The sequence below is a fragment of the Tachyglossus aculeatus genome, chromosome 23, assembly GCF_015852505.1.
Source record: "Tachyglossus aculeatus isolate mTacAcu1 chromosome 23, mTacAcu1.pri, whole genome shotgun sequence".
NCBI classification, from domain to species: Eukaryota; Metazoa; Chordata; class Mammalia; order Monotremata; family Tachyglossidae; genus Tachyglossus; species Tachyglossus aculeatus.
The window spans coordinates 1,565,714-1,709,892 of NC_052088.1; the positions used below are offsets into that span (position 1 = coordinate 1,565,714).

Consider the following 144,179-nt stretch of genomic DNA (forward strand, 5'->3'; position numbering starts at 1 on the left):
CAACGGCAGGGTATGTGAGGAATAGGCGTTGGCCTCATGTAAGATTCTGTAATCGAGGAGGGCTGACACTGATCAAAGCTGCTACACCTGACTAAAACGACCCCATTCTGTATGGGCATCGTCTTCTGCTAACATTTCCTCACAGCAGGGTGCCAAAGTTTCGGATGCCCGGGGATCCTTTGTGTAGCTCCGATGGGGAACCAAATAAAAAGGAAGAAGCGGCTGGAATCGGGGCTGTTCGGCACTTGCACCACTCGGGAGGTGAACGGGCGAGCAGCAGGCGAGCAGTCAGCTTTCCTACCTCTACTGCTCTATCCGAACTCATGTCTCTGAGTCAATCAATCAATCAATCAATCAATCAATCAATCGTATTTATGGAGCGCTTACTGTGTGCAGAACACTGTACTAAGCGCTTGGGAAGTATAAGTTGGTAACATATAGAGATGGTCCCTACCCAACAGTGGGCTCACAGTCTAGAAGGGGGAGACAGAGAACAAAACAAAACATATTAACAAAATAAAATAAATAGAATAGATATGTACAAGTAAAATAAATAAATAAATAGAGTAATAAATACGTACAAACATATATACATATATACAGGTACTGTGGGGAAGGGAAGGAGGTAAGGCGGGGGGATGGAGAGGGGAAGGAGGGGGAGAGGAAAGAGGGGGCTCAATCTGGGAAGGTCTCCTGGAGGAAGTGAGCTCTCAGTAGGGCCTTGAAGAGAGGAAGAGAGCTAGCTTGGCGGATGTGGGGAGGGAGGGCATTCCAGGCCAGGGGGATGATGTGGATCGGGGGCCGACGGCGGGACAGGCGAGAACGAGGCACGGTGAGGAAATTAGCGGCACAGGAGCGGAGGGTGCGGGCTGGGCTGTAGAAGGAGAGAAGGGAGGTGAGGTAGGAGGGGCGAGGTGATGGAGAGCCTTGAAGCCAAGGGTGAGGAGTTTCTGTCTGATGTGTAGGTTGATTGGTAGCCACTGGAGATTTTTGAGGAGGGGAGTAACATGCCCAGAGCGTTTCTGGACAAAGACAATCCGGGCAGCGGCTTGAAGTATGGATTGAAGTGGGGAGAGACAGGAGGATGGGAGACCAGAGAGGAGGCTGATACAGTAGTCCAGACGGGATAGGATGAGAGCTTGAACGAGCAGGGTAGTGGTTTTGATGGAGAGGAAAGGGCAGATCTTGGCAATGTTGTGGAGTTGAGACCGGCAGGTTTTGGTGACGGCTAGGATGTGAGGGGTGAACGAGAGAGCAGAGTCGAGGATGACACCAAAGCTGCGGCCTTGTGAGACAAGAAGGATGGTAGGGCCGTCAACAGTGATGGGAAAGTCATGGAGAGGGCAGGGTTTGGGAGGGAAGACAAGGAGTTCAGTCTTGAACATGTTGAGTTTTAGGTGGTGGGCAGACATCCAGATGGAGATGTCCTGAAGGCACGAGGAGATGCAAGCCTGGAGGGAGGGAGAGAGAGCAGGGGCAGAAATGTAGATTTGTGTGTCATCAGTGTAGAGATGATAGTTGAAGCCGTGGGAGCGAATGAGGTCACAAGGGAGTGAGTGTAGATTGAGAACAGAAGGGGACCAAGAACTGAACCTTGAGGAACCCCTACAGTAAGGGGATGGGAGGGGGAGGAGGAGCCTGCAAAAGAGACTGAGAATGAACGACCGAAGAGATAAGAGGAGAACCAGGAGAGGACGGAGTCTGTGAAGTCAAGGTTTGATAGCGTGTTGAGGAGAAGGGGGAGGTCCACAGTGTCGAAGGCAGCTGAGAGGTCGAGGAGCATTAGGATAGAGTATGGGCCGTTGGATTTGGCAAGCAGGAGGTCATTGGTGACCTTTGAGAGGGCAGTTTCCGTGGAATGTAGGGGACGGAAGCCAGATTGGAGGGGGTCGAGGAGAGAGTTGGTGTTGAGGAATTCGAGGCAGCGCGTGTAGATGACTCGTTCAAGGAGTTTGGAAAGGAATGATAGGAGGGAGATGGGGCAGTAACTAGAAGGTGAGGTGGGGTCAAGAGAGGGTTTTTTTAAGATGGGAGAGACATGGGCATGTTTGAAGGCAGAGGGGAAGGAGCCAGTGGAGAGTGAGCGGTTGAAGATGGAAGTTAAGGAGGGGAGAAGGGACAGAGCGAGATATTTCATGAGATGAGAGGGAATGGGCTCAGAAGCACAGGTGGCCAGAATAGCACTTGAGAGTAGGGAGGAGAGCTCCTGTGAGGATACTGCTGGGAAGGATGGGAGAGTAGCGGAGAGTGTTGAGAGCTGGGGGGTTGGAGAAGGGGGGGAGTGACTTTGGGGAGGTCGGACCTGATGGATTTAATTTTATTAATGAAGTGGGAGGCCAGATCGTTGGGGGTGAGGGAAGGAGGAGGGGGAGGAACCGGGGGCCTGAGAAGGGAGTTGAATGTACGGAAGAGCTGACGGGGATGATGGGCATGGGTGTCAATAAGGGAGGAGAAATAGTTTTGTCTGGCAGAAGAGAGGGCTGAGTTAAGGCAGGAAAGGATAAACTTGAAGTGAACGAGGTTGGCATGGTGTTTAGACTTTCGCCAGCAGCGTTCGGCAGCTCGAGCATAAGAGCGAAGGAGGCAGACAGTGGCAGTGATCCAGGGCTGTGGGTTAGTGGTACAAGAGTGGCGAAGGGAAAGGGGAGCGAGTGAGTCTAGCTGAGTAGAAAGGATAGAGTTGAGAGCAGTAATCTGATCATCAAGATTGGGTAGAGAGGAGAGGGAGGCAAGGTGGGGTGTGAGGCGCTCAGAAAGATGGATGGGGTCAAGAGAGCGGAGATCTCTGTGAGGGAGTAATATGGATTTACAGGGGAAAGGAGTGTGAGTGAGGAGGCAGGTGAGAAGGTTATGATCTGAGAGAGGGATTTCAGAGTTGGTGACGGTGGACACAGTTCAGTGGTAGGAGATGATGAGGTTGAGGGTAAGACCAAGTTGGTGAGTGGGCGAGGTGGAGTGGAGCAAGAGGTTGGCAGCGTCAAGGAGAGATGGAAGGCGGGCGGCAGAGGAGTCACCAGGGATATCCATGTGGATGTTGAAGTCTCCGAGGATCAGAGTGGGCATGGAAAAGAAAGGCAGAGGAAGGTGAGGAAGGGGTCAAAATCGTTAAAGAAGTTGGAGGTGGGGCCGGGGGGGGCAGTAGATGACGGCTACAAGAATCTGGAAGGGGTGGTAGAGGCTAATAATGTGGGCTTCAAAGGAAGGGAAGGAAAGGGAATGGGGAGGAGGGATAGTGCGAAAGCGACATTTTGAGTCGCGAAAGTGAGTCAATCAATCAATCAATCAATCAATCGTATTTATTGAGCGCTTACTATGTGCAGAGCACTGTACTAAGCGCTTGGGAAGTACAAATTGGCATCACATATAGACAGTCCCTACCCAACAGTGGGCTCACAGTCTAAAAGGGGGAGACAGAGAACAGAACCAAACATACCAACAAAATAAAATAAGTAGGATAGAAATGTACAAGTAAAATAAATAAATAAATAAATAAAAAGAGTAATAAATATGTACAACCATATATACATATATACAGGTGCTGTGGGGAAGGGAAGGAGGTAAGACGGGGGGATGGAGAGGGGGACGAGGGGGAGAGGAAAGAAGGGGCTCAGTCTGGGAAGGCCTCGTTTTTCATATCTTTGGATATGAAAGGAGTCGTTTTTCATATCTTTGTCACCACCTTGGGTTCTTGAACCCTGAGGCTGATTTACACCCATTAACTTATTTTTCCCCCTACTTGTCGATAACAGTTCATTGCTCTGCACACAGTAAGCTCTCAATAAATATGATTGAATGAATGAACTGCAGGCTCGGGGGTCCCTGCTGCACATCCACCTTAACATCCTGGAAATGGAGAGTGAGGGGGCAGAGTGGGAGGGAGGGAGTAGGTGCAGGATCCCTGTGCTGGGCCCTTACAGGAGAAGCTACCAGGAGGTTACTGGGAGTACCAGGGGTAGGCATGGAAGAGGCCACAGTACTGGAGGATTCTGGGACTGGCAAGGTTAGGCATGGGAGGGGCCGCTGTTAAGGAGGATTCTGGGAGTGGTAGGCCTGCCCAGAGGAGGGGCTACACTACAGGAGAAGGAGCATGGAGTAGTAGATAGAGCACGGGACTGGGAGTCAGAAGGTTATGGGTTCTAATTCTGGCTCTGCCACTTGTCTGCTGTGTGACCTTGGGCAAGTCATTTAACTTCTCCGCGCCTCAGTTACCTTATCTGTAAATTGGGGATTAAGACTGTGAGCCCCACGTGGGACATTCTGATAACTTTGTATCTACCCCAGCGCTTTGAAAAGTGCTTGGCATAGAGTAAGTGTGTTACAAATACCATAATTATTATTATTATTACTTCACTTCTCGGGGCCTCAGTTATCTCATCTATAAAATGGGGACTGAGACTGTCAGCCCCATGTGGGACAACCTGACTACTTTGTGTGTATCTACCCCAGCACTTAGAAAAGTGCTTGGCATATAGTAAGGGCTTAACAAATACCAGAATTATTACTATTATTATTACAGGAGGCTTCTGGGAGAGGCAGGGCTGCCTGGAAGAGGGGTCACAGTTCAGGAGGATTCTGGGAGTGGTAGGCCTGGCTGGAGGAGGGGCCGCTGTGCAGAAGGATCCTGGGAGTGGCAGGCCCAGCCAGAGGAATGGCCTCAGTGCAGGAGGATTCTGGGGGTGGCAGGGCTGTCTAATCGAAGGGCTGCAGTGCAGGAGAATTCTGGGAGTAGCAGGGTTGGCTGGAGGAGGGGCCACAGAAAAGGAGGTTTCTGGGAGTGGCAGAGGAGGGTAAATGAGTGGCAAGGACCCCTCAAAAGCCCTCAGGGTGTGCAATGGGTCTCCCAGGCTCCCCACCTGCCCCCCAGTTACCGCCCAGCCCAGTCAGAAGAGAAACTTCCCGGCGCCCGGACTCTATCTGGGCTTAGACAGGGGTTTGTCCAGGCTTGCAAATTCCCGTTCGAAGGAAGCCGAGCAGACGCTCCGCCGCCACCTCCAGGGAGCCGGATTCAGTCTTGACGTCTTAATCCACCTCCCTGCTCGCCCACTAACTTGCCCAACCTTGCTGCCGCCATCGCCGCCATGCCCAAAACAATCAGCATCTGAGTGACCACCATGGATGCGGAACTGGAGTTCACCATCCAGCCCAACAGCACCGGGAAGCAGCTGTTCGACCAGCCCAGCCGGCACCCTCCGCACCTCTCCCGCTAATCACCTCACCGTGCCTCATTCTCGTCTGTCCCGCCGTCGACCCCCGGCCCACATCATCCTCCTGGCCTGGAATGCCCTCCCTCCGCATATCCGCCAAGCTAGCTCTCTTCCTCCCTTCAAGGCCCTACTGATGATGGGGGCCCCCTCATTCACCATGGAAAGGTTGCAGATATTGTTTAAACGTGGTTCTGTTGCCATATATGGTATGGGCCTTAGACCCTGCAGCCCACTGGCTGGGTCCAGGAACCAAACCAAATAAGGAGATAGACTCCGCCCAGCTCTGCACCAAATCTGTACCAAATCTGCACCAATCCAGTCCCCACTGTTTTCAAATCTACCAATCACTGTGATCAGCAACAGCAGTATATAAGCCCATTGTATCGAACACTCGGGGCCTTTTCCCTTAAGAAAATGAGCCTGCTGGGTGCATTACCCCCTATTTGGTCTTCGGCCTTACCAATAAAAACTTTATTAAAACTTCCGGCAGTCACATGCTGTCTGACTAATTCTTTAGTCGCCTGGCGACTTGGTGACCATCCGGAACAACCGCCACAATCATTTTGGTGGCCCGTACGGGGAGATCCAGTAGATGTGACTGCCGCCGTCCTGGCTGACCACAGCACAGTCTGAAGCCATCGGAGTGGTGAGTTCTTTTTTTTGAATTGTTCCTGTCTGTTCTCGTGGAGGCACCCTCTAGTTCCTGGGTACACTAGGGGGGAAGGAAGGACCGACTGGATCGGTCCGGGTAAAGGACCTCTCGTCAGGAGGCGGTCCGGGTAAAGGACCGCTCGTCAGGAGGCGGTCCGGGAAAAGGACCTCTCGTCAGGAGGTGGTCTGGGGAAGGGACCTCTCATCAGGGGACGCCTTGAGTTGGAGGGACCACAGCTTGGGCAAGTGGGACGCCACGTGGCACTCGGGCATAACCCGAGACAGGCACAGAACTGGAATTGTTCTTGTCTGCTCTTGCAGAGGCACCCTCTAGTTCCCAGGTACACTGAGGGGAAGGAAGGGTGACCGGGTCGGTCTGGGAAAGGACCTCTCATCAGGAGACGGTCTGCGTATTTCAGGGCCAGTGGGACGCCACGCGGCGCTCGGATATAGCTCGAGACGGACACAGAACCGGAATTGTTCTTGTCTGCTCTTGCGGAGGCACCCTCTAGTCCCCAGTATCACTATGGGGGAAGGAAGGCCGACCGGGTCGGTCATAACCCAAAACAGAAACAGAACCTCAAAACAGGAACATTTTCCACCCATTATGGGACAGATTTTTTCCAGCACCCCAAGAGAGGAACATTTTTCACCCGTTATGGGACAAGTTTCCTCAATTCCAGGCGACTCCCCATTGGGTTGCCTGCTGAACACCAAGAATAAGGACAAATTTGGTTTGGCCAATTTAAAATGCCAGTAACTGATTTTTGTGTGTGTGCAACACAAAATGGCCCCAGTATAAATTAGAGGATCAGGAGGTCTGGCCCGAATATGGGTCACTAAATTATAATACCATTCTCCAGCTGGACTTCTTATATTGCAGGCAGTTAGAGAAATGGTCAGAAATCCCATATGTCCAAGCTTTTATGGCTTTGTCCCAGAGCTCTGAGGGAAAGAACTGCCACATGTGTTTTTCCTGGGCCCTTCCCGGGGGTCCAACTCTAATGCCCGATTCCCCAGATGTACTGGATGATCCTCTCCTCGGCCGGGGACCCCGGGGGGATGGCTTTCCATACCAGTCCACCTCGTGGGCCCTAAGCCCTTCCTGCACCCGGGGAGGCACACACTATGCCCTTCCAGAGACAGAGGAAAGGATACTTCCCTTGAGGGAGGTCACAGGGGAAAGGGGACAGATAGTGCGGGTACAGGCACCCTTCTCTTTGAGCGAATTGGAAATGGCAAAACGGAAATTGGGGCAATATTCTGCGGACCCCAAGCACTTTCGGGAAGAATTCTGGAGTCTGACCCTGCAGTACAATCTGTCATGGGAAGATCTTAACCTGTTGCTTTATAGCTGTTCCTCGCTCCAAACCAGATTGGAATTATCAGGGAGACAGTACTGATAGACAGCTCCGGGATCATATGATTACATGCCTACTGGCGGGCATGGAGAAAGGAATTAGGAAGCAAGTTAACTATGATCGGCTCCGAGCTGTGACCCAGGACTCTACCGAGAACCCCGCTATGTTTAGACTCAGACTGGCGGAGGTGATTCGAACATACACCCAGCTTGATCCTGACTCGGTGGAAGGAATACTGAATTCTGAATATGCATTTTATTAATCAATCAGCTGAAGATATCCGCCGAAAATTATAGAAGGAGCAGTTGGGGCCACAAACCCCCACGAATTAGTTGATAGAGGCTGCCTTTAGAGTTTTTAACAACCGTGACCAGGCAGCCTGGGATGAGAGGGACCGCAGGGCCAAAGTGAAGGGCAGAGAGCAGGCCCAGTTACTTGTGGCGGCCCTGATGAAGGGGCAGTCTCACCCTGGAAGGTCGCCCGACGTGCCCACGACGCTTGTCTGTGGCCCAGGGTCCGGGAAACCCTGTTTTGTGTGCCACCAGTCTGGCCATTGGGCTCGGGAGTGCCCCCAGGCGTGGAGGCCTGGACGCAGCCGCCAGCCACCTGGACCGTGCTCCCTCTGCTGGGGACACGGGCACTGGAAGTGGAACTGCCCACTACTGGAGGCGAGCGCCGACCCTGAAGCTGGCCAGTTCCTGGCTGTTGGTGTGTCCGAGAGCCGGGACTGACAGGGCCCAGGGAAAAGCCAGGACCCTGCAGGAACCATCTCCATGGCCGAACCCAGGGTGAGCGTGGAAGTGTCTGGTTAAGATTATATATTTTCTTATCGATACGGGGGCCACCTGTTCTGTCCTTCCCAGTTTTTGCGGTCCTACCCATCCATCTGGAGTAAGGGTGGTGGGAATTGACGGCATCTTAAAATCTTGTCGCCAAACTGCCCCCCTACCATGTTTATACCAGCAGGAACTGTTTGGCCTGACCTAGCCAAACCTTTTGCCTTACATGTAGACGAGCAGCGACACCACTGTGCTGCAGTTCTAGGTCAATCCTTGGGGTCAGACTTTCGGACGGTAGAATATTTTTCCAAGCAGTTGGATAGTGTCACCTCTGGTTGGCCAGCATGTCTCCATGCGGTAGCAGCCACTGCCGTAGCGGTACAGGAGAGCAGAAACCTGACTTTGGTCTAAATCCTTACCGTCTATACTCCACATAGGGTCCTAGCAATGCTAGGAAAAAGGGCGAGCATTGGCTCACGGGAGGCCGTTTGCTGCAATACCAGGCCCTCCTTCTTGACACCCCAGAGGTTACGGGTCTAGTTACATGGACCAGGGAGTCTGATATGCAGGGTTCGCGGTAGTGAGCCTCCACGAGGTCATTGAGGCACGGCCCCTCCCTCCAGGAACCTCTGTGCAGAAAGCAGAACTAGTAGCCCTATCTCGAGCTATGGAATTGGGAAAGGGGATGCGTCTTAACATATTTACTGACTCCAAATATGGCTTCCATGTTGTACATGTTCATGGGACTATTTGGAAAGAGTGAGGTCTCCTTACTGCCCGAAGCACCCCTATCAAACATTCAGAGGAAATCCTCCAGCTACTCACAGCAGTTTGGGAACCCCGGGAAGTGGCTGTAATTCACTGTCGGGGGGACCAAAAGGGGAATACAGAAATAATCAAGGGAAATCGTTTTGTGGACTCAGCTGCTCGACAGGCAGCCCTCACCAAAACCGAGGACACCTCTTGTCCCAGATTTTTCTGATTCTCCCCAGGAGGACACTCCCTCACAATACACCTGTGACCGCATCGGCGACCTCAGCCTCCAGCTCTGCAGGGAAGAGCACCAACCCACGGTAGAGAAGCCAACTGAGGAACCTGAAGGGGATGCTGCCCCCGTCTTACAAGCTCTACGAGAAATCACCCGACCATGACAACACCGCCATCTCTCCGTCAGGCTCACGGCCGGTTTGTGGTACACCCATACGACCCCGAACGCATCTAGTTATAAGTTCATCGCCCACTGTCAGCATGAAGCTGTTCCAGAAGACGGATCATCGACCCTCAGCAACCCCTTAGGAATAAGGGCCGTATGTCTTTGAGGGGGGAATGATGGGGGCCCCCCCATGCACCGTGGAAAGGTTGCAGATATTGTTTGAATGTACGTGGTTCTGTTGCCATATTTGGTATGGGCCTTAGACCCTGCAGCCCACTGGCTGGGTCCAGGAACCAAACCAAATAAGGAGATAGACTCCGCCCAGCTCTGCACCAAATCTGTACCAAATCTGCACCAATCCAGTCCCCACTGTTTTCAAATCTGCCAATCACTGTGATCAACAACTGCAGTATATAAGCCCATTGTATCGGGCACTCGGGGCCTTTTCCCTTAAGGAAATGAGCCCGCCGGGTGCATTACCCCCTATTTGGTCTTCGGCCTTACCAATAAAACTTTATTAAAACTTCCGGCAGTCACATGCTGTCTGACTAATTCTTTAGTTGCCCAGAGACCTGGTGGCCATCCGGAACAGCCGCCATCAGACAGGTGTCAAGTCACCAGAATAAATAAAAATAAAGCTAGATACACATCATTAACAAAATAAATAGAATAGTAAATATGTACAAGTAAAATAGAGTAATAAATCTGTACAAACATATACAGGTGCTGTGGGGAGGGGAAGGAGGTAGGTCAGGGGGATGGGGAGGAGGAGAGGAAAAAGGGGGCTCAGTCTGGGAAGGCCTCTTGGAGGAGGTGAGCTCTCAGTAGGGCTTTGAAGGGAGGAAGAGAGCTAGCTTGACGGATGTGTGGAGGGAGGGCGTTCCAGGCCAGGGGGAGGACTTGGGCTGGGGGTTTGTTATCGACAAGTAGGGTGCAAAATAGGTTAATCGGTGTAAATCGGCCGCAGGGTTCTTGTACCCGGGGTGGTGACGCAGATAGGAAAAATGACTCAGAGACATGAGTTCAGATAGAGCAGTAAAGAAGGAAAGTGGCTACTTGCCCGTTCACCTCCCGGGAGAGGTACGAGTGACAAGCGGCCCCGATCCCATTCTCACTGTGTCTTTTACTGAGTTACAGCAACATGGGAGCGGAGCACCTGGGAATTTCAGGAATCCAATTAGGACTGACAGGATGCTATAAATTCTAATTATTCTCTGTTTTCACTGCCTTGTGCCGGTTGTTGTTATCTGCCCTATGGCCTTGCCTAGGTAGGTGTTACTGGCCTTGAAGACATCTGTTGCTGAGCCTTGCATAAAATACAAAAAAAGGAGTTGTTCTCTTGGCCTGCACAAAATGGAGGGTTACTGTCAGCATACACAAAATGGAGTCAGTCATGTCAAGTCCGCTAGTGGACAACAGGGTTGAAGGCGGGACCGGCGAGAACGAGGCACAGTGAGGAGGTTAGTGGCAGAGCGGCGGAGGGACCATTGTGGCTTAGTGGATAAAGCCGGGGCCTGGGAGTCAGAAGGACCTGGGTTCTAATCCTGACTTCACCACTTGTCTGCTATGTGACCCTGAGCGAGTCACTTCACTTCTCTGGGACTCAGTTACCTCATCAGTCTAGTGGGGAGGGGAGAGACAGACATTAATATAAATAAATAAACATACCATTCAATCAGTCAATCAATCTCCTCTGATCTTGGTCTCTGAATGGCTAAGGCTCTGGTGTCTCAGAGGATTGCCTGTGACTGGACAGACCTGGGAAGGAAATTGGGAAAGGGTGTGGTGGGGGCGGACCGGGAGGGGAAGGGGAGACAGAAGTGTTATCGACAAGTAGGGGGAAAAATAAGTTAACCGGCGTAAGTCGGCTGCAGGGTTCGAGAACCCAAGGTGGTGAAGCAGATAGAAAAACGATTCGGAAACATGAGTTCAGATAGAGCAGTAGAGCTAGGAAAGGAGAGGTAGGAAAGCTCGCCAGTTCACCTCCCGAGAGGTATGAGTGACGAACAGCCCCGATTCCAGCCGCTTCTTCCCTTTTCTTTGGTTCCCCATCGGGGCTACACAAAGGATTCCCCAGGCGCGGGAAACTTTGGCACCCTGTTGTGAGGAGATGTTAGCAGATGACATCGCCCACACAGGATGGGGTCGTTTTGGACAGGGTGTAGCCGCTTTTTGATCACTGTCAGCCCTCCTCGATTACAGAATCTTCCGTGAGGCCTACGCCTATTCCTCACAAACCTTGCAGTTGAGCCCTGCATACAATGGAGTCGGTTATGCTGAGCCTTTGGGTAAAATGCAGTCAATGCCGCTTCTGCTGGAGTACGCAGGTAGGGTGGACAACAGAAGGTTCCAGAGTAAGTGGATGGCGGAATTATTATTATTATTATTATTAATTATTATGGTACTTTTTAAGCACATACTGTGTGCCAGGCTCTGTGCTATGTGCTGGGGTGGATAAAAGTAAATTGGACTGGACACAGTCTCCGTCCCAGGTGGGGCTCACAGTCTCAATCCCCATTTTACAGATGAGGTAACTGAGGCCTAAAGAAGTGAAGTGGCTTGCCCAAGGCCACACAGCAGACAAGTGGCAGACCAGGGATTAGAACTCAATCAATCGTATTTATTGAGCGCTTACTATGTGCAGAGCACTGTACTAAGCGCTTAACTTAGTACCTTCTTAGGTACTTAGTACCTTAGTACCTTCTTAGCGCTTAACTCATGACCTTCTGATTCCCAGGCTAATGCTCTAGCCACTAAGCCATGCTGCTTCTCCCCTCCCCGTTCCCTGCTTCCAGTGAAATGCTCTAAGTGGAGTCGGGTGGACTTCCCTAAAACATTAACTATGATGTCATTGTAGACGTAAGCTCCTTTCATTCAATCATATTTATTGAGTGCTTACTGTGTGCAGAGCACATTAAGCATTTGGAAAGTACGATTCGGCAACAGAGACAATCCCTACCCAACAATGGGAGCTCCTTGTGGGCAGGGATCATGTCTACCAACTCTACTGTGTTGTCCTTGCCCAAGCGCTTAGCACAGTGCTCTGCATAAAGCAGACACTCCATAAATACCATTGACTGATTGATTTTTATGGTATCTGTTAAGTGCTTACTGTGTGCCAGGCACTGTACTAGGTGCTGGGGTAGATACAAACCAATCAGGTTGCCACAGTCCCTGTCCCACATGGGGCTCACAGACTTAATCCCCATTTCACAGATGAGGTAACTGAGGCCCGGAGAAGCGAAGGAACTCACCCAAGGTCACACAGCAGACAAGTGGCGGAGCTGGGATTAGAACCCGGGTCCTGTGACTCCCTGGCCTGGGCTCTGGGCTCTGTCCACTGTCCCCCTTTTAGACTGTGAGCCCACTGTTGGGTAGGGACTGTCTCTATGTGTTGCCAATTTGTACTTCCCAAGCGCTTAGTACAGTGCTCTGCACATAGTAAGCGCTCAATAAATGCGATTGATTGATTGATTGATTGATTGGGCCACGGTATGATCATTCAATTGCATTTATGGAGGGCTTACTGTGTGCAGAGCACTGTACCAAGCATGTGTCTGTTTATTGTTATATTGTACCCTCCCAAGTGCTTAGTACAGTGCTCTGCACACAGTAAGCGCTCAGAGAAGCAGCGTGGCTTAGTGGAAAGAGCCCGGGCTTGGAAGTCAGAGATCATAGGTTGTAATCCCGGCGCCGCCAATTGTCAGCTGTGGGACTTCAGGCAAGTCACTTCACTTCTCTGTGCCTCAGTTACCTCATTTGTGAAATGGGGATTAAGACTGTGAGCCCCACGGGAGACAACCTGATGACCTTGTATCTCCCCCAGAGCTTAGAACAGTTCTTGGCACGTAGTAAGTGCTTAACAAATACCATCATTACTAATAAATATGATTGATTGAATGAATAAGTAAATATGACGATAAACAGACACATACACTGTACGTGGCGAGCTTAAAGCCTAGAGGACTCAATTTACGGTCTAGAGGATGGGGGGGCTCCATCCTGACTAATAATAATGGCATTTGTTAAGCGCTTACTATGTGCAAAGCACTGTTCTAAGCGCTGGGGAGGATACAAGGTGATCAGGTTGTCCCACATGGAGCTCACTGTCTTAATCCCCATTTTACAGATGAGTGAACTGAGGCACAGAGAAGTGAAGTGACTAGCCCAAAGTCACACAGCTGACAATTGGCGGAGCAGGGATTTGAACCCATGACCTCTGACTCCCAAGCCCATGCTCTTTCCGTTGAGCCACACTGCTTCTCTAGACTAAGCACTCAAGGTAAGCCCCTTCTCTGTGAGCAGGGGTCGGGCAGAGGCATGGGTACGGATGGGTGGGGATGGGGCCTCTTACCTGCCTTCTGCCAGAACACGTTCCCCAGAGTGGGCCGGCTGTGACGAGGCAGGGGTGTGCTCCCAAAGGATTCCCCAGCCCAGACTGACTATGGGGGTGCCTCCCGACACCCATCATCCTGCTCCTCCCACCGCTGCCCTGCCCGAGGGAGGGGAGAGGGAGGCCGAGACCCAGGCAAACCCGCATTCCAGCATTCCTCACGGGGAGCAATGTGGCAGTGGGGCCGTCACCCCGGAAGGCTGCTTACTCATCCGAGGCCTCCCCACCCCTGCCAGACGTCACCCTGCCCCACCGCCTGCCCTAGCTCTGCTTTTTTTTTTTATGGTGTCTGTTAAGCGCTTACTATTTGCTGGGCACTGTACTAAATGCTGGGGGAGATCCAAGCTAATCCCGTTGGACATGGTCCATGTCCCACATGGGGTGCACAATCTATCATCTGCATTTTACAATGAAGGAACTGAGGCATAGAGAAGTGAAGTGACTTGACCAAGGTCATGCAGCAGACAAGTGGTGGAATTAGGATTTTTTTTTAATGGTAATTTGGTAAGCACTTACTATGTGCTAGGCACTGGACTAAGCACTGGAGGAGATACAAGCTAATTGGGTTGGCCACAGTTCATGTCCCCAGTGGTGCTCACAGTTTTTCATCCCCATTTTACAGATAAGAGAACTGAGGTGCACAGAAGTGAAATGACTTGCCCAAGGTCACACAGCTGACAAGTGGTGGAACCATGATTTTTTTTTTTAAAGGTATTTTGTAAGCAGCTACTATGTGCCGGGCACTGTACTAAGCACTGGGGGAGATCCAAGCTAATCAGGTGGGCTTTTGGGCTTTTGGGCTCACAGTTTTTCATGCCCGTTTTACAGATGAGGGAAATGAGGCGCAGAGAAGTGAAGTGACTTGCCCTCGGTCACACAGCAGACGAGTGGAGTGGCCAGGGTTACAACCCGGGTCCTTCTGACTCCCAGGCCTGGGCTCCAGCCACTAGGCCACACTCCTCCTCAGGCCACTTCTATCCCTGGATTCATGGTCGTCACTTGGCTGGTGGGGAAGGGAAAGACGGGGCTTCCTCTTTCTTCCTCGTGAAGTTCTCTGCCCTCAGGAGGGGGTGATCTCTGAGCCCCAACGGGATTCCTCTGGGCCTGTGCACACTGACTTTGGGCGAGTCCTGCCCCAATGGTCTCTGCACAGAATAAGTGCTCGATAAATCAGATTGGTTAACTGACAAAAGGGGTGGAAGATTCTAGAATGTAGCCAGTGGAGGTGATCAATTTGGACCTGGAAGGCTATTTCTTCCATTCTCCCACAGGAGATGGTCAGCTCATTACGGCCTGGGAAAGCATCTGCTCATTTTGTTGTATTGGACTCTCCCAAGCTCTGCACATAATAAGCACTCAATAAATACCATTGATCAATTGACTCCCAGCTTGTTGTGGGCAGGGAATGTCTCTACCGACTCTGTTGAGTGGTACTCTCCCAAGTGCTTGTTCCAGTGTTCTGCACACAGGAAGCACTCAATAAATATCATTGATTGATTGATTGAGGCAGAGACCCAAGGGTCTGACCAGTGGGCCAAGCAAGTCTGCCTAATTTTGGTGTTTGTTTTTATGATATTTGTTAAGCACTTCCTATGTGCCATGCCCTGTCCTAAGCGCTGGGGTAGATATAAGATAATCAGGTTAGACACAGTCCCTGTCCCACATGGGGCTCACAGTCATGATCTGAGAGAAGCAGTGTGGCTCAGTGGAAAGAGCATGGGCTTTAGAGTTATAGGTCATGGGTTCAAATCCCAGCTCCGCCAATTGTCAGCTGTGTGACTTTGGGCAAGTCACTTAACTTCTCTGTGCCTCAGTTCTCTCGTCTGTAAAATGGGGATAAGACTGCGAGCCCCACATGGAACAACCTGATCACCTTGTATCCCCCCCAGAGCTTAGAACAGTGTTTTGCACATAGTAAGCGCTTAAGAAATACCATCATTATTATTATTATTAATACTCCTTTACAGAGGCCCAGAGAAGTGAAGTGACTTGCCCAAGGTCACACAGAGGACGTGTGGTGGAGCAAGGATTAGAACCCAGGTCTTTTGACTCACCTTATCCATGGATTCTCCCTCTCCTCCCCTCTCTTCCCTCCACCATCACCATCACCACCGCCGCCACCACCAATGGTCGTGGGAGGCTGGTGGGGAGAGGGCATATCCTGGAAGAGGGATGGGACACCTGGGGGGAGTAGCGTGGTGTAGCGGCCATGGGCTTGGGAGTCAGGAGGTCATAGGTTCTAATTCCAGCTCTGCCACTCGTCTGCTGGGTGATCTTAGGCAAGTCACTTCACTGCTCTGTGCTATCAGCTGTGTGACTTTGGGCAAGTCACTTCACTTATCTGAGCCTCGGTTACCTCATCTGTCAAATGGGGATTAAGACTGTGAGCCCCACGTAGGACAACCTGATTACCTTGTATCTACCCCAGTGTGTAGAACAGTGCTTGGCACATAAAAAGCGCTTAACAAATACCATTATTTTTATTATTCTTATTATTATTCAGTTACCTCATCTGTAAAATGGGGATTGAGACTGTGAGCCTCCCATGGGACATGGGACTTGCCCAACCCAATTTGCTTGTATCCACCCCGGCTCTTAGTACAGAGCCTGGCACAGAGTAAGTGTTTAATAAATACTACGGTTTTATTATTAATTATTATTATCTGGGGGAGGTGGAGCCAGTGGGCCCGGGCTCAGAAAGATCTCAGGAACCTGGGGCTGACAGGGGAGTTCGGGAACTGGGGGTGGGGAGCCGTGCCGATTCCACGGAACATTCTCTTTGCCCCCCAACCTGTCCCAGATTAATCTTTCATTTCCCCTGGCCCCGGGATCGCTGTAGGTCCTGTTTCTGAAGGACTCTTTTCTGACTACAGGTTCTTCTCCCTGGCCAACGCAGGAGAGGGACACAACCGATAAACCGGCTTTGAAGGCACGGAGAAGCCCAGAGGTCTCTGTTCTCACAGTTTATTCAAGTCTGAGTGTGCTTCGGGGGAGCTCGAGACAAGGCCGAGATCAGCATCACACCGTGATACAATACACTTTAACCATCGAACCAAGCCCGCTTGGCGTCCAGAGTTCATTTACAGAATGCCCCAAAGAAAATAACATCTCTTTTTGGCGTTTCAATAGGAACAGAGACGTGGGGTGACTTGAAATCCAAGAGGGAGGAGAAGAGAAAGCGAGAGGCCCAGAGAAGACATGGATCCCGCTGAGTGTGAGTGAGAGAAAGACGAGACAGAAGTTGTTGCCACGATGCCGCTTCTGAGGCCCGGGGGATCCAAGGGACATCCTCATTGTGAGGTGAAGTTTTCCCGGAAGCTGAAAAGATCAACTCGACCCTTTCCCAGGATCCCAAGACATGATCAGTTAACTGTGCTTGGAGGAAGGTAAGCACTGGTTCTTCCAGCTCCTCTTAACTGAAACTGTGGAGAGGTTGGGAGACTGTCAGCTTGTTGTGGGCAGGGGATCCATCTGCTAGATTGGACTCCCCCGAGTGCTTAATACAGCGCTGTGCATACAATACGTGCTCAGTAAATACCACGGATGGATTGATTACCAACTCGATTGTCCTCTCCCAAGCAGTGCTCTTGCACCGGTAAACACTCAATAAATACCACTGATGGATTACCAAATCTATTGTCCTCTCCCAAGAATTTAGTACAGCCCTCTGCACACTGTAATAAATATGACCGATTGAGTGAATGAGGCTGTGAGTGATGTAATAAATATGACCGATTGAGTGAATGAGGCTGTGAGTGAAGGGGGCAGGAGGGTTCACAGCTGTGGTGTGGAATGCAGAGCACATGGCAACACGTTCAACCAAGAGATGGGGGTGTGAGGAGGAACCGTGGCACAGAAATGGAGAGGGGAGAAGAGGGGAGAGGGATAGGCAACCAGCAGCCTGGTGCAGTGGATAGAGCCCGGGCCTGGGAAGCAGAGGTCATGGGTTCTAATTCTGGCTCCCCCACTTGTCTGCTGTGTGACTTTGGCCAAGTCACTTCACTTCTCTGCACCTCAGTGACCTCATCTGTAAAATGGGGATTGAGACTGTGACCCCCTTGTGGGACAGGGACCGTGTCCAACCCGATTTGCCTGTATCCACCCCAGCGTTTAGTACAGTGCCTCACACATACAAATGCTTAATGAATACCATAATTATTATTATGATTACTAAAACAGCAAAAGAGAGCCGAGCTAGGCAACCAAGACTCCCCAAACCACTCCCTGAGAGGACAGGCTACACATTGTGAGCTCCTTGAAGGCCAGGATCATGTCTGCCAACTCTTGTGCTCTCCCAAGCACTTAGTACAGTGTTCTGTACCTTTTTTAAAAAAAGTATTTGTTAAGCACTTTCTATGAGCTACGTGTTAAGTGCTGGGGTAGATACAAGCTAATCAGGTGGGATACAGTCTCCCATATGGGGCTCACAGTCTTAGTCCCCGTTTTACAGATGAGGTAACCGAGGCCACGGGAAGTGAAGTGATTTGCCCAGGATCACACAGCAGACGAGTGGCAGAGCCGGGATGGGAACCCAAGTCCTTCTGACTTCCTGGCCTGGGCTGTAGCCACTAGGCCATGCTGCTCTCTGTAAGCGCTCAGTAAATACCACTGAAGGACGGACTGATTGACTTCCAGATACTTCTGAGACTCTCTCCCCTCCTGTTTGTGCAAGGCCAATTCAGTCCCATGTGAGAAAGGGACTGGGTCTTATCTGATTCACTCATTCAATTGGAATTATTGAGCGCTTACTGTGTGCAGGGCACTGTACTAAGCGCTTGGGAGAGTACAACACAACAACAAACAGACACATTCCTTGCCCACAACAAGCTCATAGTCTAGATACAGGTCTCTAGGTTGTAAGCTCACTGTATGCAGGGCACGTGATGACTTACTCTGTTGTACTATCCCAAGCGCTCAGTACAGTGCTCTGCACACAGAAAGCACTCAAAAAATACCGCTGATTGATTGACTGATCTTTTTTATTGAATGTATTCCACTGAAATGAGGAGAAGAGGTGGGGGACGGGAGTGGCGGAGGGAAGATATGGTTGTCCAGGAATGGCACGTGACTTGCCCACAGCGAGTTTACAGTGGGCAGTGAGCGAGCCAAACTGAGTGGTTGCCAGTGGACTAGCCAAGTCACCCTTTCACCAGAACAGCAGTGAAACAGAACCTTACTAGGCTAAACCAGACTCTGATAATTCTTCCTGAGTGGAGAGGCAAGCGCTTAGTACAGTGCTCTGCACACAGTAAGCCCTCAATAAATATGAATGAATGAATGAATGATAATGGAAAACAGAAGCAGCATGGCCTAGTGGCTAGAGCCCGGGCCTGGGAGTCAGAAGGACCTGACTTCTAATCCTGGCTCCGCCACTTGTTCACTGTGTGATCTTGCGCAAGTCACTTTACTCTGGGCCTCAGTGCTCTCATCTGTAAAATGGGGATTAAGATTGTGAGTCCCCTTTGGGACAGGGACTGTGTCCAACCTGATTAGCTTGTATCTACCCCATCGCCTAGTACAGTGCCTGTCACACAGTAAACGCTTACCTAACAGCATTTAAAAAATGGATCTTGGCACATAAATGCTGAACAAATCCCACAGTTATTGTGAGGAAAAATCAGTAGCTCCCAGGGGGCTGAACCAGCAGGTCTTGGGCAGTGGCGGCAGGGGGGAGGGGGTGAAGAATATCACAGTTGGGCTGGGGGGTTTACAAGGGACAAGGTGTGGGGAGAGAAGATGATCTTGAGGTCAGGGCAAACCCCAGACCCCTCTTCCCTGGACTTCCTCTGATCCTTCCCAGAAGGGGCGGGATCCGTGAGGTCTTCTTTCCTGTCCCCACCCCCGCAAACACAAGTTGAGACAACTCTAATAATAGTAATTGTGGTATTTGTTAAGCACTTACTATGTTCCAGGCAATGTACTAAGCGCTGGAGTAGATACGAGCAAATTGGGTTGGACTCAGTCCCTGTCCCACATGGGGCTCACACTCTTCATCCCAGGTTTGAGAGGGAAAAAAGCAGGTGATTTTCTCCTCTGAGGAAAGGCAGGCCACAGTGCTCACTGTAGGTAGGGAGTGTTCCTGTTTGCTGTTCTACTTGACTGTCCCATGCGCTTAGTATAGTGCTCTGCACATGGTAAGCGCTCAATAAATACCATTGAATGAATGATCTCCTGCAGACTCTCCCGGAGCCAGAACCTAGAGTGGATCCCTATCAGCATGGGAAGCGGCGTGGCCTAGTGGCTAAAGCCCGGGCCTGGGAGTCAGAAGGACCTGGGTTCTAATCCTGACTCCAACTGTTGTGGGACCTCGGGCAAGTCACTTTTCCCCCAGCCATCAGGACTTGTATCTACCCCAGTGTTTAGAACAGTGCTTGGCACATAGTAAACGTTTAAGAAGTACCATAATTAGTCTCTGAGCCTCAGCTATTTCATCTGTGCAATGGGGATTAATTCATCTATCAATCGTATTTTTTGAGTGCTTAGTATGTGCAGGGCACTGTACTAAGCACTTGGTACGAGGCCACGACCCTAACGTGAGATGGGGACTGCACCTACTCAGATTAGCTTGTATCTACCCCAGTGCTTAGTACAGTGCCTGGCACAGAGTAAGTGCTTAATAAATACCATAAAAAAAGGGAGTGAACAATCTATCCCATTTTCCTCGTTCCTCAGCACAGGGAGCTTGAGAAAACACCCGAAGGGCTAAACTTGCTGTTCTTCTGGAACCCTGAAACTGCTTAGTTTCAGGAGACAGTAGGCTGGGTTTTGTTTTTTTTTAATGGTGTGAGGGGGAGAAAGAAGAACAAAGCTGATGATATTTGCTCCAGCCTGGCTTGTGCAAGCTCTTTACAATGATTTTGTTAAATAGTTTTTCTGTGAAGTGAAGATGGAGGTGCCAGTGTCTGTCTGCCTCCTCCAAGGGGCCTTCCCTGACTAAGCATTCCTTTCCTCTTCTCCTCCCTCTGCGTCGCCCTGACTTGCTCCCTTTATTCATCCACGCTCAGCTCCACGGCACTTATGTACATATCTGTCATTTATTTATTTGTACTGACATCTGTCTCCCCCTCTAGACTACAAGCTCGTTGTGGGCAGGGAACGTGTCTGTTTTATGGTCCTCTCCCAACTGCTCTGCAAACAGTAAGCCCTCAATAAATACGATTGACTGACTGTCTGCCTTCTGGTCAGTGTCACACTCCTCTATCGTCCTTCAGACAATTAGCTTTGATTAGACAAAACTCCCCCCTCTAGACTGGAAGCTCGTTGCGGTCAGGGAACGCGCCTACCGACTTTGTTATATTGCACTCTCCCAAGCGCTTAGTATGGTGCTCTGCACACGGTAAGCACTCGATTAAATACGACTGATTGATCCTCTGCCCTGGAGGTCTGTGAAGAGCAGAAGAAACAGCTGCCCTAGATTGCAATCTCACTGTGGGCAGGGAGCACATCAGTTATATTGTTCTATTGTACTTTCTCAAGCAGCTAGTACAGTGCACTGCACCCAATAAGCACTCAATAAATACGACTGACTAACAAGGTTCCCTGGCTGGTCAGAGCAACTTGGCATTCAGCAGATAGGAAGGTCAATGGGACCCTAATGCCCTGAGTTCATTGAATGGGCTAATGCTCTCTGTTTTCTTCAGGGGTGGGTGACCTGGAAAGACCCACCGGAAAATATCCTCTCCTCCCTCCAGTGAGAGTGGCATGGACTGTGGCACGGAGGGTGGCACTGGGGGCGGGTAGGAGGTGGGGACGGAGTAGGCTATCCCTCCTTCATCCCCCAAACCATGCAACTGCCCAGATAATCACATAATAAATAATTACAGTACTTGATAAGTGCTTAATATGTGCCCAGAACTGTTCTAAGTGCTGGGATAGATACTGGTTAATCAGGTTGGGCAGAGTCCCTTCCCCCTATGGGGCTCACACTCTTAATCCCCATTTTACAGATGAGGTCACTGAGGCCCAGAGAAGTGAAGTGACTTGACCAAGGTCATATAGCAGACGTGTGGCAGAGCCGGAATTAGAACCCATGACCATCTGACTCCCAGGCCTGGGCTCTCTCCACTAAGCCATGCTGCTTCTCTAGACTATGCTCGCTGTGGACAGGGAATGTGACTGTTAAACTGTCCTCTCCCAAGCACTTAGTACAGGGCTTCGTGCATAGTAAGCACTCAAAACATACAATCGACTATCCACCCATCCCAATACATCAATCAATGGTTTTTACTGAGCACTCACTGTGTGCAAGCACTGTACTAAGTGCTTGGGAGAGCCTGATATAAGAATTGGGAGTCAGTTCCCTACCCACAACAAACTTCCAGTCTAGAACACGGTTGGGGAGAGAGAGGAGCGCCTTCTCAGCTCACTATGGGGAGGGAACGTGTCCACTAAATCTGCTGTAGTGTACTCTCCCAAGTGCTTAGTACAGTGCTCTGCACATAGTAAGCGCTCAAACAATACCACCGTTTGACTGACCGATCCAACGGGCCGATAGAATTCAACAGAGGGGTCCCACCCTGTCCACGGGTGATCTGATGTAGGAGAGGGAGAGGTCATCGTTCCTCAGAGAGAGAAATTGAGACCCCCAGAGAGAGACAGGAAACCAGAGAGCAGAAAATCAGCTTCCATATTGGTGGCTTTGGAACCCCTTTTTCTAATCCTGGCTCTGCTGGGAATGGCAGTGGAATGAGTCCAGGCTTGGGAGTCAGAAGGTCATGGGTTCTAATCCTGTGTCTGCTGCTTGTCTGCTGTGTGACCTTGGGCAAGTCACTTCACTTCTCTGGGCCTCCATTACCTCATCTGCAAAATGGGGATTGAGACTGAGCCCCACATGGGATAGAGACTGTTTCCAGCCCGACTGGCTTGTATCCACCCCAGTGTTTAGAACAGTGCCTGGCACATAGAAAGTACTTAAATATCATCATCAGTTTCAGTTTCCTATTTTACAGAGTGGAGATGGGAATAACTTCCCTTCCTGGATGCTGCTGGGAGGAAGAGCAGTGTAGCCTAATGGATAGAGATCGGGCCTGGGAGACAGAAGGACCTGTGCCCTAATCCCGGCTCCGCCACTTGTCTGTTGTGTGACTGTGGGCAAGTCACTTTACTTCTCTGAGCCTCAGTGGCTGCATCTGTAAAATGGGGATAAAGACTGTGAGCCCCATATGAGATAGGGACTATGGCCAACCTGATTAACTTGTATCTACCCCAGCGCTTAAAACAGTGCCTCCTGCACAGTAATCACTTAACAAATACAAAAAAAAAATTAGCGAATCACAAAAGTTCTACGCAAATACCCAGGGCAATATAGATGTTAGCACAGACATTCTGCTCATAACAGACCCAAAGCAATGACCTTTGCAAAACAGCCAAGGTGACAGGAGACATGGTTTGGGGATTTCTCAGAGTATGACATATGAAGTCTACTTTTCCAGGTCACAGGACATGTGTTTTAATCCCGCCTGGGTCAATTGCTTGCTGAGTGACCTTGGGCAAGTCACTGAACTTCTCTGTGCCCAAGTTCTCCTGTTCTCCCTCCTACTAAGACTATTAGCCCCATGTAGGACTGGGACTATATCCAACCTAATTAACTTGTACCCACCCTGGCACTTAGAACAGTGTTTGACACATAGTAAGCACTTAACGAATACTGCCAATGCATACATATATATATATATATCTATCTGTGCCTCAGTTACCTCATCTGTAAAATGGGGATTAAGACTGTGAGCCCCATGTGGGACAACCTGATTACTTTGTATCTACCCCAGCACTTAGAACAGCGCTTCACAAATATCATCATTATTATATATATATTCACACAATTGAATATTTATGTAATTGGGGCATCTATTAAATGCTTACTATGTGCCAAACAGTGCACTAAGTGCTGGGGTAGATACCAGCTAATCAGGTCCCGGAGCTGACACTGGTAACGAATCCTCATTTTGTGGGTGAGGGAACTGAGGCACTGAGAAGGAAAGTAATAAGCCCAGGGACAAACAGTCAGGAGGCAGAGTGGGAATTAAAACCCAGGTCCTTGGCCTCCCAGGCCCATTCTCTTTCTGCCAGGCCACACCACTTCTCTCAAATACATATTTCAGGGCCTCTTTCCTCCTCCTCTCGAGTGCTGTGTGCCTATCAACCTGGCCTCTGGGTTTCTCCCTGCTTCTTTTTTGATGGGGAGGGGTGGTCTGCTCTCTAGACTGTAAGCTTGTTACGGGCAGGGAATATGTCTGTTAGTTATGTTCTAGTGTACTCTCCCAAGTGCTTAGGACAGTGCTCTGCACATAGTAAGTGCTCTATAAATACTACTGATTAAAGAAACACCATGGATTATTCTACAGGTTAGGGAAACAGAGAGTCAGGAGACTGGCCCAAGGTCACGCAAAGGTTCAGGACAGCACTACATCCAGCAGCGGGCCTGGGGCTCTGGGGGGAAGGGCGAGGGGGCTCGTGAGGATACAGGAGAGCCGCCACAGCAAGGGGGCCGGTCTCTCGGTTTCCTCACCACTCAGTGCTTAGAACAGTGCTTGGCACATAGTAAGCACTTAATTAATACCATTTTTATCATTTATTATTACGGGAAAGGGCTGAGCTGGGGTCCCCGGTGTCCAGGACGACGGGAGAGGGTGGAGGTCGGCCATTCCACGGAAACCCACGCTTCCTCCACCCTCATGGGCAGGGATGGGTTGAAGCAAGGTGATGGGAGGTGGCGGGAAGCAGTCGGGAAGACAGGGCCCTGAAGCCTCCTCATGGGCATCTTTGGACCCCACCCCTCACCCTCCAAGATGATGTCGGGGGAGGGACGGATGGGGCTGGGAGTGGGACGGAGAGCCCGGGAGTCCCCCACAGTGGGTGGGAAAATCGAGACCACGTCCGTCTCCCGGCTCGCCTTGTGGCACCAGGGCCTTTAGGGCAGAGGTTGCCCACCTGGCCAGAGTTAGGAGAGCCAGGGCCTGGGCCAGTTGTGAGGTGGGGGGTGAGGGTGGTCATCCCTGCTCTGGAGGCCTCCTCTTGGGCCGGGGTCCTGCTCTCTCTCGGGGGGTGGGGGCCGACGGGAGGGGAAAAAGGGCAACGGGGCAATCGGCGGCCAATCTGGGCCCAGTAGGACCAAGGGGGCTTCTGGGAAGCTCCAGCCGCCATGGCGGGCCTTAAGGCAGGCGGGTCGGACGCTCGAGGTTGGTTCCAGGCCTTGCAGTGGGAGAGAGCCAGTGGACAGGTGGGGAAGGGGAGAGAGACGAGGGAGGTGGCTGGACGCACCGCAAATAAAGAAATAGAGCCCCAGGAAGTTCAGCATGGCTGTCTGCTTTCCTTTATGTTGGGGTGACACCTGGGGAGCCGGCCCGCCTGGGGCCGGGGCCCACCGAGGAAGAGGAGGGAGGAGCCGAGGTGGGGGACCTTCATCCCTCCATAATACTGGCTACTGAGAGGCAGCTCTCAAAGCACCATCCGGACACGGTCACGCTGTTCCTGTAAGGGAGGTATCTTTGGCCCCATTTTACAGTTGAGGGAACCTGAGGCATGGGAACACAGCGACTCGCCCCGCGGTCGGAAGGGCCAGCGGGGAGGGGCGAAGGAGGCCAGGATGGGGCTTTCAGAGATGGTTTACTGAGGCCACTCGGGGTGAGGGGAATTTCGCGGCGTCCGCCTCCTGGTCTCTTGAGCCCAGAGTCCGCGGACGTAAGTGGGGGACAGGGGACGGCAGGGAGGGAGAAAAGCAGGCAGGAGAGAAGACGGAACCGCCGAAAGATGGGACGGACTTGGACCTCGTCTCCGGGCCCTGCCTTAGCACCGCTGGGCACGTGGCCCCTGGACCGGCCCGTGGGAAGGCCGGCGGGCCAGGCAGAGCTGCCCTTTGACCCCGGGAGGGTCACAGCGCTCTTCCCCTGCTTTGGATTGTCCCTGGAGAGGAAACGAGGCCGGACAGATCCTTTAGGCTGCTCTGCCGCTTGCCTGGACCTCTCCTTGGGCCCCGCCAAGAAGGGTCACCTCAGTAGGCCAGGGGGCTTGGGGGAAGCCAGTGGATCAGGGAGGGGGATGAGGCACGGGCTCTCTCGCCCCTGGGCCACCCATGCGGCCAACCCGCGGTCCCGGGTGGGGACCCCAAACACCACGGGTCCCCCCGAGGTCATGCCTCTCTCTGTGGTGGAGTCCCAGAGCCGAGTGGGGGGCTCCGGCAACCAAGGGCGGCCGAGCTGAGTGGCTCCCCTGCCCGCCCCGTCCATCCTCAAAGTGCATTCTCGTGCAAGTAGCGGGATCGGGGGCGGGGGGCTGAGGGGTGTGGGGGATCCCCGCCCAGGCCCCCTGGGCGGCTACGACCAGAACTCCCGCTGCAGCTCGAAGGGGGGTGGGAGGTGGGGGTCTAGCGCAGCCCGGCACAGGGGGACGGTGCCATCCTGGCTCTGCCCCTCGGCATCCAGGTCCAGGAGGGTCCGCGCCGGGGGGACCAGCCCCCCGGGCTGCAGGCGGAGCAGGGCAGGAAGACCCCCGCTGCCTCCGCCACTGCTGGCGAGGCAGGGGTCCCCAGGGCCGGGGGTCCCTGTGGAGGAGAGGGGGGCTGGGGAGGTGCTGTGGGCGAGGCCGGGGCCGGGGCCCGGGGAGGCGGACCACCAAGGGTCGAGCCGCTGGCGGTGGGCTGAGGGCCGGGGCCGGGGTGCGAACTCCAGAGTCTTGGGCCTCTCCAGCGTCGGGTCCGGGGGCGAGGTCCAGCGTCGCGGGGTTGGGGGGGAACACCAGGTTGGGGTCCGGGAGGCGGGGCACTTCGGAGGGGTCCCGAGCAGGGCTGGGGGTGGCCGCCGAGCCTGGATGGGGACATGGAGGGGCAAGGGAAGAGTGTCAGTGGGGAGACCCTCCCCACCCACCGGGCTTCCCAGCTGCCGGGCCCCCCCCCAAACTGTGGTCGGGAGTCCGGCCCCAGACCTGAACGTTTCCCGGCATTGTCTGGGTACCCCATTCCCACCCCACACCCCTTGGGAGACAGGAAGAGGCAGAGCTGCTGTCCCTGGGTGCTCAGCCCACTCCTCGGCACAGGACAGTATGGCTTAGTGGATAGAGCATGGGGCCTGGGAGTCAGAAGGCGCTAATCTCGGCTCCACCCCTTGTCTGCTGTGTGACCTGGGGCGAGTCAGTTCACTTCCCTGGGCCTCAGTTCCCTCATCTGTCAAACTGGGATGAAGTCTGTGAGCCCCACATGAGACAGGGACTGTGTCCAACCTGCTCGGCTTGTATCCGCCCCAGTGCGCAAAACAGCGCCTGGCACATAGTAAGCACCTAACAGATCCCATCATCCCAGCCCATCCATCATCCCAACCCAATTATCTTGTATCCACCTCAGCAATTAGTACAGTGCCTGGCACGTAGTAAGCACTTAACGTATTTATTATTAAATTACAAAAGGTAAATCCAGATTCTCAGGAAAGTGCCATCACTGAGAGGGGTGTTTGAAGAGACAGTAGCATCTGATTCGATGTTCTGGAGTTCTCTCTTTGGAAGTAGGGTAAAACATCCCTAATGTCCACAGTACTCTTATTGGAAGTACCACCCAAGAACCACTTAATTGCTGCTGGAATATCTGTAATTGATTTATATATCTAATGTCTTTCTTTCTATTCACATCTGTCTCCTCCCTCTAGACTGTATGTTTATTGCGGGCAAGGCAGGTGTCTGTTGTAATGTGGTGTTGGACTCTTCCCAAAAGCTCAGTATGGTGCCAGCACACAGTAAGCATTCAGTAAATCTGACCGAACGAATGAACGGTACTCACCGGCTCCCGGCCCACTGGCGGAAGGACTCCCGTTGGCCAGGGCCGGCGACTTGAGGGCCCCATCTGAAGGGGTCCGCCGGTGGTGGCCCCTGGGTGGGGCAGGGGACGAGAGGGTGACGTGGGTGGGGGTCAGGGACTGGCGGGGGTCCCGCTTGAATCGCTCCACGCGGACGTTGACCAGCGGGTGGGCCGGGCGGGGGGCACGGGGGGCGGCTGGGGCTGGCTCTTCGGCCAGGGCGTCGTCACTGTCCGAGCGCAGCAGGGAGCGCGTGGAGTTGCACTCAGAGAGGGAGGCCGGCGAGAGCAGGGGTGGGGAGGGGTCCCCGGCAGCTAGGCCCCCCGCTTCCTCCTTCCCGAAGAGCCTGCGGGGCCGGGCTGCCCGCTGGAACAGGCCCTCACGCTTCTTTCTGTCCTCGCGTGGGAGCGGGCTGGGTTCCTCGGTGGGTGGGAGTTGGCACCTGCCTGCCTCCAGCAGGTCGAGGCCTAGGCCAGGGGCGGCCAAGACGGCCCCACAGCCCACCACAGCAGCCCCGCACCGCCGCCACTGGGGTCCCCCGCCCCGCTTCAGGCTATTGGTGGGGGTCAGCTGCGGGGTGCTGCTAGCCGAGTTGACCGGGGTGGGCTCTTCGGGGGCCCCGTCGGCCGGGGGGGCAGCCCCGTCCTCACCCCGGGGGGATGGGAGGCAGAGGTAGGCCTGGCTGGGTGAAGGGTACGGTCGATCCTCCCCGGCCTCGTCCTCTGCCAAGGAAAGGGGAGAAAGAGCCGTTAATGATGCTGGTAATCAGGAGGTGCGTACCACGTGTCAGGCAGCGTACTAAGTGTTAGGGGGACAGATACCAGCTGGTCGGATTGGACACAGTCCCTGTCCCACGTGGGGCTCACAGTCTTCATCCCCATTTGACAGATGAGGGAACTGAGGCCCAGTGGGGTGAAGCGACTTGCCCGAGTCAAATGGCAGACAAGTGGCAGAGCTGGGATTAAAACCCGTGACCTTCTGACGCCCAGGCCTGCGCCTCCTCCATTACGCCCTGCTGGTACATTCATTCAATCATTCAATCGTATTTACTGAGTGCTTACTGTGTGCAAAGTGCTGTACTAAGCACTTGGGAGAATACATTCATTCATTCATTCAATCGTATTTATTGAGCACTTACTGAGTACAGAGCACTGACTAAGTGCTTGGAAAGTACAATTCGGCAACAAATAGAGACAATGACGGGCTTACAGTCCAGAAGGAGGGAGACAGACAACAAAACAAAACTATTAGACAGGCATCAATAGCATCAATATAAAAAATAGAATTATAGATATATATACATCATGAATAAAATAAATAGAATAATAAATATGTATGTATATACACTAGTGCTGTGGGGTGGGGAGGGTGGTAGAGCAGAGGGAGGGATTCGGGGCGATGAGGAGGGGAGGAGGAGCAGTGGAAAAGGGGGGCTCAGTTTGGGAAGGCCTCCTGGAGGAGGTGAGCTCTCAGTAGGGCTTTGAAGGGGGGAAGAGAGCTAGTTTGGCGGATGTGAGAGGGAGGGCATTCCAGGCCAGAGGGAGGACTTGGGCCAGGGGTCAACGGCAGAACAGGCGAGAACGAGGCCCAGTGGGAAGGTTAGCAGCAGAGGAGCGGAGTGTGCGGGCTGGGCTGGGGAAGGAGAGAAGGGAGGTGAAGGAGGAGGGGGTGAGGTGATGGAGAGCCTTGAAGCCGAGAGTGAGGAGTTTTTGAATGATTTTGCTTGATTTACAGTACAACAGTGGTTGGAGCAGGGGCTTAGACCCTGCCGACCGCCACGTCTCAGTGGGCTGGGCAGGGAATGAATGAATCCATACCACTGATACGCTGATCCTCATCCCTAAGTTTCCCTCTGGCAACTCATTCTGTGCCTTCTCGCCACCTCTACCCTGAAGCCTTCCGATAAATGCCCTCTGCAGGTGAGCACTTATTTTCTTTTTGTCCAAATTCCAGATTTTCCGTTCTGGAGGTGCCCAACCCCAAGAGGGCCAACCTCTCATTCCCCCTGGAAAAATGCCTTTGGGATTTTGCCGTCCCTCACCCGGAGTGGGTGGGGAAAAAAAAAAAGAAAAAATCACTGCAACCTTGTCTTCCTCCCACTCCATTCTTGGGTCTCTCTGGCTTGCGGGGCATTTCCACAGTTCTTAACCTTTGCTGTAAGTCTCAGTTTTCAACTCCAACTTGTACTTCCCAAGCGCTTAGTACAGTGCTCTGCACACAGTAAGCGCTCAATAAATAAGACTGAACGAATGAACTCAATTTGGTTAGTACACTTAGTATGCTTAGCACTTAGTACAGTGCCTGGCAAATAGTAAGCACTTAACAAATACCACAGCTATTATTTGGAGATCAACGCCTCTACCCAGTAAATGACATTCGCCCTCTGACAGTTCAACCACCTTCCATTTCTCCACCCTACCACCGCCTCTCCAGGAGTCGGGTAGTGAGTCCATTATCAATATTTCCATTTTACAGATGGGAAACCAAGGTGGAAACGATTGTCCGAGGGTCCATCGTTGGTCCGGGCGAGAAAACCCAGGTCTCCTGGCTCTGGAGCCGTGGGAATAGCAATGAGGGTGGGAGGAGAGGGACAGCTCACCTCGAATCTCAGCTCAGAGTGATCTCCCCCTCAGCCTCATTGCACTATTCCTGCCCTGGCTCGGCCTAACTCCGGCCGAGGTCAGGGTGGACACGCGGTGAAATGTTATCTGGTGCGGTTCGAAAAGGATGGTTAAACAGTTGCTATGTGTCAAGCACTCTTTTAAGCAGCTCATCAGATTGGACACAGTCCCTGTCCCACGTGGGGCTCACAGTCTTAATCCTCATTTACAGATGAGGTAACTGCGGACCAGAGAAGTGAAGTGACTTACACTACGTCACAGAGTGGACAAGTGTTGGAGCCAGGATTGGAACCCAGGTCCTTCTGACCTCCAGGCCCGGACTCTCTCTGCTAGCCACGGAGAACCAGAAGCCGCGGGCAGTTTAGCGGGCTTCCCCGACAGACCACAAGAACCCGGCCAATGACAGCAAGTTGTACAGGGCAGCGAGATCTAGTGGAAAGAGCACTGACCTAGGAGTCAGAAGGACCTGGGTTCTAATCCACATGTCTGCTTGTGACCTGGGGCAAGTCACTTCACTTCTTCGGGACTCAGTTACCTAATCTGTGAGCCCCACGTGATACATAGATTAGCTTGTATCTACCCCCGCGCTTAGTACCGTGCCTGGAGCAGAGTAAGCACTTCACACAGCAAGCTCTTAGTAAGCCGCTCTCTCACTGGTCACCAATGATCTCCTTCTTGCCAAATCCAATAGCCTCTACTCCATCCTAATCCTCCTCAACACTGTGGACCACGCCCTTCTCCTGGAAATGGTATCCAACCTTGACTTCACTGACTCTGTCCTCTCCTCGTTTTCCCCTTATACCTCTGGCCGTTCATTCTCAGTTTCCTTCACGGGCTCCTCCTCTGCCTCCCACCCCCTAACTGTGGGGGTCTCTCGAGTTTCAGTTCTGGGTTCCCTTCTATTCTTCATCTCCACCCACTACCTTGGAAAACTCATTCGCTCCCACAGCTTCAACTCCCACCTCTATGCTGATGACCCCCAAATAACCACCTCCAGCCCCGATCTCTCTCACTCTGCACTCTCGCATTTCCTCTTGACTTCAAGACATCTCTACCTGGATGTCTTTCCCTCACCTCAAGCTTAATAGATCCAAAACAGAACTCCTTATCTTCCCACCCAAACCCTGTCCTCCTCCTTACTTTCCCATCACTGTAGACGGCACCACCATCCTTTCTGTCTCACAGGCCAGTGACCTTTCTAGACCGTGAGCCCGTTGTTGGGTAGGGACCATCTCTACGTGTTGCCAATTTGTACTTCCCAAGCGCTTAGTACAGTGCTCTGCACACAGTAAGTGCTCAATAAATACGATTGGATGAATGACTGAATGCACCTTGGTGTCCATCTTGACTCCTCTCTCCCAGGCAACCCACATATTCAATCCATCATTAAATCCTGTCAGTCCCACCTTCACGACATCGCAAAAATCCACCCTTTCCTCTCCATCCAAACTGCTACCATCTAAATGACATCACTCATCTTATCTCGCCTGAATTACTGCATCAGCCTCCTTGCTGACTTCCCAGCCTCCTGCCTCTCCCCACTCAGTCCCTACTTCGCTCTGCTGCCCGGATCATTTTCCTACAAAAACGTTCAAGACATATCACCCTGCTCCTCAAAAATTCCGATGGTTGCCCATCCACCTTCACATCAAAAAAAAAACTCCTCACCATTGGCTTTAAAGCAGTCCATCACTTCGTCCCCTCCTACCTCACCTCGTTATTCTCCTTCTACAACCCAGCTGGCACACTTTGCTCCTCTGGTGCCAACCTTCTCACTGTGCTGCCATCTTGTCGCTGACCCCTCACTCGTGTCCTGCCTCTGGCCTGGAAGGCTCTCCCTCCTCAAATCCAACAGACAATGACTTTCCTCCACTTCAAAGCCTTACTGAAGGCACATGTCCTCCAAGAGGCCTTCCCTGACTAAGCCCCTCCTTTCATCTTCTCCCATCCCTTCTGTGTCTCCCTGACTTGCTCCCTTGTTTCTTCCCCCCTCCCAGCCCCACAGCACTTATGTCCATATCTGTCATTTATTTATTTGTATTGGTATCTGTCTCCCTCCGCAGGCTGTAAACTTATTGTGGGCAAGGAATGTGTCTGTTTATTGCTCTATTGTACTCTCCCAAGTGCTTTGTACAGTGCTTGCACACGGTTAGCACTCAAATAAATATGATTTAATGAATGAAAGAATTAACAAATATCATCTAGAAGAAGAAGAAAACTTTGTCATTTTCGCGGAGTCAGGGGACTCCTGGAGATCCCATCTTCCACTTTGTCTCCCCTCAGGATTCCTGTCCCAACTCCGCCCCTCCTCCCCCATCACCACTCATGCTCTCCAGTTGGAATGGCGGGATCAGACGGCCTCCTCTGGCCCAAGATTGGCGTACACACAAGCCCGCTCCATCCCACCTGAGAGAACAGCAGGAGTCCGCAAAGGAGAGGGGACTCATGGCTTGACCCCAGGCCTGGGAGTCAGGAAGACCTGGGTTCTAATCCTGGCTCTGCCACTTGTCTGCTGCATGATCTTGGACAAATTGCTTCACTTCTCTGCCTCCATGAGAAGCAGCATGGCATAGTGGATAGCGCCTGGGCCTGGAAGTCAAAAGGTTATAGGATCTAATCCTGGCTCCATCACTTGTCTGCTCTGTGGCCTTGAGCAAGTCAATTCACTTCACTGGGCTTCAGTGACTTCATCTGGAAAATGGGGAGTGAGATTGTGAGTCCAATTTGGGACAGGGACCGTGTCCAACTTGAGTTATTTGTATCCACCCCAGGGCTTAGTATAGTGCCTGGCACTTAGTAAGCACTTTAACAAATACCACTATAATTCTCCAGTTCTCATCTGTGAAATGGGGATTCAGACTGTGGGATGGAGACTGTGTCCAACCTGATGAACTTGTATCTACCCCAGCGCTTAGTACAGTGCCCGAAACATAGTAAGTGCTTCACAAATACCATCGAAAAAAAGGAGTCCTTGAGCCATCCTTACCCATCTCCGTTAAACTGGTAAAGCCAGGGAGGATTGGTGGCATCCTCGGACTCTTGCCCAGGTTGGGGGCACTAGAGGCCCAGTGCTTGGTCCCATCCACCAGGGACTTCGGGCTGGAGAAAGAGAGATGAGGGAAGGGAGGGTCAGAACAGTCATCCATTCGAGTACGGCCAGGGCCCTTCTCCCAGTGGCCGTTCTTCACACCAGTCCTAACCTTCATTCATTCAGTTGTAGTTATTGAGCGCTTACTGTGTGCAGAGCACTGTACCAAGCATTTGGAAAGTACAATTCGGTAACAGAGACAATCCCTACCCAACAATGGACTCACAGTCTAGAAGGGGGGCACTGTAGACTGTAAGATTGTTTTGGGCAGGGATCGGGTCGACCAATTCTGTTGTATTGTCCTCTCTCAAGTGTTTAGTACAGTGCTCTGCACATCAGAAGCACTCAATAAATACCACTGAGTGATTTCTATTAATGCTTGTCTCCCCTTCTAGACTGTGAGCTCATTGTGGGCAGGGATTGTGTCTGCCAATTCTGTTGTTCTGTCCTTCCCCCAACGCTTAATACAGTGCTCTGCACCCAGGATGTGCTCAATAAATCACCTCACTTCTCTGGGCCTCAGTTTACCTCATCTGTAAAATGGGGATGAAGACTGGGAGCTCCATGTGGGACAGGGACTTTGTACCTATTCCACTGCTTTGCACACAGTAAGCACTCAGCAAATACAATTGAATGAATGACTGATATTACAAATGGATTATTTCTATTAATGTCTGTCTCCCCCTCCAGCCTGTAAGCTCACTGTGAGCAGGGACCGTAACTGCCAACTCTGTTCTAACAGGCTCTCCCAAGCACTTAGTTCAGTGTTCCTCACATAGCAAGCGCTCAATGAATACCACTGATGATGATGATGATGATGATGATGAAGGTGAAAACAAACTTGATTCCATGGAGGTAGGGAATGTGTTTTGCTTCTATTTAAATTTTCCCAATGCATAGCACAGTATGTTGGGTTCAGTGCCTGACTGTAAGACTGTAAACTCATTGGGGGCAGGAAATGTGTCTGTTTATTGCTCCACTGTCCTCTCCCAAGCACTTAGTAGTGCTCTGCACACAGTAAGCGCTCAGTAACTACAACTGAATGAATCAATGAATGCATGCTTGATAATTATTTTACATTATATTCTCCCAAGAAGCTAGCCCAGTGCTCTGCACATGGTAGGCGCTCAATAAATACGATTGATCAATTGAAAAATTACCCTGACTACTAGAGGGGCAGACATTTTTCTAAAGTTTCTAAAGTTTCCTGATCCACCAAATTCCATCTTGGGTCCTCTAGACTCTGTTTGCTGTGGGTAGGGAATATGTCTACCAACTCTGTTGTATTGTTTGATGATGATGATATTTGTTAAGCGCTATGTGCCAAGCACTCTTCTAAGTGCTGGGGTAGATACAAGGTCATCAGGTTGTCCCAGGTGGGGCTCAGAGTCTTCATCCCCATTGTACAGACGAGGTAACTGAGGCACAGAGAAGTTAAGTGACTTGACCAAAGTCACACGGCTGACAAGTGGTGGAGCTGGGATTAGAACCCACAACCTCTGACTCCCAAGCCCGGGCTCTTTCCACTAAGGCACGCTGCTTCTCTGTGCTCCCGACCGCTTTGTACAATGTTCTGCACACAGTGTGTGCTCAACAAATACCACTGATTGATTGATTAACTGTAAGCTCCTTGTGGGTCGGGAATGTGTCTGTTTATTGTTGTATTGTTCTTCCCCAAGCGCTTAGGACAGTGCTCTGCACACAGTAGGCACTCAATAAATACTACTGATTGATTGACCGACTGATTGTAAGCTCGTTGTGGGCAGGGAATGTGTCTGTTTATTGTTATCCTCTCCCAAGCACTTAGGACAGTGCTCTGCCCACGGTAAGCACTCAACAGGTATGAATGAATGAACGGTTTCTGCTTCAAGTCTCCGGTTTCTCACCTCTCATTGGCGGCGGTGATTTCCTTCTGACAGAGCGTGCTTGGTCCCCATGTGCGACCTTTCTTCTTGGGACCCCTCTTCTCCTCCTCCTTGCCATCCTCCTTGGGGACCACTGAACTCTGGCCCCAGGTTTTGCTGCTCTCCCCAGGGGTCACTGCAGAAACCGATGTGAGAAGATGGATGCCATCACAGGTGGGAGAGAGAGACCCCCTCCACCCTCCCACCCCCTCAAAAATCTCCAGAGCAGCATGTCTCAGCGTTACTCTGAGGGACAAGCAGGAAAGACGGGCCTGGGAGTCAGAAGGACCTGGGTTCTAGTCCCGCCCCTGCCACTTATTATTAAGTTGCTCATTAAGCGCTTACTATGTGCCAAGCACTGCTCTAAGCGCTGGGGAAGATACGAGTTGGACACAGTCCTTTTCCCACATGGGGCTCACACTCTTTAATCTCCATTTTACAGATGAGGTAACTGAGGCCCAGAGAAGTGAAGTGACTTGCTCAAGGTCACACAACAGACACAGGTCTAATGTGTCAGACACAGACACACACATGTCAGACACAGATTAGGAATAGAACAACAGTCCTCCTGACTCCCAGGCCCATGCTCTATCCACTAAACCATGCTGCTTCCACTATGTCACACTGTTGTGTGACCTTGGGCAACTCATTTCACTTCTGGGGGCCTCAGTTCCCTCATCTGTCCAATGGGGATGAAGACTGTAAGCCCCACGTGGGACAGGGACTGTGTCCATTCCGATTAGCTGATATCTACCCCAGTGCTTAGAAAAGCGCTTGACATTCATTCATTCAATCGTATTTACTGAGCGCTTACTATGTGCAGAGCACTTACTAAGCGCTTGGGAAGTACAAGCCGGCAACGTATAGAGACAGTCCCTACCCAACAACATGATCACAGTCTAGAAGGGGGAGACAGACAACAAAACAAGTAGACAGTTGTCAAAACCGTCAGAATAAATAGAATTATAGCTATATGTACATCATTAACAAAATAGAGTAGTAAATATGTACAAGTAAAATAAATAGAGTAATAAATCTGCACAAATATATACAAGTGCTATGGGGAGGGGAAGGAGGTAGGGCGGGGGGGTGGGGAGGAGCATACTTCATGCCGCTGCCCAGATTGTCCAGAAACGCTCTGGGCATGTTACCCCCCTCCTCAAAAATCTCCAGTGGCTACCAATCAATCTGTGCATCAGGCAGAAACTCCTCACCCTCGGCTTCAAGGCTGTCCATCACCTCGCCCCCTCCTACCTCACCTCCCTTCTCTCCTTCAACAGCCCAACCCGCACCCTCCGCTCCTCTGCCGCTAACCTCCTTACTGTGCCTCGTTCTCGCCTGTCCCACCGTCGACCCCCGGCCCACGTCATCCCCCTGGCCTGGAATGCCCTCCCTCCCCACATCCGCCAAGCTAGCTCTCTTCCTCCCTTCAAGGCCCTACTGAGAGCTCACCTCCTCCAGGAGGCCTTCCCAGACTGAGCCCCCTCCTTCCTCTCCCCCTTGTCCCCCCCATCCCCACCGTCTTACCTCCTTCCCTTCCCGACAGCACCTGTATATATGTATATATGTTTGTACATATTTATTACTCTATTTATTTATTTATTTATTTTATTTGTACATATCTATTCTATTTATTTTATTTTGTTAATATGTTTGGTTTTGTTCTCTGTCTCCCCCTTCTAGACTGTGAGCCCACTGTTAGGTAGAGACTGTCTCTATATGTTGCCAACTTGTACTTCCGAAGCGCTTAGTACAGTGCTCTGCACACAGTAAGCGCTCAATAAATATGATTGATTGATTGATTGATTGATTGAGGAGAGGAAAAAGGGGGCTCAGCCTGGGAAGGCCTCCTCGAGGAGGTGAGCTCTCAGTAGGGCTTTGAAGGGAGGAAGCGAGCTAGTTTGGCGGATGTGTGGAGGGAGGGCATTCCAGGCCAGGGGAAGGCCGTGGGCCAGGGGTCGACAGCGGGACGGGCGAGAATGAGGTACAGTGAGGAGGTTAGTGGCAGAGGAGCAGAAGGTGCAGGCTGGGCTGGAGAAGGAGAGAAGGGAGGTGAGGTAGGAGGGGGTGAGGTGATGGAGAGCCTTGAAGCTGAGAGTGAGGAGTTTTTGCCTGATTTGTGGGTTGACAGGCAGCCACTGGAGATTTTTGAGGGGGGGAGTGACATGCCCAGAGCGTTTCTGTACAATGATAATCCGGGCAGCAGAGTCAAGTATAGACTGAAGCGGAAGAGACAGGAGGATGGGAGATCAGAGAAGAGGGTGAGTAAACACTTAACAAATATCACTATTATTATTATTATTCTCAATATTATGGCTAATAAACACACAGCTTGCTTCTCTGGGCTCAGTTTCCCCAACTGTAAAACAGGGATTCAATCCCTGCATTTCCTCCTGTTTAGACTGTAGGCCACATGTGGGACAGGGGCCATTTCTGGCATGATTAACTTGTGTCTACCCCAGCGCTTAGAACTGTGCTTGACACGTAGTGAGCAATCAACAGAAAACCCCCCCAAAAAAATGATAAACAAAAGCAAACTCCCCCTCCCGTCCCCCCCCACCCCACCCCCCAGGCAAACCTCCTGCTCTTGAGGGCAATGACAGACTGGTGGAGCTCGGGGGCTTCAGGGGCTTCATGGTCGTTAGGAAAGTTGTTAGGCAGCTGGGGGGGGGGGAGGGGGCGGTGTCAAAGGGCACCAGGGGTAAAAAAAAAATACCAGAGTAAGTTGTAAAGGGGATGCCCAGGATGGTGATTGAGCAATTCATTAATTGATTAATTACCTGAGAAGCAGCATGGCCGAATGGAAAGAACCCAGGCTGGGAGTCAGAGGCCTTGGGTTCTAATCCTGGCTCCGCCTCTTGTCTGCTGGGTGACCTGGGGCAAGCCACGTCCCTTCTCTCTGCCTTAGTTGCCTTAAACTGTGAGCCCCATGTGGGACAGGGACTATATCTGACCAGATTGACTTGTAGCTGCCCCAGCATTTGGAACCATGTTTGACATAAAGTAAGCACTTAACAAATATTATTATTGTTATTATTATTAATTGACTGGGAGGGTTTTGATGCTCAAATGGTTGGCAAATGGCATTGGGTTCTGAGCTCAGAGACCTGCCTCTCTGACCCTCTATACTATCAATTCACTGTGGGCAGGGAATGTCTCTACCAACTTTGCTATATTGCACTTTCCCAAGTGCTTAGTACAATGCTCTGCACACAGTAAGCACTTAGTAAATACCATTGGTTAACAGATTGGTACAGGTCTACCAATTGTGTTCTTCTGTCCTCTCCCAAGGGTTTAGTACATTCTTCCGAACACAGTAAGCGCTCAATCAGTACCACTGATTGATTGGAGCTTGTCTATCCACTCTGTTGTACTGTCCTCTACCAAGGGTTTAGTACAATGCTCTGCACACAGTAAGCGCTCAATAAATACCGTTGATTAATTGGAACTTGTCTACCCACTCTGTTGTATTGTACCCTGCCAAGCACTTAATCCAGTGCTCTGCACACAGTGAGCACCCAATAAAAGTACTTACTATGTGCCAGGCACTGTACTAAGTACTGGTGTGGATACAAGCAAATGGGGTTGGACACAGTCCCTGTCACATGTGGGGCTCACAGTCTTGATCCCCAGTTTACAGACAAGGTAACTGGGGCAGAGAGTAAAATGACTTGCCCTAAATCACACAGCTGACAAGTGGTGGAGCCGGGATTAGAACCCATGACCTTCTGACTCCCAGGCCTGGGCTCCATCTACTAGGCCATGCTGCTTCTCAGTTAGTGAATCAATCAATCACCACCCTGGCATCCCCTTTATGACTTACTCTCCTGGGTAGCAGGATTACACCATGCTGCTTCTCAACTGATCGAGAAGCCAATCTCAATTAATGGATCGATTGAAATATGTCTACTAACTCTGCAGTACTGTCCTCTCCCAAGCACTTAGTATAGTGCTCTGCACACAGTAAGCGCATGATAAATACCATACTGATCAATCGATCGATTTGATCAGGTGGGGAAATTGTGAAGGTTCCCCGCCGAGAGCCGGAGAAAGAAGCAGAGAGAAAAACGTTTCAGGGTCCTCGTCACTGCGGCCTCCAACCAGGACATCCTGCTGGGGAGGCGTGGGGGTGGCGGGGACCCCGAGACCTTTCGCCGGGGAGGCTTACGTTGGATGGCTCGGAGCCGGGGGAGGACGGTGGGGCTCACGGGGGGGGCTGGACCCGTCGGGGAGACTCTTCCTCTTGTCCAGCGTGGGGGAGGCCTGCACCGTGAACTTGTGCTGGAAATCTGTTAAAGACACACACAGACACATACACACACAGTATGTTACGGGAAAATACTCAACTAAACAAGTCATGCAAGAAAACACATTCCTTCTGTGCTCACTACGATGCTCTGCACTCAGGAAGTGCAATAGATACCACTGATTGATGGATGGAGTGGAAAACCGTGGCAGGACCTTCACCTTCCTCAAAGAAACAACATTTACTCTTGGTTGCAGAGATACAGGAAATCAAATTCCATCTGTCTCCATAGGAGCTATAAATACACACACACACACACACACACACACACACACACACACACACACACACACACACACAGAGACAAACACAAACACACTGAGTGGGTCAGGAGAAAATACTCTGTAACAAAACAGGTTGTGCTAGAGCATGGATTTCTCTGGGCAAGGAATGGACTAGTGTCCTGAAGACCTCTGAGAAACAACTCTTTTAGTCTCGCTGCCCAGGCGGGAGAGAGCTAAATGATAGTGGAACAGGATGGAAGCTCATTAAGGGCGGGGCACCTGTCTGCTCATTCTGTCATACTGTCCTCTCCCAAGCACTCAGTACACTGCCCTGCACGCAGTAAGCACTCAGTAAATATCATTCATTCATTCAACTGTATTTATTCAGTGCTTGCTGTGTGCACAGCACTGTATTGAGGGCTTGGGAGAGTACAATACAACAATAAACAGACACATTCCCCTCCCACAATGAGCTTACAGTCCAGAGAAGGGGAGAGAGACATCAAGACAAATAAATAAATAACAGATAAGGGCATAAGTGCTGTGGGGCTGGGAGGGAGGAAGAACCAAGGGAGCGAGTCAGGGCAACATAGAAGGGAGTGAGAGAAGAGGAAAGGAGGAGCTTATAATAGTTACAGTCATAACTATTATTATTGGGAAGGGAAAATATCACTGATTGACTGATGGAGTGGAAAATCGTAGTAACGCCTACACCTTCCTCAAAGAAACAGCATTTACTCTTGGCTGTAGAAAGGCACTAAATTGACTTCCGTTTGTCTCCATAGGAACTATACACATACACTCAACACACCCACACTCTCTCTCTCTCTCTTTGTCAGGGGAAGATACTCCCTAACCAAGCAGGTCATGCCAGAGTACGGTCTCCTTCGGGCAAGGAACGGGCTAGTGTCCAGCAGATCTCCAGGGCTATCTGAAAGATGCCCCTTGAAGCCTCCCTGTCCAGACCTAGGGACCAAATATCAGTGGGATGGGGTGGAAAACTGTAGCAGCATCTATAACTTCCTCATAGAAGCAACGTTTTTCTTTGTTGTAGAGAGACACTAAACTGAATTTTGTTTGTTTCCATAGGAGCTACACACCCTCTCTCTCTCTCTCTCTCTGTCTCGGTGTGTGTCAGGGGCAAATACTCTGTAACCAACCAGGTCATGCTAGAGCATGGGTAAGGCTAATGTCCAGAAGATCTCCAGGGTGGTCTGAGAGACGCCTCTTTTGGCCTCCCTGTTCAGACTTAGGGACTCAAGAGAAGCCAATCAATTTTCAGTGGGGTGGGGTGGAAAACCCCATCATCTACACCTTCCCCAGAGAAACAATGTTTTTTCTTCGTTGTGGAGTGACACTAAATAGAATTCTGTCTGTTTCTATAGGGGCTATGAACATACACACACATACAGGAATCAGAAAACGTGGGTTCTAATCCCAGCTCTGCCACTTGTCTGCTGTGTAACCTTGGGCAAATCACTTCACTTCTCTGAGCTTCAGAGTTCCCTTGTCTGTAAAATGGGGATGAAGACTGTGAGCCCCATGTGGGGCAGGGACTTTGTCCAATCTGATTACCTCATCTCTATCCCAGAGCTTAGAACAGTGCATGGCACATAGTAAATGCTTAACAAATGCCATAATTATTATTATTACTACCTCCCAAAGACGCACCTTCAGATGCAATGTATTTACATTTCTGCAGTTGCCTCAGAGGGAGAGAGCCTACCTCCTTCCCCTCCCCACAGCACCTGTATATATGTTTGTACAGATTTATTACTCTATTTCACTTATGCATATTTACTATTCTATTTATTTTGTGAATTATGTGCATTTAGCTTTAATTCTATTTGTTCTGAGGACTTGACACCTGTCCACATGTTTTGCTTTGTTGTCTGTCTTCCCCTTCTAGACTGTGAGCCCGTCGTTGGGTAGGGACCGTTTCTATATGTTGCCAACTTGTACTTCCCAAGCGCTTAGTACAGAGCTCTGCACACAGTAAGCACTCAATAAATACGATTGAATGAATAATGATGTAATGGCGGGGGGCGAGCAGGGCACACTGCCCCAGACATAGCCCAGAATGCAAAGCTTCTTGTCACCTGACCATCTGTGCTCCGCCTCTAGAAAGCGGTGGTCTGTGTTCCTCAAACTCACCTAGTTTGCCAAGATACCTAGTGACATCATGATCTGAAGGCATTCCCCTCAGCCTATGATGCTAGCTCCCCAGGCATTATCTGACCTGGAGATCAGAGATCTCTCTCTCTCTCTCTCTCTCTCTCTCTCTCTCTCTCTCTCTTCAAAACCTTATTAAGGTCACATCTCCTCCAAGAGGCCTTCCCCGATTAAGCCCCCTTTTCCCAGACTCCCTCTCCCTTCTGCATCGTCTCCGCGCTTGAATCTGTGATCTTTAGACATTCGATCTTCACCCTACTCCCAACCTCACAGAACTTGTGTACAGATCTTTAAATTATTTATTACGAATCACTGATTTTTCCATATTAATGTCTGTCTCCTCTTCTAGACTGTTGGCTCATTATGGGTAGGGAACGGATCTGCTAACTCTGGATGATTGTGTTTGCCCAAGCACTTAGTCCTTAATAAGCACTCTATAGAAACCTCTGATTGGCTGGCTGATTGGAGTGGCTGGATTGACTAACCTCACTTGGGTTTCTCAGAATGATCTTTCCACATGCTTCCGAGACCGAGGATATAAAGATCCACTTGTTGGCAGCTCTGACCTCCTGCCACCTTTACCTGTTAGGCTGACACCTTGCCTAAAACTCCCAGAAAAGGGTTTTCTTTGTCATTTATACCTATCTTCTTGGCCACTACTAAACTTATTTCTTGAGTGAACCACTTGATGCTTTGAGAGAGGCGAGATTAGTTCAGACTGGAGCAGATTTTTACTTTGATTATGCCTCCTTCAGAGTGTGAATAAATAATAATAATTATAATAATAAAAAATGTGGCATCTAAGTGCTTACTATGTTCATTCATTCATTCATTCAATCGTATTTATTGAGTGCTTACTATGTGCAGAGCACTGTACTAAGCGCTTGGAAAGTACAAGTCGGCAACATATACTAAGAGCTGGGATAGATACAAGACAATCTGGTCAGATACTGTCCCTATCCCACAGTGGCCTCACAGGTAATGAATCCCCACCCCTCGCAAACAGATGAGTAAATGGAGCCTCAGAGAAGTAAAGTGATTTGCCCAAAGTCACACAGCACAGGAAGGCTGGAGAAAGCATTAGAACCCAGGTCCTCTGACTCCCAGTCCTGCGCTCTTTCCACTAGGCCATAGCCACCCACACACGCGATGCTGTGTTTCGCTCTCCATACATCTGTTAATATTGATCTTGAGTCCTGTCCCTCTATGTCCCTAGGTATAAATAAGTAAATAATTATATTTGTTAAGTGCTTACTATGTGCCAGGCACTGTACTAAGTGCTGGGGTGGATACGAGCAAATCGGGTTGGACCCAGTCCCTGTCCCATGTGGGGCTCACAATCTCAATCCCCATTTTACAGATGAAGTCACTGAGGCCCAGAGAAGTGAAGTGACTTGTCCAAGGTCACACAGCAGACAAGTGGTAGACCCAGAATTAGAACCCAAGACCTTCTGACTCCCAGGCCTGGGCTCTATCCACTGAGCCATGCTGCCTCTCACCCACTTTCCTGACATCTTTAAACTACTCTGCTGCTTCCCCCGACCAAGAATTTATTCTAGGAGCTGGTCTCCCTGCTAGATTATAAACTCCATGAGGGCAGGGATTAAGTCTACTGACTCTTTTGTACTCTTTCGAGTGCTTTGTACACCGCTTTACACAAAGTAAGTGCATAATAAATGCTAGTAGTAATAGTATTGATTAAATGCTTACTATGTGCCAAGCACACCGACTGATTGATACTACCAGTGGACTGATGGATACTATCAATGGATTGATGATGATGATGATGATGATGATGGCATTTATTAAGCACTTGCTCTGTGCAAAGCACTGTTCTAAGCACTGGGGAGGTTACAAAGTGATCAGGTTGTCCCACGGGGGGCTCACAGTCTTAATCCCCATTTTACAGATGAGGTAACTGAGAAGTTAAGTGACTGCCCAAAGTCACACAGCTGACAATTGGTGAAGCTGGGATTTGAACCCATGACCTCTGACTCCAGAGACCATGTTCTTTCCATTGAGTCACGCTGCACCAATCTATGGAAAATAGGCTGTTTAATTTAATGAGGCACCTGTGAAATTGATAGTGGAAATAGCACGGGCCCGGGAGTCAGAGGACCTGGGTTCCTGTCCTGGCTTGGCCATTTGGCTTTTGAGTGACCTCGGGCAAGTCCCTTCACTTCTCTGGGCCTCATCTTCCTATTTTTCTAAAATTGGGATCCATTATCTGTTCTCCCTCCTTCTTAGACCAGCAGCACCATGTGGAATGGGGACTGTGTCCAACCTGATTATCTTCTACCTACACCAGTGCTTCGAACAGCGGGATCTAAGATAGAAGAGGAGAGGCAGTATGGTTGAGTGGATTCAGCCCAGTTCTGGGAGTCAGAGGGACCTGAGTTCTAATCAAGGCTCTGCCACGCATCCGTTGTGTGACCTCCGGTAAGTCCCTTCACTTCTCTGAGCTTCTGTTACCTCATCTGTAAAATGGAGATTAAGACTGTGAGCCCTAGTTGGGATAGGGTCTGGGTCCAACCTGATTACTTTGCATCTACCGCAGCACAGAAAACAGCGCCTGGTACATAAACTTCATTTCTCTGAGCCTTAGTTACGTCATCTGTAAAATGGAGCTGAAGGCTGTGAACCTCATGTGGGATGGGGGAAAGCAGCAGGGTTTAAAGACGTCAGGAAAGGGGGTGAGAAGCAGCATGGCTTAGTGGAGAGGGCAAGGGGTCTGGGCATCAGAAGGTCACGGGTTCTAATCCCGGCTCCGCCACTGTCTGCTGTGGGACCTTAGGCAGGTAGGGACTGTCTCTATATGTTGCCAACTTGTACTTCCCAAGTGCTTAGTACAGTGCTCTGCACACAGTAGGCACTCAATAAATACGATTGATTGATTGATTGATTCTCTGCACCTCGGTTCCCTCCTCTGTAAAATGTGGGACAAGGACTGTATCCAACCTGATTAGCTTGGATCTACCCCAGCGCTTAGTACAGTTTCCTGTCACACTGTAAGCACTTAACAAGTACCATTTGAAAAAAGAAAATAAAACAGGGTGGGACACATAGTAAGCACTTAAAAAATATGATTATTCTTACAGTCCTCTCGACTATCAGCTTGTTGCCGGCAGGGAATGTTTCTGCTCTATTGCTGTAGTACAGTCTCCCAAGCGCTTAGTTCAGTGCTTCTAGACTGTGAGCCCGTTGTTGGGTAGGGACCGTCTCTATATGTTGCCAACTTGTACTTCCCAAGTACTTAGTACAGTGCTCTGAACACAGTAAGCGCTCAATAAATACGGTTGAATGAATGAATGAATGAATGCTCTGCACGCAGTAAGCACTAAAGCAATACGATCGATTGATATTATTGCTCTACACAGTGAGCACTCAACAAATACAATCGATTGCTCACTATTACTATTATTGTCCTTATTGTTATATAGTGTAGCCTGCCAATTAGCCCAGTGCTTTGCACACAATAAGCATTCAATAAATGTGACTGATCAGTCGAGGTTCTCGCTCTGCAAACGGTAAGCGCTCAATAAACCCGATCGATGGATGGCTAGCATTGCTCAGCATGCAGAAAGCGCTCCATCAATAGGGTTGATGCATTATTGTTCTATATTATAGCCTTCCAAGGGCTCCAAACAGTGCTGTGCACCCAGGAAGCAGTCGATGAACGTGATGGATTTTATGGTTCTTATTCTTATGACTCCGATTGAGGCGGGGATTGTGGTTAGTACTGTACCCACGGACCCGAGGGGAGGCTGATGCGGTTTCCGTCCTTGAGTTTGAGGCGGCTCTTGGCGAAGTGACCCTTGCGCTTGTGGACGGGGGGCTGGTGGTGGGCGAGCTGGTGGATGAAGACATGCAGCTCGCGCTCCAGGACGTGGATCTCGCGCTCGGCCAGCTCCTGCTCCCGCCGTTGCAACTCTTCCTCCTGCAGCTTCTGCTGCAGTGCCGCCTCGCTCAGCTCCTCTTCCCACGTGCGCAGCTCCTGCACCGCCAGCAGGGAAAGCCCCGGGGACATGTGGCGGGAACCCCGCAGCAGAGCCGGGGACGGGCTGTGGACGTGGGATGGCGGGATGGGGAGGAGCAAGAGGAGGACAGGGAGAGCCGGACAGCGGGGGAGCAGGACGCGGGGCGCAGCGGGCTAGGCGGTCAGCTCCTTGAGTGGGGCTGCTAACTCGGGGGCCTTGGACTCACCCCAGCGCTTTGTACAGTGCTCTGCACCCAGCAGGCGCTCAATACATACCACTGATTGATGGGGAGAGGAGGACATGGGAGAGCGGGGAAGGGGAGAACACGTTGGGGCGAGAGAGAGGGAGATGCAGGGGGGTGGGAAAAGGAGGAGACGAGGGGATGGGCAAGAGGGGGTGCGGGTGGGGGAAAGAAGGATTTGGGAAGTGGGGGGAGAGAAAGCCATGGAAGGGCAGGGGAGGGTACACCTGTGCACTTGAGTCGTACCACCTTAAGTTCATCTATCCCCCTTCAGCACTCACATCCACATCTTCATGCTCTGTCACTTCTCCGACCTGTGATTTATTTGAACCTCTTCCACCCCTGCCCCCGACTAGATTGTAAAGTTCCTTGAGGGCAGAGAATGTGTCTACTGACTCTGTTGGACTGTACTCTCCCAAGCGCTTAGGACTGTGCTCTATAAACACTCTATAATAATAATGATGGCATTTATTAAGTGTTTACCATGTGCAAAGCACTGTTCTAAGCACTGGGGAGGTTACAAGGTGATCAGGTTGTCCCAAGCGGGGCTCACAGCCTTTAATCCCCATTTTACAGATGAGGTAACTGAGGCACAGAGAAGTTAAGTGACTTGCCCAAAGTCACACAGCTGACAATTGGTGGAGCCGGAATTCGAACCCATGATCTCTGACTCCAAAGCTCGGGCTCTTTCCACTGAGTCATGCTGCTTCTCCCTATAAAGAACACTGATCTATTGGTTGGTCGATACAGGGGCCGGGGGTCAAAACAGCCCCTCTGGGACAGCTCCTCTAATAATAATAATAATAATAATAACAATAATAATAATAATAATAATAATAATAATAGTAATTGTTAAGTGCTTACCATGTGCCAAGCCCTGTTCTAAGCGCTGGGGTAGAGACATGGTGATCAGGTTGTCCCACATGGGGCTCACGGTCTTAATACCCATTTTACCGATGAGGTAACTGAGGCACAGAGAAGTTAAGAGGCTTGCTCAAGGTCATTCAGCAGGCAAGTGGCAGAGCCGGGATTAGAACCCACGCCCTCTGACTCCTAAGACTGTGCTCTTTCCACTGAGCCACGCTGACAGCATCTTAACAAGCCTCAATAAGACTCTTCACAGAGCTGGGATTCAACTTCAACCCCTGCCTCAAGGATTCTGCTGGTTCTAGCCAGACCAGAGTAGGAATCTGCCTGCCTGAGTCACCAAATCTTTTTTTTTTTTGTGGTATCAGTTAAGGGCCTATGGGCCAGGCACTGTACTAAGCAAGAGACTAAGCTGAGACAAGTTGATCAGTTTGGCCACAGCCCATGTCCCACATGGGACTCACGGTCTCCATCCCCATTTTCCAGATGAGGGAACTGAGGCACAGAGAAGTCAAGTGACTCTCCTGAGGTCACACAGCGGACGAATGGTGGAGCTGGGATCAGAACCCGGATCCTTCTGACTCCCAGCCACGGGGTCTACGCACTAGGCCACTCTGCTTCCCTTAATCTCTCGAAGGACTTAGACCAGGGAAAGGTCAAAGTCCAGAAGAGATTCCAGTGGGTGGAATCAGCATTGCCATTGGTGCTCTGCTGGTGGGCCCAGGTAACTCAGAAAGTCTTCATTATTATTATTAACTGTTATTTCAAACAGGCTCCCAGAACATTGATAATCAGAAATAAGGAAGAGCCCGGGAGTTATAAAATCCAATGGAAACCTTTTAAGGTTTACAATTTTTCTGTCCATCTGGGTCCCTATGCTGACCAGAACCTACACTGTGAGCTCATTCTAGACTGTAAACTCACTGTAGTCAGGGAATCTGTCAGTTTATTGTTATATTTTACTCTCCCAAGTGCTTAGTACAGTGCTTTGCACACAGTAAGCGCACACTAAATACAACTGATCCTGAACTTGCTCAGAAAACTGAGTCACAGTTTCTGAGTCGATTGTCTGAGGGACCGGGTTCTGAGGGAAGGATATCAGTAATGATAATAATAGGAATAATGATAATAACTGTGGTATTTGTCATGCGCTTACTACGTGCCAAGCGCTGTTCTGAGCACCTCCGCACTCACAGTGAAAAGTTGGGGGCTCTTCTGATTGGAGGATGTGACAAGTCACGGTCAGCAACGGAGAATCCGTACTGAGTAATGATGATAACTGTGGTATTTGTTAAGCACTTACTATGTGCCAGGTACTGTACTAAGCATGGGGTAGATACAAGGTAATCAGACTAGATACAGTCCCTCTCCCACGTGGGGCTCACAGTCTTAATCTCCATTTGACAGATGAGGGAACCGAGGCCCAGAAAAGTGAAGTGACTTGCCCATTGTCACACAGCAGGCAAATGGCAGAGCCAGGATTAATAGTAATAATTATAGTATTTATTAAGCACTTACTACGTTGCAGAGACTGTACTAAGCATTGGGGTGGATACAGGGAAATCGGTTCAGACACAGTTCCTATCCCACATGAGGCTCACGTGAAACCAGGTTCTTCAGAGTCCCAGGCCCACTCTCTATCCACTAGGCCACACTACTTCTCTGGTACCCTGGTAGGGAGTAAGGCTCTATAGTAGACGCTGTCGTGGGGGCGTTTTGGCTTCTGACTTACAGAGACGACAGGCTACTGGGCGCTTTCTAAGTAATTTTCTGTGAATAGAAAATGACGGGAGAGTCCAATATAATAGGGTTGGGTAGACACATTCCCTGCCCACAACGAGCTTCCAGTCTGGAAGGACAAGCTCAGGGTCTGAAGCTTTGTCCCGTTCCAACAGTCTGGACCCAATGCTCAACCATATCTCCTTCAAAAGGCCTTAAACAATGAACCCCTCATTTCCCCGGCTCCCTCTCCCTTCTACCTCACCTCACGGATCTCCTACTTCAGCCCGGCCCTCACACTCCACTCCACTAGCCCAAGCTCACTCACCGGGCCCCAATCTCATCTACCTCACCGCCAACCCCTTTCCTACATCCTCCCCTTAGCCTGGAACTCCCTTCCCCTCCATAGACGCCAGACTCCCACTCTCTCTCCCTTCAAAGCCTTACTGAGGTCACATCTCCAAGAGGTCTTCCCCGATTAAGCCCTCTTTTCCTCGTGTCCATCTCCCTTCTGCATCCTCTACACATTTGGATTTGTGACCTTTGAACATTTGATCTTCTCCTCACCCCCCAACCTCACCGCACTTATGTACATAGCTTTACATTATTTACGATCAATTGCTTAGTTATTCATAATGACGTTTCCCCCTCTAGACCATCAGCGTGTTATGGGAAGGGAACATTTCTGCTAATCCTGTTGTTTTGGACTCTTCCAGGTGCTTAGGACGTGGGGAGATGTTGGGGACATCTTTTCCCGGGGCTGGGAGGCCACGGCACCCTCCTTCTGAGGCTGGAGGGCCCGGTGGGATCTGAGGGGAGGGGGACCCCAGGGAAAGAGCCGGGCCAAGCTGCCGGACTCAGGGTGGGGGTGAGGGGAGAAGCGGCATGACTTAATGCATAGAACCTGGGCCTGGGAGTCAGAAGGCTATGGGTTCTAATTTCGGCTCCGCCATTTGTCTGCTGTATGACCTTGGACAAGTCATTCCACTTTTCTGGGCCTCGGCTCCCTCACCTGTCAAATGGGGATTGAGATGGTGAGCCCCTCGTGGGTCAGGGGCTGTGTCCGATCCAACCAACTGGCTTGTACCCATCCCAGCACTCAGTGCAGTGCCTGGCACATAGTATGCGCTTAACAAATACCACAGTTATTATTATTCAAAACCTTATTAAGCATCTTCTCCATGAGGCCTTCCCTGATTAATCCTCTTTTCCCTGGCTCCCTCTCCTTTCTGCGTCATCTCTGCTCTTGGAAATGTGGACATTTGATATACGCTATCGCGCTTTTGTACCCATCTCTAAATTATATGTGATAAATTATTTATTCATATTAATGCCCGTCTCCCCTTTTAAACTTATTATGGGCAGGGAACGTGTCTGCTAATTCTGTTTTTTTGTACTCTCCCAAGCATTCAGTATGACGCTCTGCTTGACAAACCACCAATCGATTGACTGAGGGGTTGATTTACCTTTTCTTTGGCCCTGAGTTGGTCAAACATCTCCTGCACCTCGTGTTTCCAGTCATCCTGCAGACAGTGGAAGGAATCCTTGGGCATCTCGAAGAAGCCGGACTCCTCTATGGTGGTCAGCCGGTCCAGGATACTGGTAAAAGATGGCCTAGAGTGGGGGTCAGCCTTCCAGCAATCTACCCGCAACGAAAGGATAGGGGAGAGTCAAACCTTCAATTATCGTCCCTCTCGCCACCCCACAATCCTTCTCTCTTCCCGAAGTAGTTCATAGAGAAATAGCTACCGGGCAAAAAGAGTTGGCTTCAGGAAGTCAGACACAAACCATTATCCCCTCACAACGGAGGAGCCCCCGGGGGCGGAGAGAAATCCCCGTAGGCAAAGCAGGAAATCAAGGGCTTCTATTACAGGAACCCATTAAGACTGATGATGGTAGATGGTTGTTGGCAACATGGGAAGAAGTAATGGGCTGTGAGGCAGATATGCAGATTTCTGAATCCCACCACATCGCCCGCCCCAGGACCTGAGTCCTGCCATCAGCTCTATTACAGCCGATTCTCTGGTCTCCTACTTCAACTTGGCCCGCACACTTCGCTCCTCTCATGGTAACTTGTTGGCTGTACTTCCATCTTGTCTATCTCACCACTGACTGGGTCTTTGGCCCAGAATGCCGTCCCTCCTCATATCTGACAATGACTCTCCCCCGTTTCAAAGCCTTATTGAAGGCCCATCTCCTCCAAGAGGCCTTCCCCGACGAAGCCCTCATTTCCTCTTCTCCCACTCCCTTCTCGGTCACCCCTGCACTTGGATTTGCTCCCTTTCTTCACCCCTCCATCGGCCCCACAGCACATCCGTCTGGATCCGCCATCTATTTATTTCTACTAACGTCTGTCTTCCCTTCTAAACTGTAGGCTCACTGTGGGAAGGGAACCCGTCTACCAACTCTGTTCTACTGAGGTCTCCCAAGCGCTTAGTACAGTGCTCTGAACAAAGTCAGTCCTCAAGAAATACCACTGATAGATCGAATGACTGAAATCACTCTAGGAGAATGAGTCAAGCGAGGCCTCATTCATTCATCCATCCATTCATTCGTTCATTCGTTTGTTCATCCATTCACAAACTGTTAGTCATACACTCCCATGCGTTTTCGATATATGTCTCCGCTAGAACAATGTCAGGGAGCTGTTATCCACCACGTGAGCCTGGTCGGATATGAAGGCACCCCAGACAACCAATTTCCTCAGCCCCAGGGAAGGGAATTCATTCATCCAGTGTGCAGCAGGGGGCTATTATAGCTGCCCGCTGGATTTCAACAAGGAAGGTCTTAACCTTAGTCCAGTGCTTAGAACAGTGCTTGGCACATAGCAAGTGCTTAACAAGTACCAGAATGATTAAGGTCTGGCTTCTACGTTCCAGAAAAGCCTTCATCATCCTTAGTATTGAGGAGCAGTGTGGTCTAGTGGTTAGAGCCTGGGCTCGGGAGTCAGGAGGACCTGGGTTCTAATTTCGGCTCTGCCATTTGGCTGCTGAGTGACCTTAGGCGAGTCACTTCACTTCTCTGGGCATCAGTTTCCTCATCTGGAAAATGGGGGTGAAGATTGTGAGCCCCATGTGGGACATGGGTTGGGTCCCACCTGATTAGCTTGTGTCTACCCCAGCGCTTAGTAAAGTGCTTGGCACATAGGACACACAAACAAAAAACCAAAACCAATGGCAAAGATTCTCTGTGGGACCTGGGAAAGAAGAGTCCTGGCTGGGCAACGAAAGGGGGAGTGCTTCAGTACAAATGAGTGGCTTTGCTCCTCAAATGCCCCCTCGCCCCCACCCAACGGGACGCCCTCTCCGCACCTTGCCCACCCTCCAACCTCCCAGTGAACGTGACCCGCCTAGCACCAATCGTGATGGGGAAGGCAAGCTTCCTGACCACCTAATCGCCACCCCGTCTGGCCCCAGACTTGGAACCCACCTACCTTCCATGAGTTGGGCAAAGGGCTGGGGGCATGTGGAAGGGATGGGGAGGGCTAGCTTGTTCATGGCCACTCCGTAGGCCACCGCCAGCCCGTCGATGCCTCGGAAAGGGACCTCTCCAGTTAGCAGCTCCCACAGGAGCACCCCATAGCTGGAGAGAGGGAGAGAGGGAGAGGGAGAGGAAGAGAAAGAGGGGGAGAGAGGGAGACAGAGAGAAAGAGGGGGGAGGGAGAGATGGAGAGAGACAAAAGAGAGGGGGGGAGAGAGAGGGAGAGACAGAGAGAGGGAAAAAGAGAGGGAAGGAGAAGGAGAGGGAGGGAGAAAGAGGAGTGAGAAGGAGAGAAGGATAAAGAGGGAGAAGGAGAAAGATGGAGAGAGAGAAGGAGAGAGGAGAGAGAGAGGAGAGAGGGGGAGAGGGAGAGGGAAGCAGAGGGAGAGAAAAAAGGAGAGAGAGGGAAAGATGGGAAAAGAGAGGGGGGAGAGGGAGAGAGAGAGGAGAGCATATCACAAACCACCAATAAAATTCACACAACAGGAACTCTTTGTTGGTAATACCTCCAGGCACCCAGCCTGCCGGTATTATTTTTTTATGGTATTTGTTTTGTTTGTAATGGTATTTGTTCATAAATCAATCTACGGTACTGAATGCTTGTGATGTGCAGAGCACTATACTAAGTAGTTGGGAGAGTTCAATACAACAGAATTAGTAGACATATTAAGTGCTTACTATGAGCCCACCACTGTATTCACTCGTTCTTTTCATTTAATTGCATTTACTGAGTGCTTACTGTGGGTTGTTACCACTGTACTAAGCACTTAACTGAATGAAGCATTGGGGTAAATACGAGTTAATTAATTTAAACACAGATCCTATTCCACATGCGGCTCACAGTCTTCACCCCCATTTTACAGAAGAGGAAATTGATGCCAGAGAAGTGAAGTGATATGCCGAATGTCACCCAGCAGACATGTGGTGGAGTCGGAATTCGAACCCAGGTACTTCTGACTCCTGGCTCATGCCACAGGGCAGGTCATCACCACAAGAATACAATTCCAACCCAATTTGCTTGATCCACTCCAGTGCTTAGTACAGCACATGGCAGATAGTAAGCGCTTAACAAATACCACAATTATTATTATTATTGTTATTATAATTAATAGAGCCCTCTAGACTGTAAGCCCATTTTGGGAAGGGAGTGTGTCTACCAACTCTGTGATTTGTACTCTCCCAAGCGCTCTGCACCCAGTAATCGCTCAATAAATACCATCGGTTGATTTATATCTATAATTTAGTTATATTAATGTATGACTCCCCCTTCAGACCGTGAACTCGTTGTGGGCAGGGAACGTGTCTACCAACTGTGTGATACTGTCCTCTCCCAAATGCTTAGTGCAGTGCTGTGCACACAGCAAGCACTCAGTCAATATCACAGATCAATCAAAGACTATCTCCAGAGAAGCAGTGTGGCCTAGTGGATAGAGTCTGGGCCTAGGAGTCAAAAGGTCATGGGTTCTAATCCCCGCTCCGCCGCTTATCTGTTGTGTGACCTTGGGCGAGTCACTTTGATTTTCTGCACATCAGTTGCCTCACCTGGAAAATGGGGATGAAGACTTTGAGCCCCATGTGGGACAGGTTAATTAGCTTGTAATTACCCCAGCCTTTAGTTCAGCACCTGGCACAGTAAACATTCAATAAATAACATTAAAAGAAAAGAAGACCATGACAGTAGAAGCTGAAACTACCGAGGCCACCCAGGGTTCACAAATCATTGTTGACTTTAGCCCCTGTGGGGGCTGAGCTAGGGTGAAAGGTCTTTTTCATGGTCTGATTTTTTTTTAAAAAAAGAAAGGTTAATTAGCACCTGAAAAAAATAACGAAAAGCCCCTTATCTGCTCTAATGAAATAGTGTAAAATATATTTTATCATGAGTGGGGACTTTTTGAATGGGTAAGTTTTAGGCCCAAGCTTTGTGGACAATAAATACATACCATAATTGATCTGAGAAGGACCCGACTCAATTTACTGGGATATCAACAAGAGTTTGTCAGGGTGTTCACCCCCAGAATGCCCAACTTCAACTGTGTGCCCCATGTGGGACAGGGACTGTGCCCAACCTGTCTTGTGCTTACCCCAGCAGTTAGCACAGCACTTGGAACACAGTAAGTGCTTAACAAACAAACACACTGAGAAGCAGCGTGACTTAGTGGAAAGAGCCCGGGCTTGGGAGTCAGAGGTCATGGGTTCTAATCCCGGCTCCGCCACTTATCAACTGTGTGACTTTGAGCAAGTCGCTTAACTTCTCTGTGCCTCAGTTCCCTCAACTGTAAAAAGGGGATCAAGACTGTGAGCCCTCCGTGGGACAACCTGATGACCTTGTATCTACCCCAGCGCTTATAGCAGTGATCCCCAGGCCCATGCTCTTTCTATTAGGCCGCCCTGCTTCTGCTGTTCCTGATGGAAGAATTGCTTGGGTTGTCTTATGAGGTGGAAAGATTCGGCAGGAATTTTGCAAAATGGCTGTCTAGCAAAGGTGGCAAAAACTACTAGGAGAAGCAGCATGGTCTAGTAGACAGAGCCCTGGCCTGGGAGTCAGAAGGTCATGGGTTCTAATCCCAGCTCCGCCACTTGTCTGCTGTGTGACCTTGGGCAAATCATTTCTCCTCTGGGCCTCAGTTCCCTCATCTGTAAAATGGGGATGGAGACTGTGAGCCTCACGTGGGACAGAGGCAGTGCCCAACCTGGTTATCTTGTCTCTACCCCAGTGCTTAGAACAGTGCTTGGCACATAATAAGCGCTTAACAAATACCATTATTATTATGATTGCTTACCGCCTAGTGGGGGAGCTCCACAGTGGGAGGCTGCGGAGTATAAAGATATGAATATTAGTGCACCTCTAGAATGCAAGCTTCTTGTGGGCAGGGAATGGGTCTGTAGACTCTGCCATATTTGTCTCTCCCAGGCACTTAGTACAGTGCTATGCACGCAGTAAACATTCAATAAATGACTGAGTGATTGACTGCAACTTGGGATGGGAGGAAGACGTGAGCAGTCAAGTGCTTAGATTAGGCAGAAGTGAAGGTCTGCCACTTGTCTGCGGTGGGACCTTGGGACCTTACTTTTTCAATTGCCTCATCTGTAAAATAGTGATGAAGACTGTGAGCACTATGTGGGAAGGGACTGTCTTCAACTGATTAGCTTGTATCTACCCCAGAGCTTAGTACACATATTAAGCACTTAACAAATGCACAAAAAAGTGCCCATGTGGTAACTGGGGTGGAAGGAGGGTGGGAAGATGAGACATCAATAGGGGAAGGCCTTCTGGAGGAGATATGATTTCAAAAAGAAGCAGCATGGTTTAGTGGAAAGAGCCCAGGCTTTGGAGTCAGAGGTCATGGGTTCAAATCCCGGCTTCGCCAATTGAGAGCTGTGTGACTTTGGGCAAGTCACTTCACTTCTCTGTGCCTCAGCTACCTCATCTGTAAAATGGGGATTAAGACTGTGAGCCTCCAGTGGGACAACCTGATCACCTTCTAACCACCCCAGCGCTTAGAACAGTGCTTTGCACATAGTAAGCACTTAATAAATGCCATCATTATTATTATAGAAAGTCCTGGAAGGAGGGGAGGCCAGTGGTCTGATGGCTGTGAAAGGGAGGAAGAGGTTGAAGGCAAGAAAGCAAGGCACGGTGAGCAGGCCGGTTTTGGGAAATGGAGGTGAAATGTGAGAGCTAGTTGGTAGCGGGAGAGAAGAGAAGTGCTTAGTACAATGCTCTGCACACAGTTAGTCCTCAATAAATATGACTGAATGAAAGAAGAAAGGGGACACGGCTGAAGAGGGTCTTAAAGCTGATGCTGAGGAGTTTCTGCTTGATGCGGAGAAGGACAGCCAACCACCAGAGGTTCTCAAGGAGTGGGGAGATGTATGAAAAACCGGTTTTTCGGGAAAATGGTTCGGGAAGCGGAGTGAAGGATGAATTGGAGAGGGGAGAGGCTGGAGACAAGGAGGTCAGCGAGGAGGTGGATGCAGCCATTGAGGCGGGATGTGACAAGTGCTTTGAACAGTGTGGTGGTGGTTTGGTTGGAGAAGAAAGGGCCTATCAGTAGAGATGGTATTTGGAGAGCATTCTGGAGTTTCAGCATAGCACAATGGATAGAGCACAGGCCTGGAAGTCAGAAGGTCATGGGTTCTAATCCCAGCTCTACCACTTGTCAGCTGTGTGACCGTGGGCAAGTCACTTCACTTCTCTGGGCCTCAGTTCTCTCATCTGGAAAATGGGGATTGAGACTGTGAGCCTCATGTAGGACAGGGACTGTGTCCAACCCCATTTGCTTGTATCCACCCCAGCGCTTAGTCCAGTGCCTGGCACATAGTAAGAGCTTAACAAATACCATAGTTCTTCTTCTTCTTATTATTGTTGTTAGAGGCTTCGTCAGCCAGTCATCGAATAGGGGGCCTCACTAGCTTCTCCCTGACTCCCACGACTTCCGTGTCCCCTTTTCTCCCTTCTTCTCCTTGTGAAATTCACCAACAGTTTTGACAAGTCCATACAAAACCCCGGTTACTGATCATGGCTCCCTTAGGCCGGTCCGACTTCCGGTTTCCCAGAACACCCCTCCTGAGGCCATTTTTGAATGCTTGGGCAAAGAAGGAGCAGAATATTTTGGGGGCGAATGGCAGGCAAGCTTGGAAGCATTCATTTACACCTAAGAAGGCCCTGATTTGAGATCTCTGCAGCCCTGTTAGAAGTCCTCAGGCCTTACCCTAGGCTTAAGATGGGCGAGAGTGGGGATCCCCTCAAAGCAATCAATCCAACAATGCTATTTATTGCGCGCTTGGTAAGTGCAGAGCACTGGATTAAGCACTTAGGTGAGCACAATACAATGGAGTTGGTAGAAATGTTCCCTGTCTTCACAATCTGGATGGGGAAACTGACATTAAAATAATAATAATAGTAATAATGATATTTGTTAGGCACTTACTATGATCCAGCCACTGCACTAAGCGCTGGGATGGACGCAAGCAAATTGGGTGGGACACAGTCCCTTGCCCCACGTGGGGCTTACAATCTCATTCCCCTTTTTACAGATGAGGTAACTGAGGCTTAGAGAAGTGAAGGGACTTGCCCATGATCACACAACAGACAAATGGCAGAGCCGGGATTAGAACCCATGACCTTCTGACTCCCAGGCCCGGGCTCTAGCCACTACGCCATGCTGCTTCATGGATTCCAGAGAAGGGAAGGCAGCAGAATAAAAGGATGTGCAATTTGGGCTTGAGGGGTTCTCAGTCACCTTCATGGACTTGACCCTTGAAGTAGCATGGCCTAGTGGACAAAGCCCGGGCCTGGGAGACAGAAGGACCTGGGTTCCAATCCCGGCTCTGCCACTTGTCTGCTGTGTGACCTTGGGCAAGTCACATCACTTCTCTGGGCCTCAGTTCCCTCGCCTGTAAAATGGGGAGTGAATCCTACTTTAACTAGTCTGTGAGCCCCATGTGGGGCAGGAACTGAATCCAACCTGATAACCTCGTACTTCCCTCAGAACAGTGCTTGGCACAAAGTAAGAGCTTAACAGATACAATTATTACTGTGGCCTAACCGATAGACCACAGGCCTGTGAGTCAGAAGGACCCGGGTTCCAATCTCAGCTCTGCCACTTGCCTGCTGTGTGACCTTGGGCAGGTCACTTCAATTCTCTGGGCCTCAGTTCTCTCATCTGTCAAATAGGGATGAAGACCGTGAGCCCCATGTGGGACAGAGATTGCATCGAAACCGATTAGCTTGTATTCACCCCAGCACTTAGTACAGTGTCTGGCACACAGTAAGCACTTAACAAATGCCACAAGGGAAAAGATAAATCACTTCATTTCTCTATGCCTCAATTTCCTCACCTGTAAAATAGGGCTGAAGTTGGTAAGGCCCAAGTGGGACAGGGACTGTGTCCAACCTGATTAGCTTGCCTCTCCCCCAGTGCTTAGTACAGTGCCTGACATATAGTAAGTGCTTAACAAATGCCACATACAAGAAAAATATCACTTCAATTCTCTGTGCCTCAGTTTCTTCACCTATAAAATAGGTTGAAGACAGTGAGCCCCATTTGGGACAGGGACTGTGCCTTGTATCTCTCCCAGTGCTTAGTACAGTGCCTGGTACATAATAAGTGCTTAAATACCCCAAGGAAAAAAAATAACCTCACTTCCCTGTGCCTCAGTTTCCTCATCTGTGCAACAGGGTTGAAGGCAGTGAGCCCCATGTGGGACAAGGACTGTGCCCAGCCCAAATTTCTTGTATCTACCCCAGCGGTGAATTATTCATTCCATTGTATTTATTGAGCGCTGACTGTGTGCAGAGCAATGTTTGGAAAAGTCTAATATGACAATCAACAGACCCATTCCCTGCCCACGATGAGCTTACAAACTAGAGACTGTGCAGCTTAGTACAGTGCCTGATACCTAGTAAGCGCTTAACAAATCTTCTGGCCTGTGAGCTCATCTCTAGATGGTTGTCTCGACTCTATCCTCTCCCAAGCGCTCAGTACAGTGCTCTGCACACAGTAAGTGTTCAATAAATACTATTGAGTGGATGAATGAATCTTTCGTTCATGAAATGACTGAATCCCTTCCTCACTCTCCCTTCCGACCTTCTCCTCAGGGCGATGGTTCTCACCTCCAGACGTCACTGCCCTTGGAGAACATGGAGGAGCGGATGACTTCTGGGGCCATCCAGGCGTAGGTGCCCGCCGCACTCATCTTGGTGGTCTTGTGCCACTCCCGGGCCAGGCCGAAGTCCGTGATCTTCAGTGTCTTGTTGCCCAGGTGGCTGCTGTCCACCTTCTCCAGGATGAGGACTGGAAACGGCCCGCGGGACGAGGAGGAGGAACCGCAGAGGACAGAACACAGTCAGCCCACAAAATCTGGTTCTTCTGTTGTTCTACTGTCCTCTCCTGGGCACTCAGTACAGTGCTCTGCACACAGTAAGTGCTCACTAAATACAACAGATTGATTGATTGACATAGGAGAGAAAGCACTAGCAGTGCGGCCAAGTGGAAAGAGAACGGGCCTTGGGAGCCAGAAGATCTAAGTCTTCTCATCCAGGCTCTGCCATCTGCTTGCTGTAGGCCCCTGGGCAAGTCATTGCACTTTTCTGTTGTCTTACTTTCATCATCTGTGGGCAGAAACATGTCTACCATCATCTCTGTTATATTGTACGCTCCCACGCGCTTAGTACAATGCTCTGTACACAGTTAGTGCTCAAAAATGCCACTGTGGGCAGGGAATATGTCTACCAAATGTGCTATTTTGTAATAATAATAATAATAATGGCATTTATTAAGCGCTTACAATGTGCAAAGCAGTGTTCTAAGCGCTGGGGAGGATACAAGGTGATCAGGTTGTCCCACGGGGGGCTCACAGTCTTCATCCCCATTTTACAGATGAGTAACTGAGGCCCAGAGAAGTTAAGTGACTTGCCCAAAGTCACACAGCTGACAATTGGTGGAGCCGGAATTTGAACCCATGATCTCTGACTCCAAAGCCCGGGCTCTTTCCACTGAGCCACGCTGCTTCTCCTGTACTCTTCCAAGCACTTAGTACAGTGCTCTGCACACAATAAGTGTTCAATAAATGTGATGGATTGCTTGGTCAATATGTAAAATGAGGATTAAATACCTGTTCTTGAGTCTCACACTGAGATGGGGGCTGTGTCCAATCTGCTTATATTGTTTCTACCCCAGTGCTCAGCATGATGCTGAGGATGTATTAAGACCTTAATGCATACCACAGAGACAGTTTTTCTTTTTCTGGTATGTAAGTGCTTACTCTGTGTCAGGCACTGTACTAAGCGCGGGGCGGGGGGAGGGGGGAAGATACAAGCTTATCAGGTTGGCCCCAATCCACGCCCCTCATGGCTCATGGTCTTAATCCCCATTTTACTGATGAGAGAACTGAGGTCCAGAGAAGTGAAGCGACTTGCCCAAGGTCAACCAATGTATCTATTGTGCAGAGCTTACTGTGTGCAGAGCACTGTACTAAGCGCTTGAGAGAGTACAATAGAACAGAGTTCCTAGACACATTCCCTGCCCACATAGAGTTTACAGTCCAGAGGCAGACAAGTAGAGGAGCTGGGATTAGAAGCCAGATCCTTCTGACTCCTGGGCCCGGGATCTAATCACTGGGCCACACTGCTTATCTCCCCGATATTCCCTAGGGAGAACCCGTCACACGAATTGAGGCAGGGAAAGAAGTCTGAATGGGTGTGACCCCACTGCAGTCGATCAATGATATTTATTGAGCGACTACTATTGCAGGGCATTGTACTAAGCGCTTGGGAGGGGACAACAGAACAGAGTTGGTAAACATGTTCCCTACCCACAGTGAGCTTCCAGTCTAGAGGGGGGCAACAGATATTAATATAAATCAACCGATTAATAAAAATACCTACTGAGTGCTTATTCATTCATTCATTCATTCATTGAATCGTATTTATTGAGTGCTTACTATGTGCAGAGCACTGTACTAAGTGCTTGGGAAGTACAAGTTGGCAACATATAGAGATGGTCCCTACCCAACAGCAGGCTCACAGTCTAGAAGGGGGAGACAGACAACAAAACAAAACATATTGACAAAATAAAATAAATAGAATAAATATGTACAAGTAAAATAAATAGAGTAATAAATATGTACAAACATATATACAGGTATATATATGTATTTTACAGATGAGGAAACTGAGGCACAAAGAAACTAAGGGCCCTGCCTAGGGTCACACAGTCATGTATTCTTTCCAAGGGATTACAGGATCACTAAAAACTTTTTGCTGTTCAGTACAGCCGCCTGAGTTTCCCCTTACGTCACTTAGTATTTATGCACACAAGAACCTGAACTAAACTGAAGCCATTGCTAGGCAGGACAATTACCTTGGTAACATGTCATTCCCCTCGCTGCAATGCAGAGCACTGTATTAAGCACTTGGGAGAGTACAGTACAACAGAGTTGGGAAATATGTTCCCTGCCCAAAGCGAGCTTACAGTCTAGAGGGGAAGACAGACATTAATATAAATCGATCAACTGATCGATGGTATTTATTGAGAGCCTCCCGTGTGCAGAGCACTGTACTAACCGCTTGGAAGGGTACAATGCAATGGAGTCGGTAGACACGTTCCCTGCCCACAGTGAGCTTACAGTCTAGAGGGGGAGACAGATATGAAGAGAAACGAATAAATATTTATATTTGGACATTCATTCATTCAACTGTACTTACTGGGCACTTGCTGTGTACATAGGACTGTACTAAGCACTTGGGAGAGGAAATAGAACAATAAACAGACATATTCCCTGCCCACAGTGAGTTTACGTAAGTGCTTTGGGGCTGAGGTAAGGATGAATAAAGGGAGCCAATTCAAGTGCCCTTCCCTTTCCTAGACCCCCAGGACTCCATCCTTGCAGGAGAAAGTCTGCCCAACCCCATAGCAGTGGGCTTCCGGCCTGGAGTGTAGCAAGGGGCTTTCAATCAATCAATCGTATTTCCAGAGCGCCTACTGTGTGCAGAGCGCTGTATTGAGCAGTGGAGTAGATATATGCTAATCAGGTTGGACACAGTCCCTGTCCCACATGGGGCTCGTGGTCTTCATTCCCATTTCCCAGATGAGGGAACTGAGGCCCCAAAGAATGGAAATGAGTTGCCCAAGGTCACACGGCTGACAAGCGACAGAGATGGGATTACAATCCAGGTCCTTCTGACTCCCAGGTCTGGGCTACCATGCTCTATCCACTAGCCCACACTGCTCTTCTGTATAATAGTAATACGATTATTATTACTATTACCATTACCGCTGCCATTGCTATATTGGGCATAGGAAAGAAAGCCTTCAAGGTTTACCAGTGTATGAAAGGCACTTACTGGGCACCTACTGTGTGTAGAACCCTGTACTAAGCACTAGATTGTAAAGTCATTACAGTCAGGGAACGTGGCTGCTAATTACGTTGGCTTATACACTCCCAAGTGCTTAGTACAGTGCTCTGCACATAGTAAGTGCTCAATAAATACAACTGACGGATTGATTTGATTTTAATGGTAATTGTTAGGCACTTATTATGTGTCAAACACTGTTCTAAGCACTGGGGTAAGTACAATTTAATTAGGACAGACACAGAGAAGCGGTGTGGCTTAGTGGAAAGAGTCTGGGATTGGAAGTCAGAGGTTGTGGGTTCTAATCCTGACTCTGCCACTTGTCAGCTGTGTGACCTGGGGCAAGCCACTTCACTTCTCTGTGTCTCAGTTCCCTCATCTGTAAAATGGGGATTAAGGGTGTGAGTCCCACGAGGGACAACCTGATTACCTTGTATCTACCCCACTGCTCAGAACAGTGCTTGGCACATAGTAAGTGCTTAACAAATACCAAAATTATTATTATTATTATTATTACAGTCCCTGTCCCGCAAGGAGCTCGCAGTCTAAGTAGGAGGAAGGCCAGGTATTGAAACCTCATTTTACAGTTGAGGAAACTGAGGGACAGAGAAGTGAAGTGACTTGTCCAAGGTGTCACAGCAAGCAGTTGGTAGAGCTGGGATTGGAAGCCTTGACCTTTGACTCCCAGGCTCTGTCCACTAGGCCATGCTGCTTCTGAGGAGAGTACGATACAGCAGTGTTGATAGGTGCAAACCCTGCCCTAGAGGAGGTTATAATTTAGCTTGGGAGACAGATATTAAAATAAATTAGAGGTAGGGGAAGCAACTGCGTATAAAGGTGTGGATGTAATTGCTATGGGGTGGGGATAGAAAGAGCACAGGACTGGGAATCAGGACACTTGTGTTCTAATCCTGGCTCCGCCAGTTAATAATCATAATTGTGGTTTTTTGGTTAAGTGCCTATTTACGTACTGCATGGCCTGGGGCAAATCGCTTAATGTCTCTGTGCTCAGTGACCTCATCTGTAAAATGGGGATAAAGACTGCGAACCTCACGTGGGGCAGAGACCATGCCTAACCTGATTAGCTGGTATCTACCTGAGGGCTCTGGACAGTGTCCGGCATGTGGTAAGGGCTTAACAAATACCATTAAAGAAACCACAGCTCAGTTTCCTGTTCTGAAAATGGGGCTTCAGTATCTGTTTGTCCTCCTCTTTAGAACGTTAGAGACTGTGCTCAATTTGATTTTCCTGCACCTACCTCGGCGGGTTTGGGTTCTAATCCCGGCTCCGCCACTTGTCTGCCATGGGACCTCAGTCAAGTCACTTCGTTTTTCGGGCCCTCAGTTCTCTCATCCGTAAAATGGGGATGAAGAGTGTGAGCCCCATGTGGAGCAGGGACTGTGCCCAGCCTGATTAGCTTTGAATCTACCGCAGAACATTGAACAGTGCCTGGCACATAGTAAGCGCTTAACAAATATGGTGATTATTGTAGTGAGGTCTTAGAATGAGCCATTCGCTATTAAGTATACTTTTTTTTTTAGCAGGTCAGCTTGCTGTAAGAAACTTGACTAAATAAAACCAGGTGGTGAGGGATGAGGTGCTTTCCCACTGTTTTCTTCCCACACCCCTTCTCTCTTGGCTCTCATTCCCCCTTGTAGGTCCAAGGTCTATTTCTGCTTTGTTCAAGCAAACTGTGGGTCAACAGGATTTCGGAAAAATCCCCGGAATGGTAGCAGAAGAGTTTGGCACCTGTGACCCACACCTCCCTCTGAGCAACGAGTGGGAAGTTGCCTTGCCTGGCCTTGTGGATGGCGCCTAGGCCTGGGAGTCAGAAGGCCCTAGGGTCTAACCCTGCCTCTGCTGCTGGTCTGCTGTGTGACCTTGGGCCAGTCATTTCACTTCTCTGGGCCTCAGTTACCTCACCTGTAAAATGGAGATTAAAACTGTGAGCCCCATGTGGGACTGGGACTGTGTCCAACTCGATTTTTTTGTATCCACCTCAGCGCTTAAGTACTTTGACTGGCACATAGTAAGTGCCTAACCAATACCACAATCATATAATTATTATATTTTGTTATTACTATTTTTATGTGTGTCTCTTCCCCTATATTGTAAAGTTCCTTGCGGGCAGGGAATGTGTCCACTGCCTCTGGCTTTTTTTTTTTTAATGGTATTTGTGAAGTGCTTACTGTGTGTCAAACACTGTTTTAAGAACTGGGGTAGGTACAATTTAGTCAGGTCAGATATAGTTTCTGTCCCACATGGGGATACAGTTTTTAAAGAAAGAGGGAGAACAAGTACCCCCATTTTACAGTTGAGGAAACAGGCCAGAGAAGTGAAGGAAGTGAAGTGACTTGCCTAAGGTCACACAGCAAGCAACTGGGGGAGCAAGGATTTAGAATTCAGGGGGCCTGCTGACTTCCAGGCCTGGGCTCTTTCCACTAGGCCATGTCACTTGTACTCTAAGCATTTAGTAAAGTACTCTGCATCATCATCACCGGTATTTACTGGGCTCTTACTGTGGGCAGGGCACTGTACTAAGCACTTGGTCAAGTACAATACTACAGAGTTGGCAGTCATTTCCCTGCCCGCAATGAGCTTACAGCCTAGAGGGGGAGACAGACAATATAAGTCAATCAATGGTATCTATTGAGCAGTTACTGCATGCAGAACACTGTACTAAGCGCTCAGGAGGGTACAGTACACCGGAGTCGGTAGACGTGTTCCCTGCCCGCAAGGAGCTTACAGCCTAGGGGAGGCCTGGAGAGTGCTTATTGCATGCAGTAAGCGTTCAATAAATAGCACTGATTGATCGGTCAGGTAGGAAGGAGAAGTGATTTGATCGAGCTCGTCTCTAGACTGTAAGCTTGTTGCGGGCAGGGAATGTGTTCATTTATTGTATCGTCCTCTCCCAAGTGCTGAGTACAGTGCTTTGCACACAGTAAGCGCTCAATAAATACAACTGAATGACCGAATAAGGGCTCAATAAATACCACTGAATGAATGATTTCTTATCTTTCCCGGGAGCCTGGTCGTTTCTAGGAGTCTGTGGCCACCAGCAGGTCCGGCCGGACCGCCCGGGGACAGGACGTAGTGCCCGCGTGAGGCAGGGGCTGTGAGCAGGTGCCTGGAGGAAGGGGCGGGAGGGGTCCCAGGACCTAGAGCGCACTGAGGGCTCTGGGTTCAGGCCCTCGAGCTGGGGCTGAGGATCTCGGCCTGTTCTCATGCGGTCAGAGTTTGAGCAGAGCCTGGGCACTCAGTCACCTTGCCTCCTCCTACCTCACCTCTCTTCTCTCCTACTCCAACCTAGGCCTCACACTTCGGCTCTAATGCCAACCTATTCACCATGCTTCGATCTCGTCTACCTCTCCACCAACCCCTTGCCCACGTCCTGCCTTTGGCCTGGAATGCTCTTCCTCCTCAAATCCGACAGATAATTACTCTTCCCCCTTCTCAAAGCCTGATCAAAGGCTCATCTCCTCCAAGAGGCCTTCCCTGACTAAGCCATCATTTCCTCTTCTCCCACTCCCTTCTGCGTCACCCTTGCACGTGGATTTACATCCTTCCTTCACGCCTCCCTTATGTTCATATCCGTCATTTATTTATATAAATGTCTCTCTCCCCCTTTAGACTGTAAGCTCGTTGTGGTCAGGGAACATTCATTCATTCATTCAATCACATTTACTGAGTGCTTACTAAGTGCAGAGCACTGTACTAAGCGCTTGGGAGAGGACACTATGACAGAGTTGGTAGACCCTTTTTTTTACATGGTATTTTTTAAAAGCACTGTTCTAAGTGCTGGAATAGATACAAAGTAATCAGGTTGGACTCAGTCCCTGTCCCACATGGGGCTTATAGTATTAATCCCCATTTTACAGATAGGGTAACAGGCACAGAGAAGGAAAGTGACTTTAATTGATTGTCAGCTTGTTATGGGCAGGGGACATGTTTAACGACTGTCATATTGTCCTCCCCCAAGCGATTAGTACAGTGATCTGCACACAGTAAACGCTCAATAAATATCACTGATGGATGGCTTGACTGACTCATCCTGGTGCTGTGCATTGCCCTCTTGAAAGAGGCTGAAGGGAAAACAAAATTCTGCAAGCTCAGGCTGGCCCAGACCCTCGAAATTCCACATCATTGGAAGAAAATCCAGCCTTGGAATGCACTATTTTGGGGCTGGGGGAGGCGGGGGTCAGGGGCTGGGGGGCTGGACTACCACCCCTGTCGGCCCTCAGGCAGGAGAAAGGTGAGGCAGCAGAAAACTGCCACAGGCCAGGGCAACAAACACTTTCATTTCTTCTTTTATGGTACTTATTAAGCACTCACTACGTGCTAGGCACTGTACTAAGTGCTGGAGTAGATTCAAGCTAATCAGGTTGGACACAGTCCCTGGCCCACTTGGGGCTCACAGTATTTAATCCCCACTTCACAGCTGAGGGAACTGAGGACAAAGACGTAAAGTGACTCACCCAAGGTCGCACGACTGACAAGTGGCGGAGCTGGAATTAGAATCCAGGCCTGGGCCCTATCCACGAAGCCTTGCTGTTTCTAGTGCAGCAAAGACAGAACCCTGCTCTGGGCATGAGGGGCAGGTAGGGGGTCTTGTGAGGGTGAATTTCCACGGCAGCAGAGGCCTGGGGGTGCTAGGGAAGGGGCAATTTAAGAGGGGCGGAGCATCCCAGCGCTTAGAACAGTGCTTGGCACATAGTAGCGCTTAACAAATACCATCATTATTATTATTTCCAAGCTGATCTGCTCTTGCGATGAATCTTCCCGCTTCTGAGAAGGGGGTGTAAAGATTCCGGCTTTGGAGAGGACAACTTGGGTTAGCAGGGAAAACCAAGAGTTTGCACCGAAAAAATCCACAACTCCACACTGCACATCTCTCAGGAAACTACCACACAAAGGAAGTCCTTTCTCCTTCCCTGGACCTGTTTAGCAGCGTGGGCTAGTAGCTAGAGCATGGGCCAGGGCATCAGAAGGACCTGGGTTCTAATCCCAGCTCCACCATATGTCTGTTGTATGACTTTGGGCAAGTCCCGTCCCGTCTCTGTGCTTCAGTTACCTCCTCTGAAAAACAGTGATTAAGAGTGTGAGCCCCATGTGGGATGGGGACTGTGTCCAACTCGATTTGATTGTATCTACCCTGCCTGGCACCTAGTGAGTGCTTAACAAATACCACAATTATTATTATTATTATGCCTTGTATGCCCCAGGGACGTTGGCACATGCCGTGTACCCCCTGCCTGCCTCAGTGACCTGCTCCTGGTGGCCTTCCCAGCTGCCTAAATGCCTCAGAAAGTCCGGTCAGGGGCCTGCTTCTGCTGGCCAGGGGTCAGGGGGTTTGGGTCCCCACCCAGAGCCCCTGGTTATACAAAGCAGTGGGGCGGGGGGAGCAGGACGGCAGAGGGGATGGAAGACTGGGTGGGCTGCAGAGGGCAGACACAGGCCCAGGGACCCACGGATAGCACTAGGCAGCTGTGGGTTGGTTCTCAGGCATTGCTAATACGGCGGCAGGAGGAAGTGAGATGCAGTGTTGCTTAATGGTTAGAGCCTGGGCCTGGGAGCCAGAGGACCTGGGCTCCAATCCCACCTCTGCCACTTCATTCAATCCATTCAATCAAATTTGTGGGGCACTTGCTGTGTGCAGAGCACTGTACTAAGCACTTGGGAGAGTACAATACAACAATAAACAGTCATATTCCCCAACCACAACGAGCCTACAGACTAGAGTTGGGGAGACAGGCATCAGTACAGTTAAATAAAATGACAGATTTTATGACACATAAGTGTTGTGGGGCTGGGAGGGGGGAAGAGCAAATGGAACAAGCCAGGGTGAAGGAGAAGGGAGTGGGAGATGAGGAAAAGAGGGGAAGTCTGGGAAGGCTTCTTGGAGGAGATGGGCTTTCAATAAGGGGGAGAACAATTGTCTGTCAGATTTGAGGAGGAAAGGCATTTCAGACCAGAGGCAGGACTTTCTCTGTAACCTTGGGTAAGTCAGTTCACTTCTCTGGGCTTCAGTTTCCTCAGCTGCAAAATAGAGATTCAATTCTACACCCTTATTAATAATAATAATAATAATGGCATTTGTTAAGCACTTACTATGTGTCTGGCACTGTGCTAAGCACTGGGGTACGTACAAGATAATCAGGTTGGAAACAGTCCCTGTCCCATGCAGGGCTCGCAATCTCATTCCCCACCTTACAGATGAGGTAACTGAGGGCCAGAGAAGTGAAGTGACTTTCTCAAGGTCGCATAGCAGACGAGTGGCAGAGCTGGGATTAGAACCCATGACCTTCTGACTCCCAGGCCTGGGCTCTATCCTCTTTGTCATACTCCCTTCTACTCAAACTGCGAGCCCTATGTGGGACAAAGACTAGGTCCAGCCTGATGAATTTATATCTGCCCCAGTGCTTAGTACAGTGCCTGGTACATAGTAAGTGCTTAACAAATACCATAAAATACTAATGATAAAGGAGAGACCTTCTCTCCTAACAAAGGCAGACTCCTGTCATTTTTGTTGGTTTGTGCGGTACTTGTTAAGTGATTACTCTATGTCAAGCACTTTATTTTTCTGTGCCTCAGTTACCTCATCTGTAAAATGGGGATTAAGACTGTGAGCTCCATGTGAGACAGGGACTGTGTCCAACCCAATTTGTTTGTATCCATTCCAGCGTCTGGCACATAGTAAGCACTTAACAAAAACCACAGTTATTATTATTCACTGTTTTAAGCCCTGGACTAGACACAAATCCATCAGGTGGGATACAGTCCCTGTCCCACATGGGACTCACTAAGTAGGAGAGGGGACAGGTATTGAATCCCCATTTTATAGTTGAAGAAACTGAGGTGCAAGCAAGCAGCAGGCAAGCTGCAGAGCCGGGATTAGAACCCAGGCTCTCTGACACCCAGGCCAGGGCTCTATCCACTAGGCCACGCTGCTTTCGCTGTTCACTCCAGTCCACAAACAGGTTCCCTGTGCTCCAGCCCAGAGAGTGGGCACTCCTGGGGTGGACTGGGAAGTGTATGTGGGAGGGGAAATAAGGAGTCCTTACTCCTCCTTGAATCTGCACTTCACCACCTTGCCCCCTCCTACCTCACCTTGCTACTTCCCTCCTACATCCCAGCCCGCACACTTCGCTCCTCTAATGCCAACCCAATCACTGTACCTCCATCTCGTCTATCTCGCCACCGGACCTCCTGCTCATGTTCTGCCTCTGGCCTGGAACGCCCTCCCTCCTCAGATCCGACAGACAATTACTCTCCTCCGCTTCAAAGCCTTAATGAAGGCACATCTCCTCCAGGGAGTCTTCCCAGACTAAGCTTCCACTTTCCTCTTTTCCCACTCCCTTCTGTGTCACCCTGACTGGCTCTCTTTTGCTCTTCTCCCCCGCCAGCCCCACAGCACTTATGTATATATCTGTCATTTATTGATTTGTATTGATGTCTTGTTTTCCCCCATATAAACCCTAAGCTCATTGTGGGCAGGGAATGTGTCTTTATTGTTGTATTGTACTCTCCTAAGATCTTAGTTGAGAAGCAGCGTGGCTCAGTAGAAAAGAGCATGGGCTTTGGAGTCAGAGGTCATGGGTTCAAATCCCAGCTCCGCCAATTGTCAGCTGTGTGACTTTGGACAAGTCACTTAACTTCTCTGGCCTCAGTTACCTCATCTGGAAAATGGGGATTAAAACTGTGAGCCCCCTGTGGGACGACCTGATCACCTTGTAACCTTCCCAGCACTTAGAATAGTGCTTTGCACATAGTAAGTACTTAACAAATACCATCTTGGTTCAGTGCTCTGCACACAGTAAGCACTCAATAAATGTGATTGAAGGAATGAATACCCGACCCTGAACTGCCTTGAGGCAGGGGAGGGGCTGGGGGGGGGGACAGCCCTATGAGCTAAGCTGTCGTTATCCCATACCCATCTGTGGCATGACCATGGATTTCTTTCAGCTATCTCCTCTGAATACATTTGGGCTCTCAAGAACAAAGCACGGTGGCCTGGTGGATAGAGCACAGGCCTGGGAGTCAGAAGGACCTGGGTTCTAATCCCAGCTCTGCCATGGGACCATGGGCAAGGCCCTTCTCTTCTCTGGGCCTCAGTTACCTCATCTGGAAAAGGTGGATTGAGACTGTGAGCCCCACGTGGGACAGCTCGATTTGCCTGCATCCTCTCCAGCGCTTAGTTCAGTGCCTGGCCCATAGTAAGTGCTTAACAAATACCATTATTATTATTACTTTCCCAAGCACTTAGTACAGTGCCCTGCACACAGTAAGTGCCCAATAAATACGAATGACTGACTCACCCTGATTAGCTCCCTTTATTTCACCCTGCCTTCCCCCAGCCCCAGGGAACTTATATGTCCATATGCATAATCTATTTCTATTAAAGTCTGTCTTCCCCTCTAGACTTTAAGCTAGCAGTTGGCAGGGAATGTGACTGTTAGGTTGTTGTGCTGCACTCTCCCAAGCGCTTAGTACAGTGTTCTGCACATGGTAAGCGCTCAGTAAATACGACTGACTGACAGACCATGACTTGCTCCCTTTATTTTGCCCCCCTCCCAACTCCAGCTCCACAGCACTTATACATACTTATCCATAATCTACTTATTCATATTGATGATTATTTTGGGCAGGGACTGTGTTTGCCAGTTCTGTTCCCTCCAAAATGCTTAGTGCAGTGCTCTGCATACACTAAGTGCTCAATAAATACCATTTATTTTTTTTATGGTCCTTGTTTAAAGCTTACTATATGTCAGGCACTGTCCTAAACTCTGGGGAGAGTACAATACAACAATATAACAGACACGCACTCTGCCTACAATGACCTTAGAGGGAGAGACAGATATTAATAGAAATAAATAAAATTACAGGTATGGAGATAAGTTCTGTGGAGCCTGGAGGGGGGATGAATAAAGGGAGTGAGTCAGGGTGATGCAAAAGGGAGTGAGGGAAGAAGAAATGAGGGCTTAGTCGGGGAAGGCCTTTTGGAGGAGATGGGCCTATGATAAGGCTTTGAAAGATGGGGAGGGAATCGTCTGTCGGCTATGAAGGAGGGCATACCAGCCCAGAGGTGGGATGTGGGCGAGAGGTCGGCCATGAGATAGATCAGATTGAGGTGCTGAGTAGGTTGGCATTAGAGAAGCAAAGTGAGCAGGATGGATTGTAGTAGGAGAGTAGTGAGTCGAGGTAGGATGGGGTGAGGTGAACACATGAACTGAGTTAGCGTGGATTAAAGACAAATGGCAACTCGAATGGCCAATGTGGATTCTTCTGGGTGCCCTGTGGGGGAGGGGGTGGTCCACCCCACGCATCCGCCAAAGTAGCTCTCTTCCTCCCTTCAAAGCTCTACTGAGATCTCACCTCCTCCAGCAGGCCTTTCAAGACTGGGCTACCCCTTTTCCTCTGCTCCTTCTCCCCTTCCCAACGCCCCCACTCCCTCCCTCTGCCCTACCTCCTTCCCCTCCCCACAGCACTTGTATATATTTGTACGTATTTATTACTCTATTTTATTAATGATGTGTCTATAGCTATAACTCTATTTATTCTGATGGTATTGACACCAGTCTCCTTGTTTTATTTTGTTGTCTGTCAACCCCTTCTAGACTGTGATCCCATTGTTGGGTAGGGACCATCTCTATATGTTGCCGACTTGTACTTCCCAAGCGCTGAGTACAGTGCTCTGCACACAATAAGCACTCAATAAATGATTGAATGAATGAATGAACATCGTGCAAGGCCACAGACCCACAGAACAAGATAGGATGTAAGGAATTCCCAGCTCCACCACTTGTCTTCTGTGTGACCTAGGGCAAGTTGCTTCATTTCTCCAAGCCTCAGTTCCCTCATCTGTAAAATGGGGGTGAAGACTGTGAGCCCCATGTGAGACAGGGACCGTGTCCACCCTAATTACCTGCTATCTAGCCCAGCGCTTAGTACAGTGCCTGGCATAGAGTAAACACTTAACAAATACCATTAAAAAAAGCAGAAGAATAAAAAACAACTCTGTCCTGAGTCAAACCAATTATTTCACGGTGGTGAAGTTTTTCCATGATGACAGCTTTAAGATTCAGCACGGACTCAAAAGAAAGGAATTTTGATGTCACAGATGAGGCATTCAGCTGCAATTTGGCTTGAGAGATTCCAGGAAGTTCTGGTACCTTTGCATAGAGAGGTGATTTCTTCTTTCCTGGAGCTGAGCCTCCCAAGCCCAGATTGCAACTAACTACACTTGGACTTTGAAACAATCCAGAACTTGGAAGCTCAACCATAAACCACTCAGCAGGCTTAACCCTTGAGGAGCAGCGTGGTCTAGAGGAAAGAGCCTGGGAGTCAGAGAACCTGGATTCTCCTGCCTGCAATGGTACCTTGAGCAAGTCACTTTGCTTCTCTGGGCCTCAGTTGCTGTATCTGTAAAATGGGGATTCAATAACTGTTCTCTTCAACCTTGGCTTTACAGACTCCGTCCTCTCCTGCTTCTCCTCTTATCTATCCGGTCCTTCATTCCCAGTCATTTTTGTAGGCTCCTCCTCCCCCTCCTGTGGGGGTTCCTTAAGGTTCAGTTCTTGGTCCCCTTCTGTTCTCAATCTACACTCACTCCCTTGGTGACCTCATTCGCTCCCACGGCTTCAACTATCATCTCTATGCTGATGACACCCAAATCTACATCTCTTCCCCTGCTCTCTCCCCCTCCCTCCAGGCTCGCATCTCCTCCTGCCTTCAAGACATCTCCATCTGGATGTCTGCCTGCCACCTAAAACTCAACATGTCCAAGACTGAACTCCTTGTCTTCCCTCCCAAACCCTGCCCTCTCCCTGACTTTCCCATCACTGTTGATGGCCCTACCATCCTTCCCGTCTCACAAGCCCGCAACCTTGGTGTCATACTCGACTCCGCTCTCTCGTTCACCCCTCACATCCAAGCCGTTACCAAAACCTGCCGGTCTCAGCTCCGCAACATTGCCAAGATCTGCCCTTTCCTCTCCATCCAAACCGCTATCCTGCTCGTTCAAGCTCTCGTCCTATCCCATCTGGACTACTGTATCACCCTCCTCTCTGATCTCCCATCCTCTTGTCTCTCCCCACTTCAATCCATACTTCATACCGCTGCCCGGATTGTCTTTGTCCAGAAACACTCTGGGCATGTTACTCCCCTTCTCAAAAATCTCCAGTGGTTACCAATCAACCTATGCATCAGGCAGAAACTCCTCACCCTCGGCTTCAAGGCTGTCCATCACCTCGCCCCCTCCTACCTCACCTCCCTTCTCTCCTTCTACAGCCCAGCCCGCACCCTCCGCTCCTCTGCCGCTAATCTCCTCACCGTGCCTCGTTCTCACCTGTCCCGCCGTCGACCCCGGGCCCACGTCATCCCCCTGGCCTGGAATACCCTCCCTCCCCACATTTGCCAAGCTAGCTCTCTTCCTCCCTTCAAGGCCCTACTGAGAGCTCACCTCCTCCAGAAGGCCTTCCCAGGCTGAGCCCCCTCCTTCCTTCCCCCTTCCTCCCCCCTCCATCACCCCTGCCTTACCTCCTTCCCTTCCCCACAGCACCTGTATATATGTATATATGTTTGTACGTATTTATTACTCTATTTATTTATTTACTTGTACATATCTATTCTATTTATTTTATTTTGTTAATATGTTTGGTTTTGTTCTCTGTCTCCCCCTTCTAGACTGTGAGCCCACTGTTGGGTAGGGACCGTCTCTATGTGTTGCCAACTTGTACTTCCCAAGCGCTTAGTACAGTGCTCTGCACACAGTAAGCGCTCAATAAATATGATTGATTGATTGATTGATTTAACCGTGAGTCCCAGTCAGGACAGGGACTGTGTCTGACCTGATTAACTGGGATCTATTCCAGTGCTTAGAACAGTGCTTGACACATACTAAGTGCTTAATACCATTATTATCATTATTAATAATACATAACACATAGATTATTAATAATAATAACCTCTCTGTGGAAGAGGATAGTCATAGGTTTCAATCCATATTTACTGAGCACTTGCTGTGTGTACAGCACCGAATTCAATCTTTTATTATCAAATGCCGTTGAGTCGTTTCCGATTCATAGTGACTCTGTGGATATATTCTCTCCAAAATGTCCTGTCTTCTGCCCTAATCTGTAACCTTGCTAAGGGTTCTTCTGTTGCCGTTCTTATGATATGTATCCATCTTGCTGCCAGTCTGCCTCTTCCACATATTCCCTGGACTTTTCCTAGCATTAGTGTCTCCTCTAGAGACTTATTCCTCCCAATGATGTGTCCAAAATATGTTTAAGTCGAGTCATTTGGCCTTCCAAAGACCGCATTTGCTTAATTTGCTTCAAAACCAATTTGTTTGTTTTCCCAGCAGTCCATGGCATTCGCAAAAGCCTTCTCCAACTCAAAATGGCAAAAGAATCGACACTTTCTATCCTGTTTCTTTCCCAATGTCCAGCTTTTGGATCCGCACGGCATCACCGGAAACACCACAGACTTGACAGAGAAGAATAAGCCCTGCCCTCGAGGAGTTTACTGTCTACTGGGTTGCAGAGGGCTTTATGACGAGCACAATTGATGGGCACTGTGATAAAGGGAACGGGCCACTCCCTGAAAACCAGGATTGATAGAGCAGGGACAGACATAGAGTCGATCGAAAATGTAGTGACACTTGCATCGCTTCTGTGGCACCAGCAAGGCATCCCCCTGCCTCCACTCCTTTCTCCCCATCCCCTACTACAAAAGGTAGGCCCTGGGACCTAGGGTTTAGAGGAGGGAAGACCACAGGAGCTTTCCAACTGATTCTGCTTTACCGTATTGGACTCTTCCAAGTGCTTAGTCTGGCACTCTGTACGTAATAAGTGCTCAATAAATACCATCGATGGATCGATTCCCTGGAAATTCCCAAGTCGAGATTTATGCCAACAAAAAATAACAAAGAAACAGCATGGCCCAGGGGAAAGGTCACCGGCCTGGAGGTCATTGGGGCCCCATCTCTTCTCACCTTCTCAAAGCAGTCGTCCCAGCTTCCTTCCTGCTCTGACCGCCACTTCAACTGTTTGCTCGCCAATGACTTCTTTCCCACTGCTTCCAAACATGGCCATGTCTCCCCTTGCCTAAAAAAACCCTCCCTTGACCCTAGGACTCCCTCCAGCTATTGCCCCACCTCGCTCCTACCATTCCTCTCAAAACTCTTAGGGCGAGTTGTCTATACCTGCTGCCTCAAGTTCCTCTCCTCCAGTTCACTCTTTGACCCCCTCCATTCTGGCTTCCGTCCCTTTCACTCCACAGAAACCGCCCTCTCAAAGGTCACCGATGATCTCCTTCTAGCCAAATCCAATGGCCTCTACTTCATCCTGATCTTCCTCAACCCCTCAGTCCCCTTGACACTGTGGACCACCCCCTTCTCCCAGAAACATTATCCAACCTCAGCTTCAATGACACTGTCCTCTCCTGGTTCTCCTCTTATCTCTCTAGCTGTTTATTCTCAGTCTACTTCGTGGGCTCCTCCTCTGCCTCTCACCCCCAACTGTGGGGGTGCCTCAAGGTTCAGTTCTGGGTCCCTTTTTCTATTCTCAATCTCCACCCACTCCCTTGGAAAACTCATTTGCTCCCGTGGCTTCAACTACCATCTCTATGCGGATGATTCCCATATCTCCACCTCCAGCCCAGATCTCTCTCCTTCCCTGAGGAGAGAGAGTCAATCAATCAATGGTATTTGCTGAATGGTTACTTTGTGCAGAGCACTGTATTATTTCCTCCAGCTTTCAGGATGTCTCTACCTGGATGTCTCACTGATACCTCAAATTTAACATGTCCAAAACAGAACTCCTCATCTTCCCACCCAAACCCTGTCCTCCCACTGATTTCCTGTCACTGTAGACAGCACCACTATCCTCCCCGTCTCACAAGCCCATAGCCTCAACACTATCCTCGACCCATCTCTCAGTCAACCCACATTCAATCTGTCACCAAATCCTGCAAGTTCAACCTTCACAACATCACTAAAACCCATCCTTTCCTCTCCATCCAAACCGCTTCCACGATGACCCAAGTACTGTCCTATCCCACCTTGACTACTGCATCCGCCTTTTTTTTTTCTTAAATAACATTTGTTAATCACTTACTATATGTCAGGCACTGTACTAAACACTAGGGTAGATACAAGACGATCGGGTTGGACACAGTCCATGTCCCACACAGGGACTCACAGTCTTAATCCCCATTTTACTGATGAGGAAGCTGAGGCACAGAGAAGATAAGTGATTTGCCCACAGTCACACAGCAGATGAGCAGCGGAGCCAGGACTGGAATCCACGTCCTTCTGGCTCCCAGGCCTGTGCTCTTTCCACTAGACCACGCTGCTTCTTGCCTCCTCACTGACCTTCCGGCCTCCTGTCTCTCTTCACTCCAGTCAATATTTCACTTGGAAGCCCAGATCATTTTTGCATAAAAACGTTCAGTCCATGTTTTCTCTCTCCTCAAGAACCTCCAGTAGGTGCCCATCCACCTCTGCACCAAGCAGAAACTCCTTATCGTAGGCATTGAAGCAATCAATCCCCTTGCCCCCTCCTACCTCACCTCACTCCTCTCCTACTACAACCCAGAATGCACACTTTGCTCCTCTAATGCCAACTTACTCATTGTACCTTCATCTGGTCTTTCTCACCGCCGACCTCTCGCCCACATCCTGCCTCTGGCCTGGAATGCCCTCCCCTTTTATATCCGACAGACGATCACTTGCCCCCACTTCGAAGCCTTATTAAAAGGTCATCTCCTCCAAGAGGCCTTCCCCGACTAAGCCCTCATTTCCCCTACTCCCTCTCCCTCTTGTGTCACCCTTGAACTTGGATTTGTACCCTTTACTCACCCATTCCTCAGCCTCACTGCACTTACGTACATCTATGTCATTTATTTTAATGTCTGTGACCCCCTCTAGACTGTAAGCTCATTGTGGGTAGAGAATGTGCCTACCAACTCTGCTGGACTGTACTCTCCCAAGTACTCAGTTCAGGACTCTGCACCCAGTAGGTGCTCAATAAATACTCAGCCACCTGCCTGCTGGATGACTTTGGGTCAGCCACTTCACTCCCCTGGGCCTCCATTTTCTCACCTACAGATGGGGATTCAATACTTGTCCTCTCAAGAGCGACAGGGACTGTGTTTGACCTGATTATCTTCTACTTACCCCACCACTTTGTGCCATGCTGAACATAAAGTAAAGACTAAAAAACATCATTGCAGTTATCATTATTATTATTATTAATAATGGTATTTGTTAAGTGTTTGCTATGTGCCAGGCACTCTACTAAGCATTGGGGAAGACACCAAATAATCCGGTTGGACACAGTCCGTGTCCCACAGTGGGGCTCAATTATCCATTCCCATTTTACAGGTGAGGGAACTGGGGCTCAGAGAAGTAAAGTGACTTGCCCAAGGCCACTTGGCAGACAAGTGTATTAAAAACCAGGTCCTCCTGACTCCCAGGCCTGGGCTCTATCCACTAGGCCATGCTGATTGTTCTTATTGTTATTTCTTTCCTACTTCAGAGCAGTGAACACAGACAGCCCTAACACAAAACATCCTAGCACCAAGGAAAGGTGCTAACTTTTTCATTACCATCCTTTAGTTAGGCAACTCTCTCAATGCTCACCAATCAATCAATAGGTGGTATTTACTGAGTTCTTATTAGGTGCAGAGCATTGCAGCATAGCCTAGTGGATAGAATCTGGGCCTGGGAGTCAGAAGGACCTGGGTTCTAATCCCAGCTCCGTCACATGTCTGCTGTGTGACATTTGGCATTTCACTTCTTTCTCTGAGCCTCAGTTACCTCATCTGTAAAATGGGGATTACAACTGAGAGCCCCACGTAGGACACGGACCGTATCCGACCTGATTTGCTTGTCTCCACCCTAGCGCAGTTCAGTGCCTGGCACATAGTAAGCGCTTACCAAATAGCACAATTATTATCATCATTATTACTAAGTGCCTCTCAATTTGTGAAATCTGAGAGCTTGAAGAACAGTTACTTTTGAATTCCTAGTTGCTCACCACTGGGAAATTGTAGTAATTAGTTACACCACCAACATGGAAATACATTCCATGTTTGTGATCAGACACAACAATTCCCTTACTGGACAATAAGCCCAACAATGAACTTCACATCTTCAGATCACAGTATTAATGTTTTATGAATATGTCTGTGGCAGGGCAGGTCTATTTTATACATGTTTGGAAAAAGGAGAGATGTCTCGGAAAGCCAGCAATCTGAACTTTGTCACCCAAATGGCCGGGTATCCAAACTTCGGGGGAGTGGGGGTAAGGGGGGGGGGGTCATTTTGGTCATCGAAAAGCAAGATCAGAAAACCGCCCCTATATTTGGCACATGTCGGTGGTTGAAGCAGCGTGGCCTAGTGGATAGAGCACGGGCCTGGGAGTCAGAAGGACCTGGGTTCTAATTCCGGTTCTGCACTTGTCTGCTGTGTGACCTCGGGCAAGTCACTTCACTTCTCTGGGCTTTAGTTACCTCATCTTTTTAAAACAGGGATTAAGACCGTGAGCCCGACGTGGGATATGGACGGTGTCCAACACAATTTGCTTGTACACACCCCAGAGCTTAATACAGTGCCTGGCACACAGTAAGTGCTTAACAAATACCACAATTATTACCATTATTATTGTCACTGGAGTTAAAAATTCGGATAGCAAGACAGAATTGAGTTTAGCTGTGTGACCGCTGGGTCAAAATTAATTTGGACGATGTCCTTTCTTCTCCACAAATGGACAATGCCAATAATAATAATAATAATAATAAGAATAACAGTATTTGTTAAATGCTTACTATGTAGCAAACACTGTTCTAAGCTCTGGGGTACATTCAAACTAATTAGGTTGGACAAAGTCCATGTCCCAAATGAGGCTCATTGTCTTAATCTCCATTTTTCAGATGAGGCAACTGAGGCTCAGAGAAGTCATGTGACTTTCCCGAGGTCACTCAGCAGGCAAGTGCCAGAGCTGGCATTAGAACCCGGGTCCTTATGACTCCCAAGTCCGTGCTCTATCTGCTAGGCCACGCTGCTGGCATGTACTCTTCCATTTTCTTCGCTTGTGGCCCTCCTGAATCCATCCCCCTCCCCTGACATCTGTCCATGACCCCTCACCTTAACTTTTCCCTGGCTGTCTGCTGAAAAACAACCCTCTACTTAGAACCCAAGAAAGCAAGTCACCTCTAGACTGTATGCTCGTTGTGGGCAGGGAATGTTCCTGTTCTGTTGTTACAGTGTACTCTCCCAAGCACTTAGTACAGTGCTCTGCACAAAGTAAGTGCTCAATAAATATGACTGAAAAAATGAATTAAAAAAATCTAGGAGAAGGGGCCCTTTCTTCTGCTATGGTCACCAACTGGCCTCTCCACACGCCTGGGGATAGCCCCGAGGCTGGACACAGTAAGCGCTCAATAAATACAATAGAATGAATGTAAAAGCAACATCTTGGCTTCATCTGGAGCTCCCAGATGAAGACATTCCCTTGTAATAATAATAATTATGGTATTTGTTAAGCACTTACTATGTGCCAAGCACTGCTGCAGGGCTTAGTACGGTGCCTGGCACAAAGTAAATCCTTAACAATGACTCTCCCCCCATTTCAAAGCCTTATTGAAGGAATACCTCCTCCAAGAGTCCTTCCCAGACTAAGCCCCCTCTTTCCTCTTCTCCCACTCTCTTCTGCGTTGTCCCGACTTGTTCCCTTTTCTCATCGCCCCTCCCAGCCCCACTGCATTTAGGTCCAGATCTGTCATTTATTTATTTGTATTGATGCCTGTCTCCCCGCTCTAGACAGGAGGCTTGTTGTGGGCAGGGATGTGTCTGTTTATTGTATTGTCCTCTCCCAAACACTTAGTACAGTGCTCTGCACAAAGTAAGCACTCAATAAATATAATTGAATGAATGAACAAATATCACAATTATTATTATTACTACAACTACTATGGAACTGAAATCCACCCACCGGAGAAGCAGCATGGCCTAGTGGATAGAGCCCGGGCCTGGGAGTCAGAGGAAGATCTGGGTTCTCATCCCGGCTCTGCCACTCATCTGCTGTGGGAACTTGGGCAAGTCACTTCCCTGTGCCTCTGTTACCTCATCTGTAAAATGGAGATTAAGACTGTGAACCTCGTGTGGAACAGGGACTGTATCCAACCTGATTAGCTTGGATCTACCTTAGAGTTCAGTACAATCTAGAGTGAGTTTATTTGAAGGGCCTGGCTGGGGGTTCATTGTGGGCAGGGAATGTGTTTGTTTGTTGTTGCATTGAACTCTACCTAGTGCTTGGTACAGTGCTCTACACATTGTAAGCACTCACTAAATACAATTGAGTGAATGAATAAATGGGGGCTCCGGGATTTCAGTCTACTACTCCAAGCTAGGCCTCCAATCAATCAATCAATCAATGGTATTTATTGAGCACCTATTGTGTGCAGAGCACTGTAGTAAGTGGTTGCAAGACAGACACATTCCCTACCCATGCACAGAAGCCAGAAGCCACGTGGCCCAGTGGACAGAGCATGGGTCTGGGAGTGAGAAAGACCTGGGTTCTAATGCTGGCTCTACCACTTGTCTACTGTGTGACCCTGGGCAAGTCACTTCATTTATCTGGGCCTCAAGCATCTCATCAGTAAAACAGGGATTACGACTGTGAGCCCCATGTGGGACAAGGACTGTGTCCAACCTTGTATCTACCTCAGCACTTAATACAGTGCCTGACACATAGTAAGTCCTGGACCTGGGTTCTAATCCCAGCTCTGCCATGAACCTGCTGTGTGACCCTGGGGAAGACACTTCACTTCTCTGTGCTTCAGTTCCCTCATCTGAAAACTGAGGAGTCAATACCTGTTCTCAATCAATCAATCAACTGTATTTATTGGGCACTTACTGTGTGCAGAGCACTGTACTAAGCGCTTGGAAAGTACAAGTTGACAACATACTCCCTCCTACTAAGACTGTGAGCCCTATGTGGGACCTGATTATCATGCATCTGCCCCAGGGTTTAGTACAGTGCTTGGCACAGAGTAAGCATTTATCAAATGCCACATTATTATTATTATTATTACCATTAAAAAAGTGATGACTGCCATATTGCTCACTGTCTCTTGGAACCCCCTAAATTTTCTTTTCAGATCAACCCAGGCTGAACAAGCCATCTTAATAAATTGATCAGTCAATCGATGGTATTTATTGAGGGCTTCCTATGTGGAGAGCACAGTACTAAGCGCTTGGGAGAGTCCAATGTAAAAGAGTTGGTAGACACATCCCTGACCACAATGAGCTGACAGTCCAGAGCAGGAGACAGCCCGTACTATAAATCACTCCCACATTTGAGCTGGTGGGTGTCTGTGAGTATCAATCAGTGGTATTTATTCAGCTCTTACTGTGTGCAGATCACTGTACTAAGCACTTCGGAGAGTCCAGTACAACAGAGATGGTAGACACATTCTCTGTCCACAAACAGCTGACAGTCTAGAGTTGGACATTAATAGAAATAAATTACTCACACTTCTGAGCCGGCAGGAGCCTGCGAGGGTCAATCAATTGATGGTATTTATCAGGCTCTTACCCTGTACGGAGGCCTGTATTAAGTGCTCGGGAGAGTCCGCCCCAGCAGAATGAGCAGACACGTTCCCCTCCCACACTGAGGTAGGATGGGACGTCAGAAACCGGACCTACGGTCTGCCGGACCCCCTCCCTGGCCCTCCCCTGGCCCGTGCTCACTGTTGCTGGACTTGAGGTCCCGGTGGATGATGGGAACGACAGCCTTTTCGTGCAGGTAGTTCATGCCCCTGGCGATCTGCACGGCCCAGTTGACCAGGATGTTGGGCGGGATCCTCTTCCCGGACAAGACGCGGTTCAGTGAGCCCCCCCCGGGCAAATTCCATGACCAGGCAGAGGTTGGGCTCCTTGAGGCACACTCCCCTCAGGGCGATGATGTTGGGGTGCTTCAGCATGGCGAACAGCTTGGCCTCCTGGCGGACGTTCTCAATGGTCTGGCGGAGGTCCTCGTCAGGGTCGTGGCGGGCCGCTTTCACAGCCACCTCCTCCCCGACCCAGAAGGCGCGGTACACTTTCCCAAAGCCCCCGATGCCGATGATCTCTTCCAGAGTCAGCTCCGCGAAATCAATCTCTAACACTGGGCAGAGGATGGGGGGAGGGAAGTGGGGGGCAGGGGGGAGAGGGGAGAAAGAGGGAGAAATGGAGTGGAGAGAGAGAAATGGAGTCAAATATCCTTGGGAAGACCATTCGATGAGGCCGAAAGAGGAGCAGTGTAGCCTAGTGGAAAGGGCGAGGGCCTAGGGGGTCAGAAGACCTGGGTTCTAATCCCGGCTCTGCCACGTGCCTGCTAGGTGACCTTGGGCAAATCGCTTCACTTCTCTGTGCCTCATTTCCCTCATCTGTAGAATGGAGATTCACACTACCTGGTTTCCCTCTTATTTAGATTGTGAGCCCTGTGTGGGACAGGGACTGTGTCTGACCTGATAATCTCGTATCTTCCCCAGTGCTTAGGACAGCAGTTGACACAGAGTAATTGCTCAACAAATACCATTATTATCATAATCGTTATTATTATTAAAATCAATCAATTAATCACATTTAATAATAACGCTAAGTGCTTACTATGTGCCAGGCACTGCACTAAGCTCTGGGGTGGATACAAGCTAATCGAGGTGGACAAAGTCCCTGTCCCTTGTGGGGCTCACAGTCTCAATCCCCATTTTACAGATGAGGTAATTGAGGTCCAGAGAAGTGAAGCAACTTGTCCAGGGTCACACAGCGGACAAGTGGCGGAGCTGGGATTAGAACCCATGACCTACTGACTCCCAGGCCCGGGCTCTATCTACTATGAGGGCTTATTCTGTATGTAGAGCACCGTACCAAGCACTTGATAAAACAGAGTTGCTAAGCATGTTCCCTGCCCACAGTGAGCTTACAATCTAGAGAAGACAGACACTAATGGAAATAAATAAATGAGGGGCATGTCCCTAAGTGCTGTGGGGCTGAGGGAGGGGCAAAGAAAGATAGCAAATCCAACAGCAAATCCAAAGCAGATTTAAACAAATTTGCATTGGATTTTGCATAGAGATTCTTAAGAATTGTGCAAGGATGACTACTTCGACTCAAACCACCAATCAATCAATGGTGTTTGAGTGCTTACTATGTGCAGAGCACTGTAATAATAACCCGAATCATCATCATGGTATTTGGTAAGCATATACTATGCGTCAAGCACTGTACTAAGCACTGGGGTAGGTACAAGATCATTGGGTCCTCTGACTCCCAGGCCCAAGCTCTGATGGCTAAGCCACCAGGCCACTAAAAGGTTGAGAAAAATTAGCAGGGAAGTGCTGAAAAATTCAGCAAACAATGCTCATGCGTTCCCCCATCCTAAAGAACCCTCTCTCGACCCAGCATCCCACCCTGCGAAGCCCCTCCCTATTCGGCTTCAGCTCTTCTCCCTCCACAACCACGCTAAATTCCTGGAATGGGATGTTTACACTCACTGCTTCTACTTCCTCTCCTCCAACTCCCTCGTGGACATGGTTCGATCCATCTCTTGCCCCCTCCATTCGCTTTTTTTAATGGTATTTGTCAGGTCCTGGCTTGGTGTCAAACGCCGTGCTGAGCACTGGGGTAAATGCCAGTCAATTAGGTGGGATGCAGTCCTTGTTCCATGTGAGGGTCAGTCTAAGTACAAGGGAGAACAGGAGAACTGAGGCATGGAGAAGTGAAGCGACTCACCCAAGGTCATACAGCAAGCTTTTTGGCAGAGCGGGGGCTAGACTGACTCCCAAATCCGGGATCTTTCCACTAGGCCACAATACTTCTCACTCCACTGAAACTGCTCTCTTCCAGGTCACCGATGACCTCCTTTGCCAAATTCAATAGATAACTCCATCCTAATCCTCCTTGACCACTCAGCCGCCTTCGACACTGTCGACCACCTCCTTCTCCCAGAACATTATCCAACCTCGACTTCACTGCCACTGTCCACTCCTACTTCTCCTTCTCTCTGGCCGCTCACTCTCGGTCTCTTTTGCGGGCTCCTCCTCTGCCTCCCACCCCCTAACCCCTAACTGTTGGGGTCCCTCAAGGTTCAGTTCTGGGTCCCCTTCTATTCTCTATCTCCACTCACTCCCTTGGAGAACTCATTCGCTCCTGTGGCTTGCACTATCACCGCTATGTGGATGATTCTCAAATCAGTCCCTCCCATTCTCTGCAATCCCTCATCTCCTTCTGCCTCCCAGGTATCTCTAAATGGAGGTCCCTCTGGCATCTCAAGCTTAACGGGCTTTAACTGAGAAGCAGTGTGGTCTAATGGACAGAGCCCAGGCCTGGGAGTCAAAAGGACCTGGGTTCTAATCCAGGCTTCCTAGCTTGTTTGCTGTGTGACCCTGAGTGAGTCGCGTCACTTCTCTGGGCCTCAATTACCTCATCTGGAAAATGGGGATTAAGACTGTGGGCCCCATGTGGGACAGGAACTGTGGCCAACCTGATGACCTTCTGCATTCTGTCTTCCCCAGCCTGGAACATAGTAGGTGCTTAACAGATACAATAAAAAACCCCAAATTGAACTTCTCATCTCCCCTCCCAAATCCTCTCCTCTTAACTTTTTCATAGCTGCTGACAATACCACCACTCTTCCTCTCTCAACCCAGCTACCCTGTGACGAATGATCCTTGACTCCTCTCTCCCTTTTGAGGAATCTGCCTCTTCCTCACCATCCCATCAGCCAGTCGATCAGTAGCAATTATTGAGCTCTTACCTTGTGCAGATTGGGAAACTATGAGAAAACAATGTAACAGACACATTCCCTGCCCACAACGATCTCACAATCCAAACTCCACCATGCTGATCCAAACACTTATCACTTCCCCCCTTGACTACTACATAGCACAGTCCTCCCTGCCTTCAGCTTCTCTCTTTCCCAGCCTATATACTATTCTCCACTGCCTGGATCATTTTTCTAAAATACTGTTTAGGGCACGCCTTTCCGCCCCTGAAAAAATCTCTAACGCTCGTCCCCTCCTCTTCGCATCACACAGAATCTCCTGACCGCTGGCTTTATAAGAGACTCAAATAACTCTCACTCCTACTTATCCTCCCTCCTCTCTCTCACCACACCCCCCTCTCCCAGCCTGCTGGCTTTTTCCCTCTCAAGCCAAACTTCACCCTGTGCCTCGTACTTGTCTTTCTTGCTCTTTCATTCATTTGATCATGTTTATTGAGCACTTACTGTGTGCAGAGCACTATGCTAAGCCCTTGGGAGAGTATGAGACAACAATAAACAGACGCAATCCTGAACTCCTGCTCAACTCTTCCCTTCTGTCTGTGGAACTCTTCACATCTGGCAGGCCAAGGCTCTTCCCATCCTCAAGGCCCTTCTGAAATCCCATCTCAACCAGGAAGCCATTCCATCTCCTCCAAAAGGCCTTCCAAGACTAAGCCCCACTTTTCCTCCTCCCCAACTCCCTTCTGTGTCACCCTGACTTGCTTCCTTTGCTCTCCCCTGCTGCCCCCCGCCCCCGCTCCAGCCTCACAGCACTCATGTATATACCTGTCATTTTATTTATTTGTATTCATGTCTGTCTCACCCCTGTCCCCAGACTGTTAGCTTGTTGTGGGCAGGGAATGTCACTGATTATTGTTGTAGTGTGCTTTCCCAAGTGCAGTACAGTATAGTGCTCTGTATACAGTAAACACTTAATAAATATGACAATGACTGAATGAATGATTATCCCCTCATCTCCCCAACTCTATTTCCCTTCCTTCTCCCACATAGTCAACCTGTCACTAAATCCCTTCGGTTCAATTTGCACGACACGGCTAAAATCCGCCATTTTGTCTCCATCCAAATGGCTACCACATTAATCAAAGCACTTATCCTATTCCACCTGGATTACTGCATCAGCCTCTTTGCAGACCTCCCTGCCTCCTGCCTCTTCCCACTCCAGTTCATATTTCACTCTGCTGCCCGGATTGCTTTCCTACTAAAACATTCAATCCATGTTTCCGCACTCAAGAGCCTCTAGGGTTGCCCATCCACCTCTGCATCAGACAAACTCCTCACCATCGACTTAAAAGCAGTCAATCACATTACCTCCTCCTACCTCACCTCGCTGCTCTCTTACTACAACCCAGCCTGCACACTTCACTCCTCTGGTGCCAACTTATTCATTGCATCTAGATCTTGTCTATCTCACTGCAATTTCTTGTCCAGACCCTGCCTCGGGCCTGGAACGCCCTTCCCTTTTCCTTAACCAACAGACGATCACTCTCCCCACCTTCACAGCCTTATTCAAGGCATACCTCCTCCAAGAAGTCTTCCCTGACTAGGCCCTCATTTCCTCCTCCCCCTCTCCCTTGTGCGCCACCCTTGCACTCGGATTTGCACTTATGTACCTGTCTTTAAACTCTTTTTCCTCTCCCTATCGGCAACTTATTTTAGTGTCTCTCTCTCCCATTAGTCAATCATATTTAAGGAGTGCTTACTGTGTCCAGAACACTTCACTAAGTGCTTGGGAGAATACAGTATAACAATACTCTGCACTGTCAGCTCCTCAAGGGCAGGGATCGTGTCTACTATTAGGGAAGCAGCAGGGCCTGGTTACAGCAAGGGACTGGGAGTCAGAAGAACCCGGGTTCTAATCCTGACTCCACCGCTTCTCTGCTGTGTGACTTTGGGCAAATCACTTCACTTCTCTGTGCCTCAATTCCCTCAGCTGAGAAAAGGAATTCAATGCCTCTTTTCCCTCTTACCTAGACTATGAGTGGCATGAGGGACCTAACGATCCTGTATCTATCCTAGGGCTTAGTACGGTGCTTGGCACATAGTAAGCACTTAACAAAATACCACAATTATTTTAATTATTATCTCCATTATGTTCACCCCAGTGCTTAGTACAGTGCCCTGAGTCAGCACTTAATAAATACCGCTGACTGACTTGACTTCAGCCGGCACCAAGTTAACATCATTCCCCTTCATAAAAATGAAATTAGATTTTCAGGGCTCTTTCAGAATATTGATTTAGGGTGGAATCCATTGCTCCTACCACTAAAAGCATAATGGCATGTGGCTATTTGTTTTCACGCACAGGCTCCTCTCTGTTCTCTTTTGTTTTATGGTATTTGTTAAGCACTTACTATATGCCAGGCACTGTACCGAGCACTGGAGTAGATACAAGTTCATCAGGTTGGATGCAGTCCCTGTCCTACATAGGGCTCACAGTTCTAGTCCCCATTTTACAGATGAGGAAACCGAGGCCCAGAGAAGTGAAGTGATTCACCCAGGGTCACATGGCAGATGAGTGGCAGAACCAGACTTGGAACTCAGGTCCTTCTTCCTCCCAAGTGTTTTCCACCTGGGCATTCTGCACCTCCCAGAGTAAATCCAGGGGCCAACAGGCCATGGCTGGGGCCACTAGTCAGGGAATCCGATAAGTTCCCAACAGTGGAAGAACTAGAATCGCCTCAACCCAACTCTGCCAGGAAGTATAAAACATATTTCCCAGCCCACTCTCCCTTCTAATGGCTACTGATTTCCTTTCTACATGCCTCGCATTAACCATCACTCACCCTAGGCTAGTGGGTGAATATTATGGGAGTTGTAAAGCCACGCTTTTCAAAGGGCTGGTTGTGTAGTCAATTAAACACTTAATGTACAATCCAATACACGTCCCGCACAGCTCTAAATTCAGGAAATTAAATTATGAGGTACTAGAGTGAAACATCGTCCTCTATTTAAACTCTGTCAGTTTTCACAGTCGTCGAATACAGTTCCAAAAATATTTGTTCAAACTAGTGTATGATGGCCAGAGTTCATTGCATGCTGCTGTCTTTTTATGGAATGGGGGGGGAGGGGGGCATTAACGAGTCAGGAGATAGGGGCTAAGTGGATTCATTGAGGCTCCTTTCTCAATAAAACTTAATGGAGGTGAACATTTTCTATTAGGTTAATGGAGCGATAATCAATGGCATTTATTGAGCACTTATTGTGGGCAGAACACTGTACTAAGCACTTTGGAGGGTACAGTTTATTTGTTCATTAAATCGTATTTATTAAGAATTTACTGTGTGCAGAGCACTGTACTAAGTGCTTGGGAAAGTACATTACAACAATAAATGGTGACATTCCCTGCCCACGACGAGCCCACAGTCTGTCATCATTGTTAATATTAACATTATTTCAGATCCCATGAGAACCCGATGAGTTCAAAGCTTAGACCGCAGAGCAATTCTTGAATCAGATTTTTTTTAGCAAATTAGTCAGAGAACTATTAATATTAATTCATTTATTCAATTGTATTTATTGAGCGCTTACTGTGGGCAGAGCACTGTACTAAGTGCTTGGAAAGTACAATTCAGCAACTAGGAGAGACAATCCCCGCCCCCAACGGGTTCACAGTCTAGAAGGGGGGAGACAGACATCAAAACAAGTAAACAGGCATCAACAGCATCACTATAAATAAATAGAATTATAGCTATATATGCACAGCAGAACAACAGGCAATAATATAAACTCAGCTGTCTTGATCCCCTCATCCAGGGCTCTGAAAATGTGGACAGTCCAGTTCTGAAGGAAAGCAGCAGTGGCAATCAATCAAAAAAGAAGCAGTTTGGCCTAGTGGATAGAGCATGGACCTGGGAGTCAGAAGATGCTGGGTTCTAATCCTGGTTTCGCCACTTCACTGGGTGACCTTGGGCAAGTCACTTATTTCTCCGGGCCTCAGTTCCCTCATCTGTAAAACGGGGATATAGGTGGTGAGCTCCATATGTGACAGGGACTGTGAACTGCCCAAGGTCACACAGCAGACAAATGGCGGAGCTGGGATTAGAACCCTGCCCTGCCACCGAGAGAGTGCTTAAAAGCCAGGGGCCAGGAGTTTGACTTGATGCGAAATGGAACGGGCAACCATTAGAGGTCTCTGAGGAGGGGAGAGATGTGAACAGGAGGATGTTTTAGAAAAACGATCCAGGAGGCAGACTGAAACCTGGCCTGGAGCTGGGAAGATGAGGGAGGAGGCTATGGCAAATGTCAAGCCAGAATATGACAAGTGCCTGGACCAGAACGGCGGCTGTTTGGATGGAGTAGAAGGGGAGGATCCCAGAAATATTATGGAGGAAAATCTGACAGGATTTGGGAGCAGACAGGGAGTGAATGAGAGGGAGGGATCCGGAGTCTTAATCCCAGCTCCGCCATCTGTCTGCTGTGTGACCTTGGGTGAGTCACTTCGCTTCCCTGGGCCTCAGTTCCTTCATCTGTAAATTGGGGATTAAGACTGTAAACCCTGTGTGCGACAGGGACTCTGTCCAACATGATTTTCTTGTATCTACTCAGCGCTTAGGACAATGCCTGGCACATAGTAAATGTGCCATGGTAAATGCGCTTAGGACAATGCCTGGCACATAGTAAATGTGCCATGTCATACAAATGCTATAAAAAAGGGTCCTAATCCCAGCTCAGACATTTGTCTGCTGTGTGACCTTGGGCAAGTCACTTCACTACTCTGGGCCTCAGTTCCCTGATCTGTAAATTGAGGATTAAGACTGAAAGCCTGAAGTGAAGACTGCTTCACTCCTCTAGGGAAGAGAGAGCACAGGCCTGGCTCCACCACTAGTCTGCAGTGTGACCTTGGACAAGGCATTTCACTGCTTGGTCCCTCAGTTCCCTCATCTGTAAAATGAGGATTAAGACTGTGAGCTCCATGAAGGACAGGGACTGTGTCCAGCCCGATTATCTTGTATCTATCCCAGAGCTTTGAACAGCTCCTGTTACATAGTTAGTGCTTAACAAATGCAATAATAATAATAATAATAATAAGTATTATTATTATTATTATTATTTTCTGTGCCTCAGTTACCTTATCTTTAAATTGAAAGATATGAAAGATATGAAAGATATGAAAGGGCTCATATGAAAGATATGAGCCTTATGAGGGACATGGACTGGGTCCAACCTGATTAGCTTGTACCTACCCCAGTGCTTAGTACAGTACCTGGAGCATAGTAAGAAATTAAATACTATTAAAAAAAATTGGGACAGAAATAGACGAATAGGTAGATGGGGCAGTGGGAGCCAGATAGGTTTTTTTTTTCTTTAAGGGTAGGAAAGGTGTGGGCATGTTTGAAAGCAGAGGGGAAACAGTCATCAGAAAGTGGGCGCAGGGAGGGAAGAAGGAAAGTTGCGCTGCTAATTTTAGAAGGTGAGAAAGGAAAGGGCAGATTGGCTGGAAGGAAGGTAAGAGTGGATGGGAGGTTGTTGGGAAGACAGAGAGAAGGCTTTGAGTAGCTTCTCCCCCTGTAGACTATAAGCATTTTGAGGGAAGGGATCACGTCCACCCACTCTGGTTGCGCTGCCCTCATCCGAGTGCTTAGTACGATGCTCTGCACACGGTAAGTGCTCAGTAAGTACCTTGATCGATTGATTATGCCTGATGGTTTTGCTATTATCTACAATGTGGTGGGGGATTGTCTCGGGAAGGAATGAAAGGACTTTGGCATAGCTGACAGAGGAATCGAGAGAGGAAAACTAACGGCGCCAAGCCAAAGAACGAGAAGGGTAACGGCAAGGATTTCCAGTGACCGAAGTGACCCAGAGCTGGGGTCGGACAGCCTAACCAGAGGAGGGCCAGGGGCCAGGGGAGTGAGTCTGTGGAGTTCAGCAGAGGGGTGGTGCTCATCTCCCAGGATAAAAATGGGTACCATGAAAAAGCTGTTGGGCCCGATGGAAAGAGCACGGGCTTGGGAGTCCGAGGACCTGAGTTCTAATCCTGATTCTGCCACCCTGGGCAAGTCACTTCTCTTCTTTTTACTCCTCTGTAAAATGGGAATTCAATGTCTGCTCTCTCCCCTTCAGACAGTGATTCCCCCTGTGGGGCAGGGGCTGGTCTGACCTGATTATCTTGTATCAAGTATAGTGCTCTGCACACAGAAAACACTTAATAAATATGATTGAATGAATGAACCCTTAGTACAGTGCTTGGCACATAGTAAGTGTCGAACAAATACAATTATCACCTCTTAGGTCAACGAAATGGTAGATTATGTGTTCCAGTTAAGCAGCCAGACCTTTCAATATAACCCATCCTGCCCACCTAATCCTCATATGTGGAGAGAAGTTTCTCTCCTAGGGGACACCATCTCTCTAACCCTCTCTAGGGAAGAAGGGTGGCCTAGCGGATAGAGCACGGGCCTGAGAGTCAGAAGGACCTGGTTTCTAATCCCGCCTCTGCCGCTTGTCTGCTGTGTGACCCTGGACAAGTCACTAAAGTTCTCTGTGCCTCAGTTACCTCATCTGCAAAATGGGGATTATTACTGTGAGCCCCACCTGGCACAGAGACTGTGTCCAACCCAATCACCTGGTAACCTAGCACTCAGTACAGTACCTGGCACATCTTCTGGACTGTAAACTCACTGTAGGCAGGGAATGTGCCTGTTTGGTGTTGTATTGTACTCTCCCAAATGCTTAGTACAGTGCTGTACACACAGTAAGAGCTCAATAAATATGATTAATGTATGAATGAATAACAAGCATGTAAAAATACCATTATCATTACTATTAGTCTTCATGCCTATTGGGTGTCTCCCTCCTTTGATACTGACACTATTCAAAAGCTCAGCTAAAATCCATCTTTTCGCCCTCCTCTCAGCAGCACTACTATCCATTGTGGGTCTAATAATAATAATAATAATAATAATAATAATAATAATAATAATAATAATAATGGTATTTGTTAAGCGCTTACTATGTGCCAAGCAGTGTTCTATGCAGTATCTACTCAAAAGAACGCAAAGTGATTTATCTTTTATGGTATCTGTAAAGTGCTTACTACGTGTCAAACATTGTTCTAAGCACTGGGGTAGGTACAAGTCATTCAGGTCAGACACAGTCACACACACAGTCTAAGTAGGAGGGAGAACAGGTAGTTAACACCCATTTTATAACTGAGGGAACTGAGGCCCAGAGAAGAAAACTGTCTTGCCCAAGGTCACACAGCAGACAAGTGGTGGAGTGGGGATTAGAACCCTGGTCCTCTGACTCCTAGGTCCTGCGCTCTTTCCACTAGGCCACACTGCTTCTCTAGGTCGGTTTGAATTGACCTGGGAGGGTCAAACTCATTTCTTGGACCAAAAATGTCCTGCTCCAAGCAGTTTTCAGGAAATCGACCTGAGGAAAATACATTCAGCAAGGACTCTGGTGAAATAACCTTAAAACCGGAGCGGAATGGGATCAGAGAGCAGATGAATGAAAAATCTGATCTTAAATTGTTCCAACACATGATGATGATGGTATTTGTTAAGTGCTTGCTACGTGCCAAGCACTGTTCTAAGCACTGGGGTAGATACAAGGTCCCACCTGGGGCTTACAGTCTTAATTCCCATTTGACAGATAAGGTCACTGAGGCTCAGAGAAGTGAAGTGGCTTGCCCAAAGTCACACAGCTGACAAGCGGTGGGGCTGGGATTACCCTCAGGAATATTTAGCAAGGGTTGCTGGGAGTTTGGGGGGCTTTTTTTGTTTTTTACTGTCTCTTTGGGTGAGAAGGGGTGATTCAGGCCTCGGCTAAGGGGAGAAAGAATGCAGATCTGACCAGAGGGGTGCTGAAGGGACAGCTCCACGGGCAGCCTGGCTACAAGAGACAGATGCCGGAAAAAAAAAATACCGTCCGGACTGGACAGGAAACCTCAGCTTCTTGCCACATTGGCCCACAAAGCTGGAAACAAAGAATCAAGCCCAGAAGAAGACCCGACGACACAGCCATTTCCCATCCCTAAGTGACGGTTAGAGAAGAACAAGGCGCAGCGGATAGAGCCCGGGCCTGGGAGTCAGAAGATCATGGGTTCTAATCCCAGCTCCGCCACTTGTCTGCTGGGTGACTTTGGGCAAGTCACTTCACTTCTCTGGGCGCCAGTTACCTCATCTGTAAAACGGGGATTAAGACCGTGAGCCCCACGTGGGACAACCTGACTACCTGGTATCTACTCTGACGTTTAGAACAGTGCCTGGCACATAATAAGTGCTTAACAAATACCATTATTATTAATTATTAATTATTATTATAGAGCACGGGCCTGGGAGTCAGAAGGTCATGGGTTCTAATGCTGGCTCTGACACTTGTCTGCTGGGTGACCTGGGGCGAGTTTGCTTCACTTCTCTGTCCCCCCTCAGTCACCTCATTTGTAAAAGGGGGATTGACACTGTGAGCCCCACCTCGGGCAGGGACTGTGTCCAACTCGTTTTGCTTGTATCCACCCCATTGTTTATTACAGTGCATGGCACATAGTAAGCGCTTAACAAATACCATCATTATTATAATTAAGGATCTCAAGACCTCAGTTGAAATAGCGGGTAGGCTTTCTAATCCATGGTATTTATTCATCATCAATCGTATTTATTGAGCACTTACTATGTGCAGAGCACTGTACTAAGCGCTTGGGAAGTACAAATTGGCAACATATAGAGACAGTCCCTACCCAACAGTGGGCTCACACTCTAAAAGACTGTGCATTTACTTTGTACAGAGCACTGTACTAAGCTCTTGGGAGAGTACATTACAGCTGGTAGATTTCCCTTCTCTATCCAGGCCAATTTCACTCCAGATTTTGTTAGAAAAAAAATCAGGTTAAGAAAAGGTTCTATAGAGGGATACTTTTCATAAATTCATGAAGCCATAGGGAAAGTGACCATCTTGGATTCAAGTTTGGAATTAATTCTTTAGCTGGGCGGGGTGGGGTGAGGGAGGAGTCCTTTTGTTTTTTAAACAAGCCCACAAATCAAAACGAGTGTAGGCACAAATCAATCAAGCTCCAAATACTCAAAGGGCAGATAATCCTGTATTCCCAGAAGCCAGGGACTAATGACTGAGCTCACAAGAAAGGAGAGGCTTTGAGCATATTTTAACGGTGGTTCATAAGGGCCTCATTTTGCAGATGGAGAAGAAGGTAAAACATGTTTGAAAAGCAAACAGGGATGACTGTTCCTTAGCAAACACATGCTTTAAGTCTCAAAGTCCTATATTTCCATGAGGAAAGATTCTGTTTGTCATCTTTGGTTACACCTGCAGACTCGGAGGATAGTTAAGCAGTTCCATCTAGCCCGTCAATTAATTTAGAGGCTTATCCTGGGAAATTTCTTCTGTGCAGAGTCCTGGATTTGAATGGGGTTTTGAGAGAATAAGGTTTGAAAATGAGGAGTGCTTACCAGATCAACGCTTTATCAAAGATGAAATTTAAAAACGACTCTCCCTTCCCTTGAGGACCAGGAACCAAGGTGTGGCCCAGACTAAAACACTACTCCAGACCAACAAACTGGACATTTTGTGCCCATTCAAATAGTCAATCAGTCAATTATACTTATTGAGTGCTTACTGTGTGCAGAGCACTATACTAAGAGATTAGAAGGGCACAATACAACAACAAACAGACACATTCCCAAACAGGAAAGGGATATGCTTGATGTGCTTTAAACCTGACCTAAAACCAAAGAGATATACAAACACCCACAGAGTCAATCAAGAAGGGTTGGTTACAGATCGTTTCAACTCTATTTCCCGGGTGTCTGAATTTCTAAAGGGCAAGAGATAAAGCTTCTAGAAGCCTCAGGAGGAGGCTGGAATTAAATTTAGGTCAAAGTCAGAATACCCCTGTGAAGCCGAAAAAATTCTGCTGAGCTAGAGGATTTTGGCCTCCAAATGGGGCTCTCCAAATGGCACGATTTCTATCTAGTCAAGCTCGATTGAGCCAAATCCCCTCTTTCCGGCCCTCTGTGCTCTTTCTCTACCACGAGAAGTCAAGAAATCACCTCTACAGCTGTATCAAATCTCCAAATGTAGACTTCTGCTGAGGAAACCAAGCATCTCCCTACCCTGTTGGCTGTGAAGGACTGAAAGCTTCCACTCCCTCTATCCTTTCCCCACCTACATCCTGTTCTGTGTCACTAAGAGAAGCCCACCATTAAATTCCCAGTGGTATCTGTTTAAGCGCTTTCTATGTGCCAGGCCCTGTTTTAAGTGCTGGCATAGAGACAACCTAATCAGAATGGGCACTGTCCCTGTCCCACGTGGGGCTCCCAGTCTTAATCCCCATTTTACAGATGAGGTGACCGAGGCACAGACAAATGGAGTGACTTGCCCAAGGTCACGTACTTCAGAGACGAGGCGGAGCTGGGATTGGATCCCAGGGCCTCTGACTCCCAGGCCTCTGCTCTTTCCATTAGGTCACGTTGCTTCTCTAGACACAGCCACTCCATTCCTATTATTGAAACGAAATTCTTACCAGACGGTATCATCAACCTGCCATCTTTAAGTATTGCTTTCTAGACCATCAGCTCATTGTGGGCAGGGAACGTGTCTGCTAACTCTGTCGTACTGTGCCCTACCAAGCCCTTAGTACAGTGCTCTGCACCCAGCAATTGCCCAATAAATACTACTGATTGATTGATTGATTGATTGATTGAGGCAGTAAGACCCAGGGGTATGAGCACCAGAACGGAAGTCAGGACACCTGGGCTCTAGTCCTGGCTCCACCACTTGCCTGTTTGTTGACCTCGGGCAAGCCACATGAACTCTCCTGGGCCCCTGTTTCTTCAGCTTTAAAATGTGGGTTCAATACCTGAGCTCCTTCTCTTAGACTGTGACCTCCATGTGGGACAGGGAATGTGTCCAGTCTGATGACTTGGCATGTGCTTGGTACATAGTAAGCACTTAATAAATGCCATCACGATTATTATATCATTATTGATCAAGAGACCTTTCTAGTGTCCCAGAGAAAAGGAGACAAAAGAAGAGCCCCATTCAATTTTACAGGGCAAGAGAGGTCCATTTGGTATTGTTCTGAAATCCAAGCATCAAAGGGATGATCTAAAATGAACATTTCAATAGTGACATAGGAGTTCCTAAGGTGCAATACCACTTGCCTGCTGGGTGACCTTGGGCCAGTCACTTGACTTCTCTGGGCCTCAGTTCCCTCATCTGTAAAATGGGGATTTGACCCCCTGAACCACCTCAATTCTCTATGCCTCAGTTTCTTCATCTCCAAAATGTGGGTTCAATACCTGATCTCCTTCTCTTAGACTGGGAGTCCCAAGTGGGACAGGGACTGTGTTCAACCTGATTAGCCTGGATCCACCCCCAGCACTTAGTACAGGGCCTAGTACATAGCGCTTAAACGAATACCACAAAAAGGAAAAAAAAATCATGAGTTATGGGCAGAGAAGGGAGCAGTTTCGACAATGTAGATGAAGTTAAACACAGAGGGTTTAAGAGCTCATAGCAATGTTTGGAGAAAGAATTTGTGATTTGGGCCTTTACTTAAAGAGGTCATTTGGGATGTGGAGTGAAGGGTAAACGCTGTTGCTCAGCGAAAGAATGAATCACTTTCCAAAAGGCTTATCTGTATTAAAAATATCTTGTGTTGGCTGAGATGCTAACCATTTAGGTCCTAAGGGAGAGGAGAGTCTTGTGGGGAGGGGAGGGCATTTGCAGGGAAGTTGGGATAGAGAGTGGACAAAAGAAAGAGTGCAGATGTGATCCAAGGAAAAAAATCAGGTGTTGGGAGAAGGCCCTGGAGGTAGGTTGGCAAAAGAGAAAAGTCTAGCTCGAAAAACAGGAGATGGAGTGAACAGAGCAGACTTGGATCCTTGGTTTTCTAAAGGGAAGGAGAGGAAATGGAATTCGTTTTGGGGATTCACTGTGCCAAGCATGAGGGACGATACAAGTCAACTTAGGGAAATAAGATGCATTATGTACCCAAGGGAGGGCCTGAGGCTCAAGCTTTTAGAGGCAAGGACTGAAGCACGGACTCCGTTCCAGGAATTCAAAGAAGCCTTGCCTTTCTTTGCTCTCTCTTGCCCTGTAAAATTGAACGGGGCTCTTCTTTTGTCTCCTTTACTCTGGGACACTAGAAAGGTCTCCTGAACAGGAGAGGTCGCCTGGTTGGGCAACCTGGCCCCATTTTGGGCTGTTTCGGATCCTTATCGCCGGTTCAGCCAAAGCCTTGGTGATAATGCCAATACTAAATAATATTTCTTAAGAGCTTAGTATGCGCCGAACCTCTTATTGACCATTGAAGAAGGGACAAGATAAACGCGTCTGGCAGACTGTCAGACGTCTCTGCCCCACGCGGGGCTTCCCGTCAAGCAGGGAGGCTATTTCCTCCCCGTTTTACAGATGAGGAAACTGAGGCACAGAGAGGTTGCAAGCTCTGCCCAAGGTCACTCAGCAGGCAGGCAGAGGAGCCGGGACTGGGCAAGTACCCTGGCTCTCCCTGCAAGGCCACCCCTCCTCCCCTGAGTGGAAGAAGGGGGAGACTGGCAAGCTGTTTAGATCTGGAGATCGAGGTCGTTAGAAGATGACCCAGCCCCCTGGAAACCGGGAAGAGAAATCCTGTAGCGGGGGAGGGGGGTTGGGGGGCTAGATGTGGGGGAGGGGAGCTTTTCCAGTGAGTTGGATGAAGGAGTGGCCCCTGGAGGGCTGAGCCCTGAGACTGGGCCTGCGGTAGCCCAGGGCATCCTTGGAGGCCGGTGGCCTTCCACACTCCCCCTCCCCAACTCAGGGACCTCCAACTGCTCCACACCCCACCACTGCCCCTTCCCTGTAGATGGCTGGGGGGGGGGGGGGGGCCTCGCCCCCATCCCAAGTTCCCCCATCGACCACTTACAGTGGATGGCTGGGGGGACCCCCACCATAAACCGGGACCCCCAAAGCTTCCTTGTGGTGGATGGCTGGGGGATCCCCCCCGACCCGAAGCCTCCCCATGGCCCCCTAACAGTGGTCGGCTGGGGGGACCCCCAACTTAAGTCTCTCTATCGCCCCTTCCCAATGGATGGCTGGGGGGACCCCCCACCCTAAAACAGGACCCCCGTAGCCCCCTTATAGTGGACGTCTGGGGGGACCCCCACTCCCCAACACCCCCCTTATAGCGGATGTCTGAGGGGACCCCCGGCCCCCTGCCCATCACCCCCTTACAGTGGCCGACTGGGGGCCCCCCCAACCTTCAACCAGGACCCCCAGGGCCCCCTTATAATGGACATCTGGGAGGACCCCCACCCCTAGTCCCCCCCCCCGGGACCCCTTTATAGTGGACGGAGGGGACCCCCTCCCAGTGGATGGCTGGGGGGACCCCCGGCCCCCTACCCATCACCCCCTTACAGCGGATGACTGGGGGGCGGGGGGGATCCCCCACCTCAATTCTCCGCATGGCCTCCTTATGGTGGACGGCCGGGGGGGAGCCCCGGATTCTGCCCATCACCCCCTCCCAGTGTCTGGCTGGGGGGACCCCCCCCCGGTTCCCCTCCCAGTGGAGGCTGGGGGGTACCCCCGCCCGGGCTGCCCGCCCATCAACCCCTAGCCGCGGGCGCCCGCCGTGCCCCCCGGTGCCCGCGATGCCCGCTCACGGTGGACGTCGTTGTGCGGGGCCAGGCCCTCGGCGGCGGCGGCGGCGGCGGCGGCGGCGGCGGCGGGGGTCCCGTAGTGGGTGGGAAAGAGGGGCAGCCTGCGGGGCAGCGGGCCCGTCCACCAGCCCTGGTCGCCGGAGCCCCGCGCCGGGTGCTGGGCCAGCGCCTCCAGCGCCGAGCCTCCCGCAGCCTCGTACTCCAACACGGCCGTCCACAGCGCCCGCTCCTCCCCGCCGTCCTCCCCCTCCTCCTCCTCGTCCTCCTCTTCCTCCTCCTCGTCGTCGTCCTCCTCCTCCTCCTCCTCCCCGGCCGGCCCGGGCCCGGGCCCTGCGGCGCCCGCCTGGCAGCCGAGGAGCGCTCTGGAGGGCTCCATGGAGGAGGCGAGCCGAAGGGAGGGAGGGCGGGCGGGCGGGCGGACCGGCCGGAACAGGCCTATTGTTCGGGCGGCGCGGCACGGCGCGGCGCGGCGCGGTGGGCGCGGCGACCCCTGGCGGCCGTGAGGGGCGCTGCGGGCCGCGCGGGCCGGGGCGGGGCCGCCGTCCAAGGCCCCGCCTCAGGACCCGCCCCCGAACCCGCCTCCCCTCCCCATTGGCCGGATCCCCCCGCCGTCCGCGGGACGCGCACTCTGATTGGTCCCTCTCCTCTTCCCTTAGCGTCCTCGGCCCGGCCCGGCCATCCCATTGGCCAGCGGCTCCCGTCCATCATCATCATCATCATCATCATCATCAATCGTATTTATTGAGCGCTTACGATGTGCAGAGCACTGTACTAAGCGCTTGGGAAGTACAAATTGGCAACATGTAGAGACAGTCCCTACCCAACAGTGGGCTCACAGTCTAAAAGGGGGAGACAGAGAACAAAACCAAACATACTAACAAAATAGGAGGCGCCCAGCTTCCGCATGGGAGGGGGCGGGGCGGGGCGGGCGCCGCTCATTGGCTGGCTGGGACAGGTGAGAAGGGCGCGCCCCTGGGGGCAAGACCCTCTGCCCTTTTTTTCTTTTTTCTTCCTTTTTAAGGGTTTTGGGTCAAGGCCAGCCCCTCCGATCAGCCAGCCAGGGAGCCGTCACGGACTACTGGCCAGAGCCCCGGCCTGGGAGTCCGAAAGGATCTGGTCCTCATCCCAGCTCCACCATGCAGCCGCCGTGCGACCTTGGACAAGTCACTTCGCTTCTCTGGGCCTCAATTCCCTTACCTGGAAAAGGGGGAGTGAGACTCTGAGCCCCATGGCCAGGGGGACAGGGACTGTGTCCAACCTGCTAAGCTTCTCCCTACCCCAGTGCCTGACCCACAGGGACCATAAAAATAAAATCAAAGGTATTTATTGAGCATTTATCATATCCTTTTAGACTGTGAGCCCGTTGTTGGGTAGGGATTGTCTCTATCTGTTGCCGAATTGTACTTCCCAAGCGTTTAGTCCAGTGCTCTGCACACAGTAAGCGCTCAATAAATACGATTGAATGAATATGTAGAGCGCAGTAACAATAACGATAAATGTGGTATTTGTTAAGTGCTTGCTGTGTGCCAGGCACTGTTTTAAATGCTGGGGTGGGTACAAGCAAATTGGGTTGGACACAGTCCCTGTCCCACATGGGCCTCACAGTCTCGATCCCCATTTTACAGATGAGTAACTGAGGTCCAGAGAAGTGAAGTGACTTGTCCAAGTTCATACAGCAGATAAACCGCGGAACCGGGATTAGAACCCATGACATTTTGGCTTCCAGGCCCAGGCTCTATCCACTGTGGTATAGTCTTGTCTTATGCTGGCGAGTAGTCTCCGACCCATAGCGACTCCAAGGACACCTTTCTCCCAGAACGCCCCACCCTCCATCTGCAATCATTCTGGTTGTGGATCCATAGAGTTTTCTTGGGAAAAATACAGAACTAATTCACCATCACCACCTTCTACGCAGTAAACTTGAGACTCCACCCTCGACTCTCTCCAATGCCGCTGCAGCCCAGCACAGGTGAATTTTGACTTGCAGCGGATTGCCTTCCACTCGCTAGCCACTGGCCAAGCTAGAAATGGAATGGATAGACCTCTGCTTGGCTTTCCCTCCTGTAGCCAAGACCAGTAGAGTACTGGAAACTCTCCAGGTGTGATCCTGAGAGGGGGGTATTGTACTTTACCAAGCCCTTAGTACAGTACTCGGCACCCAACAAATACTAGTGATTGATTGTCGTGACTCCTTTTGGGCTTTACATCTGTGAATTTCTCCCAATCCCCCTTGAATCTCTGGATATTTTATCTTTGCACAACTTCCTTTGGTGACGCATTCGCCTTGGGAAGTTTTTCCTTTTTTTGCTGGAATGCTCGCCATTCAAACTTTCCATATTGAAATTTTGGGGCCGTTTGGCCCCAGAGTTCTAGGCCCTTAACAAATCAGTTCATTCTGCCATGATGCCTACTTTTTTGGAGAGAGTGCTGTTAGGGAATTAGATGACCTTCTTCCAACAACCCATGTATGTCTGGATAAAATGGGATACCCTTGGTCAAAGTGTATGTATGGTAACAAGAACTTTCCTCCATACAGCGCTGGTCAAGAGTTTAATCCTTGTGTTTTGGGAGGACCGAGTGTAGCTGGAGATATGGAAAAAGGGAGGGAAGGAATAAAAGCTCTCATCAGTGTCTAATGGGAAAAGAACCCCAAACATCGCCAATCTCGAGAATTTTTTCTTGATCTAGATGTTATAATAATTCAAAGCTAGGGAATTTATTAAGCACTTACTAAGTGCCGAGCATTGTGCTACATGCTGTCTCTCCATTTGAGTTTGATTGATCGCAGCAATAGGAGTGATTTGGGTTTGTGATAAATAAGAATTTTGTGACCATTTCATGTCCAGAATTTATTTTTAATGCTTGTCTGTTTGGCTAGATTGTAAGCGCCTTAAAAGCAGGGATTGTGTCTACAGCATGGCTTAGCGGAAAGAGCAAGGGCTTGGGAGTCAGAGGTCGTGGGTTCTAATCCCAGTTCCTCCACTTGTCAGCTACGTGACTTTGGGCAAGTCACTTAACTTCTCTGGGCCTCAGTTACTTCATCTGTAAAATGGGGATTAAGATTGTGAGCCCCACGTGGGACAACCTGATTACCTTGTATCTCCCCCAGCGCTTAGTACAGTGCTTGGCACAGAGTAAGCACTTAACAAATACCATCGTTATTATTATTAACTGTACAGTGCTCTGTTTTATCCCCATTGTACAGATGAGGAAACTGAGGCCAAGAACTGACTTGACCAAGTTCACGTAGCAGGCTAGTGTCAGAGCTGGGACTAGAACCCACCTCTCTCTTTTTTTTTTTGGTATTTTATTCATTCATTCATTCAATCGTATTTATTGAGCGCTTACTATGTGCAGAGCACTGTACTAAGCACTTGGAGAGTACAATTTGGCAACAGAGACAATCCCTACCTAACAACGGGCTCACATTCTAGAAGGGGGAAGACAGACAACAAAACAAAACAAGTAGGTAGGCATCAATAGCATCAATATAAAGAAATAGAATTATAGGCCTATAAACATCTAATAAATAATAAATAAATAATAGCATCAATATAAAGAAATAGAATTATAGATACATACACATCTAATAAATAAATAGAATAATAAATTTGTACACATATACACAAGTGCTGTTACGTTCTTGCTATTTGCCAGGTACCAGACTAAATCCTGGGGGTAGATACAAGCGAATTAGTTGGGACGCAGTCCATGTCCCACATGGGGCTCAAAGTCTTAATCCCCATTTGACAGGTAACTGAGGCCCAGAGAAGTGAAGCGACTTGCCCAAGGCCACACAGTGGACAAGTGGCAGAGCCGGGATCAGAACCCAGGTCCTTCTGACTCCCAGGCCCGGGCTCTATCCACTAGGCCAAGCTGCTTGTCTCCTGACTCTCAGACCCATGTCCTATCCACTAGAAAATGGTTCCGTCTTTAGAAAGTATTATTTTCTGATAAATGATCATAAAGAACTGGGAAGGGACATTCCCCTGCCTTCAGGCTGAAACAGACCTAAACGAGACCAAACAAATGAGAATGTAGTCTGGCTTCCTCTAGGCCCTAAGCTTGTTGTGGGCAGGGAACATGTCTACCAACTCTGTATTCTCCTAGGAACCCCCTCTCCATCATGGGAAAGCGTTCCTTCATCCTGAACCCAATCCTGACCCATTCCCTGTTCCTCTTCGCCATCACTGAAATCTGGCTCCCCGCAGACGACACAGTCTCCCCTGCTGCTCTCTCCAGAGGGGACCTCTGCTTTTCCCACTCCCCCAGGGAGAAGGGGGAAGAGTTGACTTCCTTCTCGCTTCCCCATTCTGTCTTAGCATCATCCCACCTCCCCCCGACCCTCTCTTTCCCTTCCTTCAAAGTCCATATCATCCACTTCTAGTCATGGTCATCAAACGTCCCCCAGGGATCCATTGTGATCCCTTTCTTATATTGCTTCTCTCCTTCTCCATCCCTATATTGATCCCTGGGGACGTCACTATCTACATAAATGTTCCCGAAGACCTTTCCACTCCCCGATTTCTATCACTTCTCAACTTCACTGACCTCCTGCCCCACCCCAACTCGTCCACTCACCAACTTGGACACAGACTCAATCTCATCATCTCTAGTCACTGCACAATCTCTACCCTCATCAGCTCTGAAATCCCTCTATCTGACCACCACCTCCTCACCGGCCTTCTCTCCCACCCACCTCCTTCCCAGAAATCTGTGCTGCTCCCCTACAGAAACCTCCAATTATTTGACCCCATCCAATTTTCTCTAGTCATCATGCCCCATTTAGTCTCCATACCCAAACTACCTTCCCTTGACAACCAAATTGACCCCCTCAAGACCACCCTCTCTGTTGAACTCAACTCACTCACCTATATCTTTGTCGATCTTGTACCCTTAACGCACAGCCCTGGATCACCTCCATAGACTGCTTTTTTTTGCTCCTGTGCATGAGCTGCAGATAAAAATTATAATAATAATAATCATGGTATTTGTTAGTCATTCAATCATATTTATTGAGCACTCACTGTGTGCCGAGCACTGTACTAAGCGCTTGGAAAGTACAACTCAGCAACAAAGAGAGACAATCCCTGCCCACAACGGGCTCACAGTCTAGAAGAGGGGAGCACTTATTTAAGTCCTTACTACGTTGTGGGCGCTGTTCTAAGCGCTGGGGTGGTTACAAGTAAATCAGGTTGGATATAGCCCCTGGCCCACATGGGGCTCACAGTCTCAATCCCATTTTATAGATGAGGTATATGAGGGACAGATAAGTGACTTGGCCAAGGTCACACAGCAGACAAGTGGCAGAACCGGGATTAGAACCCCTGACCTTCTGACTCCCAGGCCTGGTGCTCTATCTGCTATGCCATCCTGCTTCTGTAGATATCAAGCTGACCTCGTCCCCCTCAGGTTCATCCTTGCATCCTTTATCTCTGCCCTCTCCTCTGCCTGGCAACATTATTTCTCCATCCTTACTGGCACCCATGCCCATAGCCCTCGCCAGTTGTTCCAGACATTCAACTCCTTCCTCAGGCCTCCTGTCCCCTGGCCTTCCCTCTCCCTTGCCCCCAGAGAGCTAGCTCCTTACTTGATTAAGAAAATCGACACCATCAGGTGTGAGCTCCCTAAAATTTCCCTTACCCCACCTCAGTTCCTCCCCTTTCCTGTCCCCTCTTCAACTCTCCCATCCTTCCCAGCAGTTTCTCTAGGAAAGATCCTCTGCCTCCTCGCAAAAGTCACCCCCTCCACTGCGCATAGAATCCCATTCCCTTGCACCTTATCAAAACTCTTGCCCCCTCCCTTCTTTCCTCCCTAACTGCCATCTTCAACCATTTGCTCTCCAATGGCTTCTTCCCCACTGCTTTCAAACATGCCCCTGTCTTGCCTATCATAAAAAACCCTCCCTCGACCCCATGGCTCCCTCCAGCTATCGCCTCATCTCCCTCCTACCATTCCTCTCCAAACTCCTTGAACAAGTTGTCTACATGCTCTGTTTAAAGTTTCTCTCCTCAGTTCTCTCCTTCACCTTCTTTTGTCTGGCTTCTGTCACCTTCACTCCACAGAAACCGCCTTCTCAAAGGTTACAGATGATCTTCTTGCCAAAATCCAACGGTCTCTACTCCATTCATGTCCTCCTTCTCGACCTCACATCTGCCTTTTAACACTGTGGACCACCCCCTTCTTCTGAAAACATTTTCCAATCTTGGCTTCACTGACACTTTCTCCTGGTTCTCCTCCCACCTCACTGGCTACTCATTCACAGTCTCTTTTGTGGGTTCCTCCCCTGCCTCCCACCCCCTAACTGGGTAGGGGTACCTCAAGGCTCAGTTCTGGATCCCCTTTTGTTCTCCATCTACACCCACTCACTTGGAGAAGCAGCATGGCATAGGGAGAAGCAGCATGGCATAGAGGATAAATCCCAGGCCTGGAAGTCAGAAGGTCATGGGTTCTATCCCCTGCTCTGCCACTTTCAATCATATTCATTGAGCGCTTACTGTGTGCAGAGCACTGTACTAAGCACTTGGAAAGTACAAGTTGGCAACATATAGAGATGGTCCCTACCCAACACCGGGCTCACAGTCTAGAAGGGGGAGACAGACAACAAAACAAAACATGTAGAAAGGTATCAAAACCGTCAGAATAGAATTATAGCTATATGCACATCATTAACAAAATAAATAGAATAATAAATATGTACAAGTAAAATAGAGTAATAAATCTGTACAAATATATACAAGTGCTGTGAGGAGGGGAAGGAGGTAGGGCGGGGGGTGGGGAGGAGGAGAGGAAAAAGGGGGTTCGGTCTGGGAAGGCCTCCTGGAGGAGGTGAGCTCTCAGTAGGGCTTTGAAGGGAGGAAGAGAGCTAGTTGGGCGGATGTGTGGAGGGAGGGCATTCCAGGCCAGGGGAAGGATGTGGGCCAGGGGACGACGGCGGAAAAATATGGAATGCTTCACAAATTTGCGTGTCATTGTCTGCATTGTGACCTTGGGCCAGTCATTTTACTTCTCTGTGCCTGTAAAATGGGGATTGAGACTGTGAAGCCCTACATGGGACAGCGACTGTGTCCAATTTGATTTGCCTGTATCCATCTCCAGCGCTTAGTACAGTGCCTGGCACACATTAAGTGCTTAATAAATACAACCATGGCTTCAAATCTCCACCTCCAGCCCTGATCTCTCTCCCTCGCTGAGGTCTCACATTTCCTCCTGCCATCAAGACATCTCTACACGGATGTCCTCCTGTCACCTCAAGCTTAACATGTCCAAAACAGAACTCCTTATCTTCCCACCCAAACCCTGTCCTCCCCCTGATTTTCCTGTCACTGCAAGACAGTACCAACATCCTTCCTGTCTCATGGGCCCATCATCTTAGCATTATCCTTGACTCATCTCTCTCATTCAACCCACATATTCAATCTGTCACTAAATCCTGTCGGTTCAACCTTCACAGTATTGCTAAAATCTGCCCTTTCCTCTCCATCCGAAGTGCTGCCATGTTAATCCAATCACTTATCCTAGCCCACTGATTACTGTATCAGGCTCCTCGCTGACCTCCCAGCCTCCTGTCTCTTCTCACTCCAGTCCATATTTTACTCAACTGCCAGGATCATTTTTCTACAAAAACATTCAGTCGATGTTTTCACACTCCTCAAGAGCGTCCAAGGTTTGCCCATCCATCTCCACATCCAACAGAAACGGCTTACCATCAGCTTTAAAGCACTTAGTCCCCTTGCCCCTTCCTACCTCTCCTCACTACTCTCCTACAACAATGCAGCCTTCACGTTGCTGTCCTCTAATGCAACCTGCTCACTGTATTTCAGTCTCACCTGTCTCGCCACTGATCTCTCGCCCACGTCCTGCCTCTGGCCTGAACAGCCTCCCTCTTCATATCTGACAGATGATTCCTTTCCCCACCTTCAAAGCCTTGTTGAAGGCACATTTCCTTCCAAGAGGCCTTCCCTGACTAAGCCCTCATTTGCTTTTTCCCACTTCCTTCTGCATCGCCCTGACTTGCTCCCTTTATTCACCAACACTTTCCGGCCTATAACACTTATGTACATATCCATAATTCATTTATTTATACTATTGTCTATCTCCCCCTTTAGACTGTGAGCTCATTGTGGACAGGAAATCTGTTCACAGTAAGCACTCAACAAATACAATTTATTGATTGAAAGAGCATAGGCCTGAAAGTTAGAGGACCTGGGTTCTAATCCCTGCTCTGCCACTTGTCTGCTGTGTGACCTCGGACAAGTCACTTCGCTCAACTGTAAGTTTCCTCAGCTACAGAATGGGGATTTTCCCTCCCACTAGATGATGAGCCCCATTTGGGTCAGGGGTTGTGGCTGACCTGATTATTCTTTCTGTCTGCCCCAGAGCTCAGAACAGTGCATGCCACATATCAAGCGTTCAACCAATAACCCAATTATCGTTATTATGGATGCTGAGAATACAGAAAAATGAACATTAAGTGTTAGAGATGGTTTGTGTGTCTGATACAATTTAGGGTGCCAGGAATTAACTGCTGAAGTCTTTCAGAAGAGGTGGGATTTTAGGAAGCTTTTGAATATGGGGTGAGCTATGACCTATCGGATTTGGAAAGGGAAGGAGGACATTCTAAAATGAAGGATTGATGGTGGATTACATGACTGATTTATTGACTGATTGAATGATTATAGTATAATAATAATAATGGTATTTGTTAAGTGCTTACTATGTGCCAAGCACTGTTCTAAGCTCTGAGGAAGATACAAGTTAGTCAGGTTGGACATAGCCCCTGTCCCACATAGGGCTCACAGTCTCAATCCCCATTTTACGGATGATGTCCAGAGAAGTGAAGTGACTTGCCTAAGGTCACACAGCAGATAAGTAGTAGAGTCAGAATTAGAACCCATGCCCTTTTGGCTCTTAGGCTCGTGCTCAATCCACTAAGCCAAGTTGCTTCTAGATTTTAGGTAGATTCTAGGATCTCCCTCATGCCAATGGTGACTGAACTTTGCTAGTGGAGTTCCCAAGAGACTGAGTGTAGAACAAATAGTGTTTAAAGCACTGTGACAGGTGCTGGGGTAATAATAATTATTATTATGGCATTTATTAAGCATTTACTATGTGCATAGCACTGTTCTAAGCTCTGGGGAGGTTACAGGGTGATCAGGTTGTCCCATGGTGGGCTCACAGTCTTAATCCCCATTTTACAGACGAGGTGACTGAGGCACAGAGAAGTTAAGTGACTTGCCCAAAGTCACACAGCTGACAGTTGTTGGAGCCAGGATTCGAAACCATGACCTCTGACTCCAAAGCCCGTCCTCTTTCCACCGAGTAAATAGAAGGTCACCAGATAGGACACAATCCCTCACAGTCTAAGAGGGAAGGGGCTTACGGGTATAGCCTTAATCAGTGGGTGAGAAGACTGAAGCATAGAGGCGTAAAGTGACTTATCCAAGGTCACCCAGAGGAATAGTAGAAACGCTGATTGATACAAAGCATGTTAACCCTGAGACCCTTCACAGTCACAGGGTTTTTCTAAACAACCTTGCCATCTCTTGGACCTCAACGGAATCGCGACAAGCGTGGCTTTCAGTGAAGCAATCGTATTGAGCACTTACTGTGTGCAGAGCACTGTACTGTTTGGGAGAGGACAGCACAGCAGAGTACATAGACACTTTTGCTGTCCACCACGAGCTTAATAATAACAATGTTAATAATGATAATAATAATGGTACTTGTTAAATGCTTACTATGTGCCAAGCTCTGTTCTAAGCGCTGGGGTACTTACAAGCTAATCAGGTCGGACACAGTCCCTGTCCCACATGGGGCTCTGTCCCACATGGGGCTCCCACTCTTAATCCCCATTTTACAAATGAGGTAACTAAAACCCAGAGAAGGTAGGTGACTTGCCCAAGGTCACGCAGCAGACATGTGGTGGAGCTGGGATTAGAACCCAGGTCTTTCATTCATTCATTTATTCAATCATATTTATTGAGCACTTACTGTGTGCAGAGCACTGTACTAAGCACTTAGCACTGTACCAAGCACTTCCTACTGACTCACAGGCCTGCACTCTATCCACTAATCCACACTTCTTCCCCTAAAGTCTCCTCTCTTACAGTCTAGAGGGGAAGACAGACACTAATATAAATAAATAAATGATGGGTATGGACATAAGTCCTGTGAGGCTGAAGGAGGGGTGAATAAAGGGAATTCACCCCTCCTCACCCCTCCTCCTCACCACTCCCCTCCTCAAAAATCTCCAGTGGCTACCAATCAACCTACGCATCAGGCAGAAACTCCTCACCCTCGGCTTCAAGGCTGTCCATCACCTCGCCCCCTCCTACCTCACCTCCCTTCTCTCCTTCTACAGCCCAGCCCGCACCCTCTGCTCCTCTGCCGCTAATCTCCTCAGCGTGCCTCGTTCTCGCCTGTCCTGCCATCGACCCCCAGCCCATGTCCTCCCCCTGGCCTGGAATGCCCTCCCTCAGCACATCCGCCAAGCTAGCTCTCTTCCTCCCTTCAAGGCCCTACTGAGAGCTCACCTCCTCCAGAAGGCCTTCCCAGACTGAACACTCTCCTTCCTTTCCCCTTCCTCCCCCTCTCCATCACCCCCGCCTTACCTCCTTCCCTTCCCCACAGCACCTGTATATATGTTTGTACGTATTTATTACTCTATTTATTTATTTACTTGTACATATCTATTCTATTTATTTTATTTTGTTAATATGTTTTGTTTTGTTCTCTGTCTCCCCCTTCTAGACTGTGAGCCCACTGTTGGGTAGGGACCATTTCTATATGTTGCCAACTTGTACTTCCCAAGCGCTTAGTACAGTGTTCTGCACACAGTAAGCGCTCAATAAATATGATTGAATGAATGAATGAATGAAAGGGAGCAAATCCCAGTACAAGGGTGACACAAAAGGGAGTGGGGAAAGAAGAAATGAGGGCTTAGTCAGGGAAGGCCTCTTGGAGGAGATGGGCCTTCAATAAGGTTTTGAGGTTGGGGAGAGTCATTGTTGGGTATGAAGAAGGAGGGCGTTCCAGGCCAGAGGCAGGATGTGACTCAAAGGTCTGCGGTGAGATAGATGAGATTGGGGTACAGAGCAGGTTGGCATTAGAAGAGCCAAGCGTGCGGGCTGAGTTGTAGCAGGTGAGCAGCGAAGAGAGGTAGGTATCCCCAGAGCCCAGTTCAACTCAGAATTTTGCCCTTTCAGCAATATACCAGTTTGCTGGTTCATTGCCCACTGCCATGCTTTGCAACATATTGCAAATCAATACATTATGAGACCAAGCCCTACAACACAGTATTAGACGATACTATGAAACACAGTCTAAGTTAATACTCTACAAAACAGCACTAGCAGATAGAACAAGGGCCTGGGGGTGATAAGGACCTGGCTCCTAATCCAGGTCTGCTGGTGGACCTTTGGAGGGTCACTTTGCTTCTCTGAGCCGCAGTTCCCTCATCTCTCAAATGGAGATTAAGAGGGTCATGGATTGTGTCCAAACTGATGAGTTTAACTCTACCCCAGCGCTTAGTATTGTGCCTGGAACCTAGTAAGTGCTACCCAAGCATCATGAAGAAAAAAAATCAGTGCCACTGTGATAGAGATTAGTGGACTCCCAGAACAAACCCAATGCTGTAGCATACTATATTGCCACCAGGCAGCAATAGAGAGATACAGCCTTACAGGAGAAGGATTGGTGCCACCAAGGGGGGGATAATAATAATATAATAGTATTTGTTAAGCACTTACTATGTGTCAGGCACTGTTCTAAGCGCTGGGGGTAATAATAATGATGATGATGGCATTTGTTAAGTGCTTACTATGTGCAAAGCACTGTTCTAATCGCTGGGGTAGATACAAGGTAATCAGGTTCTCCCACGTGGGGCTCACAGTCTTAATCCCCATTTTACAAATGAGGTAACTGAGGCACCAAGAGGTTGTGTGACTTGCCCAAAGTCACACAGCTGACAAGTGGCAGAGTTGGGATTCAAACCCACGACCTCTGACTCCCAAGCCCGGGCTCTTTCCACTAAGCCATGCTGCCTGCCACGATAAGGATTGATGCCACCAGGGGGCGATATAGAGGTGGGGGAGGTCCACTAGAATGGTGCCTAATAATAATAATGATGATGGCATTTGTTAAGCGCTTACTATGTGCAAAGCATTGTTCTAAGCACTGGGGTAGATACAAGGTAATCAGGTTGTCCCACGTGGGGCTCACAGTCTTAATCCCCATTTTGCAGATGAGGTAACTGAGGCTCAGAGAAGTTAAGTGACTTGCCCAAGGTCACACAGCAGAGATGTGGCGGAGCGGGATTCGAACCCATGACCTCTGACTCCAAAGCCCATGCTCTTTCCACTGAGCCACGCTGCTTCTCTAAACACTGTTCTAAGCGCTGGGGGGGGATCCAAGGTGATCAGGTTGTCCCATGTGGGGCTCACAGTCTTAATCCCCATTTTACAGATGAGGTCACTGAGGCTCTGAGAAATTGAGTGACTTGCCCAAGGTCACACAGCAGACATGTGGTGGAGTCGGTATTAGAACCCATGACCTCTGACTCCCAAGACCAGGCTCTTTCCACTGAGCCACGCTGCTACTTGTCAATACCACCAGGGGGCGATAGAGAAGTGGGATGGGGGGTCCACTAAAACGGTGCCTAGTACCACCAGGGGGCGATAGAAAGGCGCAGCGTCCCACAATCATGATTTGGGAGAGAAGCAGCGCCACCTAGCGGACAGGCCAAGCCTCAATTCCCTCACCTCTCAATTGGAGATTAAGAGGGACATGAGTTGTGTTTAACCTAATGAGCTGGTCTCTGTCACAGCGCTTACTATGAAGAAAAGAAAAAGATCCGTGCCAACGTGATAGGAGCGGACCTGCCAGAGCGAACCCACTACCGTAGCATACTATATTGCCACCAGGTGGCGATAGAGAGGCGCAGAATGCCAGGTTAAGGATTGGTGCCACCAGGGGGCGATAGAGAGGCGGGGGAGGGGGAGGTCCATTAGAACGGTGCCTTGTGCCACCAGGGGGCGATAGAGAGGCGCAGCCTCCCGCAATCATGATTTGGGAGAGCAGCAGCGCCGCTTAGCGGACAGAGCAAGGGCCTGGGTGTCAGAAGGACCTGGCTCCTCAATCAGGTCTGCTGGCTGCCCTTGGGAAAGTCACTTCGCTTCTCTGAGCCTCATTCATTCATTCAATCATATTTATTGAGCGCCTACTGTGTGCACAGCACTGTACTAAGCACCGTTCCAGCGCTTAGAGCAGTGCTTTGCACATAGTAAGCGCCTAACAAATGTCATCACTATTATTACTAAGCGCTTGGGAAGTACAAATCGGCAACGTATAGAGACGGTCCCTACCCAACAGTGGGCTCACCACTCAAATGGAGTTAATCTCCATTAGGAGGGACATTGTGGAATTGTGTCCAACCTGATAAGCTTGTCTCTGTCCCAGCGCCTAGTAATGTGCCTGGAACCTAGTAAGTGCTTCCCAAACACCATGAAGAAAAAAAAAGATTCTTGCCACTGTGGTAGGGAGGAGCGGCCTGCCGGAACGAACCCACTACCGTAGCGCACTATGTTGCCACCAGGTGGCGGTAGAGAGGCGCGGAATGCCAGGGTGAGGATTGGTCCCACTAGGGGGCGATAGAGAAGTGCGGCTCCACTAGAACGGTGCTTAGTACCACCAGGGGGCGACAGAGAGGCGCGGAATGCCAGGGTAAGGATTGATGCCAATAGGGGGCAATAGAGAAGTGCAGCCCAGTAGAACGGTCCTTAGTACCACCAGGGGGCGATAGAGAGGCGCAGCCTACCAGAATACCGATTGGTGCCACCAGGGGGCAGGCTGCTGCTCTCAGGGCAGAGGATGGCTCTGGTTCCAGGGGCCAGGAGAATCTCTCCGGAGCAGTTGCTCAGTACACTTCCATGACCTCCAGGATCATCCCTCTTACACTGTGGGCACAGTCAACTCCCAGATTTTCCCCAGTACTGAGTGGGCTGTACTGGTACCCAAAAGCTATGCATGAAGTAAAAGCTCCTCGCTGTTGGCTTCAAAGCTCTCTACCACCTTGCCCCCTCCTACCTCTCCTCCCTTCTCTCCTTTTACAGCCCAGCCCACACCCTGCCTCTCACCTCCTCACTGGGCCTCGTTTTAGCCTGTCTCGCCATTGACCCCTAGCCCACGTCCTCCCTCTGGCCTGGATTGTCCTCCCTCTTCACATCTGCCAAACTAGCTCTCTTCCCCTTTTCAAAGCCCTACTTAGAGCTCACCTCCTCCAGGAGGCCTTCCCAGACTGAGCCCCCCTTTTCCTCAGCTCCTCCTCCCCTCCCCATTGCCCCGACTTCCCCCTCTGCCCTACCCCATTCTCCTTCCCACAGCACTTGCATATATTTGTACATATTTATTACTCTATTTTATTAATGATGCACATATATCTATAATTCTACTTATCTATTTTGATCGTATTGACGCCTGTCTACTTGTTTTGTTTTGTTGTCTGTCTTCCCCTTCAAGACTGTGAGGCCATTGTTGGGTAGGGATTGATTCTCTATCTGTTGCCGAATTGTATTTTCCAAGCACTTAGTACAGTGCTCTGCACACAGTAAGGCCTCAATAAGTACAATTGAATGAATGAATGAATTCAATACTCTACAAGACAGCACCCTACAAAGTAGTATTGGACAATACTCTATTCAACACAGTACAGCACTCTGCAATACAATATTAGACAATACTCTATAGATCCACTACCAAATGATTGCCAATGGAAATGGAGCATTCTGGGACAGATGTGTCCATGGTGTCCCTATGGGTCGGAGACGACTCGACAGCATAAGACAACACAATACAACACAATATCATTCAATACTATAAGGCAGCACCCTACAATAAGTATTAAACAATACTATTCAACACAATCCAATACAATATGACAGCACCTACAACACAGTATTAAACAATACTATTCAACCCAATACCATTCAGTGCAAGACAGCACCCTACAATACAGTATTATACAATATTATACAACACAATACAATTCAATTCACTGCAAGATTTATTATTATTAAGTGCTGTTGAGTCGTTTCCTATTCATAGCAACTCCATGGATATGCTTTTTCCAGAACGTCCCATCCTCTGCCATAATCCGCAAACTTTCTAACGGTTCTTCCATTCTCATTATTATGATCTCTATCCATCTAGCTTCCAGTCTGCCTCTTCCACGTTTTACCTGGAATTTTCTTAGCATTAGTGTCTTCTCCAGAGAATTAATCCTCCTGATTATGTGTCCAAAATGTGCTAATCCAAGTCAAGTCATCTGGCCTTCCAAAGACCATTTTGGTTTAATTTGCTTCAAAATCCTTTTGTTTGTTTTTCGGGCATCCATGGTATTCGCAAAAGCCTTCTCCAACACCACATTTTCAAAAGAATCGATGCTCTTTCTATCCTGTTTTTTCACTCTCCAACTTTTGGATCCATACATTGTCACTGGAAACACCATAGAGTCGACAGTTTGCATTTTTGTGGCAATTGTTGCATCAGCACATTTCAGGACTCTTTTAGCACCCTACAGTAGAGTATTAGGCAATCCTATACAACACAATAGAATACAATGCAATATAGGATGGCGTCCTACAATACAGTATCAGACAACAGTATACAACGTGATACAATACTATACAATATGACAGGATTTTCCACACTCCAGTCCATACTTCACTCTGCTGCCCTGATCATTTTTCTCCAAAAACGTCCAAGACATTTCCTCACTCCTCAAAAAACTCCAGCGGTTGCTCATCCACCTTTGCATCAAACAAAAACTCCTCACTTTTGGCTTTAAAGCTTCCATCCCCTTGCCCCCTCCTACCTCACCTCTCACTATTTTCCTACTACAACCCAGCCTGAATACTTTGCTCCTCTAATGAGAACCTCTCACCGTGCCTCCATCTCGTCTGTCTCGCTGCTGACCCCTGGCCCAAAAGTCTTGCCTCTGGCCTGGAACGCCCTTCCTCCACAGTTCCAACAGACAATGACTCTCCCCCCTTTCAAGTCTTATCTCCTCCAGGAGGCCTTCCTTGACTAAGCCCCCCTTTCCTCCCCTCCCATTCCCTTCTGTGATACCCTTACTTGCTCCCTTTGTTGATTCCCCCCCTCTCAGCCCCATAGCACTTATGTCCATATTTGTCACTTATTTATTTCTATTAATGTCTGACTCCCTTCCTCTAGACTGTAAGCTGGTTGTGGGCAAGGACTGTGTCTGTTTGTTATTATATTGTACTCTCCCAAGTGCTTAGTCCAGTGCTCTGCACACAGTAAGTGCTCAGTAAATATGAATAAGTGCTGTGAATGAAGGACAATACTGTGCAACACAAGACAGCACCCTATGATACAGTATTATTCAGAGAAGTATTCAATATTATTCACTATTATTATTCAGAGAAGCAGCATGGCTTAGTGGAAAGAGCCCGGGCTTGGGAGTCAGAGGTCGTGGGTTCTAATCCCGTCTCCGTCACTTGTCTGCTGGGTGGCATTGGGCAAGTCACTAAACTTCTCTGTGCCTCAGTTACTTCATCTGTCAAATGTGGATTAAGACTGTGAGCCCCACGTGGGACAACCTGATTACCTTGTATCTATCCCAGTGCTTAGAACAGTGCTTAGCACACAGTAAGTGCTTAACAAATGCCATCATTATTATTATTATTATTAGACAATGCTATACGATAAGACAGAGCCCTATAATACCATTTAGACAATACACTACAACACAATGCAGTTCAGTGCAGTACAAGACACCGGTCTACAATACAGCCTTAGACAATACTATACAACTCAGTATAATCCACTGCAATATATTATGGCATCTCCAGTCGTAAACAAGGATCCAGTCCTGAAGACGTGGGCGAGGACTCTAACATGAGTTATAGAGGCCACAGTGGCTACACAGGGCACAGCCTTGGTCACAGCCTGCTTTTCTGTGGACCTAGAGCCCAACATCTCACCTCCTTCAGGGAGCCTTCCCTGACTAATCTCTCATCTCCCCAACTTATTTTACCTCCCTTCTGCATCACCTATGGACTTAAATCCAAGACTTAGATGCTAACCCCACCCTCACCCCCACAGCACTCGTATATATGTATATATATGAATATCATAATGATATGCATATATTATGGTATTTAAGATAATCAGGCTGGACACACTCCTTGCCCCACATGGGAGACTGCCCCACAGTCTAAGGAGGAGGGAGAAAAGGGATTGAGTCTCCATATTGCAGTATCATTTTACAGTCTTTCTTTTTCTCCAGTATTATTAAGTGTCATTGAGTCCTTTCCAATTCATAGCGACTCCCTGGATATACTTTCTACAGAACGTCCTGTCCTCTGCCATAATCTGCAACCTTTCTAATGGTTCTTCCATTATCGTTGTTATGGTCTCTATCCATCTTGCTGCTGGTTTGCCTCTTCCACGTTTTCCCTGGACTTTTCCTAGCATTAGTGTCATCTCCAGAGAATTAGTCCTCCTGATTATGTGTCCAAAATGTGCTAATCTAAATCAAGTCATCTGGCCTTCCAAAGACCACTTTGGTTTAATTTGCTCTAAAATCCATTTGTTTGTCTTTCGGGCAGTCCGTGGTATTTGCAAAAGCCTTCTCCAATGCCACTTCTACTTGTAATTATATTGTTGTTTCCTTCCCAGTTGATTATGCATTCCTTGATGGCAAGTATCGTGCCTGCCAACTGTATACTCTCCCTTAGTACAATGCCCTGCACACAGTAGCCACTCTATAATTGATTGATTGATTGAGAAGCAGCATGGCCTAGTGAATACAGCACGGCCCTGGGAGTCAAAAGGGCCTAAGTGCTAATCCTGGCTCCACCACTTGTCTGCTGTGTGAACTTGGGCAAGTCACTTTGCTTCTTTGGGCCTTGGTTCCCTCATCTGTAAAATGGGGATTAAGCCTGTGAGCCCCATGTGGGACAGGGACTGAATCCAACCTGATCTTCTTGTATCTACCCCAGCGCTTAGTACAGTGCCTGGCACATAGTAAGCGCTAAAGGAAATCTGCACCCAAGGAGACTCCAATCAAGTAAGGAAAAAGACAAACGCAAACATGAAATAGGAGATCTGATCAAGTGGCTTCCGCTGACCCCTACTGGCTCAACTGAGTCCTCTTTTTTTATTAACGGTACTTGTTAAGTGCTTACTATGTCAGGCACTGTACTAAGTGCTGGGGTAGATACGAGTTGATCAGCTTGGACATAGTCCCTGGCCCATGTAGGGCTCACAGTCTTAAACCCCATTTTTTGAAGGAATATTTTGCAGGAAGAAGAGGCAGAATTTGGTGATAGACTGGATTTGCAGGTTGGAAGAGGGAGATGAGTAGAGGCTAATGCCAAGGCTGTTGGCTCTTGAGACGGCGGATGGTGGTGTTGTCTAGAGTGATGGGAGAGTCTCGGGGAAGACAGGGTTTTGGTGGGAAGATGAGGAGTTCTGTTTGGGACATGTTAAGCTTGATTTCTAGTGTCCTTTTGTGAGACCTTGGGTAAGTCACTTAACACCTCTGTGCTTCAGTCTTCTCACCCACTAATTAAGGCTATATCCAAGAGCCTCTCCTTCTTGGACTGTGAGGGATTGTGTCCCATCTGGTGACCTTCTATCTACCCCAGTGCCTATCACAGTGCTTTAAACACTATTTGTTCTACACTCACTCTCTTGGGAACTCCTCCACTAGCAAAGCTCAATCACTATTGGCATGAGGAAGGACCTAAAATCTAACTATAATAATAATAATGGAATTTATTAAGTGCTTACTATGTGCACAGCACTGTTCTAAGTGCTGGAACACTGTTTTAAGTGCTGGATCTAGAAGCATTGTAGCTTAGTGGATTGAACACGGCCCTAGGAGCCAGAAGGCCATGGGTTCTAATCCTGGCTCCACCACATGTCTATTGTTTGACTTTGGGCAAGTCACTTCACTTCTGTGGGCCTCATTTACCTCATCCGTAAAAAGGGGATTGATTCTGTGAGCCTTATGTGGGACAGGGACTGTGTCAAATCTGACTAACTTGTATCTCCCCCAGTGCTTAGAACAGTGCTTGGCACATAGTAAGCACTTAACAAGTACCATAATTATTATTATTACTTCTCTAAGCCCTGAATTATGCAAACCCCATAATTCTACCTGATGTTCCACAGCTCCTCAAACTCAGTATATCCAAAATAGAACTCCTCATCTTTCTCCCTAAACTCACTCCTTCGTCAGTTGTAAAATGGGGATTCAATACCTCTTCTCCCTCCTACTTAGACTGCGAGCCCCCTCTGGGACAGGGACTGTGTCCAACCTGACTAACTTGCATCTACCCCATTGATTAATATAGTGCTTGACACATAGTAAGCACTTAACAAATACCATAATAATAATAATGATACTGCCTATCCTAAAAAAAAACCCTTCCCTTGACCCCACGGCTCCCTCCAGTAATTGCCCCATCTTCCTTCAACCATTTCCAAACTCCAAACTCCCCGAGTGAGTTGTCTACACCATCTGCCTCTGCTTCCTCTTCTCCAATTCTGTCCTTGACCCCCTCCAATCTGGCTTCCGTTCCCTTCGCTCCACAGAAACCGCCCTCTCAAAGGTCACTGAGCTCCTCCTTGCCAAATGCAACGGCCTCTACTCCATCCGAATCCTCCTCAGCCTCTCAGCTGCCTTCGACACTGTGGACCACCTCCTTCTCCAAAAAACCTTATCCAACCTCAACTTCATTGACACTGTCTTCCTGGTTCTCCTCTTATCTTTCTGCCATTCATTCTCCGTCTCCTTCGCTGGCTTCTCCTTCCGCGTTCCCCTTGCCCTTGGATTCGCACTCTTCATTCGCCTCACTCTTTGTCCCAAAGTCCTTATAGACATCCATAGTTTATTTATTTATATTAATGTATTTCTCCCCTGTAAACTGTAAGCTCCTTGTGGGCAGGGGACGTGTCTAACAACTCTGTTGGACTGTACTCTCCCAAACACTTGGTTCAGTGTTCTGCACATGATAAGTGCCCAATAAATACCACTGATTGATGGATTGATTGATCTTTCTTCGCATCTGTAAATCTAAAAGAGAATAGTCCTTTAAATAGCAGGAAATAGTGTTTTGATTGTTGGATGGTGGTGTCTACTTATGGAGGATTTTATTAATAATTGGCTAGGGAGTGCACATTAGGGGCAAAAACTTCTGAAGGCTAACGAGAAGAGTATGAGTTAGCCAGGAAGTAAGCTCCCTTTCAACTGTAATCTCATTATGGGCAGGGAACGTGCCTGCTGGTTCTTCTCTATCGAACTCTCCCAAGCACTTAGAACAGTGCTCTGCACATAATAATCTCTCAATAAATATCACTGATTGATTGATTAATTAGACCAGACCGGTGTATTGTTTGTGGATGACAAAGACCCAGTGGTCTCTTGGAAACTCGTGGATACCAAAAAAATCTAAATGGATTTGCAACATGCCTTGGAATAATCTCTAATCAAATAGCCTCATCTTCCGTGTACATCCCCTGGGGGATTCGATTTCTCTATTAGCTGAATGTTTTGCTAGCAGCCATTAAGCCCTGGACACAGCTGAGGTCTGAACACGTTACCCCACAAATCTGACGTTTTCAGAAATCTCCCCACATTTGGCCAGGTAGCAGAGCAGGACTCTGTGCTTTTGTCTTTGCTATTCCCAGGTTTGCCAGTTACCACAGCATTCAAGAAAGCCTTTGGGTTTTCCAGGAAGATAGAGTGGGGTAGCAGATTAAAGCCCTGATCTTTCACCTTCTGAAGAATTAACTCAAGGCTGACCCTACCACCACCTCATTGTTCCACTCCATCAATTTGCATCTCATTTTCCACCTCCAGTCGGGCCAAAAGTCTGAAGCCTTTTTCCTAGTTCTACGCCATGGATAGGTTTGAGTGGAAAGGGATCTCAAACACAAGACAGTTAGCATGCAGATAACACAGGCATGTGGCTAGCTGAGATAAGGGCAGGGAAGGATTATATGTTTTTGGGAAGATTTGTTTCATTGACTATTTCTCCCTAAAAAAAAATCAATCTTTCCACTCTGCTCAGTCAGAATCCTCTATAGGGGTCCAACAGATTTGTCTCAGCAACATTTATTTAGCACCTACTATCTACACCACACTGTAATCTAAAGGGGGAGAGAGACATTAATATAAATAAAACAAATTATGGATAGGTACGTAAGTGCTGTGGGGCTTGAGGAATATACAAAACAACTAAAAGACATGATCCCCTGCCTGTCCTCAAGAAATTTATCATCTCAGAATGACCTTCTTTTTAAAGTGGTATTTGTTAAGTGCTTACTATGCACCAGGCACTGCACTGAGCAGAGGGTTAGATACAACCTAAACAGGGTGTACACAGTCCCTGTCCCACATGGGTTCACAGTCTTAATCCCTATTTTACAGATGAGGTAACTGAGGCCTAGAGAAGTGAAGTGACTTGCCCAAGGTCACCACAGCTGACAAGTGGCGGAGCTGGGATTAGAACCGAGGTCCTCTGATTTCCAGGCCCAGGCTCTTTCCACTAGGCCACACTGCTTTTGATTGGCACTATTCAGTCATCAAATGTCCTATTTTCCTCCTCATTTTCCCCAATTCTCAATCTTATCTTTTCCAACCTAATACAACTTTTGTCTTCGGACACTGCAGGACAATCGCTCAATCAATCGTATTTATGGATCGCTTACTGTGCTCAGAGCACTGTTTTAAACGCTTGGGAGAGGGCAATAGAACAATCTAACAGACACCTTCCCTTTGCAAAATGAGCTTACAGACTAGAGGGAGAGACAGACATTGATATAACTAATTAAATTAGGGATATGTCCGCAAGTGCTGTGGGGCTGAGGGAGGGGTGAATAAATGTGGCAAATCAGGGCAACACAGAAGGAAGTGGGAGAAAAGGAAAAGAGGGCTTAGACAGGGAAGGACTCTTGGAGGCAGATCCCCAAAAATCAGGCTGAGAGAACACAAGGAATACTATGTGTGGAATCTTAGGAAAAGCTAAAATCAATCGATCAGTGATATTTACTGAGCGTTTACTGAGTACAGAGCTCGTTGTGGGCAGGCAATGTCACTGTTTATTCATTCATTCATTCAATCGTATTTATTGAGCGCTTACTGTGTGCAGAGCACTATACTAAGCGCTTGGGAAGTACAAATTGGCAACATGTAGAGACGGTCCCTACCCAACAACGGGCTCACAGTTAGAAGGGGGAGACAGACAACAAAACAAAACATGTGGACCGGTGTCAAGTCATCAGAATAAGTGGAAGTAAAGCTAGATGCACATCATTAACAAAATAAATAGAATAGTAAATATGTACAAGTAAAATAAATAGAGTAATAAATCTGTACAAACATATATACAGGTGCTGTGGGAGGGGAAGGAGGTAGGGTGGGCGGGATGGGGAGAGGGAGAGGAAAGAGGGGGTTCAGTCTGAGAAGGCCTCCTGGAGGAAGTGAGCTCTCAGTAGGTCTTTGAAGGGAGGAAGAGAGCTAGCTTGGTGGATGTGCGGATGTGTTTATTGTTGTATTGTACTTTCCCAAGCGCTTAGTACAGTGCTCTGCACACTGTAAGTGCTTAATAAATACGATTGAACAAACGAATGAGTGAATGCAGAATCTGCATTTGTAAAGCTTCAAGGGACAGGTACCAGTTTGCTCTTTGCTCTTCCATTTGGCTACCAGTTTTTTATGGTATAGTGACTTGAGCCCAGACCTGGGAGTCAGAAGGTCATGGGTTCTAATCCTGTCTCTGCTAGCACTTCTCTGCTGTTTGACCTTAGCAAAGTTACTTCACTTTTCTGTGCCTCAGTTACCTCATCTGTAAAATGGGGATTATGACTGTGAGCCCCATGTGGGACAGGGACTGTCCAACCCGATTTGCTTGTGTTCCCCAACCTCGCACTGACAGAGCTTAGTACAGTGTCTGGCATGTAGTAAGTGCTTAACAAATACCACAGTTATTATTATTATTATTATTATTATTATTATTATTATCATTCCAGGGAGTAAAGCTGCCATCCTTTGAAGATTAAATCCTTCACCATCAGCCAATCAATCAGTCAATCAATGGTATTTACAGAGCATTTGCTGTGTGCAGAGCACTGTACTGTTTGATAATAATAATTTAATAATAATAATTTTGGTATTTGTTAAGCACTTACTATGTGGAAAGCACTGTTCTAAGTGCTGGAGAGGATACAAGGTGATCAGGTTGTCCCCTGTAGGGCTCACAATCTTAATCCCTATTTTACAGATGAGGTAACAGGCACAGAGAAGTTAAGTGACTTGCCCAAAGTCACACAGCTGACAAGCAGCAGAGCCGGGATTTGAACCCATGACCTCTGACTCCTAAGCCCGTGCTTTTTCCACTGAGCCACACTGCTTCTCTAATGTGGTAGACACATTCCCTGACCCCAAGGAGTTTACAGTCAATCACTCAGTTAATCAATTATGTTTACTGAGCACTTACTCTGCACTGTACTAAGCTCTCTGGAGAGTACAATCTAACAGAGTTGGGAGACACACTCCCTAACATTCCCTTCCCACAATAAGCTTACAGTCTACAGGAGGAGACATATATTACAGTAAACTACAGACAGGGGAAATGGCAGAGTGCTGCTATTATCAATCAATGACATTTACTGAACGCTTACTATGTGCCACAAGTGGTGGAGCCAGAATTAGAACCCAGGTCCTTCTAACTCCCAGGCCTGTGCAGTATCCACTATGCCACACTCCTTGTCATTTCTGCTTCTAATTTCTGTCTCCCCCTCTACACTGTAATCTCCTTCCTTCATTCATTCATTCAGCCAATCATATTTATTGAGCGTTACTGTTTGCAGAGCACTGTACTAAGCGCTTGGGAAGTACAAGTTGGCAACATATAGAGATGGTCCCTACCCAACAACGGGCTCACAGTCTAGAAGGGGGAGATAGACAACAAAACAAAAGATGTGGACCGGTGTCAAGTCATCAGAATAAGTGGAAGTAAAGTTAGATACACATCATTAACAAAATAAATAGAATAGTAAATATGTACAAGTAAAATAAATAGAGTAATAAATCTGTACAAACATATATATAGGTGCTGTGGGGAGGGGAAGGAGGTAGGGCAGGGGGGATGGGGAGGGGGAGAGGAAAGAGGGGTCTCAGTCTGGGAAGGCCTCCTGGAGGAGGCGAGCTCTCAGTAGGGCTTTGAAGGGAGGAAGAGAGCTAGCTTGGCGGATGTGCGGAGGGAGGGCATTCCAGGCCAGGGGGAGAACGTGGGCCGGGGGTCGACGGCGGGACAGACGAGAACGAGGCACAGTGAGGAGGTTAGCAGCGGCAGAGGAGCAGTGGGTGTGAGCTGTGCTGTAGAAGTAAAGAAGGGAGGTGAGGTAGGAGGGGGCGAGGTGATGGAGAGCCTTGAAGCCGAGAGTAAGGAGTTTTTGCCTGATGCGTAGGTTGACTGGTAGTCACCCAAGCAGTGTGAGAAGCAGTGTGGCCTCCTGGGAAGAAATTGGGCCTGGGAGTCATAGGACCTGGATTCCAGTCCTGGCTCTGCCACTTATCTTCTCTGTGACCTAGGGCAAATCACTTCTCTGTGACTCCATTCCCTCATCTGCAAAACAGAGAATCGATTTTTAGCGCTTAGAACAGTGCTTGGTATATAGTAAGCACTTAAAAAATACCATCATCATTTTGTCCTCCCTTCTACTCAAACTGTGAACCCTATGGGGGACCTGGTGCAGTTCAGCAACAGATAGACAATCCCTACCCAACAATGGGCTCACAGTCTAGAAACCACAGATACCACAGTTATGCCCAGAAAAAAAAAATTGGTACTTGTTAAGCACATACTTTGTGCCAGGCATTGGACTAAGCGCTTGGTTGGATACAAGCCAATCGGGTTGGACACGGTCCCTGTCCCACATGGGGCTCACTGTCTTATTCCCCGTTTTGCCGATGAGGTAACTGAGGCACAGAGAAGTTAAGTGACTTGCCCCAGGCTACCCAGCAAGCCAGGATTAGAACTTGGTTCTTTCTGACTCCCAGGCCCAGGCTCTATCCACTAAACCACATTGCCAGGAGGTAATCCTGCAGCATTTTGCAGACCTACTTACCTTATATTTCTCTGAGCTGGAAGCTCAGCCTTCCAAGTTTCCACACAGCGACCGAGGTTCAGACGTTGCAATCACCGGAACGAAGTCTGGTGCTATTGATTTTCCTCAGCTCCCACAAGGGGCTCCTCATTTAATCAGACTTACTTCCAAATGAGATTGCACACAGCCATTTGGCAGAGCTCTCTGACTCTGAAGAATCAGTCGGTTGGTGGGTCACTGAAGGTCACTGGGGAGAGGTCACCAAATGTCACTGGGGAGGTCACTTTAAGCATCCTGCTAAACCTTTTCCCAAATGGTGTAAGAGCTTTGTTTAAATCTGCCTCAGTCTGGCTGCCTATAAGGTGTGAGGTACTTGTGATGTTTTTCCCCTAAATCTCTCCTTAGGCCATTACAGTAACAGTCTTGCCTAACAAGACTTTAGGGTGCATTAGTAATAATAATGGTATTTGTTAAGGGTTTACTGTCAAGTATTTATCTCTATTTGTTATTTATTTATTTAGATTAATGTCTTCTCCCCCTCTACGCAGCGAGTTTTTTATGGGCAGGGAATATGTCTGTTTGTTGTTGAAATGTACTCTCCCAAGCCCTCAGTGCTTTGCACACAGTAAGCACTCAATAAATCCGAGCAAATGAATGAATGTAAGTGCTTAACAAATACCAGAATTCTTATTACTGTTATTAATGAATGAGTGCAAGTCAAGTACCGTTCTAAGCTCTGGGGTAGATACACGTTAATCAGCTGGGTCACAGTCTCTGTCCCGTGTGGGCTAACAGTCAAGTAAGTGGGAAAACAGATACTGAATCCCCATTTTACAGAGGAGGAAATTAAGGCACAGAGGAAGTGAAATGACTTGCCCAAGGTCTCACAGCAGGCAAGAGGTGGGGCTGAGATTAGAACCCAGGTCCTCTGACTCCCAGGCCCGTGCTTTGTCCAAATGGCCATGCTGTTTCCCTAGTGTGTGAGAATGTAGGAGCTACTCAGTGTTTTTGACAGCATGTGGACAGGTTTATTTCTAGATCTGCATGTATAGCTGCAAACATCCCAAAAGACAATAAATCGATCAGTCCATGGTATTTAGAGAAGTAGCGTGGCTTAGTGGAGTGTGGCACATGCTTGGGAGTCAGAGGACGTGGGTTCTAATCCCACCTCTGCCACTTGTCTGTTTTGTGACCTTGGGCAAGTCACTTAACTTCTCTGTGCCTAAAGTTACCTCATTTATAAAATGGGGATTAAGACTGTGAATCCCACGTGGGACAATCTGATTATATTTGTATATAATCAGTAATTGTATATATTGTATCTACCCCAGTGCTTAGAACAGTGCTTGGCACATAATAAGTGCTTAACAAATGCCACAGTTATTATTGTTATTATTTATTGAGCACTGGCAGAGCACTGTACTAGGTGCTTGAAAGTCTACAGTACAGTAGAATTAGTAGATCCAACCCCTGCAGATGCCAAACACATCCATCCGTCCAACCATCCATCAATGGAATTTATTGATCTGAGCAGTGAACTAAACTCTTGGGAGAGCACAGGATGAAGTAGAGTTAGTAGAAATGATCCTTATCCACAAGGAGATTATTATTTGGTTGACAAAACACCAACATAGTTAATCAATCAATCAGAAAATCCTTCAGCGGCATTTATTGAACCGAGCACCGTACTAAATGCTTTGGGAGAGTACAGTACAATAGAGTTGGTAGACACCCTCCCTGCCCACACCAAGAAGCAGCACAGCTTAGTGATTAGAGCATGGCCCTGGGAGTCAGAAGGACCTGGGTTCTAATTCCGGCTCTGCCACTTGTCTGCTGTGTGACCTTGGGCAAGTCACTTCACTTTTCTGGGCCTCAGTTACCTTATCTGTAAAATGGGGATTAAGTTTGTGTACCCCTTGTGGGACAGGGACTCTGTCCAACCTGATTAGCTTGTATCTCTCCCAGCGCTTAGTACAGTGCTTGGCACATAGTAAGCACTTAAAAAATACTAACAAAAATGGTTTAAAATGAAAACCCAACAGTACAGCCCAATAAACACAAGCTCAGATGAAAACAGCAATTATTGTAGAATGTCAAGCAGAAGCTATTAATGGCGGCCTCTCCATTCCTTTTCATAGGAGGATTCATTCATATGGAGGAAAGAGAACATAGCAATCTCTCATCCATCCTTTTGTGTAGGTCTACTGACCCTTTATTAAAGAGGAGGCCTTTATACCTACTGAGCTGAACTCTGAGGCCTGTTTCTAAAGTCAGTAATATCTAACTTAACCAAATAAGAAAAGCTGCACTGGCTTGACTTTTTGATGTTTTCTTAAATGGTATTCTTTTAGTGCTTACTATATGCCAGGCACTGTAATAATAATAAAAATGTTGGTGTTTATTAAGTGCTTATTATGTGCCATGCACTGTTCTAAGTGCTGGGGTAGATACAAGGTAATCAGGTTGTCCCACGTGGGGCTCACAGTCTTCATCCCCATTTTACAGATGACGTAACTGAGGCACAGAGAAGTTAAGTGACCTGCCCAAGATCACACAGCTGACAACAGCGGAGTTGGGATTAGAACCCATGATCTCTGACTCCCGAGCCTGTGCTTTTTCCACTGAGCCACTGTATTAAGTACTGGGGTAGATACAGGACAGATTGGACACAGTCCAGACCCCACCTTGAGCTCGCAGTAAATTGACATTTTTTGGATGGAGGTAACTGAAGCCCAGAGAAGTGAAATGAATGACTTCTCCAGGGTCACACAGCAGACAAGTGGCCAAATCAGGATTAGAACCCAGGTCCTTCTGACTCTGACATGTGCTCTATCCACTAAGCCATGCTGCTTCTTAGCTATGTGCCTAAAATCAGAACCATTCATCCATTCATTCAATTGTATTTATTGAGCACTTATTTTTTGCATAGCACTGTGCTATGCCCTTGTGAGAGGACTATACAATAATAAACAGACACATTCCCAGTCTACAACAAGCTTACAGTCTAGAGGTGGGGAGACAGACATTAATATAAATAAATAAATTGCAGATATGGACATAGGTGCTGAGGGGCTGGGATGGGGGGAGAAAAAGGGTGACGCAGAAGGGAATGGGAGAAGAGGAAAGGGGGGGCGCTTAGTCAAGGAAGGCCTCTTGGAGGAGATGTGCCTTCAATAAGGCTTTGAAGAAGGGAGAGTATTTGTCGGATTTCAGGAGGGAGGACATTTCAGGCCAGAGGCAGGATGTCGGCCTGTTTTTGGTAGGGACCATCTATCTGTGTTGCCAATTTGTACTTCCCAAGCGATTAGTACAGTGCTCTGCACACAGTAAGTGCTCAATAAATATGATTGAATAAATAAATGAATGAATGTGGGCGAGGGGTCGATGGCGAGACTGGCGAGATGGAGGCCCAGTGAGAAGGTTAGTACCAGAGAAGCCAAGTGTGAGGTCTGGGCTGTAGAAGGAGAGAAGCGAGGTGAGGAAGGAGGTGGCAAGTTGATGGATACTTTAAAGTCAACGGTGAGAAGTTTTTGTTTGATGTCGAAGTGGATGGGCAAGCACGGGAGTTTTTAGAGGAGTGGGGAGACAGGTCCTGAATGTTTCTGTAGAAAGGCAGCGGAGTGAAATGTGGACTGGAGTGGGGAGAGGCAGGAGGCTGGGAGGTCAGCAAAGAGTCTGATATAATAATAATAAAATAATAATTTATTATTATTAAATACTAATACATTAAATATTAATATATTTATTAAGCACTTACTATGTGCCAAGCACTGTTCTAAACGCTGGGACAGATACAAGGTTATCAGGTTGTCCCCCCGTGGGGCTCACCGTCTTCATCCCCATTTTACAGATGAAGGAAATGAGGCCCAGAGAAGTCAAGTGACTTGCCCAAAGTCACACAGCAGACAAGTGGCAGAGCCGGGATTAGTACCCATGACCTCTGACTCCCAAGCCCGGGCTCTTTCCACTAAGCCACACTGCTTCTCTAATGCGGTCTGACGCAGTAATCCAGACGAGATAGGATGAGTGATTGTATTAACATGGTAGCAGTTTGGATGGAGAGGAAAAGGCGGATTTTAGTGGTGTTTGAAGGTGGGACCGACAGGATTTAGTGATGGATTGAATACGTGGGTTGAATGAGAGAGAGGAGTCAAGGATAATGCCAAAGTTATGGTCTGATTATCTTGTGTCTATACCAGTGCTTAGTACAGTGCTTTGCAAATAGAAGCGCTTAACAAATGCCATTGGTTCGTTCAATCGTATTTATTGAGTGCTTACTGTGTGCAGAGCACTGAACTAAGTGTTAGGGAGAGTACAATATTACAACAAACTGACATTCCCTGTCCACAATGAGCTTGCGATCTAGAAAGGGAGACAGACATTAATAGAAATAAGTAAAATTGCAGGTATGTGCATAAGTGTTGTGGGGTGGTGGAATGACTAAAGGTAGCAAGTCAGAGTGACGCAGAAGGGAATGGGAGAAGAGGAAGGGAGGGCTTAGGGAAGGCCTTTTGGAGGAGGTGTGCCTTCAATAAGGCTCTGAAGGGGTGAAGAATAAATGTTGGGCATGAAGAGGGTGGGCATTCCAGGCCAGAGGCAGGATGTGGGTGAGAGGTCAGCAACAAGATAGACAAGATCGAGGTACAGTGTGAAGATTGGACTTAGAGGAGCGAAGCGTGCGGGCTGAGTTTGAGTAGGAGAGGAGCGAGGTAAGGTAGGAAGGGGGCAAGGGGATCAAGTGCTTTAAAGCCAATGGTGAGGAGTTTCTGTTTGATGCGGAGGTGGATGGGCAACCACTGGAGGTTCTTGAGGAGTGGGGAAACACGGCCTGAACGTGACTGTAGGAAAAGGATCTGGGCAGCAGAGTGACGATCCTAACTTCCCAGATTCTGTGGTGAGGTATGTTGTACATTCAGTAATCTGCACCTGAAACAGGATCACTTTCCTCCTCCTCCTTATGTTCAAAGATAGTCTTAGAGCCACCTGAGTTAGCCACAGAGCAGGCCTCTCCACCTAGGCCACCGACAGGGCTTAGGACTCTTCTTTCTCTCCGGAAGAAGTTGTTCCGAACAACCGCGGCATGTAGAATCCAGAGATACGTGATGTAGACCTATGTTGGTAAGCCCCCGCCCAATTGTTGTGTCCAGTCGCTGCAGGGAGTTGCCCTCCCCTCTCCTTCCCGCCCTCGCCCTTCCGCCTCAGTGCCACTTCCCCCCATCAGTGATCTGCAGGCCAGGTTCTGTAATGATGATGACGATGGTATTTGCGAAGTGCTTACTATGTGCCAGTCGCTGTACACTGGGATGGATACAAATGAATCAAGTTGGACACAGTCCCTTCCCATGAGGGGCTCACAGTCCCAATCCCTATTTAACAGATGAGGTGACTTAGGCCCAGAGAAGTAAAGCGACTTGCCCAAGGTCACACAGTAGATAAGTGCTTAGAAGAGTGCTTTGCACATAGTAAGCGCTTAATAAGTGCCATCATTATTAAGTGGCAGAGCCGGGATTAGAACCCATGACCCTCTGACTGCCAGGCCCAGGCTCTAACCACTACCCCGGGCTGCTTCTCTGCGTGCCCTGGAGGGAGGGTAGCACAGATAGAAGGGGAATGGAAGGGGTGGAAATCTCCTACTTCCCATCCTGATTCTGTTTCCACTTTCCTGAAAGCTGGAAGAACCTGTCCAGTTGCTTTTCCCCCAGATCCCCACCCTCCTCCCCATTCCTGAACTGCTGCCTCTTATATCCCAGCTGGAAATGCCCTGTGGGTTAAAGCGGTGGTCTCCATGGTGATGAGGGCTGACAGGAAGCGAGCAGTAGGGAGGTCTAGAGGGGAGGATCTAGGGTCTGAGCTGACAGAGAGGAGCGAGATGGAGCTGAGCTGAGAGAAACCGATCCAGAGAAGCAGCAGAAGCAGAAAAGCATGTTGGGCTAGTGGCTAGAGCCCAGGCCTGGAAGTCACAAGGACATGGGTTCTAATCCCAGCTGGAATTACTTTCTGACAGCCCTCATCACCATGGAAATCAGGCATTACTTTCGCCCACTGGGCATTTCCAGCTGGGTTATAAGATTAGAACCCCTTCTAGACTGAGAACCTGTTGTTGGGTAGGGACCATCTCTATACGTTGCTGATTTGTACTTCCCAAGCACTTAGTACAGTGCTCAATAAATATGAATGAATGAATGAATAATCCCAGCTCCACCACTGGTCTGCTGTGTGAACTTGGACGAGACACTTCACTTCTCTGTCCCTCAGTTCCCTCATCTGTAAAACAAGGATGAATTCTGTGAGCCCCATATGGAACGGGGATTGTGTCCAACCTGATTAGCTTGTATCTAAGCCAGAGCTTGGAACAGTGGAAAATAGTAAGCACTTAACAAGCTCCCTTCTAGACTATAAACTCCCTGTGGTCTAGGAACGTGGATTCCAACTCTGTGATTTTGTACTTTCCCAAGCGGTTTTGTACAGTGCTCTGCACACAGTAAGTACTCAATAAATATGACTGATTGATTGAGGGAGAACAGGTATTGAATCTCCATTTATGGATGAGGGAACTGAAGGACAGAGAAACATTTGTCAGCTGTGTGACTTTGGGCAAGTCGCTTACTTCTCTGTGCCTCAGTTTCCTCATTTTTAAAATGGGGATAAGACTGTGAGCCCCACGTGGGACAACCTTGATTACCCTGTATCCCCCCCAGCGCTTAGAACAGTGCTTGACACAGAGTAAGTGCCTAACAAATGCCCACATTATTATTATTATTATTAAAGTGACTCACCCAAGTCCACACACCGGATAAGTAGTGGAGCCAGGAATAGAACCCAGGTCCTCTGACTCCCAGGCTTGTGCTCTATTCACTAGGCCACACTGCTACTCCTATAAAACTCTATAAAAACAAGGCATTGATAGTATTTCCCCAACAGTTCAGACTACTTTCTCTGTTTTGCCCTCCATAATAATGATAATAATAATAATAATGGTATTTGTTAAACACTTACTATGTGCCAAGCTCTGTACTAAGTGCTAGGGTGGTTACAAGCAAATCAGGTTGGACACTGTCCCTGTCCCACATGGGACTCACAGTTTTTATCCCCATTTTACACATGAGGTAACTGAGCCCCAGAGAAGTGAAGTGACTTACCCAAGGCCACACAGCAGACAAATGGCAGAGCCAGGGTTAGAACCCAGGCCCGTGCTCTATCCACTAGGCTATCCAGTTCCTCCTTATTCAGATCTCTGATATATTTGAACCGTTTTGCTTCTGGCTGTGCTAATGTAGCTTAGTTCCCCAGGCGCCCTTTTGTATCATTGCTTAGTGGGGTGTGATCCCAGGTTACTAGAATCCATTTGCTGCTCTTGGCCCTGCCAGCAGTGATGTGCTAACCTGATTATTAACCTGTTAGCCCTCAGGCACTGTAACCGTTTCTCCATTTTAGAACCCATTTACTTATCACCGTGTACTCTCAGACTTTCGTATATCAAGGACATAGTGTCCTTCTTTTTCAATGTTATTTTTAAGCCCCTATTAAATTCATTCATTCATTCCATCGTATTTATTGAGCGCTTACTGTGTGCAGAGCACTGTACTAAGCACTTGGGAAGTACAAGTTGACAACATATAGAGATGGTCCCTTCCCAACAACGGGCTCACAGTCTAGAAGGGGGAGACAGACAACAAAATGAAATATATTAACAAAATAAAATAAATAGAATAGTAAATATGTACAAGTAAAATAAATAGAGTAATAAATCTGTACAAACATATGTATAGGTGCTGTGGGGAGGGGAAGGAGGTAGGGTGGGGGGTATGAGGAGGGGGAGAGGAAGGAGGGTGCTCAGTCTCGGAAGGCCTCCTGGAGGAGGTGAGCTCTCAGTAGGGCTTTGAAGGGAGGAAGAGAGCTAGCTTGGCCGATGTGCGGAGGGAGGGCATTCCAGGCCAGGGGGATGACGTGGGCTGGGGGTCGACAACGGGACAGGCGAGAACAGGGTACATTGAGGAGGTTAGTGTCAGAGGAGCAGAGGGTGAGGGCTGGGCTGTAGAAGGAAAGAAGGGAGATGAGGTAGGAGGGGGTGAGGTGATGGAGAGCCTTGAAGCTGAGTGAGGAGTTTTTTCCTGATGCATAGATTGACTGGTAGCCACTCGAGATTTTTGAGGAGGGGAGTAACATGCCCAGAGTGTTTCTGCACAAAGATGATCCAGGCAGCAACGTGAAGTATAGATTGAAGTGGGGAGAGACAGGAGGATGGGAGATCAGAGAGGAGGCTAATGCAGTAATCCAGTCGAGATAGGATGAGAGATTGAACCAGCAGGGTAGTTGTTTGGATGGAGAGGAAAGGGCGGATCTTGGCGATGTTGTGGAGGTGAGACTGGCAGTTTTTGGTGATGGATTGGATGTGAGGGGTGAACGAGAGAGCAGAATTGAGGATGACACCAAGGTTGCAGGCTTATGAGACGGGAAGGATGGTAGTGCCATCAACAGTGATGGGAAAGTCAGGGAGAGGGCAGGGTTTGGGAGGGAAGATAAGGAGTTCAGTCATGGACATATTGAGTTTTAGATGGCAGGCAGACACCAGATGGAGATGTCTTGAAGGCAGGAGGAGACATGAGCCTGAAGGGAGGGAGAGAGAGCAGGGGCAGAAATGTAGATTTGGGTGTCATCAGCGTAGAGATGATCGTTGAAGCTGTGGGAGTGAATGAGTTCACCAAGGGAATGAATTTAGATAGAGAACAGAAGAGGACCAAGAACTGATCCTTGAGGAACCCCTACAGTAAGGGGATGGGAAGGGGAGGTGGAGCCCGCAAAAGAGACTGAGAATGAATGGCCGGAGAGATAAGAGGAGAACCAGGAGAGGACGGAGTCTGTGAAGCAAGGTTGGAGAGTGTGTCGAGGAGAAGGGGGTGGTCCACAGTGTCGAAGGCAGCCGAGAGGTCGAGGAGGATTAGGATAGAGTAGGAGCCATTGGATTTGGCAAGCGGAAGGTCATTGGTGACCTTTGTGAGGGTAGTTTCGGTGGAATGTAGGGGATGGAAGCCAAATTGGAGGGGGTCAAGGAGAGAGTTGACATTGAGGAATTCGAGGCAGCAGGTGTAGATGACTCGTTCGAGGAGTTTGGAAAGGAATGGTAGGAGGGAGATAGGGCAATAACTAGAAGGCAAGGTGGGGTCAAGAGAGGGTTTCTTTAGGATGGGGGAGATGTGGACATGTTTGAAGGCAGAGGGGAAGGAACCCGTGGAGAGTGAGTGGTTGAAGATGGAAGTTAAGGAGGGGAGGAGGGACGGGGTGTGAGATTTCATAAGATGAGAGGGAATGGGGTCAGAAGCACAGGTGGCCGGAGTAGCACTTGAGAGGAGGGAGGAGATCTCATCTGAGGATACTGCTGGGAAGGATGGGAGAGTAGCGGAGCACTGGAGTAGATAAAAGTGAATTCAGCTGGACACAGTCCCTGTCCTGCATGGGGTTCGCAGGCTAAGTAGGAAGAGAACGGAAGAACTGAGGCACGGAGAATAATGATAATAATTATTGTATTTGTCAAGTGCTTACTCTGTGCCAAGCACAGTTCTAAGCACCGGGGTAGATGCGAGTTAATCAGGTCAGACACACATGGGGTTCACACTCTTATTCCGCACTTTACAGATGAGGTAATCGAAGGCCACAGAAGTGAAGTGACTTGTATTGTTGTATCGTACTCTCCCATGTGCTCTCCTGTCTCTCCCCACTTCAGTCTATACTTCACGCTGCTGCCCAGATCACCTTTGTGCAGAAACACTTTGGGCATGTTACTCAACTCCTCAAAAATCTCCAGTGGCTACCGGTCAACCTACGCATCAAGCAAAAACTCCTTACACTAAGCTTCAAGGCTGTCCATCACCTCGCCCCCTCCTACCTCACCTCCCTTCTCTCCTTCTACAGCCCAGCCCGCACCCTCCGCTCCTCTGCTGCTAATCTCCTCACTGGGCCTTGTTCTCGCCTGTCCCGCTGTCGACCCCCAGCCCACGTCCTCCCCCTGGCCTGGAATGCCCTCCCTCCACATATCCGCCAAGCTAGCTCTCCTCCTCCCTTCAAAGCCCTACTGAGAGTTCACCTCCTCCAGGAGGCCTTCCCAGACTGAACCCCCTTTTTCCTCTCCCCTCTCCCCGCCCTACCTCCTTCCCCTCTCCACAGCACCTGTATATACATTTGTACAGATGTATTACTCTATTTATTTTACTTGTACATATTTACTATTCTATTTATTTTGTTAATGATGTTCATCTAGCTTTACTTCTATTTATTCTGATGACTTGATGCCTGTCCTCATGTTTTGTTGTCTGTCTCCCCCTTCTAGACTGTGAGCCCGTTGTTGGGAAGGGACCGTCTCTATATGTTGCCAACTTGTACTTCCCAAGCGCTTAGTACAGTGCTGTGCACACAGTAAGCACTCAATAAATACGACTGAATGAATGAGTAAATGAATGAATGACAGTACTCTGCAGACAGATTGGATGAGTGAATTGAATGAACGAAGGGAACACAGACTCTCAGTGGGGAAGAAAGCGGGCAGAGGCAGCTTCCAGGACAGCTAAGTCTCACCCAGCTCCTCCCTTCTCTTTGCCCCTCCCTGGGCACACCTCCTTCTGGCCTTTGTTTCTACCCTTCCTCTGCCTCTTTGCAACATGCCCTAGGGGAATCCATGTGGCTGAGTGGATAACAGAGGGGCCTGGGAATCAGAAGGATCCTGGGTCCAAATCCCTGCTCAACCACTTGTCTGCTTTGTGACCTAGGTCAAGTCAATCAATCAATCAATCAATCAATCATATTTATTGAGCGCTTACTATGTGCAGAGCACTGTACTAAGCGCTTGGGAAGTACAAATTGGCAACATATAGAGACAGTCCCTACCCAACAGTGGGCTCACAGTCTAAAAGGGGGAGACAGAGAATAAAACCAAACATACTAACAAAATAAAATAAATAGGATAGATATGTACAAGTAAAATAAATAAATAAATAAATAGAGTAATAAATATGTACAAACATATATACATATATACAGGTGCTGTGGGGAAGGGAAGGAGGTAAGATGGGGGGGATGGAGAGGGGGATGAGGCGGAGAGGAAGGGAAGGGGCTCAGTCTGGGAAGACCTCCTGGAGGAGGTGAGCTCTCAGCAGGGCCTTGAAGGGAGGAAGAGAGCTAGCTTGGCGGATGGGCAGAGGGAGGGCATTCCAGGCCCGGGGGATGACGTGGGCCGGGGGTCGATGGCGGGACAGGCGAGAACGAGGTACGGTGAGGAGATTAGCGGCGGAGGAGCGGAGGGTGCGGGCTGGGCAGTAGAAGGAGAGAAGGGAGGTGAGGTAGGAGGGGGCGAGGTGATGGAGAGCCTTGAAGCCCAGGGTGAGGAGTTTCTGCCTGATGCGCAGATTGATTGGTAGCCACTGGAGATTTTTGAGGAGGGGAGTAATATGACCAGAGCGTTTCTGGACAAAGACAATCCGGGCAGCAGCATGAAGTATGGATTGAAGTGGAGAGAGACACGAGGATGGGAGATCAGAGAGAAGGGTGGTGCAGTAGTCCAGACGGGATAGGATGAGAGCTTGAACGAGCAGGGTAGCGGTATGGATGGAGAGGAAAGGGCGGATCTTGGCAATGTTGCGGAGCTGAGACCGGCAGGTTTTGGTGACGGCTTGGATGTGAGGGGTGAAGGAGAGAGCGGAGTCGAGGATGACACCAAGGTTGCGGGCTTGTGAGACGGGAAGGATGGTAGTGCCGTCAACAGAGATGGGAAAGTCAGGGAGAGGACAAGGTTTGGGAGGGAAGACAAGGAGTTCAGTCTTCGACATGTTGAGCTTTAGGTGGCGGGCAGACATCCAGATGGACATGTCCTGAAGACAGGAGGAGATGCGAGCCTGGAGAGAGGGGGAGAGAGTAGGGGCAGAGATGTAGATCTGGGTGTCATCAGCGTAGAGATGATAGTTGAAGCCGTGGGAGCGAATGAGGTCACCAAGGGAGTGCGTGTAGATTGAGAACAGAAGGGGATCAAGCACTGAACCTTGGGGAACCCCCACAGTAAGAGGATGGGAGGGGGAGGAGGAGCCTGCAAAAGAGACTGAGAAAGAACGACCGGAGAGATAAGAGGAGAACCAGGAGAGGACAGGAGTCTGTGAAGCCAAGGTCAGATAGCGTGTTGAGGAGAAGGGGGTGGTCCACAGTGTCAAAGGCAGCTGAGAGGTCAAGGAGGATTAGGACAGAATATGAGCCTTTGGATTTGGCAAGCAGGAGGTCATTGGTGACCTTTGAGAGGGCAGTTTCCGTGGAATGAAGGGGACGGAAGCCAGACTGGAGGGGGTCGAGGAGAGCGTTGTTGTTGAGGAATTCTAGGCAGCGTGTGTAGACAACTCGTTCAAGGAGTTTGGAAAGGAATGGTAGGAGGGATATGGGACGATAACTAGAAGGTGAGGTGGGGTCAAGAGAGGGTTTCACTTCCCTGGGCCTCAGTTCCCTCCTCTGAAAAATAATAATAATAAGTAGAATAATTGTGGCATTTGTTAAGGGCTTACTATATAGAAGCCATTGTTCTCAGCACTGGAGTGGATACAAGCAAATTGGGCTGGGACACAGTCCCTGTCCCACTTTGGGCTCATAGTCTCAATCCCCATTTTACAGATGTGGTTGCTGGGGCCCAGAGAAGTGAAGTGATGTGCCCAAAGTCACAGAGCCGACAAGTGGTGGAGCCCGGATTTGAATCCATGACCTTCTGACTCCCAGGCTCAGGCTCTGTCATGGGAATTTGGTGCCTGTTCTCCCTCCCACTTAGATTGTGAGCCCAATGAGGGACCTAAATTTCTTGTATCTACCCCAGCGCTTAGCACGGTGCTTGGTGTCTATAAGCAATTAACAAATATCAGTTATTGTTATCATTTCCAAGGAAATGAAGCGGCGTGGCCTAGTGGATAGAGCACAGGCCTAGGAGTCAGAAAGACCTGGGTTCTAATCTCGAGCTCTGCCACTTGTCTGTTGGGTGATCATGGGCAAGTCACTTCCCTGTGCCTCGGTTACCTCATCTGTCTTGTCTTGCCTTGGGCTGTCGAGTCATCTTCAACCCTTAGTGACACATCTCTCCCAGAATGCCCCGCTCTCCACCTGCTATCATTCTGGTAGTGGATCCAGAGAGTTTTCTTGGGAAAAATCTGGAAGTGGTTTACCATTGTCGGCTTCCATGCAGTAAACGTGTCTCCACCCTTGACTCTCTCCCATGCCACTGCCACCCAGAATGGGTGAGTTTTGACTTGTAGCAGGTTGCCTTCCACTCGCTAGCTACTGGCCAAGCTAGAAATGGAATAGGTAGGCCTCTGCTCGACTCTCCCTCCCAGAGCCGAGACTAGTAGAGTACTGGAAACTCCCCAAGTACCACCCTGAGAGGGGAGCTCATCTCTAGAAAATGATTAAATCTGTGAGCCCCTTGGGGGACAGAGACTGTGTTCAACCGGATTTTCTTGTATCCACCCCAGTGCTTAGTACAGTGCCTGACACGTAGTAAGCACTTAACAAACACCACAATTATTATTATTATTTTTGTTATTATTCTTGGGCCTCTGCCTGGGTAGGGAGAAGGTCGGGCCTACGAATTGCTGGATGGGAAGAGGAAGGGTGGAGGCAGGGCTGGGGCAGGATGGGGTGGGAAGGAACTGTCTTCCCGTCAGCGACCAGACATAAAACTGGGCTGGGTTTACACGTCCTGAGCTGGGTCAGCCTCTAATGCCCATCCCATGTCCAGATTTGCCAGATTATGATAGTTTAGAATTACAAAGGTATTTATTAAGTGTTCACCCCATATACAGAGCTGTGGACTAACCACTTGGGAGAGTATGGTGGATTGAAGGTTTATCCTTTTGTGGCATTTATTAAGTGCTCACTATTCATTTATTCATTCATTCAATTGTATTTACTGAGGCCTTACTGTGTGCAAAGCATCCCTATCCCACATGGGGCTCAGAGTCTTCATCCCCATTTTACAGATGACGGATAACTAGTGCTCAGGGAAGTTAAATGACTTGCCCAGGGTCACACAGCAGACCAGTGGTGGAGCCAAGATTAGAACCCAGTTCCTCTGACTCCTAGGTTTGGGCTCTTTCCACTAGACGGCACTGCTTCTCAGCATTGGTAGACACGTTACCCACCCACATGGAGCTCACAGTCTAAAGGGGGAAACAGATAATAATAATAATGATAATAATAATATTAATTATGGTATTTGTTAAGCTCTTACAATGTGCCAAGCACTGTTTCAAGTGCCGGGGTAGATAGAAGGTAATCAGGTTGGACACAGTCCCTGTCCCATATGGGACTCATAGTCTCAGTCTCCATTTTACAGATGAGGTAACTAAGGCCCAGAGAAGTTAAGTGACTTGCACTTAACAGTCACACAGCAGACAAGTGGCGGAGCTGGGATTAGAACCCACAACCTCTGACTCCCAAGCCCGTGTTCTTGCCAGATAATAATAACAATAATAATAATAATGGTATTTAAGTGCTTACTATGTGCCAAGCAGTGTTCTAGGTGCTGAGATAGGTACAAGGCAATGAGGTTGTCCCACATGGGGCTCACAGTCTTAATCCACATTGTACAGATGAGGTAACTGAGGCACAAAGAAGTTAAGTGACTTGCCCAAAGTCACATAGCTGATAAGTGGCAGAGCCGGGAATAGAACCCACAGCTTCTGAGCACAGCCCGTGCTCTTTCCACTACAGAACTTATGGAACTGGAGGAAACTTCAAAACTTCCAAATTTTTTCCTCTCTGGGCAGTAATAAGCAATATTCTGTTAGGGGACTGAGTGTAAGTTTTGCTCTTTGGAGAATTGGGGCGGCCGGATAGAGTGGAGGGAAGGTTATTCGCCAACCTGAGGGAAAAATTGAGCTCCCCCATCAGTGATAACATTGAGAAAATGAATCCTGGATTTTGATCTTCTGCTTTAAAGGCAGCGTGTCCTAGTGAAAAGAGCACGGACCTGGGAATCAGTGGACCTGGGTTCTAATCCCTCTCTGCCATTCGTCCACTATATGACCTTGGGCAAGTCACTTCACTTCTCTGGGCCTCAGGTGCATCAGCTGTAAAATGGGGGTTAAACCTAGTAGAAGGAGCACAGGCCTGGAAGTGAGAGGATGTGTGTTCTAATCCTGGCTCCACCACTTGTCTGCTGCTGTGTGACCATAGGCAAGTCACTTCACTTCTCTAGGCTTCAGTTCCCTCATATGTAAAATGGAATTGTAGACAGTGAGCCCCATACCTCGGCCTCGGTGGGCCGCCGGGGTCAGAGGGCAGAAGTGGACCCGGCAGATCTTGAAGGGTGTCTCGCTGTACCTAGAGAGTGGGCAGATGCTGGGGGTCCTGGGGAGCTCAGGTTCCGGGAGGACCACGCTGCCGGACGCGCCGTCGGGGTGGCTGAGGCAACAGGGGACACTGGTGGGAGACGTGTGTGTGAACGGCCACCGGCCGCACTCCGACCAGTTTCAGGATTGCATCTCCTATGCCCTGCAGGTGGGGACTCGCATGGCTACTGGGTGGTTTCCCAGGCAGGCAGTCTAGGTGCCATAGCGTGTGTGCCATCTGTGCGGAGTAGGCACTGCTGTGTGACTCCCTAGCCGGGCAGTGTCCACTGCAGGGAGGCATCCTGGCCAGGCAGCGTAGACACCCCCGAGTGGCATCCCAGCCAGGCGGTGTAAACACTGCAGTGCAGTGTCCTGGCCGGACAGTCTAGCTGCTGCAGGTCTTCAGTGTGGGGCTGGACCGCTGTTGGAGGAGGACACTTTTCTGGGCTACCTCCCCATCTGGGTGACCCTAATGTACGCAGCGCAGCTGGCCATCAGCACCGGCTCCCCTGACTTCTTCTGCAGGAAGGTAGAATCGGGGATGGTGGAGCTGAGCCTCAGCCACGTGGCAGACATGCTGATCGGGAGCCGTGCAACCAGAGGCGTTTCTAATGGCGAAAGGCGTCCCGTGTCCATCGTGGCCCAACTCCTCCGGGATCCAACCCAGCTCTCACCCTCCGCTCCTTTGCCGCTGATCTCACCGTGCCTCGTTCTCGCCTGTCCCGCCGTCGACCCCCGGCCCACGTCATCCCCCTGGCCTGGAATACCCTCCCTCCGCACATCCGCCAAGCTAGCTCTCTTCCTCCATTCAAGGCCCTACTGAGAGCTCACCTCCTCCAGGAGGCCTTCCCAGACTGAGCCCCCTCCTTCCTCTCCCCCTCGTCCCCCTCTACATCCTGCGTCCTCCTTCCCTTCCCCACAGCACCTGTATATATGTGTATGTTTGTACATATTCATTACTCTAGTTATTTATTTATTTATTTTACTTGTACATATCTATTCTATTTATTTTATTTTGTTACTATGTTTGTTTTTGTTCTCTGTCTCCCCCTTCTAGACTGTGAGCACACTGTTGGGTAGGGACTGTCACTATATGTTGCCAACTTGTACTTCCCAAGTGCTTAGTACGGTGCCGTGCACACAGTAAGCGCTCAATGAATACGATTGATTGATTGATTTCGGCAAGTCACTTCACTTCTCTGGGCCTCAGTTCCATCTGTAAAATGGGGATGAAGACTGTGAGCCCCGCGGGGGGCAACCTGATCACCTTGTAACCCCCCCAGCGCTTAGAACAGTGCTTCATTCAGTCATTCATTCCGTCGTGTTTATGGAGCGCTTACTGTGGGCAGAGTACTGTATTAAGCGCTTGGGAAGTTGGGAAGCAGCGTGGCTCAGCGGAAAGAGCCCGGGCTTTGAAGTCAGAGGTCATCGGTTCAAATCCCGGCTCTGCCACTTGTCAGCTGTGTGACTTTGGGCAAGTCACTTCACTTCTCTGGGCCTCAGTTACCTCCTCAGGAAAATGGGGATTAAGACGGTGAGCCCCACGTGGGACAACCTGGTCACCTCGTAAATTCCCCAGCGCTTAGAACAGTGCTTTGCACATAGTAAGCGCTTAATAAATGCCATTATTATTATTATTATTATTATTATATGGGACAGTGACTGTGTCCGGCCCAATGAATTTGAATCTACCCCAGTGCTTAGTACTGAGCTTCACACGTAGTAAAGCACTTAAACAAGAACCATAAAAAAATCATTTCTGGGATATGAATCACGATCAGCGGGGTGCATTTCTGCTGTGCACGCTGAGACTTGCTGAACCACCCGGTTATTCTGTGCCAAGAAAACGATGCTATCATTCCAGCGAGGCTGTTCCAAGCATGATCATGCTCTTTTTCTGATGATTTTCCATCTGGGAGTGTGGGGGGGGGCAGTATATGGGAGATATTGTCAAATTCCAGCAAATGCGGAATGTGAAGCAATATTTAATGCTTAGAATTATGCCATCACAAGGGAGCTGAGCAACCGTACTTTGGCCAAAGATAGGAGGCAAGCTACAGTGATGTTGGAATTGAGGTAAGCCCTTCCAGAAGGAGACTGAAGGAAACTGAGAAGTGGCCATGGTCTAGTGGATAGAGTCCAGGCCTGGGAGTCAGAAGGTCCTGGGTTCTAATCCCGGCTCCACCACCTGTCTGCTGTGTGACCCTGAACAGATCACTTCTCAGAGCCTCAGTTTCCTTGCCTGTGAAATGGGGATTAAGACTGTGAGCCCTCTGATTAACTTGAATCTTCCCTGGCGCTTAGTACAGTGTGTGGCACATAGTAAGCACTTAACAAAAAAAACCCTGCCTGCTGAATTCACCATCAAGGTCGTCATCATCCTCAACACCAACGTTTATTCATTTATTGATTGCCCTATGCTTTTAAGGCACTGGAAAGAACATGGGCCCCGGGGGGTCAGGAGATCTGGGTTCAAGTCCAAGCTGTACTTACAGGGTGACCTTGGGCAAGTCAATTTCCCTATCTCTTGGCCTCAGTTTCCTCATCTGTAAAATGGGCACACGATAGATTGTACGTACTGCATGGGACGGTCTGATAAACTTGTTATCTACTCCAGTGCCTAGCATCCATCCATCAATCGATCAGTGGTATTTATTGAGTGCTTAGTGGGTGCAGTGCACTGTACTAAACGCTTGGGAGAGTATAGTACAACAGAGTTGGTAGACACGTTTCCTGTCGTCGATGTGCTTACAATCAATCAATCAGTTGTATTCACTGAGCGCTTATGAGGTTCAGTGCACTGTACTAAGCACTTGGGAGAGCACACTACAACAGAAATGGCATAATTACAATTATAAAAATCCTCAAAAATCTCCAGTTGCTACCAATCAATCTGCGCATCAGGCAGAAACTCCTCAACCTGGGCTTCAAGGCTCTCCATCCCCTCGCCCCCTCCTACCTCACCTCCCTTCTCTCCTTCTATAGCCCACCCCACACCCTCCGCTCCTCTGCCGCTAATCTCCTCACCGTGCCTCGTTCTCGCCTGTCCCGCCATCGACCCCCGGCCCACGTCATCCCCCGGGCCTGGAATGCCCTCCCTCTGCCCAACCGCCAAGCTAGCTCTCTTCCTCCCTTCAAGGCCCTACTGAGAGCTCTCCTCCTCCAGGAGGCCTTCCCAGACTGAGCCCCTTCCTTCCTCTCCCCCTCGTCCCCCTCTCCGTCCCCCCGTCTTACCTCCTTCCCTTCCCCACAGCACCTATATATATGTATATATGTTTGTACATATTTATTACTCTATTTATTTATTTTACTTGTACGTATCTATTCTATTTATTTTATTTTGTTAGTATGTTTGGTTTTGTTCTCTGTCTCCCTCTTTTAGACTGTGAGCCCACTGTTGGGTAGGGACTGTCTCTATATGCTGCCAACTTGTACTTCCCAAGCGCTTAGTACAGTGCTCTGCACACAGTAAGCGCTCAATAAATACGATTGATTGATTGATTGATTGATAAAAATAATAATGATAAGTGAAAAGAGTTAAGGTAGTACTAAAACAAAGAGCTTAACCAAGGTCTCTTCGTAAGCAAAGGCAAATATATAATTCTGTTGCATTGTACTCTCCAAGTGCTTTGTACAGTGCTCTGCTCATAATAAGTGCTCGATAAATACCACTGATTGACTGATTGATTGATGTAAGAAGTGTGAATAAAAGTAGAAAAGTGGGGATTAAAGATTGTGAGCCCCATGTGGGACAGGGATTGTGCCCAATCTGATCAGCTTGTATCTCCCCCAGAACATAGTACAGTGGCTGCCACATAGAAGCACTTAACAAATACCATCATTATCATTATTATTATTATTAATAAATACCATAAAAAAGCTGAGGCCCTCCAACGGGTACAGTGTACTTAAACTAAGTGCTAAGGAAATGCAAAACAGAGAAGGGATATGACCCTTCCCACAAGGACTTTACACTCTAAAGTGGGAGAAGCAGTTCAGCCTAATGGATGGATCCCAAGTTTAGAAGTCAGAAGTCTTCTAATTCCAGCTCCACCACTTGTCTGCTTTGTGACCTTGGGCAAGTAGCTTCAGTTCTCTGGGCCTCAATTCCCTCATCTGTAAAATGGGCTTGAAGAATGTGGGCCCATGTGGGACAGGGACTGTGTCCAACCCGATTACCTTATATCTATCCCAGGGCTTATAACAGTTCTTGGCACATAGAAAGCGCTTACCAAATACCATTATTAGTATTAGTATTATGACATCAAAATATTTACAAATAGAGTAATTAAGCTAATTGATCAAATGCACAACTGAAATATTAATATTATAAAGTGCCGTCGAGTTGTTTCCGATTCGTAGCGACTCCCTGGATATACTTTCTCCAGAATGTCCTGTCCACTGCCATATTCCGCAAGCTTTCTAACGGTTCATCCATTATCGTTCTTATGGTCTCTATCCATCTCGCTGCCGGTCTGCCTCTTCCATGATTTCCCTGGACTTTTCCTAGCATTTGTGTCTTCTCCAGAGAATTAGTCCTCCTGATTATGTGTCCAAAATATGCTAATCTAAGTCGAGTCATCTGGCCTTCCAAAGACCACTTTGGTTTAATTTGCTCTAAAATCAATTTGTTTGACTTTTGGGCAGTCCATGGTATTCGCAAAAGCCTTCTCCAACACCACATTTCAAAAGAATGTTCTTTCCAACCTGTTTTTAACATGTGCAAAAGTGCTGAAGATGAATAGTCAGGAGAGCATATGTGTTGGAAAAGGTTGGAGGGTTTGCATAGCTTGGCATGGTAGGAATATATTGGGGGAGGCTTGTTGGAGGAGGTGAGTTTCTAGGAGGACTTTAAATGTGGGGAGAGCTGTGGTCTGATGAGGAAGGGAGGGACTTCCAAACGAGAGGAACAGTGAGGATGAGTGAGATGCAAGGTACTGTTTGAAATGAAGTATGAGAGGAACAAAGGAAGAAAGTGGGGAACAGAGCCTGAAGGAGAAGATATGTCAGAGATGATGAGTTTGTGGAAAGCCTTGATGCCTAGTGGGAGAATTTTTCCTCATTGTGGCGGAAGCCAGTGGGTGGTTTTGAGGAGAGGAGAGAAGAATACTGAATTTTTTTAAAATTGATATTTGTCATTCATTCATTCAGTCATATTTATTGAGAGCTTAGTGTGTGCAGAACACTGTACTAAGCGCTTGGAAAGTACAAGTTGGCAACATATAGAGATGGTCCCTACCCAGCAGTGGGCTCACTTGTCAAGCGCTTACTCTGTGCCAGGCACTGTACTAAGCGCTGGGGTAGATACCAGATCATCAGGTTGGACACAGTCGCTGTACCTCATGGCTCTGGCAGGCTTCACCCCCATTTTACAGATGAGGGAACTGAGGCCCAGAGAAGCAAAGTGACTTGGCCAAGTTCACACAGTAGACAAGTGGCGGAGTCAGGATTAGAACCCAGGTCCTTTTGACTCCTGGACCTGTGCTCTATCCATTAG

The 144,179-nt window shown here is 48.8% G+C and overlaps 1 protein-coding gene and 2 non-coding genes across 3 annotated transcripts; all 3 read right to left on the bottom strand.

The window, feature by feature from the left end:
- Nucleotides 1-25,811: 25,811 nt before the first annotated feature.
- Nucleotides 25,812-98,574, bottom strand: MAP3K9 (mitogen-activated protein kinase kinase kinase 9). The gene is given in 14 exon segments (XM_038765630.1): nt 25,812-26,266; nt 26,268-26,341; nt 27,304-28,041; nt 32,927-33,039; nt 34,915-35,068; nt 39,101-39,147; nt 39,149-39,221; nt 45,388-45,628; nt 49,905-50,080; nt 51,872-52,020; nt 58,535-58,715; nt 81,531-81,678; nt 81,680-81,945; nt 98,202-98,574. Coding segments are annotated over 14 exon segments (3,147 nt in total). The 3' UTR covers nt 25,812-25,852.
- A 1,603-nt stretch (nt 98,575-100,177) lies between these two features.
- Nucleotides 100,178-100,315, bottom strand: LOC119944989. The gene has a single exon (XR_005456125.1). It is a non-coding gene; the product is annotated as a small nucleolar RNA SNORA7 (small nucleolar RNA).
- A 36,283-nt stretch (nt 100,316-136,598) lies between these two features.
- Nucleotides 136,599-136,736, bottom strand: LOC119944943. Its single transcript, XR_005456082.1, has one exon. It is a non-coding gene; the product is annotated as a small nucleolar RNA SNORA7 (small nucleolar RNA).
- Between the last annotated feature and the right edge of the window lie 7,443 nt (nt 136,737-144,179).